Consider the following 121,896-nt stretch of genomic DNA (forward strand, 5'->3'; position numbering starts at 1 on the left):
AATGCCTTACTGTTGAGATCCAGAGCAAGCAAGGAGATTGGCTCTCGTCATTTCTCTTCAGTATGGTGCTGCTGCAAATAGTCCAGAGGAAAAAGAGCATATTCATTGGAAAGAAATGAAACTGTGTTCATAGATTACATAATTATCTACACAAAAAAGTTCCAAAGAATCTATGAAAAACTTACTAGAACTAAACTGTTGGGAAAGATCAGGAAAAGCGGGCGACAGGATGAGATGGTTGGATGGCATCACCGACTCAATGGACATGAGTTTGAGCAAACTCCAGGAAACACTGAAGGCCAGGGAAGCCTGGTGTGCTGTAGTTCATGGGGCTGTGAAGTGTCAGACACAACTTAGGGACTGAACAATAACTGGAACTAAGATGCAAATGTAGTGAGGTCCTAGGGTGTAAGGTCTATATACAAAAACTGATTGTATTTCTAGACACTTCCAATTGAAAATGAAAATATTTGAAAGTACCATTTAATACAATAGTACCAAAACCATGAATAATTAAGTATGACTCTTACAAAATACATGCAAAACCCATATGCTGAAAACAAAACAATAGTGACGAAGGAAACCAAAGACCTCAATAGATGGAGAAAGATGCCATGTTGACGGACTGGGAGACCATATTAAGGAGTCAGATCTTCTAAAACCAATGCATAGAGTCAGCACAATTCCAAACAGTCCTATGTATTCTAGAATGGAGGTGTTGATTTCTATGTGAAAACCCAAGTCTTGGCTCCCCTCCCACTGCATCCTCAACAAGGGTCTGTTGAATGAATGACTGAAGGACAAGTAGACTCTGGTCTTCCTGGGGGATGTTTCTGCTTATTACAAGTTTCTGTAATAGAAAAGTATTTTATGTTGGAATGAGAAAAATAGAAAGAGAGGAAGAGGAAAGAAGCCTGCACCAGCGGAGACCAGCAGTTTCAGGGTGTCAGCTTCTCAAGATCACTTCTTACCTCCCCCCAACGCACTTTGGATGTTTTATGGACAAATAGGCAAAGTCCCAAAGGAGACAGGGACTTGCTGAGGTCACTCTTATGGTTTGACTGGGCTGGAGCCAGAACTCCTAACACCCTGCCTCTTTCTGTTCATCATTATTGTCATCGGAAGTCAACACCATTCAACAGTCACCTTAGGCCAAGCACCAGGACTGCAGCTTTATATGCGTCTTCTCATTTACTCAGAACAGCCATTGGAGACCCATCAATGCGGTCCAACGGAACGTGCATCTTAAACACCAGGATCGAGCCAGCCTGGGGCACCTGCGTCCCACCGTGTCCACCCTGGGGCAGAGCTCAGCCGTTAACATTTCCGCTAGAGCACAGATGGCTGAAACCCACCACACACTCTGCATGCGTGCTAAGTTGCTTCAGTTGTGTCTGACTCTTTGTGACCCTATGGGCCGTAGTCCACCTCTGGGCTCCTCTGTCCAAGGGATTCTCCAGGCAGGAATACTGGAGCAGGTTGCCACGCCCTCCTCCAGGGAATCTTCCTGATCCAGGGATCGAACCCCCATCTCTTAGGTCTCCTGCCTTGGCAGACAGGTTCTTTACTACTAGCACCGCCTGGGAAGCCCACACACACTTTACTTTCAAATAAACCACACAGCCCAGCGTGGACACACTTCCAGAACCTATGAATTTAAGTGGCGCAGGAGCGGGCCACCCAGTGTGGTGTCAGGGACCAGCTTCCAACGAAAGGCCCGCTGGCTCTAGGAGTCTGTGTGGAGGTGGGGTGTCTGTCAGTTGCAGACCACATATACCACCCCCCACCCTGTGCTCCCCCTTCTTCCCATTCCCTGGCTCCTCCTCCATTTTGGGAGCCTCCATCAGAAAGGACAGGACCACTGACGGTGTCTCTTCAAGATCCCAGGCTTTTGGTGGGGTCTTTGGTTTGACTCTGCTTAAACTGTTCCCTAAAACTAATGGCATGCTTCTTAATTTCCTGGAGCTTCGGGGTAATGGGCCAGGGGGAGGGTGAAAAAGGTCTCTGATTCATTTTCTCTCCACCTTCCACAAATGAGAGAGAGACCGGAATGAATGGCGTGGTTGATAAATGAAAGCAGCTTAAATCAAAGACCTGCTTCCCCCGCAGCGAGATAGCACTGCACAGCTCCCGAGGGACCTGGAAGCCGCTCCTCTCAACAGGTTTCAATCTGAGACCCCGCCAGCCTTGAGGCATAGCAATCTCAGCTGCATCAAACCCACCTAGAGAGCTGGCCAAGAGATGCTTGGAGAGGGGAGGGGCGGGAACAGTATCTTGTTAACCCTTTTCCTTAGGGGTATTTTACACCATCACCCCAGGTTCCATTTACCTTGGCGTCGCAGAATTGGGACATTCTGCAGTACACTCTATAAATTCTTTTTTTAAGCCAGCTTGAGCCAAATGTAACAGGGTAAGCCGTCCAGACCTGTTTAAAAAGGATAAACCCCAGCTAAGAGCATAAATTACACCCCACTGCTTTTATCATATAAACACGGCCAGAGAGCCAAGTGCATTAAAGAGGCGAGACACAGGCCCTGGTTGCTATCTCATTAAGCCCATTAAATATTAGGAAAGAAAATACCTTCACATCTTGGGTCTGGTTTAAACTATCAGGGAACAGATTAGAGTTAATTAATGCCGTGAACTCTGAAGCCGCCAGCCAGGAGGCTCCCGGCGGAATCCACACCTGTCACAGACTCGATTTCAGAAAATCTAAGTGGACACCCAGGAGCCCTCCCCTCCTCCCTACCTCCCCTGGATGTGGGAGCCCTAGGTACCTAATCTGTAACTCCCGAATCTGGATCAAGAGATAAACCGCACCCCTGAGACAGAAAGTCGGTGCATTCCAAGCAGAAACTGTGCAAAGGTCTCTCACTGGGCACTCCGGAAATTGCCAGGGGTTCCAGGCCGCAAGGCGAGACCGCTAAGTTGCTTCTGGCAAGTTGGAAAGAGCTTATCAATTATTCATGCAACTGGATAAACAGGGATTTTATCTTGTAGCATGAATCAAGAGATAAAAATTCCATTTCAAGAGGGAGGGTGGAGACTGAACTCTGAATGTTAATTGTAAAACGAAAAAAAAATGAAAAAGAAGAAGGAAAGGAAAAAATATGTAAGGTCTTCTGCTTGGGCTGTGCCTTGAGCGCTTGTAAACTTCCCCCCACCCCCAAATTTCTGTCTGTTCACCGACTATAGCTTACTTGCTCCCCAGACAACGCACCGCCTCTTCTATTGATGTACCGAAGCAGCCGCAAAATCCCCACTTGTGAGGGGCCCTCTGGATGGATTTTTAAACCCCTAAACACCACCACCTTCGAGGTATTTCTATTTAAAATCAATTTGCTGCTTCCAGACTGAAATTGGAAGCAGAGGAAAGTTTACAAACAGATGCCTGTCAAAAGGCTCAAACGAAACAAGAGCTAGTCACACTATTGGGACACGCGGGCCAGGAAAGAATATGACTTTCATTGCTGGCCTCTTGTCCCCTCTGCTGTGTGGCCCTGCACCTGACAGTTCCTTAAAGGCTAGAAAATTAAGCCAAAAGATGAAATTTGGGGATTACTGGTTTATTTAGACGTTTACATTATTAAATTTGACCACAGGTTGGAAAATACACACATAAATGGAAAAGAAAGTGGTAATGTCCCAGAGTCAGCTGGACTTGTCCTCCTGTGGCCTCACATTGAGTGACTTTCATTTCTATCCATTCTACTTTGTATTTTCCAAGAAAATTTATTAGGAACATGTTATAATGGGAGAGAAATAACCAATTTTGTGCTTTTTAAATGCTACGTTAGGTGTATATATCAGATCAGATCAGATCAGATCAGTCGCTCAGTTGTGTCCAACTCTTTGCGACCCCATGAATCACAGCACGCCAGGCCTCCCTGTCCATCACCAACTCCTGGAGTTCACTCAGACTCACATCCATCGAGTCAGTGATGCCATCCAGCCATCTCATCCTCTGTCGTCCCCTTCTCCTCTTGCCCCCAATCCCTCCCAGCATCAGAGTCTTTTCCAATGAGTCAACTCTTCGCATGAGGTGGCCAAAGTACTGGAGTTTCAGCTTTAGCATCATTCCTTCCAAAGAAATCCCAGGGCTGAAATCCCAGGTGTATATATAGATGTTTCTAACTGGGGCAATGTGGGAGACCTGGGTTCAATCCCTGGGTTGGGAAGATCCCCTAGAGAAGGGAATGCAACCCACACCCTTGTATTCTTGCCTGGAGAATCCCATGGACAGAGGAGCCTGGCAGGCTACAGCCCATGGTGGCACAAAGAATCGGACATGACTGAGCACTACCACCACCGTAACATTTATTGTTAAAAAAAAAAAAATCAACCATCTACAGTCATGCATGCCCCCCAACATTTTTTTGTAATTTTCATCCTCTGACAAAAGCCCCTCAAAACAGGAATCGTCACAGTAGGTTTGCCTTCTAGCCACTCGGCTGGTGGGTGGGCAGGGGGCTGGGGAAAGGTGAGACTCTGCTCTGGGCAGCCCTCTTGCAAACACCACAGACAGGAGAAGTTGGCACCCGCACAGTGCCCCACGGTCTAGGAGGAGAGATGAAGAGCAAAGAACCACCTGGGCGATGCCTCCTGCCCTTGCTGCGTCTCAATTGCCCCTGTTCAGGAAGGGGAGTCCACGTTCTCCGCTCTCTTTTGTTCATCTTACTTTTCAGACTCAGAGCAGAAAGCTGCCATCACGTAACCGAGTTCATGGTGAGCTAATAACTCAGCTCTGTGTGAGGCCTCTCATGTGTTGTATTTTATCATTTTTTCCTTCTCCCACCCCATGCCCACTTCCCTCCTCTCACGCCTGAAGGCAGCCTCTCAAATCTGTCGGACGTGTTGCCTTAGATACGCACACATGAAAACCTGTGGATGCGGCTTTATGCTTGGAGCTTCCGTGAAGAAGCCCTTCTGCTTCCTACCTCTTTCTCAAGACACTACATTTTCTAGATCTCTCTCTTCGGTTGTGTGTGTCTCATTGGTTTCTCTGACAGCATCAGGAACCCCCGTGCAGTTTAGCTAGACAGACCCCTGGACACTAGCATGAAGCTATTCATATGGGAACACATGGCCCCACCTCTGTGAATGAGGGACTGGGATGTATCTCCACAGTATGGGGACCGGCAGCCCAAGGGTGAGTTGGTACATTAGTGAATTATTATGAATCAATTAATAAATGAGAGGATAAAATCAACAAACCAGCTTAGGGACCACCCCAGAACAACAATCATGACAACTGTAATGTTATTCATTCTATCCATCCATCCATCCATCCATCCAATCACCCACACAAACATGTATCTATCCATCCATCCACCCACTCATTCATCTACATATCCATCCAGAATGTGTTCACTCAACACCTCTGTGTCAATGTGCTGAGTTGATCCTTCCAATGTCCCCTACCCCTACTACAGCCTGATGGGGCAAGAAGACTGAGGTGTGAGGGCTGGTGGGGAGGTTTCTGGGCATCCCAGGACATTCTCACAATCTGCCTCCCCAGGAGCTGGTGAACTGGAAGTCATTCAGGACTCAGGCAGTTTAGGGTCAGGTTGAGGAGCAGGACTCTCAAGTCCCAGAGCAACTTCTCATTCAGGCTCCATCTCACACCAGCTGTATGACCTTTGACTTCCCTCCAGGGAGTCTCAGGGCCTGAGAAGACTGGATCCTATACCCAATGTCAACTTCTGTAGACACTGTCATCTTAATCCTTCAGGGTCGCATGGGCATTATCCCCATTTTATAGAGGAGGAAACTGAGGTGGGGAGTTGCAGGCTAGGACCAGATGAGTCCAGAGAGGCACCCAGGCCTCAAAATGTAGGCAGTGCTCAGCTTCAGGCACCCACCCTGTAGCTCCATAGCCTGAGAGTGAGCAGCCCCTCAGCATTCGAGCCCCAGTCCCTCACGCTGGCTGTGGCCCTGGTGAGCTGCTAAGTGGTAGCATTAAGTTTTGCAACTGAGGGACTTCCCTGGTGGTCCAGTGGATAAGACTCTGTGCTCCTAGTACAGAGAGCCTGGGTTCGATCCCTGGTCAGAGAACTAGATCCTGCATGCCACAACTAAGACCTGGAGCAGCCAAATAAATAAATAAAAGTCTCTTTTAAAGATTTGCAACAGAGTCTTCCAACAGGGCCCAGTGCTCATCCTGTGATAGAGTGTTTGATCATTTGCTCATTCATTCAACAAAACGTAGTAAGTCCCCATCACACACAAGGTGAGATGTACCAGTGCCACGGGGGACTGGATGGACAACTGCGGGGGGATCAAGGGCTTTCCCGGGGGACAGGAACACAGGCTCCCTGCCTCAGTTTCTCCATCTGAAACAGAGGGCTGGTTGTGAGGGTCTGGGGGGCTCCAGGACAGGCAGTGTGATGCTCTGCAGGCAGAGATGGTCACCACGTGGGGGGAAGGGTGTTCAACCTGCCCCTCAATTCATCCAGAGCAGCCCCCGCCTGCCTTTCCCACCAGGGAAGCTGGCCTGGATGTTTATTGGGTTATTAGATAACCAGGCCCGGGCACCGTTTCTTTGATCAGACACCCCTGATAACGAGCAGGGGAAACAGACCATTTTACAGCAAGATTTCGTGGGGTGATCTTATCTTCCCGTGGTGCTGTTAATATGCAGGAGGATGAGGAGGTAGGTGTTTGGTGGGGAGGAAAGAAAGAGGCTCATTCTGCAAAGCTCTCCTATTGCGCCAGCCTCGGGCTTTGATTTGGGGGGAGGGTGGGGTGGATGTCTGGCTCAGGGCCCCTCCCTCACACCAGCTGTGGATGGCTCCAGAAAGCCTGCCCTGTGTCCCCCCACTCTTCCCGCAGCTCTGACCACTTGGGAAGACCCCTGCAGTGATCAACCCAGAGAAGTCAGCTCTGGAGGCCGATGGTAAAGCCCACAGACATGACTCATGGCTAGCAGAGTCGAGGCTCAAGAAAGAACCTGCTTCTTCCCCAGACAACCTTATAATTACTAATCATTTCAAATATTCTCGGGTCTGTAGGTACGAAAGGGATCAGGAATAGAACAATTAACACCCTTGCTGCAGCAAAATGCAAGGTCTGGACAATACAAATTTGGGGGGTTAAAAATAAATATCTACGTTTGAAGTCAAGTAAGTTTAGCTTCGGTTCCTTCTCTCTCTTTTGTTAGATCTTATGACCAGAGGGTTGTTCAAACACTAATTGTTCATTTTCTTTCTTTTTTTTGGAGTAAAATCTGCATTGAACAGGGAACTTATCTGACCCTGTGCTTCTGTTTTCTCACCTGTAAAGCCAGGAGAGCAGCGCCAGTGGGCCTTGAAGACCCCTCCTAGCTTCTCCCATCCTTCCAAGCATCACCCACTGTTCATGTCGGGCTGGGCGAGTACGATACCACCTATAAATCTCAATCTCAACAGAGGAGTTTGGCTAAGACCTAGGCAGCACTTTGCAATAGGGCTTCCCTGCCATTCCTAAGCCTCTTCGAAGAAAGGGTGTTATCATATTAATAGAATGGGTTTTCTCATTTAGGAACTTGAAACTCAGAATGGAGCCAAGAGCCCGGTCAGTCAGGGAATCCCATGGAGACACAGAGCATCCCAGACACAAGCAGGGACTAAGGAGTCTGCCACTTTCCAGCTGTGTGGCCTTGAGGCAGTGGCCCAACCTCTCTGAACTCAGTTACCCTGCTCTGTAAAATGGGGCCAACAATACTTCTTATTTCTCATCAGGCTGTCCAGATATAAAGTCTATGCATCTAAAGCACCTGGCCCACACCAAGGTCTCAATGTGGGTATTAGTTGCTCAGTCGTGTCCAACTCTTTGCAATCCCATGGACTGTAGCCCTCCAGGCTCCTCTATCCATGGGATTTCCCAGGCAAGAATACTGGCGTGGGTTGCCATTTCCTTCTCCAGGTTGCAATAATTATCAGCAATTCCTCTTATAAATAAGCCAATATAAATAAATAAGCCAAAATAACAATTAATACATGAGCACCAGGCTTTGCAGGGAAGCTCTGTTTTCTAATAGCAGTACAGTAGGTTCTGAAAGTACCAAATCATAACCCCACGTCGCATCAGCGTAACATCCACCTCCCAAGCCAAACCATTCTTACTCAAAGCCCCATCAGTGAACTGGGACTGCAAAAATGCCCTCAAGCTGGAAGCACAGAAAGTACAGCCTCAAACAGTCAGGGCCAAAAGAGCATGCAGTTTTTTTAAAACTATCCATAATTGTAAATTTTTAAAATTTAAAGGCACAAAGTTGCCACAAACAATCACCATTATGCAATTATAAATAAGCACACCCCACCCCCCACCCACGTTACCCCTTTCACCGAAACTTAATATGTGGCGCGCGGCCGCTGTCTGCCGGGGAGCTGATGGCATCTCGGCTTCAGCAAGGCCACCTCGAGCCTCATGCTGTTCTCAGCAATCCATAGAGACCAGAAAAAAATGTCATTTTCAGGAAGGGAATTGATCGTTTCTCTCACATTTCCATTTGTGTAAGATCACGCTGTGGCCTCCTTCCACACTTGTCGAGTCTGTTCCTCCAGAGAAAAGAAAAGCTAAGGACATCCCGGGGACGGGGGGTCCCTGGCTGAGGGGTCCCTGGTGGAAGTTGAAGGGTTCCGGAGGCCCAGGGTAAAAAATCAAAAGACGGGGTGCTGTCTACTGACCCCCAGGGCCAAGCAGCCCACAAGTGTGGACAGGTGGGTCTCTTCAGAGGGCAGGTCAGCTGCCTGGACACGCACCCTGGGCACAGACATGTCCCCACGTGCCCAAGTCCTCCCCAAGGGACATCCTCCATCTCTCTCTCTCCCTCTTCCTCCCTCTTTTTCATTCTCTTCTTCTTCCTCCCTTTCCCATCTGCCTTTCTATCTGCCTCTCTTCTCTGCCTTACTTCCTTGTCCCTGTCTTTCTCTCTCCCTCTCTGCCCTTTTCTCTTTCCTTATCTTTCTTCCCCCTCTCTCCTTCTAGCTTCTCTCTTTCACCTCTCGTTTGGTTCTATCTACTCTCTCTTCTTCTTTCACTGTTAAGGACAACACAATGAAAATGGACACCTTGATCTACACATCTCAGCCCCCCACCAACCCCGCCTGCACGGCTTTACTTCCATTCTGCTGGTGGTCCCCGCAGGTGGGAAGCCCTTCAACTTCCACTTCTCCAATCCAAGTGATTCTGTCGCTTCTTCATCCATAAATCCAATAACTTGGGAGGTTCCTTCCCCAGATGCTACTCCTGTCCTTCAAGTCTTCCCTACCACTGAGGAGCTGCCTGGGGGAGCCCAGGCCCTCAGGTCAGGCCCTGAGGTGGCCTGACCCATCCATCTCCCTCCTCCTTCTCCCAGCTGCCTTGCCTCTGAGCAGCCACCCTCAGCTGACTCACTCAGATGGGGATTAGGAGTGGGGGCAGGAGGAGGAGTTGGGGGTGGGGGGAACCGCCCTGGTCGGCTCCACACTGTTTGCCCAGATGCTCTTTGGAGCAGAGAAGAGCTAATTACAGGGAGCGGCTGTGGGCTGCTGGGCGCCCCAGGTTGGCCACATTCACTGCGCTCCTGCACTCCAAGTTGACGCGACTTTTCCAAAAGTGTCTGGAAGGCCTGAAGAGAAGCCTTGGGGGTCTGAGGACCCAGTGGGCACAGATGAGCTGCCCCCGACCCCCTTGCCCTTGGAGGGGACAACCTGCATAGGGTTTTGCTTTTGCGGAGGAGCGCACCGCAACGTCTGGCTTGGCCAGGACAAGAGTTTTCGGGAGGCCTCCTGGCTCACTGCAGAGACTTGGTGGGGAGAGGAAAGAACCAGGGCACGGAGGGGGGTCGACTGGGTTCTGAATGGCAGGAGGAGCTGCGCCAGAGGGCTGGGCGCACTGCGAGGCTGTGCGAGCAAGGCCGGGGGCTGTCTCCACCTCTTCTGGAAAGTTGGACCTATGAGTGCGCTGCTCTCCTTACAACTATCAACAGCCCGGGAGGGCGAGCGCGTGCAAGAGCGGAGAGGGGCGCAGGACCCTCTTGACTTCTTCGCAGGACCCCAGCCGGGCCGCCGCTGTCCGAGGCCGCCTGAGAGCCCTGCGCCGGCGCCTCTTCTCCACACAGTGTGGAGGCGCCCCAGGGGCCGTCCTGCCACCCTCGACGGGATGCCGGCTGCCATGCTCCCCTACGCTTGCGTCCTGGTGCTGTTGGGAGGTAGGTGCCACCCTCCCCCCACTGCCTCGCTGCCTGAGGTCAGAAGGGAGGGAGCTGCCATTTGACATTCCTTGGGCTTCCTGGGGACTGCAGTGTGGGCTGGTGAGCCAGGCCGGCAGTTCTGCGTCTTGCGCGCTCTTCTCCAGCCTCACCTGGCCGGGCACCTGCTTCACCTCCAGCCTCCTCCTGGACCCTGTGCTGGGAAGCCGGGCGCGGAACCACGTGTGCGCCCCTCTGTGCTCAGTGCCCGCGAAGCCTGACCTCCAGGGATCCCGAGCCCACTGGGAGCCCCTCAGCAAGGTGCAAGCTCCACGTCACTCAGACCTGGGCTGCGGAATCTGGTCTTGCCCACTGAATCCTAGATGGGCTGGGACTCAGAGCTGCTGTCCTACAGCAGAGCTACAGAAGAAGTGAGGGGAGGGCACAGTGACCCTCACCCCACCCCTCAAATTCTGGTGCCCAGCAGGCTTGGGGTAGGGGGTCAGGGGACCGGACCCCCGTAGAGGGGACAGTGTCGTCTCCAGAACTAACTGCTCTCCAGCTGCCTCTTCTTAGAGGGTAGGAAGATCAAAATTCTGTTATGCCCGCTGACCGTGGCGTACCACCATTGGCAAAGATGACAATAGTAATCACAGTGTGCCGGGCTCACCCCCAAGCACCCTCACTTTGTGAAGGATTAAGAATTCTATCCCTGGAGTCAGATCACCTGACTCAGAAGTCCAGATCAGCTTCATATCAGCCTGTGTGAACTTGGACAGGCATGTCCATCAGTTCTCTTAGCCTCAACTTTCTCATCTATCAAATGGGCTCATGAGATCCTCACCTCTGTCTGGGGTTATTGTGAGGGTTACAAGAAGGAGAGCAGGAGAAGCGACTAGCACACTGCCCAGCCCCAAGGTGTCTATCCTGCAGGAAGACACACTGCCCAGTTATCGCTGAGCACGCTTTTCTCCACTTACAGGCAAGGAGCAAAGTCAGGTCTCCCTGCAGCTCTTCAATCAGCCCCGAATTTCTCAGCTAGATATCTGAAGAAGAGATGAGCTGGGTCTGAAGGAAGGTCAAGGGAGGATGTGTAGGCAGTTTGAAGAGCTGCAGACGTATCTGCCAAAAGGGGATGTTTACCTCAGGGCTGGGGCGAGAGGTCGCACGGCTGTCCATGGCCAAGGAGTTCTCACTGGGCACAAAAGTAAGTAAGAGTGGAAAGTAAGAGTGGAAGGAAGGGGGCACGGAGGGGAAGGCTGGGCAAAGAGTCTGTGTGCTTGCCCTGTGGGCAGAGAGCTGGGAGGGGGAGAAGGAGGAAGCTGTGTCTTCACCTCTCCTCCTCCCAAGTGGTTCCATCCCATGGGGATGGGACGGGCCAGCCCAGTAGGGTACATTTCCCCAGAAACCTGCAGCCTTGGTCACAGCACAGGGCCGTTGTCCTTGGCAGGCCCCGTGCTTCTGTCACGCCAATAAAATCAGCGCCAGTGTAGCCTCGCTCCTGGCTCTCTGGAGTCCTGCTGCTTCGCTCCCAGGTGACCTCTCGCCACCCCAAGTCAGACAGACTCCACAGGAGAGAAGCCGAGAGTACCCGGAGGCCTGGGTGAACAGAAGGGGCGGCTGTGGAGCCTGCGGTTGAGACCCAGGTCTCAACCTTGGGGTGACAGACCCGTGCGGGCTGCCTTCACAGCTCCTCGCTCTGAGCTGGGCCCCATTTTCCACTGAACCCTTTTCCCAAAGTCCTTCTCACCACTGGCTGCATCACCAGGCAACAAGTTCCTTGTGCTTTAGTGAAAGGAGACAGAACCCTTTTAATCCTTCAGATACTTAGATAATTGAGGTACCTGAGCAGAGGCAAGCCTGGACTTCATGTCTCCAGGTTCAAGAAACTACTGTAGGCACACCAACGGCCCCACCACGGGAATGCACCTTCTCACACACACACACACACACACACACATATACACCCCACCAGGGTTTCTCAGCCTCAGCACTGTTGATACTGTGGTCCAGACCCTTTTCTGCTGGGGGCCATCCCATGCCCTGGAGGACATGGAACACCATCTTTGGCCTCCACCCACCACACGCCAGTAACAACACCTCCCAGCTATGAAAACCACAAACATCCCCAGAAACTGCTGGATGTCCCCAGGGGCCACGATTGTTCCCTGCTGAGACCCACTGGTGTGGGCAGATCAAATTCAACTTTCAGATGAATCTGTCAAAAATCACCAGGTTAGGTGGATTTTGTTATTCTTGCTCTGAGCAATCAGGAAATCAAAGGCACAGTGGGACCTCAAGAAAAACAACACAGTTGAAGTAGTTTCTAATCTAGACGTTGATTTTTCCCGCTTGTCCACTCTCCCCTGGTCTCTGAAAATGTCCTCCCTGGAGATGACAGGAGCTGGCTGTGGGTGAGGGTGGCTAGTTACCGGCTGCAGCAGACCCTTGTCAAAACCCTCCATCGCCAGATGTGTCTTGTGCCAGTGCAGTGGCTTCCAGCTTTGGTTCACTCCTCAGCAATTTCTGGCTCTTAAAAATCTCCTTACTCAACAATTTATGCTTGAGGGGGAAAATGAAAAACCACAGCTTCTTTTTTTCCCCCTCTCATTTGTATTTCTTTTTTCTAATTTCAGCCCTGCTTTTATCTCTAGCCATATACTTTGCAATGGCAAGTTATCATTTAGAGACAGATTAACTAGGACAAAATCACAGGCTATTCCATAATAAATTACTTGTGGATATGGGGCTCTGTTTCAAAACTAAGAGTGAAAGCTGGGGAGAAAATGAACTTAGTAGATGGGTCCGAAAAATCAAAGGTGAAAGGAGATAGGTAATTGTATTCATTACGTAAAACAAAAAAAAGTTTTTTTGAATGAAAACTTCCTCTCACTGCTTGGATCATTGTGGCCAGCTATTTCACTTGTATTCTGACTGACGCTGGAATCTCCAAAGTCTAAATAATCAGCTCAAGACAAACAGAACAGCTTCGTTGGTCTCCAAACCATCTGGATGGCAAACTAGTAAGAAGCTACGTGTGAAGAACTATTTGGGAAATGTATTGGATACTCACTATGTTCATGGAAGCTGAAAGCCAAAATGAGCCCCTGCTGAGTCCCTTCGCTGTTCACCTGAAATTATCACAACATTGTTAATAGGCTCTACCCCAACGCAAAGTAAAAATTTAAAAAGGCAAAAAATAAAAGACCTGGTGCAGCCAAGTAAATTAATCAATAAAGTAACTAAAAAGAACCCAATGCCAAAAGAGGCCACTGAGTTCAGTTTGAACTTGAGGGCAGTTCAGGCTGAGCTGGGGGTGATCCGGGGAAGGAACTGAATTCTGAAGCTGGTGCCAGAGGTGGCCATGAGTTGTAGCTGGGTGGTAGGCAGTGAGACTGATCCTCAAACCAGAATGGGTTTCAGAAGTTTATTGCCCAAAGCCAGCCCCCGACCCAGAGTGGGGAGTGCAAGGGTCATGGTGAACAGATGTCCCAGAGAACATCAGACCTCCCTGTGCGAAGGGCCACCAGGGGTTCAAGTGGGCTTTGGTTCCCTGGGGAGGCAGGACTAGTCCCCCAGGACCTCCACCTGTGCACTGGGAGGTTGGTTGGTCTTGGCTGAGTTTAACACGTCTTGTGTGCTATGGAGAGCTTGAGAGCAGCATCTTAGGAACTGAAAAGACCCGGGTCCCATCCTGGCTTTGTCACCTTCCAGCCCTGTCACCTATGTCCCCATTAGCGAGTTGGGAATGATGATAGCCCCACCCTCCAGGGATACTCAGTCCCCGCCAGAGCCTCTGTCCTGCTCAGCTGTGTTCACACCCGTGCCTTCTCCTTTGAGCCCCTGTCCGTGGCCCCATTTCCTGTGTGACCCTCCTCCCCGCACACTTCACAGACAGGCTTTCTTCCTCCTCAGAGAAGGTATCACCAGCCACCACCAGGATACAGAAACACTCTGTCAGCCTGTCCTTCAGGCCACGCCCCTTTCCACCGCAGCCTATACACACACACATGCTGTTCCTCTGCTTAGAATACTGTTCCCTGCCCCCAGCCTCCCCTTCATCTGCAGATTTGGATGTAAATCCCTAGTCATGAAATTGCTGCAGCAAAATATGTGTGTAAATTCTCCCCAGAGCCTTCCTTTCTAAGGGCTTGCACAGTCAACAACCTCCATGGAAGGGCTATGAGACCCTTTCCCCACATCCTTGCCAACCTTCATCATTACTTTTCTTTAAAAATCTTGCCAGTGGCAATGCCTGGTTATTTATACTTGCATTCCATCAGTTATGAGTAAAGAAGAATGTCTGTATATAACCCCTTTCATTGACTTTCCTATGACACCTCCAGTAATCTCCTTTGCCCATTTTTATATCGAACTTAAAAAAAATTTTTTTCTCCTTATTGATTTGTTAGTGCTTTTTATATAGAGAGAAGTAGCTGTCTCCCATATACATTGCCATTTTCCCTAGCTTTCTGTTTGTCCACCCAAACTTCCTGAAAGAGAATTTACTCTTTGTTCCTGGTCTCTTTCACATTTATTCCGCTGAAACATGCGAAGGCATGTGGTTTCTAAGCAAAATGTGCATTTTTTCACCCAAGAGAAGAATAGATGGCCAGATAGTCTTACTATGAATGACCACATATGGTGTCTGTGTGTGAAGGAGAAACTGACTTTCCTCGGAGGGGAGAGATACAGCCCAAGCACTATGCTAACAAGCATGTCATAAATGATACCCCATGATTCTTGCAACCTCCTGTGCCATGGGCACCATTCTACAGATGACAGAAGCAAGGCCACACACCCAAGGTCGTCCAGCCGGCAAGCCCAGGGGCTGAGATTTGCGGACCACCAAGCTTCCTGCTTCAGCTGCCCTCTCCTGAGGCAGTTCAGCTCAAAGCTCAGGCAAGAGGCTCCCTGCTCTGCTGCTGCTCGAAAGAACTGGGCTTCTGAGCCAAGTTTGGGCGCCAGGAGATCCACAGGCTCTGTGGCATCTGGGCTGATGGTTTACATAACACGACTTAATGGGGAAGATCGCAGCGCAGAGACCACAGGCATGCTAACAAGAACAGCGTTTTAAATCCCCAATTAAATGTTAATCTGAGAGTTGTTGAAGAGGGAAGGATCCTAATTGTCCATCTGCAAAGGCTGCAGAGCTGCTGGGCTCTGGAATTCGGCTTCCCACATTCAAATTCCAGCTGCTCCATTTGCTGCAGATTACCTCATCCTTCCATGCCTCAGTTTCCTCCTTCATGAAGTTGACCCCAAGGGACTACTGTGAGAAGTCGGTATTACTATCCATGTGGAGTGTTTAATACAGCACCAGGCACACAGCAGGGGCTTGGTGAGGTCACTCACATCACTGTTAAGGTGACAGACACTGCCCTGCAAGGTCCAATCTGGGGAATATGCTATCCTTCTCCTTGTGGGATTGCGGAGAGGGCAACTGCAAGGCAGTCTGGGATGTCAGGAGTGTGGCTGGGGAGGAGGGGTCAAAGAGGGTGATGGACAGAGTCAGAGGAGGACAGGGATGCAAAGTATGAAAAAGGAGTCAGAAGCCTGACTTCCTGCTTTCAAAGGCATGTGGGGCTTGGGTTGCCTTTGCCTGGTAGTGGACCTGAAGTGCCCATCCAGTGGGTGGGACGGCGCCATGAATTTCAGGAAGGAGGGATGGCGGGGGGGGGGGGTCTTTGTGAGGAAAGCTATGACAAACCTAGACAGCGTATTAAAAAGCAAAGACATCACTTTGCCAACAAAGGTCCAAATACTCAAAGCTATGGTTTTACCAGTAGTCATGTATGGATTTGAGAGTTAGACCATAAAGAAGGCTGAATGCTGAAGAATTGATGCTTTTGAATTGTGGTGCTGGAGAAGACTCTTGAGAGTCCCTAGGACTGCAAGGTGATCAAACCAGTCAATCATAAAGGAAATCAACCCTAAATATTCATTGGAAGGAGTGATGCTGAAGCTGAAGCTCCAGTGCGTTGGCCACCTGAGCTGACTCATTGGAAAAGGCCCTGATGCTGAGAAAGAGTGAAGGCAGGAGGAGAAGAGGGCAACAGAGGATGAGCCCTGGGTTGGGAAGATCCTTTGGAGAAGGGAATGGTTACCCACTCCAGTATTCTTGCCTGGAGAACTACATGGACAGAGGAGCCTGGTGGGCTATAGTCCATGGGGTTGCAAAAAGTCGAACAAGACTGAGCAACCAACACACATACCCAGAAAACGGACTTGTGGACACAGTGGGGGAAAGAAAGAGTGGGACGAACAGAAAAAGTAACATCAACATAAATATACTACTGTGTGTAAAATGGATAGCTGGTGAGAAGCTAGTGTATACACAAGAAGCTGAGCCTAGGGGTCTGCAATGAGCTAGAGGGGTGGGATGGGGGAAAGGGAGGAAGGCTCAAGAGGGAGGTGATATGTATATAATTATGGCTGATTTGCATTGTTGTATGGCAGAAACCAACACAACATTGTAAAGCAATTTTCCTCCCATTAAAAATTAAATTTAAAAAAAAGTAAAAAAGTCAACATCCACTGGGCACCTGCTTTTGTTAAGCATTGTAGGAGCATTATATTACTTCTTTACGATTGCCGTATTGTTTGGACACTACAGTCATTGCCATTTCACACCTGAAGAAATGGAGGCCAACGGGCTAGGGTTCCTAAAAAGTTTGCAGACCAGTGAGCTCTTGGTTGCTCAGCAACCATCCACAGCATGTGAGATACCAACCCAGTAAGTCCACACAACTCACTGCTCCCTGGTGGCCCTAAGGTACTAATAGTCTGTCTACATGGTTAGCTCAGGGACCAGGAGACCCATTCCCCATCACAGAGAGGAACCAGGGAAGGTGGGATCCTTCACAAATGCCAGGGAGATCCATGGTGCTACCTGTTGGTCTAATTAACAGTGGAGGGTTTGTCCTGAGTAATCCTCTCCCGCCACCCCCTTCTCAAGCCTTCTTCTGTTTGAAGCCAAACTGCAGTGGACAAGTGCTGGGTCTGCCTGCCTAGGTTCCTTGCTCCCTTTTTCTGCTCTAACAGCAAAGTTTCCCTTACTAACTCCAGTTCTGGAGGACTTGTGAGCCAAGGTGCCTCCCCTCCTACCTGGGACACGACTCTCAGGCCTGTGCCCACAGCTATTCCAAGAGCTCAATGTGCATTACAAAATCTGAGCTGCCCTCTCCAAACCTCAATATTAAATTATACAAAAAGGGAGAAGCAAAGCAGTCAATCACACCTAACCCTCTTCTTGCCCCCAAATACGAGTAAAAACAGAGCTCAACACAGAGATGTATTTAGCTTGGAATTACCAGTGACCACAGCAAAACAAAATTACTTGTCCTCTGAAATGTACAATTAAGAGTTGTTTTAACATGTGTTTTTTGGTGGTTGGGTGTGGTTTCTAGATAGTTTGAAAGTGAAGTCTACTGTTTGGTCTGTCAGCTCTAACCGGGTTCAGATGGGCTCCACTTTCCTTAGCAGCAACCCCCAGTTAACTGAAATGAAGACCAACTTGCCAGGGGGTGAGAGTGCCTGGGCTTTTCCAGTTGATGTTTGCCCTTCTTTTTTTTCTTACGATAGTTTTACATTTCGTCTGCCTTTTACAGGGAGGTCAACTTAAAGTAACCAATAAGACCTCAGAAAACTGTTAACCTGGTGATGGAGTGACTAGCTGCATTTTCCTGGTAAACCCCACCCCAAGCCTTCAGGGACTAGAGATGCCTGTTTGGGGCCAATTCAGAGATGTATTCATCTCTGCCACAGTGAAATGCCATCATGCTTAGCAGTGAATTCCTGAAAACTTCCTGATGCTGACTTCTTGAAAACTTGGTGTTCCAGGTAAAGAGCTTAAGCCCAGTCCCATTATATCAGGCTCTACATTATTACTGCTGGCAGGGGCCTCAGGGAATAGAGGTTAGGATACCGAGCTTCCAGAATCCTTTAAGGGCTTCAACAAAACATGGAATTGCTTGGAATTTGCATATTCATCACCACAGAGCTTCTCAGAGTGTTTGAGGCCAGAGCTGCTGGAGTTCATTATTAAGAGGGTGAAACATAGTCCCCTGTTTACACAGATAATTTGCTCAGAAAGTTCTTTTTTTTAAATCCCACTTAACTACAAACTTCTTTGTCTCTCTCCTCCAAATTCTAATTTAGAACGAAATGAATGAATATGCATTTACTATGTTTTTGGATAACTTGGTATAATTTCAACTCCAATGATGGAAACATTTCTTCATTCAAGTATTCTTCAAGGGGTGTTCAGTGGATGCTGACAGTGTGCCAGGCACTGTTCCACGTCTTGGGGACACAGGCATGAACAAAATGGGCCTGGTATGGCCCTTGTGGAGCTTGCCTTCTAATTGAGTGGTGGGGTGGGGTAGGGGAGCGCAGACAATAAATAAGAAACAAGAGAATGACTGATGGAGTGGTACTAAGGAAAGATGGTGACTGGGGAAGTGTGGCTTCCAGAGGAGGTGAATTGAGCTGCGCAGTGGTGTGAGGAAGAGGGGGTGTGAGAGAGGACTTGACTAGGTCTGAGGCCCAGGAAAGGAGGTTGAAGATCCCAGAGGTGAGACGAGCTAGAGGGAGGGGCGTCCAGGCCAGGAGACACCATGCTCCTGGGTCACATGTTCTGAGAACACGGGGGCCTGCTGTCTTGGTGGTGGGGTGGGATGTGGAGCAGAGGCTCAGGAGACCACGCCGGTGAAGGTCACAGCCAGGGACAGGGTACAGCGGAAGGCTGGGGTTTGGAGAACTCTGCCGGACACAGCAGACACACCAGCCCCACCTGCAGACGAGAAATGAACGTCCACCCAACCTTGGTGACTGCTGCTGAGGGTCTTGACCACAGCACCCAAAAGTGGTCCTGACGCAGGTGAAGGGCGTGAGCAGTCAACGGGGTCTGAAGCCAGGAGGAGGCCAGCCTCCCAGGTGGACACAGGATGGAGATGAGACTCCACAGAGGACAGGGAGATGTGAGAGTGGGGCCCGTGGCCTTGGTGAGGGAAGGACAGCAGCTGGAGGTGACGTCCACCAGGAGGTGATGAAGGTCAGGGCACCCTCCAAGGATGAGAGGTTTTGTCCGAGGGAGGAGGACCTGTGATCTCCAAGCAGTACCAGCTTAGGACCTGTCATCAGGGAGGCTGGCATTTGAGTGGAAACCAAAGTTCTCAGGGATGGGAGGTGTGGGTTTGGCTGGTCTCCACGTCCAAACTGGACTCCACGTCCAAACAGGCAGCCAGTTCAGGCAGACACCTTTGAACTTCCTCCTCCATCCCTCCCAGCCCCTTCAACCTTTTCCTGGCCAGGTGTGTCCCATCAGCTCCCGCTGGACAAATGGCCTTTCTTTGTGCACGAGGGCCACTTCAGGATAACCAAGGGTGTGAACAGAGTCCTTCTTCCCTTCAAGAAATTATATCCTTGTTAATCAGGAATGCAGTATCTGAAGCCACACTTAAGCATCGTCTAATAGGTCCCCAATTACTGAAGGGGTACATTTCGGGGGGGCTGAAATTTCAGCCGCACCACCACCAGTCTGATTATCTTGCTGCTTCCCTCCCCCTACTGAAAACATTTCATTATTGAGCAACACACTTTCGAAGCTAGTTTACATTGTCTTTGCTTGGCTGACCTTATACGCTATTGAGTTGGAAAATGTGGTTTGTATTGTAAGGCCTCTTAATAATTTTTTTTTTTTTAATGAGGGACTTTTCCATTGCAAATGAGACAACACCATATTTAGCACAAAGAACGCCTCTGTCTGTTTTGAAACATAATTTTCATTAGCTAGGTTTTTCACCGTAAAGAGGATTTAAATTTTGTTTTAAAAACAGTCTGCCGCCCCCCACCCACCTGCAACACGTATTTCTGTGTATCCCTCCGTAACAAAGGTCTAGAAAGACAGGCAGATTGATAGTAATGGTCTGCTGGGAAAGGAAGGAGGTTGAAGGCTGATTAAAGGGAATTCTGCTGCCCTGCCTTATTCCTTAGTAATGCCAATACACTAATAGGGGGTAGACAGAGTCCTGCCTCCGCCAGCCCCGCAGGCAGGGGCCTGTGTTATGGGTTGAAGCATGCCCCGCACCTTACCCCCAAAATTTGTATGATGAAGTCCTAACCCCCAGAACTCCATAATGTGCCCTTCTTTTTGGAAAGGGTCTTTACAGAGTGATAGCATTAAAGTGAGGTCATGGGAAGGGGGACTGTAATTCAAAATGGCTGACGTCCTCATAAAGAGGGGAACCAACGTGAGGACGGGGGGAGGGAGTCGTCTACAAGCCCAGGAGAGAAGCCTCAGAGGGAACCCCCCCTGCCACACCTCCACCTGGGACAGCTGGTCTCCAGAGGGAGGGAGAATCCATTTCTGTGGTTTAAGCCCCCGGTGTGGGGGGCTGGGTGATGCTCCCCTGGGACCTAATAGAGTGAGGCATGGGGGTGGGCGGGGGTCCAGCATCCTCCTCCATGAAGTGGGGCATCAAGATTGCCCCGAGTTGGACAACAGGCCCAGCCCCCACCCAAGCAGCTCTCACGCCGGCGCCCCCTCCCCAGTCCCTGTCTGCAGTCTGCACAGGAAGCCAGGCAATTTTGGAGGGATTAGGACCATCGCATCTCACGCACCTGGCCCCACACGGTAACCACGTTCCCCTATTCTGTCCTCGAAAGGCCCACTGAGACCTTAGCACTGCTGGCCAGGAGTCCCACGTCCCCACCAAGATCCTACGATCCCCCTCAGCTGGGTCCCCACACGGGCCCTTCCTCTCCTCCGGGGCATCCAGGCCTCCGTGGGGCTTCTCGTAGGCGTGCCCTGCCCTAGGCCCTGCCTCTCCCTCCTCCCCCTCCTCCTCCTGCCTCCCCCTCTCCCCGCTGCCTGCTTCCTGGCCCCCTGCCGGCCCACCCAGCCTCCCTCATTCTGACACCCCTCCCTTCTCTCTGGATATCCCTGTTCGGTCATTTCACAGGCTTCTATCCCTCAAACCAGTGCTGGCCAACGGAAATTAGATGCTGGCCACGTATGTAATTTTTGGCTGCCACGTATTGCACGTGAATCCTAGCTCCTCGACCAGGGATGGAACCCATGTCCCCGAAGTGGAAGTGGAGTCTTAACCACTGGACTGCCAGGGAAGTCCCCATATGTATAATTTTAAATTTTCTAGTAGCCACACTTTTAAAAGGAAAAAAGAATAAAATGAAGTTGTGTAATTATATAGTTTGATTCAGTGACTCGATGGACATGAGTATGAGCAAGCTCCAGGAGTTGATTATGGATAGAGAAGCCTGGCATGTTGTAGTCCATGGGGTCACAAAGAATTGGACACAACTGAACTGAACTCACAGTTTGATTCATATTTAAAGACATTCTTACTTAACCCAAGATATCCAAAATACTATCATTGCCACACACAACCAATATTTTAAAATTATTGAGAGTTGGCATTATTTTTAAAATAATGTGCGATAATATTCAAAATTTGGGGCATAAAATTTCTATCAGAAATCATTATATATTTAAGCTTTATAAAATTTACTGTTGAAAAGGAGAGGCACATGCTTACCCAAGTTGTTCCAAAGCTTAAAAGTGTTCTTTTAAGTAACTGAACTGAATTTTAGTTTTGAAATATAAGCTAGAATCATGTTTCTCAGAAAAGGGGCGTTAGATAAAACTGGAGAAAATCTGAATAAAATATGTATGGACTTTAGTTAATAATGATGCATCAAGATTGATTATGTAATCGTAGTAAGTGTGGGCTTCTTAGGTGGCTCAGTGGTAAAGAATTCGCCTGGCAACGCAGGAGATGCAGGTTCGATCACTGAGTGGGGAAGATCCCCCGGAGAAGAAAATGGCAACCCACTCCAGTGTTCTTGCCTAGGAAATCCCATGGACAGAGGAGCCTGGCGGCTACAGTCCATGGGGTCACAAAGGGTCGGACATGACTTAGTGACTGCAGCACAATGACAACACGCACCGCACTCACATAAAATGCTATTAACAGGGGAATTGGGGCTAGTGTAGATGAGGACTCTACTTTCTTCCCAGCTTTTCTGCAATCTGAAACTCTCCCTATACTCTCTCCTGCAGCCTCGATCCCCAGAGGGGTCCCTGTGAGCAGGTCTGAGTTCAGACCTAGCAACGAAAGTGAAAGTTGCTCAGTCGTGTCGGACTCTTTGCGACCCCATGGACTGTACAGTCCATGGAATTCTCCAGGCCAGAATACTGGAGTGGGTATAGCCTTTCCCTTCACCAGGGGATCTTCCCAACCCAGGGACTGAACCCAGGTCTCCTGTGTTTCAGGTGGATTCTTTACCAGCTGAGTCACAAGGGAAGACCTTACACACTTGCAAATTCACACAGTGACTTTTGTTTTTCATATAGTTTGACTTGCCTACCTTTTTTTGTTTCACTCAAAGTAAATCAGAATCTTATTAACATCTCCTCAGTGCCACTCATAAGAAGCCCTTTCCCCTTTCCCTAGCCCCTGATCGCAGACATAGCCTCACCCATCCCTGCCTGGCGCCAGGAAGACCCCTGAGGGGTCCCCTGCTCCCCCACCCCTCTCTCCACTGCAGGCCCATGCTCCCTCAGTTGCTTCTGCCTGAAGCACCTCCAGGGCTCCTTTGCCTCCAATACGGCCCCACCTGCCCAAACCAGCCTGCTCCACCCAGGCAGTCTCCGTGCCCTGTGGGCCCCACTCTCCCTGCAGGCAGAGCTGCAGCTGCAGCAGCTTTCTGTCCTCCCCTTGCCCATTTCCAGCTCAGCCCATCCTCAGGGCCTTTGCACATGCTGTTCCCTTAGCTTGAACTTACTTTCCACATATCATTTCCCCAAACTCCCCTGGACCCCCAGCCAGGGAGCCCTCCTGGCTAGCTTTCCCCTTCACCCCTCAAACCCATCCTCAGCATTTGTTGTGATATTTCATCCCTGAGATTATGTAAACACTATCTGTCCCCACTCACCCAGCACAGCACCCAGCATCCCACCCCCGCCCTCCACTCTGGGGACCCACCTCCTTGCCCCACCGCACACTGTTGATTTATCTGGGATCTGGCTCCCAGGCGGGGCTGTGAACCCCTCCAGGGCACAATGGGTTTTATTCTTCTTCGAGTCTCTCCCACACCTGACCCAGGGTTTGGTGTAGATTATTGCTAAATAAAAGCTGTAATTGCATACACTAAAATTTCTTTTCAGGATTCAGAAAATCAACCTGAACTCATTAACCTCAGGGGTAGCAGGACTGAATAGAAATGCCCCCTTGCCCTCCTCTGCTCATAAAAATATTCATAAAGCGTGAGCGTGGCCACGGCCTGCCTCGTGGCAAGCCCTGTGCTCAGCTCTCCACGGCCCCAGCTCTGCACTCTGTCCCTGTGCCGGAAGTGAGTGATGGGGCTGCGTGATCACACAAGCAGTGACCCCAGGGCTGAGGGTCCTGACTCCTGCCAAGGCTGGAGGAGAGCAAGGAGATAGCACGTGTTGTGTGGATGGTCAGGTCAGTGCCGAGGAGACAGGAGACCCTTAGTAAATGCAGCGCATCACAGCCTGGCGTTTGATGTTTGGGGTTACAACAGTAATCACATGCATGGACTGAACGTGGAGTACTTCGCCTGTGTTACCTCTTTCTGCACAGTGAGCCTCTGAACCCATTATACAGATGGAGAAACTGAGCTTCTCCCTCAAAGCCACTAACCTGGATTCCAGCCTGGATCTGCTGGGTCCAGTCTGGGCTCTAGCCACCATGGTCCCTGCCTTCAAGGGGCCTCAGCACAGGGGTGAAGCACAGGTGTGTACTGGGGGCTAGGGAAGCACAGAGGCCCCCTCCTGCTCCCTGGGCAGAGGCATGCCTTCAGTAGGGACGTGATGCACAGTGTGGTTAGATGACACAATGTGATCCCAAGGCTCTGCCGTGCCTTCTTAAGACCACACCCCTTTCACGCACTGATCTGCAAGGGGGCAGCTGTAGACATTCATACACGGGGGGCTATGTGGGTGTCACGCTCTGCTCCCAGTCTTGAAATTCTTAATGCTTTCTGAACAAGGGCCTTGCTTTTTCAGCATGCACTGGGCCCCCAGTTTATGGAGCTGGTCCCAGTGGCCAATGTTCTTGCATGCATCTGTCAGGAGTGGCACGACCCTAGACAGAAGGGTCCCAGCCGCCCCCCAAGCTCAGTCGGCTGAAGATGCCCACGATCCCCAAGTGCTGCACAAACAGCAGTCATCGCTGGGAAGGTGGTAACCAGAACCTCCCTTGTTCCCTCTGGAGACAGTGAAGTGGGGCCACAGGCCAAAGAGGGAACTGGAGGGCAGGCTTGAGACAGGATCATGGGGAAATTGTCACTAAAAAAGTGACATCTGAGCTGAAGGATGAGAAGGAGCTGAAAGGTCCTAAAGAGCATTCCTGGGCCAAGGAGCTGCCAGGGAAAAAGCCCTGGGGTTAGTACAAGCTGGGCATCTTAGTTGTTTCTGGCGGCTGTTACCACATGGCTATTACCATGGACTGGGCAGCTTCAACCACAGATGTGTTTCTCCCAGTTCTAGAGCCTGGGAGGCCCAAGATCAAGGTGCCAGCAAATTCCATATCTACTAAAGGCCTACTTCCCTATCTGCCTTCTTGGTGTGTCCTCAGGGGGCTCAGGACTTTCTCTTCTTATAAGGGGGCTAATCCCATCCTGGGGGCTCCACCCTCATGACCTCATTTAAAATGAATGTCCCCAAAGGTCCCCACCTCCAAATGCCATTGCACTGGGGCGCAGGGCTTCAGCTTATGTATTTGAGGCAGGCACAAACATTGTCATAGTACTGGGTGTGATTACAAAAAAAAATTGGCAGTAAATCAGTGTGTGATGTGCCAAGTGCTGGGAGAAACTAAGAGAAAGGAATTGCAGGCAGAGACTGGGTTTTGAAGGACTCGGAAATGGGAAGGATTTTAAATAGGTATTCGCTCACAAATATGTTTTTATGACATAATGTTTGATAATTATTAATGCAAAAAATAAAAATAGAGCTTCCCTGGTGGCTTAGATGGTAAACATTCTGCCTGCATGCACAAGATCCAGGTTTGATTCCTGGGTTGGGAAGATCTGCTGGAGAAGGGAATGGCAAGCCACTCCAGCATTCTTGCCTGGAGAATTCCATGGACAGAGGAGCTTTGTGGGCCACCATCCATGGGGTCACAAATAGACACCTGTGAGCCCATCTCTTACACCAAGAACCAGAACTTTACTAGTATCTCTATCCTTGTATATTTCTTTCCTTCCTGAATTTTGTGTTTTCTGTCCCTTGCTTTTTTCAGGGTATGTGTACCCTGAATGTAAGTTTGTTACATATGTTGCTTGTTCTTGAGCTGAATAAGTTATTAGGAGCTGTGCATGGTCTTCTGCACTTGGGTCACTCCCCATTAGGTCTCTAAGTTGTGTGTGCATGCTGTTCTACGTGGCTGCCTGTCATGCTTTTCCACTGCTGTGTTATATTCCAATATGTAAAACAGTCTAGATTATCTTTCTCTTCTTCAGTCTGTTACATCTGTTTTCAGTTTTAGGCTATTACAAGCAAGGCTCTTATAGACATTCTTGTACTTGGCACCAGGTACACATGTGCAAGAGTTATAAAATCAGAGTCACGATCTGTTAATGCATCAGGAAACCACACTCGAGGACCCTAATCTGTGCATTTTCTTAAAGGTTTTGTTTTGTTGCTGCTGTTTTTAGAGAAATACCGATTTTAATTCAACATAATAAAGCAAACTCTAGGCAAAATTTTTCAACCTAAAAATTGACAAAACTTTTGAAACAAGGGAAAATTTCCCCCATACTTGATACATGGCTCCAGTTACCAAAAGAAAAATGATGAAAATGCTAAAACATGAAAAGAGAAGCCTAATGTTTTTTAAGTATATGAAAAAACTCCCACAAAACCTGTCAACATTGTTCTACAAAACAGCACCAGTAAGAAAGGCATGGCTGTCTCATGGTAAGAATCAATATTGTTTCCTAAATCCCTTGTTTCTGTAATTTGCATGTGTGAATGCTGCTTGCTGATGTAAAATGGATTTCTGACTGTGGGCACCAGCAAACATTTGTAAAGCCCACTGGTCTCACACTGCAAACTTTTAAGATGCTCATGTATGGGAGTGGTTTTATAAAACACCAGGGTTCCCACTAATCTTTACCTACACTTGCTATTTGGGGAATTCCTGATTTTTGCTCATCTTGTGAGTGTAAAATGTTACCTCATTGGGCCTTAATTTCCATGGCCCTGACAGTTAATGGGCTGGAATGTCTCTACCAAGCTTTATTTAACATTCTGTTTTCTCTTCTGTAAGATCCTGGCTTGTGTCTTGCACCTCTTTGTCCATTGTGTTGTCTTTTCCTTAAGGTCTATGGGACTTCTTCGTGTTCTGCACATCAGCCCTTTGCTGGTTCTCTGTGTGACAGGTGTCTCCTCCTAGTTGGTGGTCTTCCTTTTCACTCCCTTATTTGAGTAACAGGAGTTCCTAACTTTAATGTATTTATTTGCTTGTCTTTCAGTGTAACACTTTTTGCATCTTGTTTGAGAAATCCTTCCCTACCCTGAAGTTGTAAAGATATTCTTCCATATTTTCTTCTGAGAGTTTCAGTACTTTGCAGTTTCCATTTGGCCTTCCCTGGTGGCTCAAGAGCAAAGAATCCACCTGCAATGCAGGAGACATGGGTTCAGTCTCTGGTTTGGGAAGATACCCTGGAGATGGAAATGGCAACCCACTCCAGTATTCTTGCCTGGAGAATCCCATGGGCAGAAGAGCCTGGGGGCTACAATCTACGGGGTGGCAAAAGAGTCAGACGTGACTTAGCGACTATACAGTAACAACAATTTACATTTAAGTTTTTTATCCATTGTAAGTTGATTTGGGGGCTTGGCATGAGGAAAGGGAAGAATTTCTTTTTATTTTCCATGTGGATAACCAAAGGCTATGTATTGAATAGCCTTCATCCTTGCTGATCAGCAGTCCTGTCCCTTATCAATCTTCTGAATTTCATGAGTCAGTATCTGAAGGATCTATTGTATTCTTTTAGTTAATTTGTTTATCTCTTCACAGAATGTTCAATGCTATAATTACTCTAGTTTTCCATAAATCTTGGTCTCTAATACAACACACCCCCATTTCTTGTTTTTCTTCAATTTCTGACACCTTCGCTCTTTCATATAAATTTTATAACCATCTCGTCAATATCCTAAAATAATAAAATAAAATAGAATCACCTATTGGGATTCTGATCTGAATCCATTGTATCTATGGATCAGTTTTCAGAGAACAGGCATCTCAATATTTCCTACCCATGAATATATATCATTTCTATCTTCTTTAATATCTATCCATGTGTTTTTATAATTTTCTCCAAATATGTCTTGCACATCTTTATGAGACATAGTCCTAGGTACCTTATACTTCTTATTACTATTATAAATGGTATCTGCCCCCCTCCATCTCTTTCTTGCTGTTATAGAATGTAATCAATTTTTTTACATTGATTTATTTTATCCAGCGATCTTGCTAAACACTCTTGCTGTTTCCCATCATTTTTCTGCAGATTTTGACTTCTATTCTAAGATAATCATATCATCCACAAATAGTGACCATGTTATTTCTTATTTAATCCTTAAATCTTTTATTTCTTTTTTTATCCTACTGCTAGGACCTTCAGTAAATGTTGAGAGTAACTGACATCCACTGTGATGTCATCTCAGTTCTGATCCCAGCTGGCCAGTATTTTACTATTCAGTTCAGTTCAGTTCAGTCGCTCAGTTGTGTCCGACTCTTTGCAACCCCATGGATTGCAGCACACCAGGCTTTCCTGTCCATCACCAACTCTCGGAGCTTGCTTACTATTAAGAGATATTAGGGTAATGCCCATAATCAGCATAAGGATATCTTTTGATAAGGATTTTTTTTTAATTGTGAAGAGGTGTGGAATTTTATCAAAAGTTTTCCTGCATCTGTAAAGAAAGCTGAGTCCCGAAGAGTTGATGCTTTTGAACTGTGGTTTTGGAGAAGACTCTTGAGAGTCCCTTGGACAGCAAGGAGATCCAACTAGTCCATCCTAAAGGAAATCAAGTCCTGAATATTCATTGAAAGGACTGATGCTGAAGCTGAAACTCCAATACTTTGGCCACCTGATGCGAAGAACTGACTCATTTGAAAAGACCTGATGGTGGGAAAGATTGAAGGTGGGAGGAGAAGGGGACAACAGAGGATGAGATGGTTGGATGGCATCACTGATTCAATGGACATGAGTTTGAGTAAGCTCCCGGGGTTGGTGATGGACAGGGAGGCCTGGTGTGCTGCAGTCCATGGGGTCTCAAAGAGTTGGACGTGACTGAGTGACTGAACAGAACTGACTTTCCTGCATATATGAGTCATATCATGTGGTGTTTCTGATCATATGGGAATGTGGTGAATGACATTTATAGATTTTTCTAACATTAAACACATTGCGATAGACCCCAACATGGACATAATGCATGATCTTCTTATATACTATGTATTTCAGTTGCTCATTTTTCAAAAATATTTATTTGTCTATTTTTCCGCCTCAGGTCTTTGTTGTGTGGGATCTTTTCTGGTGGCACGTGGGCTTGGTTGCCTCTGCAGCCTATGGGATCTTAATTCCCTGATCGGGGATTAAACCCACATCACCTGCATTGTACGACAGATTCTTAAGCACTGGGCCACCAGGGAAGTCCCTTGCTAATAGTTAATTTAGGACTTTTGCAACCAGGTCCATCAATGAGGTTGTTCTGTAACTTTCCTTTTTCACATCATTCTTAATTTCCCTTCCTCACACTGTCCTCAAAAGGCTTCAGGGTTTCTCTCTCCTGAGTGTCCTTTCCAAAACCGGGAGGAGAAGCAGGACCCCAGGAGAAGCAAGACCCCACATGTCTTCATGTGGACATCAGTTTTTGCAGACACTGGAACTGTAAGCTATGTGAACATAGGAGACAGTCTCTTCCTTTTCTTTCCTTGGTCGGTCCTTTTACCCCCGACTACCTTTCATCCCTGCCTCTTGCTGTAAAGTGTTGCAGTGACCATGGGCACTCAGGCATCAGCTTAAGGAGAAGTTGAGCTGGAGATTCTTTTACTTAGTGAGATGTGTCCATGTGTCTCAAAGCTACTCCCCTGTGTAGTTATAGCTGGCTGAGCATGTAGGGGGGCTGGCTTCCAAGAAGACGTGCCTCTCACTGGACTCCCTTCCCACTGTGAGGACATGAAGGCATGTGTAAATTTGTCCTCTAGCATCAGAAGTTCAAGGGTGGAGGAGAGACAAGGCGCGAGCCGCCCAGAGCTGGGGCGAGGCTAGGAAATGTTTCTTCACATCTCCTAGCCTGTAGGTGAAAGCAGCTTAACAGAGGTTAGGGTTTTCCAAAGTTTGATGACAACCTGGAAAATATTTGCTATTATAAGGAGCTGTGAAGCTAAAAAGAAACATTTCTAAACTATCAATAGCCAAAAATACACTCAACCAACAAAAGCAAAAGAAAGACTGAAAGGCCTTTCCACTTTTCCCATAAAGAATGAAAATACAGTCTTTGTCATATAAAGAGGGAATCGAAGCTTGTACAACCCAGACGATGAAGAAAGAAACTGCTGTAGAAGATTCAAGTCATTGATTAGTGAAAATAGTATGTTCTGGGTTTTATAATGTGTGTTCAGTTCAGTTCAGTCACTCAGTCATGTCTGACTCTTTGCGACCCCATGAATTGCAGCACGCCAGGCCTCCCTGTCCATCACCAACTCCCAGAGTTTACTCAAACTCATGTCCATCGAGTCGCTGATGCCATCCAGCCATCTCATCCTCTGTCATCCCCTTCTCCTCCTGCCCCCAATCCCTCCCAGCATCAGAGTCTTTTCCAATGAGTCAACTCTTCACATGAGGTGGCCAAAGTATTGGAGTTTCAGCTTTAGCATCAGTCCTTCCAATGAACACCCAAGGACTGATCTCCTTCAGAATGGACTGGTTGGATCTCCTTTAGAATGGACTGATTGGATCTCCTTGCAGTCCAAGGGACTCTCAAGAGTCTTCTCCAACACCACACTTCAAAAGCATCAATTCTTCAGTGCTCAGCCTTCTTCACAGTCCAACTCTCACAACCATACATGACCACAGGAAAAACCATAGCCTTGACTAGACGAACCTTCGTTGGCAAAGTAATGTCTCTGCTTTTGAATATGCTATCTAGGTTGGTCATAACTTTTCTTCCAATAAGTAAGCGTCTTTTAATTTCATGGCTGCAATCACCATCTGCAGTGATTTTGGAGCCCCCCAAAATAAAGTTTGACACTGTTTCCACTGTTTGCCCATCTATTTCCCATGAAGTGATGGGACCAGATGCCATGATCTTAGTTTAACATTTGTCAACTGTATAAAATTTGTAATCTCATATGATTTTTTTCTCATTTTCAATCAATATGTACTTTTATGCCAATTTTGAATTTTTGTATAAATTTGCAGCCCTTTTCTTTGGAGGGGCTTGTAAATTGAATAAACTTCAGGCTCCACAAAACCTGGATCTGCCCTGTGTACACAAAGGACCACAGAGGAGCTCGGGGCTGCCCTTTCCTCCTGCTCTTTGCAGGAGATTATGTAACATCAGAATGATCTGCTGCTTTAGCCTTTAGTGGAACTCTTTTGTACAAACACCCTAGCCTGGGTCTTTGTTTATTTGGGGGATGGTGGTAAATTACTGTTCAATTTCTCCGTTATAGAACTACCCATATATATATATATACCAGTATGTATAAATGCTAGATCATGGACTTTTTTTAATGAGGTATAGATGATTTATATTGTTGTTGGATCAGAAGCTTCTTTTCAATATTGCTGCAGGATCTGTAGTTATGTCCCCTTTCCACTCCCAGTATTATTAATTTCCCTCTCATCTCTCCCCACCCATCCACTATGCTGCTCTTTCTTTGTTTTTATGATCAGTCTTACCAGAGATGATTCCCATTTATAAAGGATTTTAGAGAATGAACTTGAGCCTTGTTGATTGTCTTTCAAAGCTTTGTTTTCTACTTTATCAATGTCTGCTTTCTTTTTTATTATGATTATCTCTTTCCTTTATCTTTCTTTGGGCTTACCCTACTTTTCATGTTCTACCTTTTTCAGTTGGATAAGTATCTTTAACTTGCAGACTTTCTTCTTTTAAGTATAAGCCTATAAGCTTATTTTGAAGACTTGCTTTCTCCACATATGAAATGTGTTTTTATAGGGACTATTTTCTCTTTTTGCTCAGTTTTTGCTCTATTTCTTTATTTTATCTGTATTTCTTAATTGAGGTCTGACTGTTTCAGAAGTATTTTAAATTTACAAACACAGATTTTTTTTAAATTGTTTTTATTTCTGATTCTTATTTTATTTCGGTTATAGAAGTGTCACCTGTATGATACCAGTCCTTTGAATTTGTTGAGACATTCTGTGGCCTCATATGGGTCAACTTCTGTAAATGTTCCATGTGTGCTCAAAAAAAAAAAAAAAAGGTGCATTCTCTAATTGTTTGGCCCAGTAATAATGTGTATATACATTTAAACAATACATACAAACGTGCACAGGTACATGTTTATGTGTACTGTACACACACCTGTATAAAATGAATCATGTTTGTTGTGTCTTTTTAAGCCTTGTGTATCATTACATTACTACTCTTGTCTGCCAGACCTATACACAATTGAAAGAGCTGTGCTAAAATCTTTCATTAAGATGACGGATTTTTCACTGTCTCCCTATATCTGTAGCAATTTTTGCTTTGTGCATTTTGATGCCGTTTTATAGTCATATCTTCCTGGAAGATTGGATCTTTTATGGAGTGATCACTATCCTTAATAATGCTTTTTCTAGTAATCCTATTTTATCTGATATCAGTTTCCTTTTATTTTGTATTTGGTAAGGACTTTCAATCCTGTTACTTTCAACCTTTCTGTGTCTTTACACATCAAGTATATAAATAACATAAAGCAGAAGTTTTAAACATCCAATTTAATAGTGTCTGTTAACAGGTTAGTAAATGAGATTTGTTTTATCATATTTAGTTTTCAAAATTGTGCTTTTTATGTTTTTTTTTTCCTATTTTCTTGTATTTTTTTTAAACAAGGGTTGTAGTTTTTTTTTTTTTTAATAAGCTTGGGTTCTGTTTATACCATTTTTTCTTTCTTCAAATTTAGAAGTTATATAATACTATTTATTATTTTAGTGGCTACTTCTGAAATTATAGCATCTTAATATCTTAATCTTTTTCCTGATAGTACAAGGAATTTAGAACATTAACCTGATCATTTCTCCTCCAAATTACATGCTACTGTTTTCCAGCAATTTTGTTGATGTCCTTTTTTTAACCCTACAAAATTACAGATCATAAGTTTATTCAGTTTTTTTTTTTTTAGATTTACAACATTTTCAAGTTCTTTGTTCATTATATCTTCTTAAAAATTAGATCTTCCTTCATCATAAATTCCTTTGCATAGAAGATCATTTCATACAGTCATAAACACTCTTAGTATTGTTTATCTGAAAGTGTCTTTGTTTCATCCTTAATCTTGAAAGGTTGTTTGGCAGGGTCCAAAAAAGATCTTCACAACCAAGATAATTACAATGGTGTGATCACTGACCTAGAGCCAGACATCCTGGAATGTGAAGTCAAGTGGGCCTTAGAAAGCATCACTACAAACAAAGCTAGTGGAGGTGATGGAGTTCCAGTTGAGCTATTTCCAATCCTGGAAGATGATGCTGTGAAAGTGCTGCACTCAATATGCCAGCAAATTTGGAAAACTCAGCAGTGGCCACAGGACTGGAAAAGGTCAGTTTTCATTCCAATCCCAAAGAAAGGCAATGCCAAAGAATGTTCAAACTACCGCACAATTGCACTCATCTCACATGCTAGTAAAGTAATACTCAAAATTCTCCAAGCCAGGCTTCAGCAATACATGCGTGAACCGTGAACTTCCTGATGTTCAAGCTGGTTTTAGAAAAGGCAGAGGAACCAGAGATCAAATTGCCAACATCCGCTGGATCCTGGAAAAAGCAAGAGAGTTCCAGAAAAACATCTATTTCTGCTTTATTGACTATGCCAAAGCCTTTGACTGTGTGCATCACAATAAACTGTGGAAAATTCTGAAAGAGATGGGAATACCAGACCACCTGACCTGCCTCTTGAGAAACCTATATGCAGCTCAGGAAGCAACAGTTAGAACTGGACATGGAACAACAGACTGGTTCCAAATAGGAAAAGGAGTACGTCAAGGCTGTATATTGTCACCCTGCTTATTTAACTTCTATGCAGAGTACATCATGAGAAACGCTGGGCTGGAAGAAGCACAAGCTGGAATCAAGATTGCCAGGAGAAATATCAGTAACCTCAGATATGCAGATGACACCACCCTTATGGCAGAAAGTGAAGAGGAACTAAAAAGCCTTTTGATGAAAGTGAAAGAGGAGAGTGAAAAAGTTGGCTTAAAGCTCAACATTCAGAAAACTAAGATCATGGCATCTGGTCCCATCACTTCATGGGAAATAGATGGGGAAACAGTGGAAACAGTGTCAAACTTTATTTTTTGGGCTCCAAAATCACTGCAGATGGTGACTGCAGCCATGAAATTAAAAGACGCTTACTTATTGGAAGAAAAGTTATGACCAACCTAGATAGCATATTCAAAAGCAGAGACATTACTTTGCCAACAAAGGTCCGTCCAGTCAAGGCTATGGTTTTTCCTGTGGTCATGTATGGATGTGAGAGTTGGACTGTGAAGAAAGCTGAGCGCTGAAGAATTGATGCTTTTGAAGTGTGGTGTTGGAGAAGATTCTTGAGCATCCCTTGAACTGCAAGGAGATCCAACCAGTCCATTCTAAAGGAGATCAGTCCTTGGGTGTTCATTGGAAGGACTGATGCTAAAGCTGAAACTCCAGTACTTTGGCCACCTCATGTGAAGAGTTGACTCATTGGAAAAGACCCTGATGCTGGGAGGGATTGGGGGCAGAAGAAGGGGACGACAGAGGATGAGATGGCTGGATGGCATCACTGACTCGATGGACAAGAGTTTGGGTGAACTCCGTGAGTTCGTGATAGACAGGGAAGCCTGGCATGCTGCAATTCATGGGGTCGCAAAGAGTCGGACAGGACTGAGCAACTGAACTGAACTGAAAAAAAAAAATCTAGATTGATGGCTCTTTTCTTCTTCTCTTCAGAGTTCTGCAGATTCAATTGTTGATTTATTTTTATTAATCCTGCTTAGTATTCACTGTCCTTCTGGGTACCAATGATTTGGTTCTTTTATCACTTCTAGAAAATATTGAGACATTTTTTTCCTTCACCTATTGCTTGTTCTATAACTTTCTTTTCTCTCCTTCCAGGAGATATTATTTAGGCTTTCTCATTATAGCTGCTATGTCTATTAAAGCCTTTTTAAGTTTTTAGCCCCCTCTCTTTCTTTCCTGAATTTTGGGTAATTTCTTTGCATCTATTTTCCAGTCCACTAATTCCTTCTCCAACAGCATCTAATCTACCCCATGATCTAAGTACTAAGTTTTTATACCAACAAGTACATTATTTTATTTCTTAAAGTTCCATTTGATTCTTTTTTGAATCCGTTCGGTCATTTCTATAGGTTCATGTCTGTTGTTCATTTTTTTAATTCCATATTTTACTTCATTAAATATTTCATATATACTTTTATTATGTGATAGTAACTCCAATATCTGAAGCTCTTGGTATGTTAGCCTTTTCTTTCTGCTAACTCTTACTCCATAGTGGATTGTTTACTGTGTATTTGGTGATCTTTAACTGGGACATCATGGACAATTTTGGGACCTAAAATGATCATGCTTTCCGCAGGAGAATATTCATATTTACTTCTCCTAAGTGTCAAGGGGCACCAGCAACCCTGTAAGTCCTGGTTCCCTGCCCCTAAATGCTGACTTTGGCTTCTGTCCTCAGTAGAGTCTCCACAGGTCCCACTTCAGCTCATTCAGGGGACCAGAGAATTCAGAGGCTTCCCTGCGATTCAGGTGAGAAATGATGGCTTTACCCAGAGTAGTGGCAATAAAAATAAGCATAAGGGTATGAATCCAAGTTAGTGGAGTAACTGCTTATTAACCTGTGCCCCTTTATTTGGCAGTATTTTATAATCACACACAAAAATATGTGTTTGACCACAAACTTTCATTAGCTTCTAATTTCTCTTCCATTGTTCATATGTTAGATTTGCAAAAAGTGAAAAGTCTGATAATATCCAGTGTGGTCAAATGTGTAAGGACATGGATACTTTCATATACCACTGATGGAAGGTAAATTGAAATGGCATTTTTAAAGGGCAATTTGGTCAAATCCCGTCAACATGTTAAATGCACATACAAATTTCTTTGTTAGGAATTTCTCTAAAAGACACCCATAAAATTTATACCAAGATGTATTAAAAGGATGTCCAACATGTTATTGTATGTTTAAAAAATTGACCACAATCTAAATAACTATCTGCAGAGGATTGGTTAACTAAATCAAGATTCATCTATATAATGGAATACTGTTTTGTTTTTTCCACAAAGAGAGAAGGCTAAGATGGAAAGATAGCCCCAATAATTTAAGTGTAGAAAGCAAAATGCAGAATGATGTGTATAGGAAGATTGCATTCATAAAAAAAATTTAACAGCCAAATAAAAAAAACATTTACATTTATATGCAGAGATTGGCGTGAATGCATTTTCTGGGAGGATGCACAAGAAACTTAAAATGATTCACTTTGGAGGGAGCAACAAGGGCTTCAGGGTGGAAAGCAACTTTCACTTTTCATTTTACACCTTTTTTATACATTTTGAAAATTCTGCTGCAAGCCACATATTGTTTTGTTTGAAGAGTTTAGCCTGTTTTTATTGGACTCTTCTTGATTAGGGCACCACTTTCCCTGGTTATTACCTCTTCTGTTTGTGCCATTTCATTATTTCCTCAGATTCTTCCTTCAAAGACTTCCTTCAAAGTCCCTCCAGTCCTAAAAGGCCAGCCTTCCTCAAAGATTTCCAAAATCCATTATTAATTTAAAAATATAGATTCCATATAATATACATAGTATGGTCCTATTTTTTCATATATATATATATATATATATATGAAAACATATATATATATATGAAAAAAATATACATATATATGAAAACATATATATATATAAATGTTTCCCTGATAGCTCAGTTGATAAAGAATCCACCTGCAATGCAGGAGACCCTGGTTCAATTCCTGAGTCAAGACAATCCGCTGGAGAAGGAATAGGCTACCCACTCCAGTATTCTTGGGCTTCCCTTGTGGCTCAGATAGTAAAGAATCTGCCTGTAATTCAGGAGACCTGGGTTCGATCCCTGGATTGGGAAAATTCCCTGGAGAAGGGAAAGGATACCCACTCCAGTATTCTGGCCTGGAGAATTCCATGGACTGTATAGTCCATGGGGTCCCAAAGAGTAGGACACGATTGAGTGACTTTCATTTTCACTTCACTTTCATATATATATTTTGAATATGCATACATGTGTGTGAAAAGAAAAGTCTAGGAAGATTTAGGACATGGAAACAACCTAGATGTCCATCAGCAGATGAATGGATAAGAAAGCTGTGGTACATATACACAATGGAGTATTACTCAGCCATTAAAAAGAATACATTTGAATCAGTTCTAATGAGGTGGACGAAACTGGAGCCTATTATACAGAGTGAAGTAAGCCAGAAAGAAAAACACCAATACAGTATACTAACGCATATATATGGAATTTAGAAAGATGGTAACAATAACCCTGTGTACGAGACAGCAAAAGAGACACTGATGTATAGAACAGTCTTATGGACTCTGTGGGAGAGGGAGAGGGTGGAAAGATTTGGGAGAATGGCATTGAAACATGTATAATATCATGTATGAAACGAGTCGCCAGTCCAGGTTCGATGCACGATACTGGATGCCTGGGGCTGGTGCACTGGGACGACCCAGAGGGATGGTATGGGGAAGGAGGAGGGAGGAGGGTTCAGGATGGGGAACACATGTATACCTGTGGTGGATTCATTTCGATATTTGGCAAAACGAATACAATATTGTAAAGTTTAAAAATAAAATAAAATTTAAAAAAAAAAGAAAGAAAAACGTATTGTGCGCCTGCTGTGGGCCAGATATTGTGGTAGAGGATCAAAGGGGACCAGGGTCCCTGTGCTCAGCTCTCTTGACAACCCAGACTCTAGAATTCAGGGAGTCACCTGTGTACCAGCAGGGTAATGGCAGTGTGCTCTGTGTGAGGTGATGTGGGTGAGCTTGTACATCACCTTCATGCTTTTCTGTATCTTCTGTTTATTTATCTATTTATTTTTTGCCCTGTGTATGGCATGGAAGAACTTATATAAAAATAATAATTAAGCCATAAAACGCAATCTATCTATCCCTTTGGTCTTGTCTCTCTTCTCCAAACCCCTACACTCGTCAGTGCAATCACTGAGACATTGATGCTAAAGCTTGTTTTGTATCTGGATATCAAATGTAAGTGGGTGTCCCGTGTTGTATCTGCGTACACAACCTGCTCTCAGCGCTTCTGCATCTCCGGCAGGGATGGGTGGGGGTGGGGGCTCCTTGGCCCTTGCCTGCCCCTTCCAGCAGGGCGGCTTGCCCTGGGACTCTGCCTCTGTCTAACTTGACCTCTGTCCTCCGCCCATGTATGTGCTGTGGACAGGTGTGTGGCCAAGCCAGCTCCTCATGACTGGCTCTTCCTGGATGTCCTGTTGGCTTCTTAAATGACACACGCCCAAAATGGAACTCTCCCCAGGCCCCCTTCTCAGGAATGGACTCCCAGACCCCAGTTTCCCGGCTGAGAACCCACACAGACACACTCCCTCCTCCCTGTCTTCACCCCACATCTCAGCCGCCCTGGCACCTCCTCCTGAGAACCCCTCTTCCCCAGCCTCACCTTCGTGCTGGGATTTGAGGTGGTCTCCCACGGGTCACTGTGAGCCGCCCCACCACCACTGCATACACTCGACCATCCTGACCACAAGCCCGCAGAGCCTTAGCGCTTCGGTCCCTAGCCGCTGTCACTGTGAGCCACCAACAGCAGTTGGCCATATCTGATTCTCCTGTCCTATAATAGGGTCAACCTTTCTCTCCAAATCAACTAACTCATTTTCACTTATTTTAAAAATTAATCTATCCTTGTATGCTTTAGCCTCGTGCTAACAAAATTCCAGGCTGGATGTGTCAGTTATCGAGCTGAATCGAAATAAGACAGGTAAACTTCAAAGGTAAACTGTCCATCACCTACCCCTGTGCCACCCAGGTGGGCACAGTGCCCTTGGGAAAGCATGCCTTTCAGAATGCCCACTGGCTCTCCTCCCGCCCCCACGAGGCTTCCTCACACCCCCAGAGTGAGGGCGGGCAATCCTCCATGCAGCTCCTGCTGCTCCCTGCCTCTCCCTCTCCTGCCCGCTGGCTCTGGCTCGGCTCCGTGTGCTCTCTGCTGCTCTCTGCTTGGGGACTAATGACTTCCTGCTCAGCCGGCTTGCTTTTCACACCTCCCCACCCCTCCAGCCTCTGCCCAGGGCCCATTACGGCCCTCTCCACCCATCAAGCCGCTCCTGCTCCAAGACTCTCAAGGAGCACAGAGGCGGCAAGGCTCCTCTTAGCAGACCGGACCAGAACACCCACCTCTGTCTCCCGAGTGCAGAACATCAGGCCGTGTGCCCCCTTGTCAAAGCACCTTTGCTATCCCGTGGTCAGGCACTTGGTAGGTGCAATGTGGCACAGAGACCTGGGCCTGTGTGTGAACTTGGAAGGACCGTGGGGTTTGCAGGGAACACAGTTGGTTTGGATTTGGGGCCTTTCCACCCACCGACTCGTGTGACAGAAGTTAGACACTCTCAGACACTCCTTTTTGGAACCTCTGTTTCCTCGTATGTAGAATGTGGGCAACCCCAAGACCTACCCCAAAGGCTTGCTGTGAGGACCCCACAGATAAATAAACGTGGGTTCTGCAGACTCTAGAGCTACAGGAAACCTGTGTCTTGTCAGTATGGTAACTAGACGCCCAAAATTTAATCCACTGTGGTCACACAGTTAGCCTGACTGTGTCCCCTGGGTGAGCTGCGAGCTCCCTCCCCGGGATGCCTCCCTGGGATGTGAACCCTTGATCCAGGGTGGCAAGGAAAGGTGAGAATTACAAGCCTGTTTACTTAACATTTAAGAAGCCAGCCCATTTCCTGCACCTTGCCTGCAACACTTAAGCCAATATTTACATCTTTGGGATTCTATTTGTATGGTAATTTAAAAATAGGGTTTGGACTTACAGCTCACCTTTCTCCTGAAACTCCAAAAGCACTTTAATTTTCTAGACAGTAAAATAATGCAGTAATTAAATATTACCATTTCTTTTAAAAAAATAAAATCTAGTAATGCCTAACAAAATGGGTTTTTCAAAACATGATGTAGGTTTTCCCACAAAACTACACTCTCGGGAAATTCCTGATTTTGAATGTATGGAAGAGACCATGAACTCCATCTCAACACAATGTAAGAAAAATTGACTTGTTAAATTGCAATAATTTTCTTGCATTTAAAATCTCCATGCTTCCCAGCGTAGCTGACCCAAAGGCCCTCCCATGCGCGTCTTTGGGGAAAGGCCGAGAGGAGCTGGGATGGTTTGTTTGATTGTTTATGAAGCTTCCCGGACCCCTTTCTCACGGTTCCAAATTGGAGCGTTTGCTCTGCCTTGCAAACTTCTTCCAAAGGAGGCCAAGCTTGGTGACCCCGTTACCCTCGCCCTTGGGTCTCCAAATGCGTTCTTGGTAGGACTGGAGCCCAAGATTCCCCCACGTGGAAGAAGGCATGGGCCCCGGAGCCGGCCTTCCAAGGGCTCCTCCACCAGCGCCAAGGTGGGCGGAGAGAGGCCCTGGCCCTCGGCTGAACGCCGAGGCTGGAGGAGACGGTGCTGGGTTTCAACCGAGGCCGCCCAACCGCCCCAACCAAAGTTCAAGAGGGCCCCCTTGTGGACACTTCCAAGAACAGCCCCGTACGTGGTATACTTCCCCAACGCCGGGGGCTGCGACCCGGGACCCCCCCACACCTCCGGACCGCTCTCAGACCCAAAGGCACTCAAGAGGCGACCAACAGTCTCCAATCCTCTCTCTTAGAAACCTAAGTATTTCTGTGAGACAAGAGGATTCTTGGCCCCTCCAGGCAAGACCTGGTGGACAACCAAGCTTCCCAAGGTGCCTCCCCAAGGTGCCTCCCCAAGGTCCCTTCTGAGCCTCTTTGCGGGAGTCTTCACGGCGAGGACACAACATCTTCTTTCTTACTGAACGTGTCAAAGCCTTGTGATTGCCTTGCCAAATTCCTGTCCTATGGAACAATGGAACCTTCAGTCTTCTGCCAGGAGAGCGAACAAGGATGCAATGCAACTGGAGACTTCTAGACACACGTTCTGTTTCGCAAACACGGACTTGTAACTACAGCCCTCAGGGCAGCACTAGAATGCTCGGTGGGACCCAGGCAGGTTCAGAAGCCAGCAGAGACCTCACACTCCAGCACAGCACCCCACCCCCACGCCACTTGTTACTCCCCTCAAAGCATAGGGCTGGTATCTGTGGAGAGTATCGACCAAATTTGGTATCTGCTGCATGCATGCCCAGTCATGTCCGACTCTTTGTGACCCCATAGACTGTAGCCTGCCAGGCTCCTCTGTCTCTGGGATTCTCCAGGCAAGATCACCGAATTGCCATTTCTTCCTCCAGGGGATCTTCCCAACCCAGGGATGGGATTCACATCTCTTATGTCTCCTGCATTGGCAGGTGGGTTCTTTACCATTATCAGCACCTGGGAAGACCCTTCGCTCCCCACTGCAGTCACCCAGCGGTGGCTGGGACAACCCCACCCTAGAGGCTCTGGGCCAAATGTCAGGCGTTCTCCTCCTGGGGTCATCAGCCACTCTTCCCTGAGAGAAGGCAGGTGCTGATGAGGCTGAAGCAGGAAATTTGGTATAAATTATGAATATCTACAGGGCCAACGTGCAGATCTGGGAACACAGGCACTCAAGTTGAGCTCAGGAGGACATGTGTCCAAGACACCAGAACATCTGGGTGAAAAGGGAAAAGCTCCCATGAATCACCCGGACGCCTCGGCTGCTTGGAAGCAGCTGGACCTTGGCTGGGAATTCCTAGTTTTCATCCGGGTGGAAGACCCGGCCAGAGAGAGGAGTGATTAGCATTATCATGGGGCTCAGGGAGTTTTGATGGGAACGGTTTTAGTACTGGAACATTCCTAAGCAAACAAACAAATTTAAAAAAAAAAAAAAAAAACCTGGCTGATGAGCCAGGCCTGGTGGGCCAGACTCTGTCTCCCAAATCCCCCCTTCCCTTCCCATCCCATAAGCCCTGCATTTTCTCTCCGCTTAGCAGGAAACGCTCAACACAGGCCTTGGGGAGAGATCTACGTGGTCAGCCAGTCCCCTCGACAACATGTTTTCAATTTTGGAAACACAAGCATAATAAAACAGTTGCCTTCTCCAAGCAGCACCTATAACGTCCACCTTTTCCACCGATCCCTTGGTCCAGCCCAAACTGGAACTTTTCATGCAAAACAGGGGAGACAGTGACAAACCAAGCTACGTTCCTTCCACAGCCTTTCAACACACTGACATCTGAGTCTGAGGCCCTCCTGCATCTCAGAAGCTCAGAATCTGTTTTCCTAGGCATGCGGTCCCTCCAGAATTTCTGCTCCCTCAGGAGGGACCATGTCCTGAGGGAGCAGAAAGTTGCTCGCTCAACTCACCAACTCTCCAAACTCACCATGCAAAGGCAGGCACACTTCTCAGTCCCGGGAAGCTGCAGGGCTGGGGAAGCAGAGTGTCCTTTTTCTAGAGCATGCCATTTCTGAGTTTCCCAAAAATACAAAGTCTGTCCTGTCCAGTCCCTCCCCCGCAACGCCCCTTCCCTCTGGCCTTGAAGGCAAAGACCCTCGGATCAGATGGATAATGAGATTCAATTACGGCCAAATGAGGGCCATATGAGGGGTGTGAGGGCTGGCCGTCCACACCAGAGGGGGAAGTTTAGGCTCCTTAGAATTCAAAGTTTATGTTCATATTTCTGTGACTTGCTGGTACCGGCACCGCATGTCAATCTGTGACCTTCTCAGGGGAGTTTAAACGGAAACCCTGCGTGGCTTTTGTGCCGTGGCCGCCTTGCAAAGCACGTCTTCTGCTGTAGCGACGCGGTGACGGCTGCCATCTCAACAGCCGGATTCCGAAGCTTGTTGGCCAAACGTCCCCTGTGTGCCGTTGCACGCCAGCATTTCTCAGAGTGTAAAGGGCGGCCGCCTCTAATCAAGAGAGGTTATTTTGGGGTGGGGATTTTTATTGAAAATGTGCGTAAGCTTCCAAGTACAGACATTCTAGGTGAATTACCTCAAGCTCAGGATTTTGAAATAAACCAGAGGGTTTCAGAATTTTTTTTTTTTTAAGCAAGAGAACACTTTTTTCAAAGCAGATCTTAATTAGCCTCCCAGGACATAAACCAGAGCAAAGGGTGGGGGGCCTTCGTGGGCTGAAAAAGGCCGGGGTCCCACTCACTGGGTCTCCCCTTCTCTCCTGAAAAAAACATCTCTGGTTTTTGGAAACCAGCTTGAAAACCTCTGATACAGTGAAATCTGATGCAGACATCTCTGTACTATCCAGTACAGAAGGGGCCCCTGAGCCCCTGAAATGGGACCCGTCTAAACTGAGCTGTGCTGGAGTGTATATGCACACCCGACTTCGAAGACTTGTGTTTGAAAGAGCGTATAAAATATCTCACTGCTAGTTTTTGTATTTATACATGTTGAATTTACTACAGACACTTTTGGGTCTGGATAAAATATTGTTAAAATTAATTGCACCTGCTACTGTTTGGCTTTTTATAATGTGTGACTCACAGTATGTGTCTATTGAGCAGTGCTGTGGAGCCAGGCTGGAGCCTGCCCTGGGATGAAGAACCATATCAGGGTCCTAGTTTTGCGGGGCAGGCCCCAAGGATCAAAAAGGCTTTAAAGCCAAGGAGCTAGCATCAGGTGCTTATGCCAGATTTGACCCATCCTCAAAACTTTCGGCAGGACTTGAGGCTCAGACTTAAATCTCCCTTTGACTACTTGTCTTTCCTTTCTCCCTACTTGGATAAACCAGGGTTCCCTTCCTGCTGGGAACTCCCTTACTTATTATCCTTCTACCCTCAGCCAGATTCTTAGTGATCCCAACAGCTGCAAGCCTTCTTTTTCCTCACTTCCATTTCAAGCCTGACCCTATTAGCCACACACATGATGGAAATCACCAGCCAGTTTTTTAGGAGGGGAAGCCCCAAGGGATGGGCGAAGTATCAACAAGGAATTTATGGGCATTGATCTCATGGAGCATGAGTCATTCATTCATCCATTCAACTAAAAGCAGCGACCACGACTAGCATTTACTGAGTGCTAACTATGTGAAGGCATTGTCCTAAGTGGTGTCCATGTCTTGACACAACAGATCGTTAGCATCCACTGGACACTGTCCTAAGGGGCTGGGGAGTCGGCAGGGAACAAGAGAGATAAGGGCCTGTCCTCATGGAAAGGAGGGAGAAAGAAAAGAGGAAATAAAGGACGAAAAGAAAGAAAGAGGAGAGGGAGGGAGGGCAGGAGGAGAAAGAGAGAAAGAAAAGAGGGAGGGAGGGAAGGAAGGAAGGAAAAAGAAGAGAGAGACTTGGGGTGTCTGGAGTGACACCTCACTAGCAGTGAGCACCCAGCACCCAGATCTTGGTTTCTAAATACCATTCTCCAATAAAAGGAACCAGGACACCTTGGAGAAATACGTACATAATGAGCCTAGAAGATCTAGTGCCAGAAAGTGAGGACATGCTAAAACAAATAAATAACAAATGCATTTAGAAAGGACCCAGGAAGTAAGTCGATAGTGCTCCTGAGGGCCACAGGGATAATTTGAGCTACAGACTAAATAATGATAGCAATGGATTGTAACCTGTAAAACAAATATCGCTGAGTTCACACTAATACAAATAATAATCGAATAAAGAGATAAGCAAGGAGGAGAGAGCATGCTTCTTTATAGCACAATCCCAGTTAATAGATTCAGAAAGAAGGGTGGAACTAGCAAATGACCATTTGGAAAACACCACAGTTATAACTTGTAAGTAAGAATCATCACTGGTCATCAATAGATGCTAAAGTTAGCAGGGGGAGTATAATGGCAAACAAGATATTTGCATGATCTCTAAGTATATCCCCATAAGATAATTATTAATTACAAAGAGGAAAATAGTCATTTAGCAGATGCCTCCTTAAGTGAGTGGTCAAAGTTAATATCACCAGTGCTTCCTCAAGCAATGCACTGAGAAGGGCACAAAATCACTTCTTTGGGGTTTGGGCCCAAACCATGTAAACTGAATGTAATCATGAAGAAATATCCAAAAATCCTAAATTGAAGAACACACTTCAAAATAACTGGCCAGTACTCTTCAAAAGTGTCAAGTTTATGAAAAACAAAGACTCAAGAAGCATTTCTGATTGAAGGACTAAAGAGACCTTACTGTGGACTGCGACTGCAGCCATGAATTTAAAAGACACTTGCTCCTTAGAAGAAAAGCTATGACAAACCTAGACAGCATATTAGAAAGCAGAGACATCACTTTGCTGACAAAGGTCCAAGTAGTCAAAGCTATGGTTTTTCCCTGAGTCATGTACAGAAGTGAGAGTTGAACCATAAAGAAAGTTGAGGGCTGAAGAATTGATGCTTTCAAACTGTGGTGCTGGAGAAGACTCTTGAGAGTCCCCTGCACAGCAAGGAGATCAAACAAGTCAATCTTAAAGGAAATCAACTTTGCATATTCATTGGAGGGACTGAGGCTGAAGCCAAAGCTCCAATACTTTGGTCACCTGATGTGAAAAGATGACTCGTTAGAAAAGACCCTTATCCTGGGCAAGATTGAAGGCAAAAGGAGAAGGGGGTGATAGAGGATCAGATGGTTAGATAGCATCACTGACTCAATGGACATGAATCTGAGTAAATTCCAGGAGATAGTGAAGGATAGGGAAGCCTGGTGTGCTGCAGTCCGTGGGGTCGCAAAAAGTTGGACGTGACTGAGCGACTGAACAACAACAAAAAGACGTAACAACTAAATGTGATGTCTGATCCTGCATTGGATTCTGGACCAGAAAGGAAACATTACTGGGACAACTGGTAATATCTGCATAGAATCTGTAGGTTAGGTCATAACATGGGATCAATGTTAATTTCTTGGTTTTGACCATTGTACTATGTCTATGCAAGATGGTAACCTTTGGGGAAATCAGGGCTAGTAGAGCTCTTTCTACTGCTTCAGCAATATTTTTGTAAGGTATGAAATGATCTCAACTTGCAAAGTCAAAAAATAAAAGTAAATTAACAATAGTAAGCAGGTAAGTAATTGAGAGAGGTGATGAGTGCTGTACAGGTGAGAAGAGAGGTAGAAAAGAGCAAAAGGGAAGGTTTGATGTCAGCCTGCCAGGAATTCCAATTATGCTGAGGCCGCAGCAAGCGGAGAGCACCCAGCTCAAAACAGAGGGAGGATGCTCTGGCCAAGAAATAGCTCTGCAACGGCCCCGAGGCGGGAGAGTCTTTGCTGCTCATCCCCAGGAACACACAGTGGAGAAGTATGGTGGGGGCTTACGGATGGCCTTGGAAGACAGCCAATTTTGAAGGGCCCTGGAGATCCTAAGGAAAAGCATGGAATGCTACTTCAAGTGTATTAGGAAGTTTTTGGCCATTGTGTAAATTTCCTTTGAGACACTTATGATTCTTTGAAATTACAATCCATAGTGGGTCTCCTTGATTAATGCCAGCCTCCCCGAGAGAACAGGAACTCTGGCCATCACGTGCTCCCTTACAAAGCATGTAACGGCCATGCAAAGTTCATGGTAGGGGAGGGGAGAGAGAAGAGAATGGACAAAGGGTATGGTCCTGGGAGGCCTGGGTGGCTTGGTATGGGTTGTGAATTGAATTGTGTCCCTAAAAAGATGGTACCAGTAAATGTGACCTTATTTGGAAAAAGGTCTCTGCTGATATAGATGCAGTCGTACTGGATAAAGGTGGACCCGAACCCAGTGACTGATGTCTTTATAAAAGAGGAGAGGGAGGTTTGGCTACAAAGACATAGACACATAGAGAACAGACAGTCATGTGAAGACAGGGAAAGAGTAAAATGATACACTTAAAAGCCATGGATGCCCTGGGCCCCCAGAAGCTGGAAGAGGCAGGAAGGACCCTCCCTTGGAACGTCCAGAGAGAGGCAGCCCTGCCCACACCTTGATTTCAGACTTCTGGTCTCCAGACTGTGAAAGAATAAAGTCCTGCCATTTTCAGTCTCGTAGTTTGCTGTCCTTGGTCATGAAGGCTCCAGAATGCACAGCCATGTTGGGAAGAGAGGCGATAACCTTGGCCTCTGCCATTCTGTGCACCCCTTCGGGCTACTGACCACATCTACATATTAAATAGTTGCTTATTAAATATCATTTACGTAAAGTGTTACTTAATTTTTAAAAAAATCCAATGCAGACCAAACCCCTTTTAAAACTCAGTCTTATCTTTGTGGGCTGTGAAAGCCTGATTTTGCTACAGTAACAGCCGCTGCTTTTTAACACCCTCTAAAATCGATGTATAACCACTGGAATAAGAAATGCTCACCACTGCACCTAAAATCACCTGGCACACCTCCCAGAACCTCGGAACAAGCCAATTAGGATAGAAAAAAAAAAGCGAGTGTTTTTCTTTTGCTTTTTGCCCCCAACAGAAAGATATCTGAAGACCTGATATTTCTCCATCTGCTCTGGCTACGAACCGCACGCCTTCCCTCCCCCGCCCCCTCCCCTATTGATCCAGACCCACGTGTCTCATGATCTTTGAAGAAAACAGGACGGTGCACCTGGGTATAAACCGGCTCCCAAGACTCCATTTTTCATCTGGAAAATGAAGATAATCACGTCCACCTAACAGAAGTGTTGTGAACAGCAGATAAGAAAAGGGCACATATTTTTTATTTTAAGAAATACCCCCGAATAGGCCAATCCACCGAGACAGAAAGCAGATTAGTGGCTGCAAGGGTTTGAGAGGAGAGAGGCGTGGAGAGTGACTGCTAATGTGTGCAGGGCTTCCTTTTGGGGTGATGAAAAGATTCTGGAACTCGACAGAGCTGATGTTTGCGTGACCTGGTGAACATCTTAAATGCCACTGAATTTTAATCGTATGCTTTAAAGTGGTTAAAATGGTAATGTTTATGTTAGGTGTATTTTACCCTATTTTATTTGTTAATTGAATATGAAGCACCTGCCTGGGGCAGCCAACTCTCCATCCTCTGAACCTCAGTTTCCTTGTCTGCAAAATGGGGGCACAGACGGAACCTGGGCCATGGGAGGTCTTGCAGATGGTCCGTAGGAATGGCCGGCACATGTAGGCACTCCATCAGGGTGCTGACCGGCTGCCTCCTGGGTGCTTATGGGGTGAGACCACCTCTTGAGACCACAAAGTACCAGTGCTCAAGACAGGCTCCGAAGTCGTCTTCTCCACTAAGGCCCCAGGCAGGCTCCACGTGATGTCTGCGGTGCAGCCCACTGCTGGCATTCTGACTCACAATCACACAACAGGCTGGAGCACATCAGATCTGAAACCCCAGTAGTCTGGTCTGAGCAATTGGACGCTCCGGATTTCATTCTGCAGGTAATTTCAACGACACGATCTAATTTCAAATGTCCTGCTCTATGAGTGCAAAAGCAGCATAATTTTTAATTAGTGGGTAAACAGTAAATAATGGATGGCGGCAAGTGGACACCACTGTTAATTAAAAATCCATGGTTGATAAAAATCAATTTGGCCCACGCATTTAACTCCGTCTATCAGGTCCCTGAGAAAAGTCGTGCAAGCCAGCCCATGGCACCATCTGCTTTCCGCCGTGGTTTCCTGAGCCCAGACTTTTCTAGGGGAGAAGAGAGGGAGAGAGAGAAAAGAAAATCTATAAGCAGCCTCCAAAGCTGGGACTGGAAGCATTTCACGAGTTCATTTCTCATCGGTTGGTTTCATTTTTTGTAACCTTGAAGTTGAAGCTCCAGCCAGGAGGCAGTATCACGCTCCACTCTGAGCTTTTTACCAAGAAGGGCTCCATTTTGTGTTTCGTGTGTACATGTTCTGAATACGGTGAGATCCCACCATATCTCATCATCTCCTGAATTAATTAAATCCCAAATTTTCGCAGAAAAACAAGACAAACTAAAAGACACTTAGTGGGAAGATGGTATCTGAGGATTCATGTCAAAATACAAAACGTTTTTGGTGTCCAAAAAAAAAAAACTAAAATTTTTTTTTTTTAAAGTTGAAAAAAAAAAAAACAGCATGTTGTGAACCCAACGTCTTCTTGGGAGCTCAAGAAGAAGGTGTGAAGCGTGGATACTCTGGCGTGTGTATTTCAGCTCCAGACTCCCAATCAGCTTTGCTGGGCGTTTGGCCCAACTCAGGCGCCTCAGCGTCCTGGCTCTGGTCCCCAAAAGACTAGATGTGCCCGAGTGAGCACAGAACTACTCTTTCAAGCCTCTCCTTGCATGGAGTTACTCTGAGGAGTGGCCCTGACAGCCCTTGGGGTAATCCAAGTGCCCCCTGTCCCTGGGGACACCGCAGCGCTGGTGCACCAGCTGTCTGTCTCCATCTGTCTTATTTGGCTGATTGAAGTCCACAAATCAGGTGTAGGGCACAGCAGGAACATACAAGGACCCAGTGCTGCAGCAGCATTTTCACTCATTCATTCCTTCAACCCCTTCCCCTGCCTGTGATTCAAAAGGAGCCACGGTTAAGCTGACAGGCCAGAGCCCACGGCCTGGCTCCAAGCCCGGCTCCATCCCCTGGGGCAGGCCAGGCCTGGGGCCAGCTGAGCCCAGTTCACTGAGCCCTTGGCTCTGCCCATCATGGGAAGTCGAGACTAACACCATTCCCTAGGGTCATCGCGATGGTGAGCTAACGTGTAAAAATATTTATAAAATAACATAATAAAGATGTCCAGAGTCGGTACCCAGCTAAGAGGGGCTGCTGCCGCCTCGTGTCGTCGTCACCATCAGCATCATTCCAGCTTTCTCAGCCAGTCCCATGGGAACCCAAGAGTCTCCCAGGGAGACCCCAGACCTCTGGCAGGCCAAGGGGGAGCAGAGAGCTTGGGGGCCCCAGAAGACTGCTGTGAAGGGGCAAGGAGGGGACCCCAAGCCTCCCGGCCCGAGCACCTTTCCTGAACCTGGTGTGGTGTAGGGGGAAACACCCTAGGAAGGCTGGCGATGGAGTGGGGCCAGCGGGTTGCAGCAGCTATAACATTTGGACGCTGCTACCACCAAGCTTACAGCCTCCCGCATCTGGGCCACGTCAAGCCCGCCTCTCTGAGTGGGGATGACAGTTTCCAGGGGAGTTGCTGCTCTTTAGCAGATGAAGGCCCTGGTGCTCTCACCTCCGGGCCGCTCCTAGAAGTGAAGATCTGGCCAGGCCTGTCTGGTCTCCACCAGATGATCATATCTGGCAGGGGAGGGAGGGGTCCCTGAAGAGGGTGGGGGGCCCTCTTCCATGAGGCCTCTGAGTCCCCCACCCCCAACCCCACCCCCACCGCCCCTCTGATGGCCTTGTGCTTCAGCCCGGGTCCTACCACACACATCCTGAGCATCACTGTGTACCCCAGTGCCTTCCTGGTCCACCCATGTGGGGATGGACAATGCCTGGGCCTGGCACCACCGAGAGACCACGAAGGGAGTGGCCGAGAGGGGCAGGTGCAGGTCTGGCTGCTCCAGGGGGCAGAGGTCAAGCTGAACCTGGGCTCGTAAGGGAGAGGATGGCAGTCCCACTGTCCGGCTTCTCTGTCTGGGTCCTGGCGGCCTCCTGCCCCTGGTGCAGGGCCTTTTCACAGCCGCCCAGTGGCACTTGGCCACAGGAGGAGGTGCAGGTGGGCACAGACTCTTGCCTAGCTCTCTGCTGCACCCTGAGCCAGGAGGGGGGTGCCAGTCAGCTAGAGAACTAGGGTGTGCCCAGATCGCTGACCTGGGTCTGTCTGCTTTGCAGCCCGCACTTCAGAGGCAGCTGGGATGGCAGGGGCGGGCCATCTGCACTGGGAACCAAGCTGCCAGCAGCCCCTGCCCAACAGAGCCCTGGTCACTGCGCTGCTGCCCCCACGCCTGGACGGGCCCTGGATCTCCACTGGGTAAGACCTGAGGGTCATACTGAGCACAGGCCCGTGGGCCGGGAGACCTCACCCTGAACCTCCGTGTTCACATCTGTGAAACGGGCACAATTCATCTGGTTGTCCAGAGGCTGCCCAGGCATGGGCTTGCTTGTCACCCTCCCCAGAGTGAGCCTAGGAGGCCAGAAGGAGCCATCCACCCAATTCTCCCTTTCACCTGATAGTCTCACCTGACATTTCTGAGGCCCACTGCTGCTCTGAGGGGTGGGCTTAGCGCTCTGCCCTCACTGGTGGGGCAGCCAGGAGAGTCCTCCCCGCTAGGGTCAGAGAGAAGGCAGGCAGCGTCCTCACCCACCATCCCCTTGGGCCAGTCCCACTCTGGGGTCAAGGACTGGACTTTGCACGTCCTCCATGCACCTCCTGAGGTCAGGGGGAAATTCCACTGCCAAACATCTGCTAGCAGCTCCCTGGGGTGGGTGGGGACTTGACATCTGCAAAGTTGCTCTGGATGCATTCCCAGGCTCTGCCCCCACCTTTCACAGGCCAGGTGGGATTCAGGCATCACTGGCCAGGGTCAGTGTGAGACAGAACATGGGGAGGAAGGGGGCTGGCTGCAGGCTGTTCTTGCCCTGGGACAATAGCATTCCAGATAGTTCTAGAAGCTTCTAGTATTTTCTTCCTAGAAAGTCCTCCATTGTACCCTTCAGATAGGGTCTGTTGCTTTCTGGGAGCAGCATAGGGAAGGACCCAGAGTCTGAGAACCACGAGGACATCTAGTGCGACCTGCTACCTTCCCTTGGGCAAATCTCCCCACGCTGGAGTGTGAGTCACTTCTCTCTGTGTTTAACTACCACCTGTACTGATTCTTACAGGTGGTAGTTCTTCTTACGATTCTTCTTAAGAAGAATCTTTATGATTTCCTTACGATTCTTCTTTAAACCAACTTGCTTTTGTTGGTGTAAATATATTCATGTATTTTTACAGCTTTATTGGGGGATAATTGGTACACTGTACACATTTACAGTACTGTGATTATGTTTCAAAGGAAATGTCGTATCACTATGGATATGGAGAGCTGAGCCACTTGCCATAAATAGGAGGTAACCCTAAAAAGAAAGTCTGAAAACGAAACAACATCATTAGGTTCTCACCCGAGTCTCTCACTGCCTGCCTGAGGCCCCGATTCTGTTTGCTTTGGGAGAAAGGGGAGGTTGGTATTAAAGACATAGGATAGAAAGAAAAGGCTGGTGAGAACTTTTCTCCTGCTCCAGCAGCCCCAGTACGAAAGATACTGAGAAAATAACAGTCCAGGTACTGCCTATTTGTGGGGGGACTCGTCCACCGTCCACCCCAGCTGAGCCCCCACGGGAAAGTCCCAGATGCTCCCTGGCCCCAGCCCAGGATGTGACAGGGTCCAGGAGTCCTGTTTTCATCACCGGCAGAATAAGGCCTGAGGACCAGGGCTGGCTTTGTAAATAAAGCTTTACTGGCACACAACCACACCCATTACATACAGTACTGTCTCTGGCCACTTTGGCTCCAAGACCACAATCTTGAGTAACTGCAACAAAGACCACCTGGCCACAAAGACAAAATAGTTATAGTCTGACCCTCTCCATGAAAAGTGTGCTGACCCCCCCGGTTTAGACCAACAAGTCTGTCACAGACTTGGATGAAACCTGGTTTGGGGTGGGGGGGCAGTGGTGGTCAGCTTGGCAAATGGGGAGACAATGTAAGTGCTCATCATTCATAAGTCACTCAATGAGGACCAGGGTTGGGGGATCCAGTGTGTGCCTGGTCCTGGAGCAGGTGCCAGGAATCCACCGGGGAAAGAATAGGCAGGACCCTGCCTCCTGGAGCTCAGAGCACAGGGTTCCCCACACAAAGCAAAGGAGCCCCCATTTCTTAAACCCCTCCCAGGTGCCGTCACTGCGCTGGTTGCTTCCTGGGAGCCCGGCCTGTGGATCTGATGCCTGAGTCCAGAGGAAGAAGCTGGGCATCATCCCGGGTCACACTCCTCATGAGGGACTGAAATGGAATTTGAACCAGGGGCCTCTGGCTGCAAAGCCTGTGTGTTTCCTGGACCAATGGGAATCCCTGGGGGACCCAGGCCAGAAAGGGGGAGATGTCGGCTGAAAAAGGTGCTTAGGACCGAATGGAAGGAAAGCTTCTGTTGAGACCATAAGGCAAAAGGGGAAGGCCCCCAGCATGCAGGGTGGGGCTGAGGGCAGCTGGGGGAACTGAGCCTGCAGGCCTGAGAGGAAGGCTGAGGGAGGTGGAGCCCGGAGCTGCCCTGGGCTTCACCATGCACGAGCCCAGCTCACTGCCCAGCACTCTTCTCCCTCTGCCCCGCAGCTGCGAGGTGCGCCCGGGACCCGAGTTCCTCATCCGCTCCTATACTTTCTACCCCAACCGCCTGTTCCGCGCCTACCAGTTCTTCTACCGGGACCCCTCGTGCAGCGAGCCCACCCACTCGCTGCTCATCAAGGGCAGGGTGCGCCTGCGCCGGGCCTCCTGGGTCACCCGCGGCGCCACGGAGGCCGACTACCATCTGCACAAGGTGGGCGTCGTCTTCCACAGCCGCCGCGCCCTGCTTGACGTGGCCAGGCGCCTGGACCACAGTAAGGCGGGCCGGGACTGCGCGCACCGCCTGCCCCCGGCGCGGGCCTGGCTGTCCGGGGCCCTGTACGAGCTGCTGGGCGCCGGGGCTGAGCGTGACTGCGCGGCCGCCCTGGGCTTCACCATGCACGAGCTCAGCCTGGTGCGCGTGCAGCGCCGCTTGCAGCCCGAGCCCCGGGCCGCGCCTCGCCTGGTGGAGGAGCTCTACCTGGGGGACATCCACACCGAGCGGGCCGAGAGGCGGCACTACCGGCCCACCGGCTACCAGCGTCCGCTGCAGAGCGCCCTGGTGAGTCTGGGGTCCAGGGAGGGTGAGTTCTGAGAGCCTGTGGGGCCTCTCCCTGCCTGGAGCCCTCTTTCCCCGCGACTCCAACCCCACACTGGTCTGCCGGCCTCAGGACCTTTGCACATGCTCTTCCCTCTGCTTGAGGCCTTTCCTCAGGTCTGGAGAGGACTGGCTTTTTCCAGCAGGAACTCCTGGGTTGCCTTCTTGAGTGTGGCCCTCCTGGACTCTAGAGGGTTCTTTCCTGCCCCTGCTGGGACGGTGCAGGTCCCTGTCTCTCAGGTCTCTGCTCAGTTGTCCCCTCCCATCCCCACTCTGCACACACTCAGGGCTGCACTGAATTTGCAGTTGACTGCCTTGCCCCAGCAGCACTGGATCCTCTGCAAGGGGGAAGCCCTCTGCTCCTCTGTGTCCCCACCCAGAGCCCAGGGGCTGGCACACTTGCTGGGCCCATAAACGTTGCTATATGAACTGGGGGGTTGGGGGGCACTGAAGCCACAGGGCTACAGGGCTTTGCTGCCCGCTCTCACAATTGGAAGAATTTTTAATTCTTTTGAGTTTACGTTGAGGTTAGTAAAAATGAAGTCAAGGTTAGGATGCTGGGTTAAGAATGTCTGTAAGAGATACCCAAGGGATATTTTTCAAAAGTGAAAATTGTTCAGGTATCCTTATCAGGTGTTCTTTGAACCCACAGGCAACCCTCACACATTCAGCGTGTATTGAGTGCCTGCTGTATACTAGACACTTAAGGAATTAAATCAAATGAGGCGAAGCATCCACTGTGTATTGGGGGTGGGGGTGGCGGGAGGCAGGGGCACCCTCTGCTCTCTCTCCTTCTCCCTCTTCCCTCCTCCCAACTCAGGATCTGGGAGGAAGCACAATAATAAGTTCTCGCAATCAGAAAATTAGCCCGAGTTCTTTTCATGACCTCGAAACAATTCTCTGTTTGCCAGCCAATGTTCCAGGCCGCTCTGATGTCCATCCTTCTCAGAGCAGAGCAAGTGCTGGTGGTGGGGTGGTTACTGGCACCCATCACCTCATTAGGAGGGCAGTCTGCTCCAGACACAGAGAGGAAGGACCCCAAGGTGTGGAGGATGACACCGTCCCTGGGGCCACACACTCTTGCCCTTCTGTTGCCTGACCACCCAGGGTACCCATGCAATCTGCAGCATGATTGTGAAGCAGGACACACGTGCATGGGAGCCTGGGCCGGCAGGCCAGATGTGCAGACATTAAATTAAACGTCTTCTCACCAACTGCCCCCCTCCCCATAGAAAAAGAAAAAGGAAGATAATTTCAAAGATGGATACACTGCAGATAGACTCCCAAGTAACGAATTAGTCATTACCTTAAGCTCTCTGGGTCCCAAGCCTTGCCCACAACCCAAACCAGATGGTAAATATGAACATTTTTAGAAGTTAATTTAAAGCCAATTTGATCCCCAAATTCATTGCCTGGATATAGAGTCCTAATCGACCAAAATCATCTAAGCCTGGTGTCACCTCTAGGGGTTAATTAGAAACTGTTCTGTGTTGTTGGTATAACTTTATGTAACAAGCTTAAATCAGAAGGCGTTTGGCTTGCACACAAGTGTGAATTCTGCTGGCCAGAGTCTTGTGTATTAACACATGCAACTCCGGACCTGTGCACAGTGATGCCCGGGAAGGCTTTTTGAGGGAGATGGGTATTTCCTTCCAGCCTCTTCCAGAGCACCGGAGAAGGAAATGCTCTCTCTCCCCCTCTCTCAGCTTCCAGTCGTGCTTGTTCTCCATTTGTCTCTGCCATTGCAGAAGACTGGTTGCCCCAGATCATCAGCCAGCATCCCCAGATAGCCTGTATGCAGAAGATATCCTTTGAGGGAGAAAGGCAGCCCAGAGATTATTTTGATATAATACATTATGTCCTGTCCATACACATTAGTGTAACAACAATTGGAATGTGGGTTAAAATGCCTAAATTAGAGGAGACTCTTATCAGCCAGCACTCCAATTACCAGCACTCCAGCTAACTACCCAGCTTTCTTGCTTCTTTGTTATAAACACTTCTGTAGCCATTTATTTAGCAGTGCCAAGTGCCTTCAGGTCCTCTGGGTCAAAATCCCCCAAAACAAAAAGAATATCATTTTCTGTATGATAGAAGTAGAATTCCGGGCAAGTGTAGGTTCATCATAGAAATAAATAAGAAAAAAAAAAGTTCTCACTCATCCAATATTTCCTTTCTAAATCAGAACTCCCAAATGCCCCTTGTTTGGCATGAGACTCACCCAGCAGCAATCTGTGGAAATATGTTTTTTTGTTTTTTGGTTTTTTTTGGCAAGAAAAAAAAATTGGATCTGTTTTCCCAGCTGGACCCTCAAGAAGCATTTCCCTTCCTGGCCCTGTTGTATGCCCTTGGCCCTGAGTCCCCTTCTGGAGCAGCTAAAGCTAGAGATGCTTGCTTTGACAAGAGGCTGTTCCAGGACATTTACCTTTCAGAATGATGCTCTCAACTAAATTCTGGGCAGCAGCTCCCTTTAAAAAAAAAAAGAAGTCAGTATCTTGTTTCTTCTTGGCCTGGACTGAGCTTTTTCACTCCAAAAGCAGACTGACTCCTCCCACGCAATTTGGTTCAGCATCTGCTTCCTGTTGACGTGTTTTACTGTAAACCCAACTCATGAGAATTTATAAGGCAGAGGCAACTGTAAATAAGGCCAAAGCGCGAGGAAAACAAACCCACAGCCTCAGACAACTGAGGACCGTGCCCTCACGTGACAGTGCAGTGGGGACTGGGTTTCCAGTTCTAAACAACACAGGAATGAACATCTTTGTGTCTCATCACTTTGCCAACTTTTCAGCCACACCTCAGCACAGACCCTCAGCAAGCAGGTCTGGGGGCATGAGAATTTTAGCGGCTCTAAAGTAACAGCGCGTGGAATGCGCTCAGCACAGCTCTTGGCCCTTAAGAAGCACCTAACAAAGAATGAGTTGGGAGTGAAGGGAGTAACTACAGGCAAGAAGGATAATAAATGTTAATGGTCAGATTTTAGGACCAAGCAGGCCAGGTATGGGAAAGGACACCTCCTTTCAAATCCCAGGATACAAGTTCCATCTCTCCTTCCTTCCTTCACCCAATACACCTGCTGTGAACAGGAACCTTGCGCGGCTGGGGGTATAACAGCTAGGGAGAGACGGTCTGGCTCTCTGGAGCTTACTGTCCAATGAAGGGGTAGGGGCGGAGAGAAGAGGAAAGAGGGGATGGTGCATCTCTGAGGGCCACCATCCAAGGCGAGGTCAGAAGAGGTCTCTCTGAGGCTGGTCTCTGAGCTGAGACTTAGAGGTTGGGAAGAGGGCAGTCAGGCCACGTGTTGGGGCGGAGGGGAAGGTGGGGTCCAGGTGGAAGCAGCAGCAGGTGCAAAGGCCTAGAGGATGGAGGAGCTGACAGAGGTTCAAGAAGAGTGAAGTGACCACGGGGCTGGAGGCAGGAATGAAGGAAGTGATGGGTGCGGGGGCGGTGGGTGGGATTACGAGCCAGCCCACTCCAGGCACACCCTGGTACCCCACCTCTGATGTCACCCCCTTCCCCTTTGTCTCTGCCAGCACCATGCCCACCCCTGTCCAGCCTGCAGCCTCATCGCCCGCTCTGACGAGCACCACCCACCCGTGCTGCCCCCTCAGGCGGCCCTGCCTCTGCGCCTGGGCGGCCACTGGGTCAGCCCCGGGTGCGAGGTACGCCCCGCCGTGCTCTTCCTCACCAGGCTCTTCACCTTCCACGGTCACAACCGATCCTGGGAAGGATATTACCACCACTTCTCAGACCCCACCTGCCGGCAGCCCACCTTCACTGTCTATGCGGCCGGCCACTATACCAAGGGCACACCATCCGTCAAGGTTCGAGGTGGCACTGAGCTGGTGTTCCAGGTCACAAGGGCCCGCGTCACCCCCATGGACCGGGTCACCACGGCCATGCTCAACTTCTCTGAACCGAGCAGCTGCGGGGGCCCGGGGGCTTGGGCCCTGGGAGCTGAGCGTGACATCACTGCCACCAATGGGTGCCTGCCACTGGGCATCAGGCTGCCCCACGTGGAGTATGAGCTGTTCAGGATGGAGCGGGACCCCCTTGGGCAAAGCCTGCTCTTCATTGGACAAAGGCCCACCGACGGCTCGAGTCCCGACACTCCGGAGAAGCGGCCCACCTCCTATCAAGCACCCCTGGTGCTCTGTGACAGCGTGACCTGGGGCTTCTCCCCGCAGCACGGGGCTCGGCTGCAGACGCCTGTCCGCGGTGGGACACCATGTCCCCACGTGGCCCCTCTCCCTGTCCTACTCCTGGTCCTCAGGCCGGCCTTCTTCCAGTGGTTGTGAAATAGGTATATACTTCCAGCTGGTGCCTCAGGACACTCGTCTGGCCCGTGGACTCCCTCCTGGCCATAGACTCCTACACCCATGGCTGTCCTGGACAGTGATACAGCCTGGCTGCGTCAGCTCAGCACCTGCAGGGTCTGCACCACGGCCAGCAACTTAAGTCACGACCACAAACTCAGGCCTGGCAGCAAAGTCACCTGCTCCGAGTTTCTACATGCTCACTCTGATTTTCCTGGGTAGTCCGAGGAGTGGACTACGCCCATCTCCCTGCCCGATGGTGCCTCAGTTCTCTCCTGGAGCCCCAGGATTCAGTGAACTGGGAACATGGTTCTCCGCGTGCATGCTGCCACAGTTCTCCTGAGTCTGTGGGTTGCTGTTTAAAGATTATTAATTTGCATTTAGCAATACCAACTCAAAACCAAGCCATGAATTAAAGATGCTGCTTCGGGCTTTCAGCACAACTCAGCTCGCCGGCAGGGGCTCGTCTCTCTTTGGGGGCAACTTGGCTTTCTTGAGTTGTGACTGCTGGCGTTTGTCTGCGCCCGCCTGTGCTTCTGCGAGTCAGGCCTCAAGCTGTCAACAGCATGTGCAGAGAAATTGAGCCCTCCTGGGCCAGGGAGCAAATCAAGGCGGCCCCATCTGAGCCTAGAAGCTCGGCCTCCCTTGCCCACCCCGTACGCCAGTGCGTGGAGGTAGCGGCCGGGGCCAGGTCTTTGGAGGAAAGCAGTGTTTCCAGCCTTTGGAAAGTAATTAATACTAATGACAGCGGTAACACTAACGTGCTCTGTAATTAGGCCTGCACTGGCATCCTCTGTTTTCAAGATTCCCTGTGCTTGGCTGACAAGGAGGGAGAGAAACCTCCGGTGCATCTCTGGGACCATCCGAGGGTCACTGGGCTGCCCAGCAGTGTCTGGAGGATGAGCTGGAGAGCCACACCGTGCCCAGCCTGCCTGCTGCAGTGCTGCTGTGCCCATGCTCTCAGTTCAGAGGGAGCTGTCATCATGGTGGGGACAGGCTGTGCCTCTCCAGGGACCCTGCCTGTGTTCCCAGGGCCTCGTCTGTACACCGCGAAATTAACTGGCCTCCTGGTGGGCTCAAGGGTTTCCGGGACGCTGTGCTGATGAGTCACACCCTCCTTCCTCTGCCTGAATCCTAGAATCCTATCTATCTATGGCTCTTATCGCAGATCTTGAACAATTGTCTGTGAGGCTAATGATGCTTTCAGAGGGAGGCCCTTGTCCTCTGTTCAACAGTGTGGGGTTCAATCAGTCTGCTGAAATTGCTAACTTATCTACCCATTCTTCTTTATAAAAAAAAAAAAAAAACCACCAAGTTAATATTCTCTATAGGTCTCAGAGAGCTATGAGTGTTCCTGGCATATTTACCAAAGTACAAGAAATAATTAGATTATTTACAGTCTCAGACTGCATCACGGTGGGGGTTGCGTGTGTCTGTGTTCCTGGTGGGGATGAGGGTGGGTGGCGGGAACATGTCCATGGCTGAGCAAGTCTTGTATCCGAGGCTTGAGGCAGCCATACTGCCATTTATCATCAAATTTGAATCTTTTAATAAAATTAAACAGCCTGAAAAATGTTCCTGCTGGTTATTAAAGTCAACCAAGGGGATTATGGTTCTAAAGAAAGGAAGTGAAGTATCTTGTGGAGAACATGTGAAAGAGAATAAAACCAGTGGAGGTGAACCCTAGCTCTCTCTGTGTTGCTCCTTCAGTTCACACCACTGCCCTGTGCTAATTAAAGCTCTCCAGGGGCTTCCAGCACACACAGAATAAAATCCCAGGTCTGGACATACCACTGGCTACCCTGGCTGCCCTGGGTGTGCTTCTGTCTCCTGACCACGCCAAGCTGTTTCGTGCCCCAGGACCTTTGCACGTGTCATTGTTGCCACCCGGTGCCTCCTCCCCCAGATCACAGAGATGCGACTCCTTTCATTCACATCTCAGACTGCGTGCCACCTCCTTGGGGAAGCCACATGAATATTCCACCCCCCACCCCCAAGGCAGCCTCCATTTCCTGCTCTCCTCTCTATCCACCCCATCACTCTGCTTTATGTTCCTTATAATGCTTGCTGATCACTGTCAGATTTATCCATGTTTATTCTCTGCCTCGAGGGAAGGACTGAATCAGTCACCGGGATCTTTTCCAACTGGTACAGCCATACCTGGTGCTCAGTAGCACCGGGATGCATATGGTTGGGTGAACCAAGGCTAGTGATCGCAGTTAACCTTCACCAGCAAAGAAGGCACTGCCACGTGCCTGGTGAGGCATCCCATGAGGGGGGCACCCCACAGTGTAGAGTGGGACTCTGCAACTAGCAGAGAGAACCCAGGCTTGGAGGAGAGAGGGATCAGCCCCAGGCCCCCACAGCTGAGCCCCAAGAGCCTGAGTGCAGAGCTTCTGACTCGTGGCGTCCTACTGGGGCACCGGTTCCTGGCAGGGGTGGGAGTCATGACTGTGTTTGAAGAAAGCAGTTCAGGGCTGCTTTGGAGGACATGACTGAGCCTCCCCTAATTAGGAAGCCTATGCTGAGGAAGAGAGAAGGTTCCTGGCCCCAGGGACGAGATGGAAGCACCCTCCCATCCTGGGCTTCCTGGTTCTGGAACATTCGATGTGTGTGTGCTAAGTTGCTTCAGTCGTGTCTGACACTTTGCGACCCTAGGGACCATAGCCCATCAGGCTCCTCTGTCCATGGGATTCTCCAGGCAAGAATACTGGAGTGGGTTGCTATGCTCTCCTCCAGGGGATCTTCCTGACCCAGGGATCGAATCCACATCTCCTGCGTTGGCAGATGGGTTCTTTACCATTAGCATCACCTGGGAAAGCCCACTCATTGCTGACAGAAAGTTCCAGGCTCTTTTCTCCAGGGCAAGAAGCCAAGCTTCCCAGACTCTGGGCTCCAGTGAGGGGTGGGTTTCTACCCAGAGGACTGAGGGGACTCTTCCAGGGCTGGGGACCCACCTTATCATTATGTCTGGACCTTCCACAGAGAACTCAAGATAGCTTTAATCAGAAGAGGGGAAAGTAAAGCCAACAGTTCTCATTCAAAACAAAACAAAATTAATGTTCTCCATTGTATGTTCAGTCACGTTTTAAAAAAAAAACCTGTGCAGTTTATAATTTCATAGCACAGGCTCCCAGGAGGGTAAATGAGCTTTTTTCTTTTTTAATAAAAAGTTTAAATTGTCTACAGCTCTCAGAGGCCTATTAACTAACAGATGCTGATTATCAACAGAAGTTATTTCTTTGCTTTCTCTAAACGAATGTGCTCAGTCTCCCAGCGGTGCAGCTGGCCTGAGCCACGCAGCTCAAGGTGACGCAGTGGCTCTGGTCCCTGGGGCCCGTGACGCAGCCGGGAGCGGGGAGGGGCAGAGCCTCCGGCCGCAGGGAGGGACTAACATCAGTGCCAGCCCGGCCTGGACCCCCTCCCAGCCATTAGTGGAGCCGGCTGGGGAGGGGCTGCTCTGCTCAGAGAGGGTCACCTGGGCAGCAGTGTGAGACCCCCAGTCTGTTCCTTAAGGCCTTAAGTGACAGACAGCCTTTGCCTTGTCATACATAACCACCATCACACGGACGTGAACCCAGGAGTCAATTACCTGCCAATATTCCCTAGGACTCAACTTTTCATATTCGAGGCCGGCCCTCCTGTGACCTCCGGATTCCCCTGAGACCCCTTTGGCCACCTCCATCCTCCATCAGCCCCAGCCAGCCACCCCCTTGCTGTCCTGAATGTGGTCCCTCTCAGGTTCTTTGCCTCTGATCCCCCCTCTGCCTGGAGCATTCTGCTCACTTCACCCCACTGTGTCACTGCCCACCAGGGCATCCTTTTTATCCCACCACAGCAATTTTCAGGATCTCAAATACCCTATTTGTTGGTTTCCTTCTTTCTTGTCAGCCTCTCTCCTCTAGGGGCTTCCCTGGTGGCTCAGATGGTAAGGAATCCGCCTGCAATGCAGGAGACCCAGGTTCAATCCCTGGGTTGGGAAGAGCCCCTGGAGAGGGGAAATGGCAACCCACTCCAGTCTTCTTGCCTGGAGAATTCCATGGACAGAGGAACCTGGTGGGCTACAGTCCACGGGGTCGCAAAGAGTTGGACACAGCTGATTGACTGACACTACTACTCTCTCCTCTAGAGGATGAGTTCCTTGACAGCCGACCCTTGTCTGTCTGGTTCCCCACTGTCCCCCTGGGTGTGAAACAGAGCCTGGCACAGAGTAGGGGCTCAATAAACACTGGTTAAATGAAGAAATGCTCTGAGAACTGCCTGGAAGTGCTCTGCATTCAAGCATCAAGATGATAACCACATTCCTTAAATACCAGCTTGGAATTTTGTTTTTTTTAATAAGATGGACAAAGCAGAACTCTGTGAACTTGAAGATACCTATTTTGTACTAGCCAGACTCTCTCTAGGAAGGACATTAGGTACAACTGCTGTTCCAGGAGAGGGGGTCACAGCACCCAACACAGGATCCCCTGAGAACCCACCTCAGGTTTTTCATACTTAACAGAGGTCATGGAGCCTGAGGACACCCTCAGCCTCACACATGCACCTTAGACTCCATGTTCTTGCTGCTCCGGTTCCCCCACGAGCAAAATGAGCTGAAACCTGATAATAATTCCTGGAGCCACCCATCTGCAACAGGAAAGACCATAACTGGCAAGTGATTCAAGAGGAATCAACAACATAGTCTAAGAGGAATGGCTTTAAACTAGGAAACTTGGTGAGGTTGGGTCTTTTCTCAGTGATGTCACATTTATTTCCTAAAGGCTATTCATTAATAATGTACTACTCTTCCTCCTACATCTGGTATTTTTTTAATACCTTAGGAGAAAATAAATTAACAAAAAACTTAGGTGGTTTATTGCTTGTGTTAAAATCAGCCATGTCTGCTTAATAAGACCTATAAATATTGACTTAGCATCCACCATGAAGGTCTGCCAAGCTTCTGGCTAAAGTGGCCAGGTAGAACACATGCTTTTCCCTCTACTTTCTTCTGAAATCCCAGTAAATGTCAGGAAAAGAATAAAACACCACAAAATCACACAGATAAAAAAGGAAAAGAGACAACAGCCAACAAGAGGAAAATTCTGGGATCTGGAACACGGATGGGCCCCTTTCTGTAGTAGGCTACGAGAAAGTCAAAGAATAGAGCTGGCGGGTTGGCTGAGAGGTGGAGCTCAGAGATGCGTCCACTGTGCCCTGAAGGCTAAGGAATTGGTGGGCCAAGGCAACTCAGAAGCAGGACAGCAGTAGGGCTGAAAACCGGAGGACCATTTGCAAGTCTATAAAAGGAGTTTTGCCCCCCAGATCCTGTCCCTAACCCCTCTAACCACCAGCAGTTTAATCAGAGTATCTTTGGATGTGGAAACTATTTAGGGCAAGGACAAGGTATAAGCTAAAAATGAAGTGAAACATGAAACAGTGAAGCTGTACATTCTCTTCCTTTTTAAGGGATGATGGCCAGACTTCTGCTGCCAGGCAGGAGACTGTAAGATTCCTCTTTAGAGAAATGAGCCCCAGCTAAACCAACTACAGGTACTGACAGCTAGAAATTGCTCAACAAGGTATCTGTTAGGTCCTTAATGAGTTAGCTTTCATTGAAACCCACTGTTCAACAAATCCCACCTTCCCCCATGCACCTTCCCATCAGCTTTTTAGTGCTTCACTAAAAATACCTGCTTCCCTGGTGGCTCAGTGGTAAAGAATCCACCTGCCAATTCAGGAGACACGGGTTTGATCCCTTGGTAGGGAAGATCCCCTGAAGAAGGAAACGACAACTCACTTTGGTATTCTTGCCTGGGAAATCCCATGGACAGAGGAGTCTGGTGGGCTACAGTCCACGGGGTCACAAAAGAGTCAGACGTGACTTAGCAACTAAACAACAAAAAATAAATACCTAAGGATGTCAAGAATCACCAGGCATTTGAGAAAACCTCCAAAGTGGCAGAGACACAAACCTAGCCCAAAGCAAGTAGTAGGTAGTAGATAATGCAGGGGATAGACCCACAACAAAGACGATACTTTCCTCAGTGAAAAGCACGTTAACTTTTTAAAGACCACCACCATTTTTTAGTCTCTCTTATAGAACAAAACAGAAGCTTCTAGAACAACAGCAAAAGAACTATAATATCCTCAATGAAAAGAAAGCATATACATCTAGCAACAGCAGCTGGCCATAAACAAATAAGAATAACTGGAAAAGAAAGAAGTCTTGAAAATGATAAATACATTAACAGAAAGAAAAAATCAAAAGAACATTGGAGATTGAAGAATTTCTGCAGAAATAGAAAAAGGATCACACATTAAAACGGCCTCTGACTTCTTATGGGCAACACTGGAAACTGGCAATCAGTGAACGATGCTTCAAAATCCTCTAAATGATTCCCAACCTTGATTACTATACCCACTACAACTATCAACCAAGTAGGAGGGCAGAATAGAGCACTTCCAGAAATGTGAAATTCTCAGAAAAATGATCTCACCCTTACTTCTCCATTAGAAATCTGCTAAAGGATACATGCTGCCACGTTCTTCAGCAGGTAGTAAAACAAGAAGGAGAAAGCAAGAGACCCAGAAAACAAGAAACCCACCCAGAAAAGAACAAAGGAAGCTCCCAAGATGAAAGGGAAGAAAGGGCCCTCCTGGGATGAGAGCTGGGCAGCAGGCCTAAAGATATCAGTCCAGAGAATAGCAAGGGATGCAGAGGTCCTAGGAGGGAGCTTTCTAAGAAAACACACACACATAAAAATCACAGGCTACCCAATATGCGAAAGTACTAAAGAGACTTATACTTCTGTCAGAGTTGGAGGCTGAATTCATTAGAGATACATAGACTAAGCAAACAAAACACTAAGATGCAGTTATTCTGGGGGAGGGGGGAAAGGTCCTGGATACATACACTCATAAAACATACAAGGCAGAGCTGTGAAGGATATTTTCCTTGGAAGGGAAGCTATGACAAACCTAGACAGCATATTAAAAAGCAGAGACATCACTTTGCCAATAAAGGTCCATCTAATCAAAGCCATAGTTTCACCAGTAGTCATGTACAGATGTGAGAGCTGAACCATAAAGAAGGCTGAGCACCAAAGAATCGATGCTTTCAAATTGTGTTACTGGAGGAGACTCTTGAGAATCCCTTGGACAGCAAGGAGATCAAACTAGTCAATCCTAAAGGAAATCAACCCTGAATATTCCCTGGAAGGACTGATGCTGAAGCTGAAGCTCCAATACTTTGGCCACCTGATGCAAAGAGCTGACTCATTAAAAAAGACCCTGATGCTGGGAAAGATTGAGGGCAAGAGGAGAAGGGGGCAACAGAGGATAAGATGGTTAGATGGCATTGTTAACCCAATGAACATGAGTTTGAGCACACTCTGGGAGATAGTGAAGGACAGGGAAGCCTGGTGTGCTGCAGTCCATGGGGTCACAACTTAGCAACTGAACAACAACCATGCATAACGGTACTTGCATAGCCAGTATGATGGCATGACACGCAGAGAGGGACAGGAGAGGAGACTGTGCTGTAGACAGGGGTGGGGAGAAAGGTTATTGGAGCTAAACCCTTATCTTCCTTAGAAGGAAATCAAGAAATAGTATCTAAACATGAAAAATCAAGAAAAAAGCAGCACATGCACACTATTCAGAAATATAGAGGTTAATTACCAGAAGAAATTAGTGCTAAAAACAGCTGCCTCTAGGCAATGGAAGCCAGGAGTGATGAGGGTCTGGTGGTTTTCATTATGAGCCTGTTAGAACTATTTGGCTGTTAATACTATTAAATGAAATGCTCGGGTTAAAAAACAAAATTAAAAATACCACAAGGCCAAATCCAATGACAGAACCTAGAATGTCCCTTCAAATTGCTTTTAATCCAATAAAGGGACAGAGAACTGGGGACAGCGGTGGTGGGCTTGGGAAGGTGCCTTAGAGTCGGCAGTCTCAGCCAATGTCTGTAAACCTCGCTTGTCCTCAATGTCTGAGACTTAGGAGAAATACTGAGGGTATGATGGGGCCACAGGCTTCCCAGGTGGCACTAGTGGTAAAGAACCCACCTGCCAATGCAGGAGACGTAAGAGATGCAGTTTGATCCCTGGGTCAGGAAGATCCCCTGGAGAAGGGCGTGGCAACCGACTCCAGTGTTTTTGCCTAGAGAATCCTGTGGACAGAGGAGCCTGGTGGGCTACAGTCCACAGGGTTGCAAAGAGTCAGACATGACTGAAACAACTTATCACACACATGACAGGGACACGGGGACTGGATGGCTATCCTTTGATGACTTTATCATTCCTAACGGAGTTTGGAGTCACGTTTAGAACTGGTGATGTGACTGCAAAGAGAGGCTTAAAATATGACAGTGGGCCTTGGCTTGATTTTAAAGAGTCCTGCCCCCATACACATTTTCCTAACATTTTTGAAGAAGCATAAAGGTACATTTTTCCAGAAGTCCATAACACTCATTTTGTGTTTCTCCGAAGTTTTGCTATTTCTTTGCTTCTTTTTTTTTTTTTCCCAACTACAATTTTATTTTTAAACTTTACAGAATTGTATTAGTTTTGCCAAATATCAGAGTGAATCCACCACAGGTCTTTGAAGTGACCTTAGTGGTCAAATATTGCTAAGAAAACATAAGTTCAACTTGAAAAAAAAAAAAAAAAAGGAAGTCAAGACTCTGGGTACGATTTCTGAGGGCATTCCGTGTCTGATGCAGTGCATCCCATTTAGGACCCGGCAGGTTCTTAGGGAGCAGATTTGTCTTCTAAGCAGTGATGAAAGTTAATGGCAAATTGGTGTGGTTACTTTTTCAGCACAGCACCTTCTCTTGTTTAAAAAGGCCTCACCTAGAGATTGTCATACTGAGGTGAAGTCACTCAGAGGAGAAATATGACAGCCCTTATATGTGGAATCTCAAAAGAAATGATACAAATGAACTTATTTACAAAACAGAAAGAGACTCACAGACTGAGAGAAGGAACCTATAGTTGCCAGGGGGGAAGGGATAGTTAGGGAATTTGGGATGCACGTGTATTCTCTGCTATATTTAAAGTGGATAACCAACAAGGACCTACGGTACAGCCCAGGGAACTCTGCTCCGTGTTGTGACAGGCTGGATGGGAGTGGAGTTTAGAGGAGAATGGATAGATGTATATGCATGCCCGGGTCACTTTACTGTGCACCTGAAGCTATCACCACATTGTTAATTGGCTGCACTCCAATACAAAATGAAAAGCTTGGAAAAAAAAAAAAAAGCTTCCATTTCACAGCTGGGATTTTAACCCTGTATGGATTACCACCATTTTCAGTACCGTTTATATGAGGAAGCTTCGCCCCGGACTAGGAGGCTGAAACGCATCCTCTTAGAACGCCATAGTCAAAGAACCCCAGGAATGTGATGTGTGATGTTCAGACCAGTGCAGTAGTGGGGCTGCTGATTCGGGTCAACAGTCCAAGCTCCGTTTGTTGGCCACACAGGGTGATTTCCTCTCCCACCCAGTCCACTTCTGTACTCTTTGCAGTGATTTTCCTGTTAGTGAAATCACGTAGATTCATATTTGCACATTCATAAATGTGTCCTCAGCATCTTCATTTTTGTCATTCTGTCATCAGCCCCTTGTGGGGTGTGCCTTTCAATGTCACTGCTGATCCTTTACCCCATGAAAAGCTGCTCAACCTCACACACAGAAACCCCAAATTAAAACTCAGAAACCAAGTGCATGCTTCTGATGAGCAAAGATCAAAAAGGTGGGCGAGGTAAGATGCTGGTGAAGGAACAGGAGGAAAGGAGGTAGTTCTGGGGCGACATGCCCCCATGTCCTCCGTAAGATGTAAAGTCACGGGGTCAAATTTTACACGCAGGCGTCCTTTCCCGTGGGGCTTCCCAAGTGGCACAGAGGTAAAAGAATCTGCCTGCCAATGCATGAGATGCTGGAGACGCGGGTTCTATCCCTGGGTCAGGAAGATTCCCTGGAGGAGGAAATGGCAACCTACTCCAGTATTCTGCCCTGGAGAATCCCATGGACAGAGGAGCCTGGCAGGCTACAGTCCATAGCGTCACAGAGTCGGATACAACTAAGTGACTACGCACGCACACAACGCCCTTTCCCAGGTCTCTTTCAGGAACTCTCTCCTGATATTCCAGCTCACTTACAGGGGCATTTGCTGCAGCTCTGTTTGCAGCAGTGAGACTAGAAATGACTTAGGTGCACCTCTCAGAGGGCTGGTTGAGAAAAATCACGCAGGGGAGACCCACGGAGCCATTCAGATGTATGTGGCCACGAAATGATCTCTAAGACGCTCTATAAAGTAGCGCTCAGGACAGGGAGGGGAGTGTGTGCTGCTGCTTGTAAGAAAACACAAGGGCTCTGCACACACAGGAGCACACAGAGGGCCTCTCTGGGGAGAGCTGAACAGGAGATGGGGTGTGGGGAGCCTGTGGAGAAGGGAAGCGGGTTTTGGACTGGAGGACACTGAAGAGGAGCTGTCTACCCTTCGCTCTTGCATGAAGCCTTACCGTTTGCATGTGTTCAGTTCAGTTCAGTCGCTCAGTCGTGTCCAACTCTGCGACCCCATGAATCACAACACGCCAGGCCTCCCTGTCCATCACCAACTCTGGAGTTCACGCAAACCCACGTCCATCGAGTTGGTGATGCCATCCAGCCATCTCATCCTCTGTTGTCCCCTTTTCCTCCTGCCCCCAATCCCTCCCAGCATCAGTCTTTTCCAGTGAGTCAACTCTTCGCATGAGGTGGCCAAAGTACTGGAGTTTCAGTACTTTTGAAACTTTGCATGTCTAACTTCCTCCAAAGAGGTCAAATGTTCTCATTAATGTTTTAACATGAAAACACTGGAAGATGGAGACTATCTGCCACCACTTAAAAGACCAACGCCACCCCAGTGTGCAGGCTTGGAGGAAGTTTACACCAGTGAGTAATCAATAAGTCAACAACAAACTCCTCCCCTGACAGGGAAACACAGGGCTGCAGGCCTGGTCCCCATGCTGAAGCTCTCTGGGAAAAAAGTTTCCTCATCAGTAAAATGAGAAGTTTGACCTAAGTCGTTCTGTAAGGCTGTTTTCGGGCACAAAATATCTGATTGTTCATTTAAACCAATTTTGTGTTCCCAAGGAACAGTAAGAAAGCTAGTGATGGGCTCTAGTATCTGGTCTAAATGCTCTTAGGCCATCCATTCCAAATAATTTTACACTGAAGCATCCTTCAAATACATTCAGAGCACAGAATTTATTGAACATAACACGGAGACGGCTAGTACGGAAAGTTCACGCCTCGGCAGGGCAGGTTTCATCAGGCTGACATGGAACATGTGAGAACATGCTATGAATGGCTCCTTTGATCTGGACACTAAGGAAACCCACCCCCTTCCCTTTGGGAGGTGGAAAATCAGCCATGAAACCATGCATTTATTACATATCAGATAACCAACACATACCATGGTAAAGAGTCCTCTCCTACACCAACTTTTTAAATGCATTCCACGTCAAAACGGGTCATACAACTTAAAATACATAAGAACGATGAAAATGAAAGCATTCTAAGACATGTCTTAGAATACTCAATCCCCAAAATGTTAACATATATCGAAGTCAGGATAAAAACCCTCATCACAAACTGCAGAGATCTTTTTTTCCAAGACAGGGAGATGTAAGCTATGGGAAGAACAGCATGTGTTACTGAAACTACTTATTTTCACAAAGAGAGAGGAGGTGAAGAGAACATTTAAATAAAAATAGATCATTCTGAGTTTCTTATAAGAAGTTCCAAATGGCAGGAGCTTATAAATTGTGTTTTTATAAGGAAACGCTAGTAAGAGAAATGAGAACCAAATGCATTTTGCGTTTTTCTCTCTACGTAGAAGAGTGAGTCAGTTCACTGAGGCTGCTTACGAATGAAAAACACAAAAAGACAATCATCCCTATTGAGTAGTTTCTCAGCATCTCACTCAGGCTCTGACACTGAGAAGGTAAACTGACCGATGTTTGCTGAGTGAGGGCTGGTGAAGAGCAAGCGGCGGTTCTTGTGCACATGGTGTCAGTGGGACAGACAATAAACTCTGACCTTTGAATCCAAAGAAAATTATCAATGGAAAAAAAGATATATTTTTAAATGAATGCTGCACTAGAGGCTCACAGATGAATTTAGTTTACTTCTAAAATACACAGGAAAGATGGCAATGCAGGCACCCAGTTCATAAAAAGAACCAGACCTTTCTGTATTACGTGGAAAAATGTCGAGTCGATGTGGGAAACACACACGCTAATTTATTATCTTAAATCACAAAAACTATGCATTCTTGTTAGCACTAAGCCTTAATGAAATTGTGTTAAGATATCTGATTTGTCTCCCTTAGTCGGCAGTTGCTGAAGGGCAATGAACAGATAATGTAACCTTTTCTGTTCTGGCCAGACTTGTTGGGCGTCAGTCAAACAAAACCCTCAGGGGCTACAGCCACACCTGCAGAAGCCAGGGCCAAGCTCCCTTGGCTCAGGACACAGAGGTGGGCAGGACAGGAAGCCAGCACCTGTCCTGCCCCCGCGTCTCTGAGCCCAAGGATTAAACACACATCCACCCTGCGGTTTGACAGAGTAACTGTAACAGGGCATTGTCACAGGATCAATGTTTTCTGGTTTAAAAATAAACATCAGTATTTATTCAGCAGCAGCAGACTATTCATATTACCCCACCATACTGTTTTATTCAACTGACATCTTTTAATCAAAGCAATCCATATCATGGCAACATTCCCAGGTATCATAATTGCAAGTATTTATGGCAAGTTAGATGATAATAGCTTTATTTCTGTTGCTAGTTCTTTCTTTCTTCCCTCCCGATTGGGTTTTCTAATGAGTTATTTCCATTAAGAACACCTAAAATCATTATAGTCATTGAGACAACTGCTCACCCACCTCTACCAGCTTCACTTTTAACTATTACACACAACTGTTTATGTGTGTTCATGTCTTCTAAGTTTTCCAAAATACCTCTGTAATGACAATAAAAGTGAAATCTTTGCTTTTCATGGTGGGGTTACAGTGAACAGAGGGAGGTCGGGTCTGCCGACTTGGGGGTGGGGGACCTTGTGCACCCTGACGTTCCTGGAGGCCGAGTTTCATGTGCACCAGGTATGCGGCTGACGAAGATTCAGACGCAGGAGGAAGTGGGTTAGTGAATTTATCTTGCTGGGGGTGCACTTCCACAGCCTCCCTGGCCTGCCTGTCAGCTGAGGCGCTTTAGTGGGGTCTGCTGTGGCGGCCCCCCTTCGGTGATTTCCCGGAGGGGTCTGGGACCAGCAGCAGTGCGGCTGTAATCCCCAGCAGGCCCCTTCTGTGATGCTGGTTTTTAATGCTGGTTTTTGCTTCACGTTTCACTTACAAGTTATGTAAAGCCTCCACGGAAAGCCTCATCATCACCTTGTGAGACAGACTAGTCATTTTCTTTCTCAAGCCCCCAAATTCATTCCCCAGGAGCGTCACACAGCAATCTTCAGGCAATGAGAAAATGGAAAATGCATGTATCTTCACTGTCTGAAGTGTGTTTAGTTTCCAAAAGAAAAATAAAGAAGCATCTGAATGAGAGTCGTGACTCCGTCTGCTTTGTATGTAAAACCAACTACAGAAGGGATGAAGGCAAACACAGACAAGGTGCCTGAAGGGCCCGTGTTGCTGAGATGGGCCCCCGCTAATTCACCGAGGCCTTTCTTACCGCCCCTCTGAGGGGTTTTTGAAGCTGAAACAGCGTCTTAGAGACTTAGGCCCTCGCAGGAGGCTTCCCAGAGACTAACTTCGTTCCAAACTAGAGGTTCTAAGAAGTTGTTCCATTTAACCTCATGGAGGCTTCACTTCCTCTTGGGCAAAACAGAACCCTTGCTCCCCAATGTATCCCAGTTGTCATGAGGACTGAGTCAATGAAGGAGCACAGAGGAAATGCTCTGCGCGGGGTGGCGAGGGCATCCTCACAGCAGCGACTTTCCTTGCAAGGTTACCATCAGAGAAGCTCTGAAGAAGGCTTTTAAAAAACAAGAATATTCTCCAAATCCAACTAGGCTGGGAACTCTGAGGGACCCCACTTCTCATGGGGCACAGGGGGTCCCGAGTGCCCTTTCTGGTCTTGTGGGACCTGCTCGCCCAGCTGGAGTCATCAGTCCAACAGTGTGGCGGACCTCCTGAACACAACCCCATTCCTGCTCACATCTCAGCACCAGCGACTGCCACCCAAGGTTCACTGTGCAAGGTCTCCAGAGAGGGAACTCTGGTGAGTGAATGAATTACTTAGGGCTCCTCCTGCTCCAGCCCCACAGCCTCAACAGGAAGGGGCCGTGAGACAAGCTGCTCCCGCCCCAGGCCCCAGCGAGACGCATGTCAGTGAACTGCCATCACCCACAGGGGGTGCAGTGGCCTCTCCACCTGCCAATGTGGATGTTACTCAAGTGTTCAAGGTGACTTTCAAGTCCACATCCACCTCTCTCGGTATTTTTTTACCAACAATTTCACAAACAAACTGTAAACAAAAACTTGTAAATGAGCCAGTTCTTTAGAAAAGGAACTGAAAATGATAAACGGCATTCTATATTGGCGTGGATCCTGAGTTTGCAAATATATTTTTGTGTGCAAAAAAAAAATAGACACCATTTGAAAAATGTTAAGCTACTTACATATGGTATATATGCTACACACACACAGCCTGTTTGCAAATTAATTTGAAAGGCTATTTAGCTGTGAGCTATCACTGCATTCAGTTATATCTGACTCAACACAGCCTGCAAGTCCAATAGCGATACTTTCCAATAGCAATTCTTTTCCTGGGATTCGTTTGAAAGCATTTAGGTTTTCACGGATCACTGGAGGTTCTTCATTTTTTCCCCCTTCTGTGTTATATAGGTATAAGCTGTCTCTCTAGGCATAAACTGTCCACTGGTAAAAATCAATTTTGATTTTATCAGTATTTATTACCGCTGGTGCCAGCAGTTTAGAAGACTAGAGAGAAGGAAAACATGCAAACTAGGAGGAGAAAAAAAAAAATTAAAGCCAGGTCCTCATGCCTACAAACAACACAGCCTGCTGATCTTTAAGAGGTATTCCCTATGGTGCCAAGGGAGCCTAAATTATCAATTATCAATCAATAAAAATTTATAGGACTCTGTTACTGCTTATAATCTCTTTTGTTATCTGTGAGCTCGGGGGTGGGTATTTCTAAACCAGGGAGGGCACTGCCCTCACAGGTGCTATGAGCAGTAACTAGGGCTGCAGGCACTGGAGCAGCCTGACCATGCCCGCCCAGCCTCCCTTCCCAGCCGACACTCCAACCAGCTTCAACCTAGCTTGTTCCAAGCCAGTTTATTCCAATGACTTGACTCTCACCAGCTCAGGACAGAATAGTCTATGGGCAGGACCACCATCTACCTGCCTCACTCTCAATTTCCAGAAAAGACACCCAAAATCTACACACTCTTCCAGGCTCAAGATCTTGAGTGTCCCTGGCTCTTAAAATAATGAACCAGAGCGGTAGCTGACCAGGGTCACTGACATGAGGTCTGGTCTTCCCATCACTACCTTCTCTCCCTGGTGGGGGTTCCCTTCTTCCACTCAATCAGAAAGTTCAACAAACTAACAGGTGTTCACCAAGTCCTAACCCCTAAAATGGCCAAGAGGTTTAATAAGATGACTAGTTAGAAGAGACAACCTTGGATTTTAAATTTTGATTTTAGGTCACACACACACAAATAGCCCACATCCTCTGAGACGCGGATTTCCTTTTTCTAGATGTACACAAAATACTAAGTCATTTTCAAATACCTGAAACACAGGCGCCCCAAACACTCTTTTTGAGAACTTAAGACACTTGATACAGGCACCAGCAAATTTGTCTCATGGGCCAGATCCCAGCAGCTGTTCTTGTGAATAAAGTTTTATTGGCACACACGGCAACCTCCTTGAAGGAAAAGTCTTCCGACTCCTTATCTAAGGAAATGGGACTGCACTACACCCACAGGCACTATTTGTGCGTGCTCAGGCACATCCAACTCTTTGAGACCCCATGGACTGTAGCCAGCCAGGCTCCTCTGTCCATGGGATTCTCCAGGCAAGAAACTGGAGTGGGTAGCCATTTCCTCCTGCAGGGGGTCTCCCTGACCCAAGGACTGAACCTGCATCTCTGGCGGCTCCTGCACTGGCAGGCAGGCTCTTTACCGCTGAGACACCTGGGGAGTCCCAGGCATGATGTGAGGCCCTCCGAAGCACTGCCCTTTCAAGGCCAGGAGTTGCAGCAGATTTATCACACAAAGATTAACCTGCTGCAACTGCTACACTTAACAGAAGCTGGCAGAACGCACACACTTCCCTGCTCAGTCTTCTCACCCCTTTTCTTAAGTATCTGGATCCACACGGAATGGACACTGGAGACTAACTTATAACTGCTGGCAGGGATTCCACAGCTTCATGCAATGGGTCTGTGGTTGGGAACTAGGTCTGTTCAATGTTTACCAAGAGTGCTCAGCATGTAAACATATGTATTTCTCATCCATAGGGTCATTTTTCTTTTTAGATAGGGGTCATTTTTAAATCAACCTTCCAATGACAAAATAATAATGATAAAAATAGTAAGTACCCCCAACCCACTTTGCAAAAGTGACAAAATGACAAAAGATCTCTTAATTTGGGGGCTTTATTTTTTTTTTTTTCTTTTTAAGATGCTACATAGTCAAACAGAATTGGATTGGTCTTTTACGGCATAAAATTAATTCACAGTCAAGCTCTCCATCACTACTTGACGGCTCATCCAAAGTTCCTCTCGAAGCCCCTCCCGCACCACCCCCCACGCCCCGGCCCCGCCTAGCTGGCTCCCTCTCCCCGGCCCCTCTGCTGCCTGCCTCTCTCGCCCTGATTCCAAATCAGGGCTGCCTGGGAAGGTCAGGACCACACTGGGGCATGGGTGCTGAAGTGTGGGTGGTGGTGAGAAGCAGAGAAAGACAGCACAGGGACCAGCTACCCTTTCCCCTAGACAGTGACCTCGAGCTGACTGCCGCTACTGAGAGTCCTCTCCCCACGGTGCCTATTACTTATCTACACAGAAAACATTTCCTGGCAGTTGTTCTCCAACGTTCCCACAAGCACACCTCCGTGTGTGTGCGCGCGCGTGCGTGCGTCCACATGCGCGCACACAGCCCTGAACCTTCGGCAGCAACGCCAGCTTCACTCCATGGTGTTAGGTAGCACAGGTGGGTTTTAGGCCACAGAATTAATTATAATCTTGTGACAGAAGACATGAGATGAAATACATTATATAAGTTAAATATGCATTAAACATCTCTGAATAATAATTCAATCTCACTACATGAACCAATAGTTATCTAGCTTGGTCCCTTGAAGAGAACAGCATTCAATGACTTTGACTTCCAGAGCGTCGGGTCAATCAGCAACACACACTCCCCACTGCTGATGAGCACAGCCGATGCTGCCACAGCGCCGTTCTTGGTGCCTTCAGGCCCTGTTCATCAGTCCCCAGGAACTGATGGCCGGGGTGGGCGTGGAGAGGCTGCCCACAGTGAGTGAGTGGCACGGGGAAGGACATCGACAGGGTGGGCTACAGCTTCCCAGAGGCCAGCACCAACAGACAGGGAAGAGTGTCATGTTTGCAGAGAGGAAATCCAGCAACGTGGACCAAGGCTATGGACGCTTAAAATGACATTTACAACATGCCATTACCATTTAATCATGGTTTCCCTTGTCATTAATAAGGTTCACTCTTTGCCCCAATCATTTACTATGCATTTTAAACTTTCTAAAAGATTGTTATATTATGTTCTATTTGTGTGTGTGTGTGCATGTGTGCACGCGGGCGCACACAAGCGGGGAGGGGTAATTTAAAGGCAAGACCTGTGAGATGTCATCATACATTAATTTCTCTTTACACATGGTTATGATAAATTTAAATCCCACACTATGGCGGACCCATCAATCCAATCCCCGGCTCGCATGCTGCCTCTACAAGGCGATCTTCCCTATGATCACGCCAACGATGAAGAAGAGGACGACGAGCGCCAGCAGCCGGGTGCTCAGGCCCTCCTCCTTCCCAGCCACGGCTGACGCGGGAGCGGGGCTGTTGCTCTGTGCTGTCTTCCTCATCCGAAGGCCGTCTTCCTCCTGCGGAGCAAAGACACATTTCAAAGACAGTCCAAGGCACCAGAAGCGGAAGGCAGCTGTACAGCTTAGCAGAGGTTTGGTGGGGGCTGGGGAGGGGGTGGGCAGGAGTTACGCCCAGACTCCATCACACGATATGGTCCCCACCTCCTCATTTTGCAAATGGAGAAACAGCCTACAGAGAAGAGACTGGCTTGAGGTCCTTCTTCCTCCATGCATCCACCACAGTCTGCTGGTCCCTTTGTCTAAGGCAGGGCACTAATGTAGTTCTCTGAGATTTATAGAAAAAAGTTCTTCACAGAAAAGAATCCCAAGAAATGACCAAGTAAGGGACCTGGATGCTTTTAAATGTAGAGCTCCATGGTTGATACTTGGTGAGTTACATGGAGACTGCTGGACTGAAAATGGGATGTCTGTAATATCAAAGTATAACTGAACTGCATAACACATCTCAAATATTTTCTATTTAATGCATGGAATTTCTACCAAAGAAGAAACGATCTTTTTCCTGCATATGAAGATAACTTGGCCACATTTTCCCCACCTACACAGACCTGTGAGAATTGACACTTTTCCTTTCTTCACAATCCCAAATAGGGCACACATCAAGGCCTTCCTGTTCTAATTACCCTCAATCCATCCCTGACACCCTCCACAACAGCTGCACTTTCTTTTCTTCTCCTTCAGTTCGTTCACACTCATCAAGTGTCTGATAGATCTGACGACAAGAGACAGCCAGCCCCTTGAGCCCACCTCCCATGACACTCAAGGCCACGTCTGTGGGATTATCAGTATCTGTGGCTGTGTCTTCCTGGCTACTCTGGGGCTTATCTTAAGGGCAGGGACCACCCATGTCTGTATCCCACAGTGCTGGGCACACAGGAGGGTCTTAGGAAATGTGTGGCCAAATCAAAGTATGAAAGAACACAAAACAAGAAATCCTTGTTTTGCAAGATGAAGAATCTTCTAATGTCAAGACTGGTCTGATAATATTTTAAAGACACTTTGCTCGTGGGGTATGGCCAATATTGCTGTGTGCTGATAAATGACTGGTGCTATTCAATTAACTTAAAAAAAAAGGGGGGGGCACAGCAAAATACAGCATTTATTTTATTGGGTTTATATAGAAGCTATTTCCACCTATTTATCACTTTAAATGGCACAGAAGAGAAATACATTCAAGAAGAAGCTTTAGGCATATCTTAGACTTTTAGCCAAAAGTAGAGTGTCGGCTTCATAATTTACTCCATACTAACAGCAGTCACTGAATGAGGCAAATCATGATTACTGCAGAGAAAGACGAGGATGCCACTTCCTAAACCCTGCTGGCCCCGCTGTGTCTCCTCCCTCATCAGAGTAAGAGAAGGAAGAGTCACCTGCAGTGAATTTATGGTGTGTACCTGGTGCTATGCAGTCAGAGTGACAATCTATGGTGGCTGGGGACATGATCAAGATGAAAAGAACAGATCGGCCTCAAGACTTAAGCTGCAACAAAAGATCCTACAATCAGATGTTCAGAAACACTCTCTTTAATCCTGTGTATGAAAGGCATACTTTCAACACTGGAAGGGGCCTTAACAGGGTTTTGCAAACACAGGCCAGAAGCCGCTGTGACGGACAAAGTTACACAGAGCGTCCAAGTCTGGCTGGTCACTTCCACACTACCGCAGGCCTCCAAAGCCAAGAGTAGCACACCTGCCTCGCTCCAGCACCAGTGCAACCTCACCCCCCAACGCCAGGGCCACCCTGCAAAGCCAGGGCCACTCGCCAGGTCTAGGGCCACAAGCTGGAGCCCCTGGTTCTCTGTAATCTCCCCCATGGATGTGACAGCACCCCAGCTCCAGTCTCCTGACCATACTGATAGAGGATGAGACCCTACTGCTGATCTATTTAGGATACTAAAAAATCAGAATGATGATTGCCTTGAAACAGAATACAGATCAGTCTTTACTCTCTTCAAAAAGATTCTCATCCAATGGGGATGGAACAGGGGCTTGAAAATGTGAATTCAAGATAACCATTGTTGTTTTTTAATCTCACTTTATACTAATGGATTCCTTGTTTGTCTGCTGTCTTTTTATGAGGGGACAAGAGTTTAAATAGTTGAAAAACTACTGCTCAAGGGACAATGGTTCTTAATTTGGGATGCATGTGGGCGTGTGTCCAAGGATTGTTTTGAGAACCTTAGGAAAGGTACAGAAACTTCAGCCTGGAGGAAAAACATGCAAATACAAGACAACTCCACAAATTCGGTGTTCAGCCTCCTCACCCAAGACCACAGTAGCAAGCCCCCATTCCCTGGAGATGATCAGGAAATAAACTGCCATTACCTTGAACTGCTTGTTCTCCTCCCGAAGCCTCTGGACTTCGCTCTGCAGCCTCTTACACTCTTCCATCACCTTCTTAACTTCAGTGTCATCCAAGGAGGAACTCAGAGCTTTAGACACCGTTGGTGTTTCTGTCTTTGATGCAGTTGTGGGTATAATTTTATTTATTTCTACATCATGCTGTTCAGAAATAAATGAAAGCCCAAGTGTCACCAACCACGTATTAAAGGACTTCTTCATGCAAAGTAAAGTAGTTCTCAGCAGACACCACCCAAGGCAGCGTTTCATCCAAACTGTACAATGTCACATTTACTTTTAAAACGGATCACTTTATCACCTAGTATCTTCATAATCTAAAACTGGGCTCCAGAAATTATAGATGAGGGCAAATACTGAAGTCTGGCTGAGACTAATACTTCAAAGAAAGAGAAAAGGGCCCGTGCGCACTGCACTATCAAATTCCTGCCATGAAAAATCAGCAGAGCATAGCTGTGCAAGCTCAGGAATCATCAACCACAAATTACCGTCACTACAAAGACACAAACATCCCCCAGAATGGCTGGGCGGGAGCAGAAGGCCAGAGGGGACATGACCCAGAGGGTGATCTGTCTCCTGAACTTAGACAACTGCAGAGATGGGATGAAGGTGCAACAAATTCAGTGTCTATGGTATTTCAACCTGGGGAGGCAATGTGTTCCTCACTTACCCAGCCACGACTGTGCTGTGACCCCCTCTGGAGACCCACTGGGGATGAGTGAGTATGTGGGGGCAGGGGAAGCACGGAAGCCCTCGGGGGTCCATGCGGCAAACGGAGAACAGCGAGCTCTACCCTTAGTCTCCCAGGGGAGAGGAGTGAGGCCCTGGCAGGCAAGACCTCAACACACAGAGCTAACCTCCAAGTGCACAGCTGGGGCCAGAATACAGTCCTCAACTATACATAACTGGCAGAACATGCTGTGGCAAGAGGGAAGGGAAAAAGGAAAGACGACCACCACTCTTTCAAAGAAATGGGATAGTGATGGTGGTCAATTAGTGAGCCAGAAAAAAATGCTAAGTAGTTTTGACACAAAGCATCAGCATTCCTGGAGATCGTTATGGATAACGTTGAGAGCTTGAACATTTCTATTCCCACCACCAGCTATTAACAGCCAGGGTGGTTTAATATTCTGCATGGGTTTTAAACTGTGTTAACACAGTTTAAGTTTTTTGACTAGGGTGAAGGGAGGTCCATGCCAACCAGGCTCATGCTTTGGTTTCACACAAAGAAAAGTGAGCCGGCAACTGGGAGGGAGTCACTTCTTACCCTCAGTGCTCAGGCAGCATAGGGGGTGATTCTCAACGGGAACTGACTCTGCCTCAGGAAGGGCGTACCGGGCGACATGCAGAGACACACCCTGCAAGGCACAGGACAGTCCCACAGCGAAGGGCTCCTGGCCCGAAAGCCGGCAGGGCTGAGGGTGAGAAACCCTCATCTAAAAGCATATTTTGACTGAAGAGAATCTGGGGTTCAAGAGGTAGACAGTTGGTGCTCAGTGCAGACAGGGAAGCCTGCAGACAGCACTGAACAGGAGGAGCTGCGCGCTCACCACCACCTGTCCATCAAGCACCAGGATAAATGGCAAATTATTCCGTTTTTGTCTTTCCCACTGTTAAATATTACAGCAACCTAGAGCTTTGCCCAAGTCAAAGAAGCTCTTCGGACTTTATGACATTTCAACAGGTTCTGCTTTTCAAAGGCAAAAAAATGTTTCAATGAGTTCTTTCTGTGAATCTTCCAAAGGCAGATTTCACAAAGGCCCACTTATTTGTTGACTTCAGCTTATTTTTCTCTTCATACATCAGAAGAAGGAAAATAATTTGCCAACTTAAATCTTGGTTTTGCAGGAGATGGTATGCAAATAAGTATCAGCTTGCAACATTCAATTATTGTTAACTATAAACATACTTACTGGTTTATCATTTTCTGCTGGCAATTCAAACACACATCTAAGTTTTGAATCCATAAGGTCTTCCGGTTTTGCCTCCTTCCACTAAAACAATTTAAATTCAATAATCAGGATATTATAAAGCTGCTAGAAGAATGATTTTCTTCTTATAACTGACAATTTCAGAAAAATACGCTTAATGAGAAAGCCCTGATGTACATCAAATAAAGAACTTAAGTCTGCTGAGATTTCAATATTTTTAACGTGACAAGATTAAATACACCAGCTCCCCTGAATATTGATTATTCTTCACCAGCCCCAGTAATGCTGCCTGACTCCTCTGTGTCCACCAACGCTCCTTGTCGCCAGGCTGTGAAAAGCACACAGGACAGAGAAGACCACCACTGGACCCAGAGGAATCTTCTAGCCTGCATCTGGATGGCCTAAGGACATCTGGGCTCTCCTTAAGAAAATACAACTTACTTTGCAGGGCATGTCTTTCTAAGCGGAAGCCCATACTACTTGGAGGTGCTTTTAGAACACTGCCAACTACCAGCAGGGCATGGGAATGGGAAGGCCACACTCTCTGTGACCCCTACTGTCTGGGCTGACCACCACTCCCTCAGCCTGCTGGTAGGAACATGTTCCTGACTAAATCCATGTTCTGGGAGGAGGCACTCCTGGCTTACTGCTCCTCGTTTTGGCAGAGGAGAACAGGAATCCCAGATGTCCTGAGAATTAGAGAGTAAACCAACATAGCAAGAAGGTGATACAGCAAAAGGAACGAATTCCCCCACCCTGACCCCAGAACCATGCAGGAGGCAGAGAGAGCAACAGGTACCAAAAGTCAAAAATGGGAAATAATCTCTGTGTCAAGCAAAACAGGAACACCAAAGTAAGCCATGGTGGGCACAGTCATGGAACAGCATGCCATTCAAGGGATACCGAAGAGTGTTTAATTACATGGGGAAAATTCACAGGATATAAATGAAGAAACCGCAAGCAGTCTTTTAAGTCTGCTCCTCTGCGCGCGCACACACGTGCCCATAGATACATGCGTGTGTGTGCGCATACGCTAAGACCGCACCTCTGCGCGCACACACACACGTGTGCACAGATACATGCGCATGTGTGCGCGTACCGTAAGACCGCTCCTCTGCATGCACACACACACGTGTGCAGATACATGCGCGTGTGTGCACGTACCGTAAGACCGCTCCTCTGCACGCACACACACGTGCGTACAGATACATGCGCGTGTGTGCGTGTACCGTAAGACCTTCGGGCAAGGGTCATCTCAGTGTGCTGGAAGTCGCCGCGTGAAAGCCTGCTGGCAGGCAGGCAGTCCAGTGATCTTCGAGGGTCTGACTGCTCTGCGTATCACAGACCACCCCTTACCCACCGGGGCAGACGTGCTCTGCACTGGACAGAGGTGGCAGTCACCACCCTAACCACATAATCAGACCTGGTGTCACCAAAGGAGGGACATGATGCACAAAGGACACTGCCTTGCAAAAAACCAAAAATACCGAACCTGAATTTAGTCATGAGGGAATCATTTGATAAATCCAGAATGTGGGACATTCTACAAGGCACTTGGTCTGGACTGTAAACAGGATGAGTGTGCACTAGTAGAACACCAACGAAAGGCCATCTCTTGAACTGGGAAATGCTAATATGGGCTTCTCTCTTAAACACATTATTGAATTAATGTTAAGCCTCTTAGCCACGAGTGACAGGCTACTCAACAGAACTGAGTCTATGAAAGAGCCTGCCCTTGTTACAATGCATTCAGGGATGGTGAAGTTTCATGAACAGTGCATCTTACAGTTAGGAAACTCAGCAAAAAACAAAGTTTAGGACAGAGAAGAAGCAAACGTGGCAAATTGTTAAAAGGTGATCTTAGTAAAGGTTAGAAGAATAGGCACTACTGTTTTTTCAACTTTCAGTACATCAAAAATATGAAGAATAATATTTTAAAGTAAAGAAAAACCACCAGGCTCTCACTAACAGTGGTTGGGTCTAGTATGAACAAACTACAGGTCACATAGTTTTATTTTTGCTTGTTTGTATGTATCCCAGATTTCCAACAAAGTGCATCTCATTTTTTAATTGTTATGAACATTATCACGAAAGAAAGTAAAATTCACTTTTACTGTACACTGAGGCCTGGCCTGCAGCAGCACTCAGATAAGACAGCTGCCAGACACTGCCTCACGCTCTACACATAGCACATGTAGTCCCACAACAGCCCTGGGAACTAGGTTTTTCCCCCATTTTACACATGACCAAACCCTCAAGAAAGTTAATGAAAACTGCCCAAGGCCACAATGTTAGTAAAAGGCAGAGTCAGCTTCACACTCAAGACACCCAAGGCCATGCTCTTTCACCAAGCCATGCAGCGAAGCCAAACAGAACATATTCTTGGAGAGTCCACGTGGTGCATTTGCCATACATTTTTTTGATCACACAAGGTAACTTGAAGTGACACACCATGTTCCAGGAAGTGAAAGCAGTGAATGTATCCATAATTATTTCTATGAGAAGGAATGTTAACACAAAGCCTATGATCGCTGGTCTCTGTGAAACCTCAAATGTCTCATTTACCCCTCACTTCCTGCCCAGGAGTTACACGGAGTTAAGCATGAAGGTGGTCAGCTATGCTTTTCTAAAACTGAAAGAAATGGCTGTGTGGTCACACAGGGGCCTGAAGGTAGGATGTGCATGAAACAGTACTTCAAATAAAACTTTGAAAGAGAAAAAAAATAACATAGTGTGAATCCTAGCTAACTCGAATTTGTAGGCATTCCTCGGACAACACCAGTCTCTAAGTTTCACTTGATGATCTGGAAAGTGGTGAAAATGTTGAGGCAGTCCTGCCCTTCTTTTCCAAACTGTGAGGACTAGACAGTCTGCCCTCCCTGGGCTGTGGATATTAGGGGTCTATCAGTATACTGAGACTCTCACAGCACCAGGATGCCTGCTGATTGATTCACGTGTGTAAAAAGCTGGGGGTAGAACTGCCATTATAATCATCTTCTAGAAAAATCAATACAGGGGACTGGCTGTGGGGCTCTGTCCCCATGGCGACCAAAGTCCGTGGACGCTCAAGTCCTTCATAGAAGATGCTGCCGCTGCCAGCACTTCACACCCACAGAGCAGAACCCAGAGCAATGGAGGCCCAACTATAAGGTATCAACTACTTATTTTATGAAAATGAAGTCAACTTATTTTTACCAAAATGAAAAGATGGAGTTGAACACATATTTAAGGGGAGGAGGGTGGAAAAATTGAAGGAATCTGGGGGCGGGGCGGGGGGGGGGGAGGCAGGGATACAACAATAAAAACACAAAGAATGGCACTTACTAGAACCAAGCAGGGCGAAAAAGGCCTAAAGGATTGAAGGATATTTAGTATTCAACTCTCCCGCATCCCTCTAGATTCTGGGGGATCGGGAGGAAGAGGCAGAAAGCGTTTTCTAGAATAAAAATTGCCCTTATCTGTAGGGGGAGGGAAGGGGGTGAACGTAGAGAACCCTTAGACCATTCAAGACACAACCCACCAGAACAAGGAACTGCTGAAGGAAACCAGAAGAGTCAGATACCAGAAAAGTCAGAAGAGTGTTCTAAAAGTTACATAAAATGTTAAAATCAAAGTTCTAGAAACCCATAAAGGCAGTCAAAGTACAAACCTCCTGAAAAGCACCATTCCCCTTTAAAAACAATTTTGACGTATTTTGAAATGCATGCACCCACAATTCTGCACCTATTTTTTTTTTTTTTAATTACTGGAGGAAAAAAAAAAGCATTCAGTACTTACTACTGCTTCCATATCAGAAGTGTCAGTTGGAGCAAACATAGACTGAACCATAAACTTGTGTTTACTTTTCTCATTGGGATCATAATCGAAAGGCTGTAACATCACTGAGAAAGAAAATATTTCATTAGGAGGGTCAGAGCTTGGTTACCGGCAACCATTTGTTACATTAATACTTGCACTTTGGTGGTAAAGCAGTTCACCAGGATGTTCTTCTCTGAGCCTCATGAAGCCCCTGGTGAAGTGAGCACTTCGAGATGAGCAGCCTCTTCCCCACCCTGCGGGTCTCAGACCTCAGGTCAGGGACATGAAGGGACCTGCCCGAGGTCAAACAGCAGGCAGTGGCAGAGCCGGGACCGGGGCTTAGGACCCAGGTCTTCAGACTCGCAGCCCCTGATCTGCCACCATGGCACACCTGACCCAACAACTGCCACAGGCCTTGCATCCAGGTCAACCAGATACAGACATCTGTACCTGTTCTGCTCAGGAAAGCACCCGCCAACGATCTCCTCAAGAACTAAGGACGGTCCACATCTGAGGAGCAGTTCAGGCATCTCTCTGTGCTATTCTCCATGTCAAGATCGTCATGGTCACACTTCAAATACAATTTTGCCATGGATGTTAGAGAATTTTTACAACCCACACCCTCATAGCATGGAGAAGACCCCATCAGCTTTCACAACCTTTCTCCCAAGAACCTAGAGGACTCTCCCTTGCAGGCTCCCTGGACCGAGCACATCCACAGACTGAGGGGCTGTCCTATTCTGGCCAGCCTCCCCAGGACCTGCCACCCTACCCCACTGAATGACGGCTGCTTTACAACATGAGGTTTCCTACAAGGCTTTGAGAAACCACACATCTAGTTGAGCTCCCTGAAACCTAACTTGCTCACACGCAGGGAAAGCCTGCTGTAGCCCTGATGAGTGACGAGCTCCCCGGGACCGAGCGTCCCCCTGGGGCCAGAAGCTGGGCTCTGCCCTTCAGCTTTACCATCACTTCAGTTAATCCTTCAGAGGCAGGGAGTGTTGCAGAAGGTATTGTGATGCTTACTTGCAGATGGAAAAACTGAAGCACAGAAAGATTAGCCCAATACCATGATGGAGCGGTCTGACTGGAGGGCCAACGTTCAGGGCCACAAGAGGGCTGGATCTCTGTGCTGGCCACTCACCAGTGTTTTCCTGCCTTTGAACTCACTGAGAACTTCCTGGGTTCTTAAAGCCTCACAGTCATCCACCCCTGCAGCAAACAACCAGCCCTGCCCTAAGCCTGGCTTATAAAGGAATCTGGGACCCGACAAAGTGACGGACCTGCTCAAGGTCACCACTCTGGGAAGCAGCAAAACATGCTGTTCAGCAACCCTTTTGCCACACTGGATTCTCTGACACAGGTGGGGTCACATCCCCAGATCCCCCATCACGGATCTTACACGTGACGAGGAGGAGGAACACAAACATCCCTCTCTGTCTTGGAGGTGCACGGGTCCTTTCTCTCTTGGGGACAGAGAAAGTTTATCAATAAAATACATTCAATCTGAGGATCTGATATTCAAAGTGAAACCATCAGCAGAGAGAACAAAAGGTCATTTAAAACAGGCACAGGGCCACTCCACTTGAAATTTTATTCTTGCAGATGTAAAGGCATGGCTCTATCCTGGAGAAGCAGTCCTTGCTGGTGGCCTGGGACCTGGAATGGAGACAAGTCTGCTGCTTGCATCACTGAGCTAGCAGGAGCTCTCCCAGAGCATCGCTACACACTGGGGCTTGACATTTAACCCCAGGGACAAATGGCCGGACTAGCAGGTCAACACCACAGACTTTTATTCTGAAAGCTGAATTTCCATTGCATTTTTTCCACCTCTAAGATTGCAGTAAAGATGTATGTGATAAAGAAGCCACTATCTTCACATGCACTGTGATCCTGCCTGGACAGGGAATGTCAGCTTTACTGGAGTTGGGTCACGGTCTTCCAACTACTATCAGATTAATGTTCATTTAAAAAAATTGAAGTGAATTAGGTTTTGAGAATTTCAGATCTCACCTAGCTGTGACAAAATCACGCTCTAGAATTTTTTTAGAATGGGAAAGAACTTAGTCTTAGACTGCATTTAGATTTCAGTAGGGCACAGGTCTAGCAGAAACACTGTCTCATCCTTGAGACTCTGCTTTCCCAGCTGTGAATGGCTTCCAGTCCTCCACTATGGAGGCCTCTAAGGCTGAGCCAGGATTATCTGTAAAGATGCCCAGAAGATGAGAGCCATCAAAAGACACTGCTAATTCTCAGAGAAGTTGGCTCTTTAGCTTCAACAACACTGGGTCACACACAAAGAACAGCAGCATCCAGAGACCCTAAGAGCTGTTTCCTCCCACTCTTTTCCCCTTTCCTCCAGGAGGTGCAAGCCAGAAAGAAGGGCATGTGGGCTGCAGGCCCATCCTACAGTACACTGACCCTTCCTTTCCATCTCTCCATCCTGCACCATGCTCCTGTCCCCAGTGCCTTCACAATGTCCCAAGAGCAAAAGGAAAATAACTGTTACTGGCACCTAGTATGGACCAGGCACCAAAGAAGGCATATTTTCCTTAGTTCTCCCATCAGTCTTCACAACAACCATAAAGATGGTCATGTCTTCCTTTTCTAGGTGAGAAGACAAGGCTTAGAAGGGCTAAGCAGTCTTGCTTGGGCCACATGGCCAGTATCAACTGATGGACCAGAACTCCACACTGGTTCTGTGTCCACAGTCTGACTTCCACGGCACAGGTTCTCAAAGCATTACTCGCAGACCCTGAGACATCTCCACCCCCATGTCAGGTGGTCCATAAAGTCAAAGCTGGTCCTGATGATACCAAGACATTACATGTCTTTTCCACTGCACTGCTACCCCCAGTAACGGTGGGCACAAAAGCAACAGTGGGGGAACCTGCTGGTGCCTAAGTGTGGACACCAGACGGCAGGCACTGCCACTCACGTGCAGTGTGTTTAAAAGGCCATCTCACTTAAGAATATCCTCGATGAAGCAATAAACATCACTCACTTCACTAAATCCCAACCTTGGACCGCGCATCTTGGCACTCTGCTCTATGAAAACACACATCAAGCATCTCTGCTGCCCTGGGCAAAGCACTTGTGTAACCACCCCGGGTTATGAGCTAAACTGGACACTTTCTCATGGAACCACTGACAGAAAACTATGGGCATTCACACCGGGTATATGGCAGATATTTTCCTAAAAATGAATGAAGTGAACCGGTCACTGTAGGGAAAACAACTTGTAGCTCTTGTTGGTGATAAAATCCAGGCTTTCAAAAAACCTTAGAATCTTGGGAAACCTCTCTTGGCCACCAAGAGCTTCAGTTTCCCCAAGGAGATCAGAAAGGAGAGTGACAAATGTACGTTTTTGATGCTGGATAATGAAATCTGTCGACAGCTGGAAGGTCTGTGTAGCTCAGCTGGCATAATACTACCAAAGCCACCAAGTGCAAGAGAAACCAAAGCATCTTGGTGAAACAAAGTTCAAATGGTTTACTGGGACGGGGTCAGAGTCTACGCTGTGCTGACGAACGTGAAGAAAAGTGCTGCTCGACAAGTTCCGGCACAGCATCAAAGAAGAACACCTACAATTACAATACATATCGGTGGTAAAGGGGAAGATCCAATACACATCGCATTACCACTGATATGTATTGTAATTGTGGGTATTTTACTTCATATACATTGTAATTGTATTTGTAATTGTATTGTATTGTACTATTGTACTGTAATTGTAGGTATTTTACTTCATATACATTCACCGAAACACACTGTAACAGAACGAAATGCAAAAGCAACTGAGAGAATCCAGAAATTAAGGAAATATGCAAAACCTATCAAATAATGCCATAATTTTTTGAAAAGTTATCTTTCACTAAAAAATGTGTGAATTGTATTTATTAAAATTGTTATGAAAGAATTAATACTTTTTAAATTTCTCAGTTTAATTTGCAATACAACAAATATTGATACAACCCACAAACCGAAAAAAAAAAAAAAGCTTTTTTGGTCTTTAATTTCTAAGCATATACAAAAGGGGCCCTGAGACCAAAAGGTCTGAGTACCATTACTCTACATCAGGGTGCCTTGCAGGCCCCTCCAGGAGGGAAATTATCTGGTTGCTAATTCAAGTGAAGGCACTGGTGGCTTCCTACAGTCCCCTCTTGGGAGAATGTGCCATTTAAAAGAGAAAGCAGTTCACACAAACCAAGTTTCCGCCCCACGTGCACACGGCTGCACATACACCTGTCCCTGAGAGGAGGAGACTGGGGCGTCCCATGCTCGGCTAACCAAACCACCTTGCTGCAGCGTGCTCCCCTCTGCAGGTGTAGCCGTCTGATACCCCTGCCACCCTCAGAACTCACAGATGTCATCAGCCCACCTCCAGGCCTAGAGTGCATTGCCCGCCAAGTTGCCATGTGCAGAGTTAGACGGACCTCACGAAGACAGAACTTACACGAAGACCTCCGAGCTCATGAGAACACAAGCACACAAAGAAGTGGGTACTGGTGGCAACTAGCCCACCTTACAGGAGCACTGGAGACAGCAGAGGGGGCGGTCACATACCCTCTGTAAAAGGCACGGACTCAAAACATGGAAGCACAGACGCCCAGCTCACCCTAAGGCTGGCGAGGAGAAAACTTCCAACTGAGTGAAAACGATGACCACCGGTGAATTTCAGGAAGCTCAGGGTGTGAGATGGGTGCTTGGCCCCTCCCTCTCTGCAGCGACGCTCCCTCCGCCTAGAGCAGGAGGTGGAAAACAAGATGTTTGCCACCCACCAGCTCTCCTTTTCTGTGGGCTCCCCAATCAGCGATCAAGAGTGAGGAGGTCAGGTGGCACCCAGACTTCCTGAAACTTCATGAAGGCTCCTGGGCTTCAGCATCTGCATCGTGCTGCCCCCAACTCATGCCCAAAAGCCTGTATTTCTCAGCCGCTATCATCTCATGTCAAGTTCAATTTGCTAGACCCTACTAGCTGGGACTTTACGAGAACATGACAGAATAAACGTTAATCGTTTGTTCTCGCAGCTCCATACATGCAAATTGTGACAGAAATTATGTACTTTTTTCCATGACAGGCTATAAAAGAGCTTCCCATTAACTTAATTTATTTCACTTGAATTCCAGAGACACTGATGATAAAACCCTCTTAAATGAACCATCTATCCTACTTTTTAAAATGTATCGCTGATACTACATTAAAAAGAGGCCCGTTACCAGGAGACGGCCTGGAGACCAGGTCACCACTCACCAGCATTAATGCTTTGTGATACACTGTCAGCTGAATGCAGGTTGCAAAAGTGGGATCCTGTTAGGAAAGGGCCTTCACAGTCATAAAACACTGGATCAATAAGATCGGACTTTCTTCAGAAGACATGCAGAATATACACTACTTAACACACACAAGCGCACACACCTCGGAGAAATGACTTGATTAAATGCTGCATAAAAGCTTATGAGAACCCGGGCAAGTCACAGATCACTTTCATCTGCATTATAACGGCAACAGAGCACATGAACAAAAGCTTAACAAGGCACCCTGGCAACTGCTTTATTATTATCTTTTAATCTCAGAATTTTATCTTTAACATGCCTCTCTCCTGTTTACATGACCACCATCTCAGCGCAGGCTTCCTCCAACATCCAGGTTTCTCCTCCCAGATCTCCCACCTCCTCCCAGTTTCTCTCAGAGCCCCTGTAACCCACATATTCCATCTCCCCCAAGTACCCGGCTCACCAGCTTGATAGTCCTCAAACGAAAAAAAACTATTTCCCAAGTAAAAGACAATCAATCCATGTCCACAGTCTCGTTCTCTCAGTTTCCTGATATGATCCAACAATTGTTCACGCTGCTGGTCCAACAGGTGTGCGCAGGGCGCCGGCCACGCCCACACCCCCAGGTGTTCTCCACGGCGCCTCTTACCCCGTTGGCCTTAGGCGGCTGGCACATCCCTCGTGGTCCACCTGCCCTACTCGCATCTCAGTATGCCATACCTTCTCGGGCTTTCTCTGACTCTGAACCTTCTACTAGTCTGACTGTCACGAGGGGGTCTCCAACTTCAGCTTGCAGCAGACCTACCTGGAGTGTGTGTTAGAACACAGGTGGCAGGGTCCCACCTCCAGCTTCTGATTGCACAGGTCTGGGGTGGGGTGACGGGTTCCCAGCTGCTGCTGCTGGTGGTGGTCCAGGACCCACGCCCGGAGAAGGTGGGCTGAAAGCACCCCTGAAGGCCGTCTCACCCTCTCGTCCTTACTGGACTGTCAGCGGACACCACCCGTACAGAGCTCTCCCACAGGCTCCCCTTTCCCACACTCACTCTTCATCTCCTGGTTTAAGACAATGGTTTCTAAACTTTTTTTTTTTTTTTGGAGGCCACAATTTGCTGGGTTTTTTTTATTTTTGGCCTCAGGATGCGGGATCTTAGTTCCCTGACCAGGGATTGAACCCACATCCCCTGCAGTGGTAGGGCAGAGTCTTAACCACTAGACCACCAGGAAGTCCCGGTTTCTAAACTTCTTATCACCACTGTCCTCTCACTATCTCTTCGCTTTTATGCCTCTGTCAAACTGTCGTCTACCAAACTGCATTTACAACGTCATAATGAAGTCACTGCTCCACTTTTTTGGAAACTGATCAGAGACAAACCAGAACTCTGTCAACAGCTTATAATAACCAGTGTTACCGCAATGAGGTGACAGAATTCTAGCCTAAAGCAAAGGAATCAGACATTTTAGTTAGACTAGGTGCCCTTATCAGGAATAAATTTATCATTTCCTTCAGGATGCTCAAAATGTTGAAAACAAGACTAATTTCCTGGACTTCTGCCTATTCAGGGACCCATGGATGGAACTATGAGTCTAGTGGGTAATTAATCTTATCTACTTATAAATTAGTTGACACGGAATTGTCTTTGCGTTCTCTAAAGGATCTTCCAGTTCAGTATAGATCATTTTAGATAACAAACTCTTCAGAGTCTGATTAACTTATCTGTGCAGTGTTTACAGTACAAATGTACCCCAATACTGTTGGAAATGAGGTGCATCATATACACGCCTAAGAACATGGCTCACTCACTCCCTTTCATAAATATCTTTTAAAATGCACATCTATTTTCAAAATTCCAATGCACTTTCCTATCTCCATTAATGCTTTCTAATGGAATCCCACATAGCCTTTCCTGAGTACTCTCATGTTCTGATTATCAACTCACATTGCATCTGTCTTAATCTGAACCACATGCCAGGGCCACTGTGCAGGGAGAAAGGTTTGTCCTGAGGCTGGGGTTAATTTCAGACCCCCGTTATCTTTCCCATACTTGTCCTCTGGAGTGTTCCTGTCCAGGCCTTCACTGTGGCCACCTCTCACAGCTCTTCCCTTTCTTTCTGTGATGGGCTGGACATCAGAATAGGTTAACAGAGAGTCTAAAGTAAGGGTATAAACAGTAGAGTTAAGGTTAGAAGCCCAGGTGTATCAATGTGCAGGGAGCTGCCATCAATGACAGGAACATGACTTTTGGCTGCTCCCAAGTTGGGCTTGGTTTCTGCTCCTTGGCCACACTGTAAGAGCTGACATTACTCTGTCTAAGTGAGGTGGACTGAATGTACTTGGATAAACCCTCTTGACCATGATCTTTTAAAATGGAAAGAATAAGTAAACTGTGTTAAACTCACAAAAAGTGAAACATGGGGTTCTTCTTAAGAAACTTAAAAATTATAGTAAACTTTTAAAGAAACCATTAAAAGCATGATTAAGCTAAATTTTTATTGGTAATCTACTCCCCCCTCTTTTTAAAAAAACCAGAATCTCAACTGGGGAAAAAGATTAAAGACATCTTGTAAGTACGACTCTTGAGTTGTTCTTATCTGAGAGTAATAACCCTGATTCATGAAAACCATCTATAACAAGGTTTCGCTTATCAGAGACTTCCAAAGCAGATGATCACACGAACAATGATGCTGTTAAGATGCCTGAACCCCCCAAATACAGCTCCTGCTATCAGCACTTGACAGACGGATGCCTGACTTCCTTCTCTAAGGGCAGTGGGCTTAGACTCTGGTGCTAATCACCTAAAAGCTGCCACCCAAGGTTGGCTGGTCCAGGGCAAGCGGGCCGCTCCACTAAACTGAGTCAGCAAAATCTTAGGAGGATTAATTATCAATTGTGATCCTACCCAATTACATTAATTGACCAGTGATTCCATCCAAGAAGAGCTGCTGATATTCATTCTCTGTCCTCTGGATTTTACTGGAAGAACTCTGTGCTTTAAATGTGATTGAAGTAAGTGCTGAAAAGGGCTATATATCAGGAATGAACATTGTTCCTGAATTCTTTGAATTTAAAATACAGATTCAGACACCAGAAGACTTGTGTCTGTTTGTCTTCAATCCACTTTCGATTCCCAGGGTACACTTAGTAAAGTGTATCTGTACCTAAATACTGGTATCTTTACCAACTCTTTCCAAGGCCCACCCCGCCAAACAGATATTTTGCATTTCTAATTTGCTTGGTACATAGGCAACCAATGTGCATAATTGAACTGCAAATGGAAGCGCGCTTGCTACTTTAGTGAAATTAGAATTCAGTGAAGGTGATAAAAATATTAAACTTAATATCATATTACAGGAAGCGTAAGTATTTTTGATGGCCCATAATTTTACCACTTCACCTGCTGTATCTGCTGGCAAACATGGTTTGGAATATTAATGGAAAACTCCCTCGTTATTAAACTACAGTACTAAAAAAAAACCCTACAACCACTAACAGCTTACCACAAAGACACTTTCAGAAATTATCTACCTTAAAAATATTTCCCCACCAGACAGTTCAGAAAACAGATTTAATTTTGTAAAGCTAGAACAAATGGAGAGACCCCCCACTGCTTCAAACAATTCATTAATTCAAAAAGTTCTATTTTCCTTGCATTTAAAATCTCTGGGGGAAAAAATCCAATCTCCTCTTCTCCAATCTCCATTTAAGTGTGCCTATTTTGCTGAGGTCCAGATTTGAATAATTCAAAACCATCTCTAGTAGATGGTGTGTGTCAAGGAGCAAGGGGCCAAAACCATGGCATTCTGGGCCAATTAATGCAAACACAAAGCACCCAGCACCCTCCCACCCACTGCACTGCCTCATCCAGCAGACAAGACCCTGATGGGGCAATCAGAAAGAGAAGGAGGACCCACCCTCATCTAAAGGGCAAAGAGAAGGACTCACTCAGAGACTCGGGTGACTAGACCCCACAACAGCCCGCTGGGAAGTCCATAAGTTTCCAGCTATGGCACTTAAAGCTCAGTTCATACCAGTTTCCAATTGTAACTTCACCACGCGAGTTTATAACACGGGGATTTGTTCCGTTTAAGGACCCCAGTACGAGACAGAAAGTGCCACTTTCTGAAGAAAATAAAACAGGTCAGAGCCAAGACTTTTCACGCAGAATGTGAGGTCCCGAGGATCAGATTAAGCTGACGGCGGAGAAAAGGTTCACAGGGTACATCTTGAAAGACATCAGACAGCTAGAACGTCTCAGTCCCCCATAAAAACCCGACCTGCAAGCCTTCAAAACCGCAGTCTCTCTGGCCAGCTCCAGATACCATCCTCCTCCTCTTCTTTCTCTCCCTGCTTGCTCCCCTTTTCTAAGAATGATTTATAACCTTTCCTAATAGCTATTAGGGTTTTCAGAAATGGGGAAAGAACAACTTCCCTGGACGGTATGCTGCGACGTTCTGTGTAGACAGGGCAACACTGCTAGTTATTTTCAGTTGACCTGATGACCTCCTTTTCATATGTGAAAACCTACTAGTGACTTTTCACTATAAACAAATGCATATTACATAAAGAAGAAAAACAAAAATTTCTTGAATTAGAATTAAAAAAATTCCATAAATTAGTTAAATGCATCAAACTGATGTATTTCTAAAAGTGCAATTCAGATATGTACAACCCACCTTCAACAGAAACCAGCCAATCTTTGTCAAAGTTAGCGGAAGAAAATGCAACCCCAGTCTTGTACCACACTTCCAGTTAAAATTCTGCAGCACTAGTAACATGAATACCATTCCCTCCATCTTACAAATGAGAAAACTAGAACCTTCAGAGGTTATTTTTGGCCAAAGACCGGCCAACAGGCTCAACAGCAGGGCTTGGGTTTCCTCTCAGGTTTCTGCACCCAGGTCTCCTCATCTCTGAGTAGAGTGGGTGCAATCCAGCTCAGCCACGCGTGCCCACGGAAGGGAAGCTGGCCTTGAACCCTCTGCACTGCCCACTGCTGACGTCCTCCTCCTCCTGAGGAGAGGCCCTCCGCTGAAGGAACCGGGAACTCCACGTTCTCACCAGGACGCCATCACCTGGCTGTACTGTAAGAGAACCCTTGAAAAACTACAATGCTTTCTGCCCCAAGACACGGCCGTCTAATAAACAACACAGTGGCCCCTCAGCACACAAAACCCCAGCAAGCGGAGGCTGGCCTCCGGTGCCAATGGGTGAAACTGTCCCGGAAAGGCGACGGAATCAGGCTTCACCCAGGTGCACCTCAGCACTGAGGCCAACACACACCAAATGAAAACAAAGGGGCCCTTTCTCACGTGTGAGCATAATCTTGTCTCATTAGAAGGAAGGCCTGCAAACACAAGGACATTTTGTTATTCAACTGCTTTTTTTCCCAAGTAAATGATACTCTGAGAGCCAAGGTATTTTGTTTTATATTTATTTGTAAGCGGGCCATCCCCTGACACTGCTGAGGCAGTTGTTTTGTTCAGTCACTACGTCGTACCCGTCTCTGCAACCCCATGGACTGCAGCACGCCAGGCTTCCCTGTCCTTCACCATCTCCCGGAATTTGCTCAAATTCATGTCCACTGATGCCATCCAACCATCTCGTCCTCTGTCGTCCCCTTCTCCTCCTGCCCTCAATCTTTCCCAGCATCAGGGTCTTTTCCAATGAGTCAGCTCTTCACATCAGGCAGCCAAAGTACTGGAGTTGCAGCATCAGTCCTTCCAGTGAATATTCAGGGTTGATTTCCTTTAAGATTGACTGGTGTGACCTCCTTGCTGAGGCAGTTGGTGTCACCAAAGAGCCACTGGATCAGGACAGACACCTGGCTTCCACTACCAGCTCTGCCATCATCACCACGTGCCTCTGGATGATTACCCCACCCCCCACCCCCTGAACCTTTCCTTCTTATCTGCAAAAGGAAGGCCACAACCACGAAATCTTGGTCTTCCTTAGCAGACAATCATAAATCAAAACAAATGCCCAGGGTTAGTTATTACTTTAAAAACCACTCCTCTGATGGGGGAGGGGTGAATCTTTCTGAAAGAGATACACTTATGCTCACCCATTCATATTTAATATCAGAAGGCACACCTACACTGTACATCTTCCTGTCGAGACTATTTTATTCAGAAAACGATGTTGCTGCCCCAAATTTACTGTGAAAACTGGGTAAGTCTCATCTACTGACAACTGTGCTTAAATATGTCATGGGCAACGAAATCAAGAGGTAAAAAAGAAGTCAACTTTAAAAAGAGAATAAAAAACATCAATTGCCCTTGATTTCAACAGAAAAATGCAAACCACATGAATTCAAGGAATGCTGAAATGCCAATATCCTGGGTCCCCCTCCCTGACCAGTGAGCTACAGTGCAGAAGGTTTGGGGACTAGAGCCAGACAAGCAGGATCTACATCTTGGTTTTGTCACCGGCCAGCTTTGTGAGCCTGTGGCCACCGGAGTCGTTCTGGTACAACGGGGTAACAATGCATTCCACACTGGGCAGATAACAGAAATCACATGAGATAATACGTGTGCAGACCTAGCACATAAGAGATCCTCAGCAAGTGTTGGCTCCCACCCTCCTGATTCCTCCTGGATAATAACCTGATTCGAGAGTCCGAATCAGGTCTTGCAGCTGCAGAGAGAAACACGCAGGGGTACAGCCAGTGTGGGCGCACCCTAATGAGAGAACCCAGAGGATGCAGGGAACAAGTCTACAGAAACCACGAGATAATGAAACACCTTATATCTTTCCAAAGAGGTGAGTCATTTTCTTTCAGGTGTCAAATGAATAGCCAAATGTATCACAATCAAAATCCATCAGGAAAAACGTCAGCCAGATACCCATTTCAAATGAGGAGTAGCTTCTAATGATGCCTCAGAGCCCTTGGTGACAGTCTCCTGATATTTGAAGGATTAACACACACTCCCCAAGAGCTCCTCCACAAATACAAAAGGCACTGCTGGATCCACAAGTCCTAATGAGCTCAAAGTTTATTCCATTTCTAAAATACATTTAAACTCAAACCCATCGCTTACATCTCCTTAATTCTGAAATCCAATTCTCAGTTTGGGCACTCTACCAGCATCTTTTCAAAAGTTGGACTCTGGAAAATAAATGCACTCTCAGACAGAAGGGGGGAAAAAACCCATCAGACATGCACAAAACTTGCACCCTTGAATACATTCCAATTTCCTCAGCCTTCATCTCCCTTAGCTTTTCACAATCAGTAAAGTGCAGTTACCAATCATTGGAAATGACATGAGCTTAATGTCAGAAATCATTTAGCTTAAATAAGAAAATAACTCCATTTAGCTTTCTCCCACAAAGTAAAATTAAGTTTGTTTAGCCCTTTTTTTATTTATTGCCAAAGGGCAGATTTAATTTCAAGGGAGTGAAAACCCAACTCATTCTCAAGTAAAGTCTGATGTTAGCACTTTAATTTTGCTCTAACTATTGAGGCACAAAGGCTGTAAGCATTAAACTAAAGAGGCATTAATTATGGAAAAACAATAGGTGAGTGCGACCCACCGAGATTCTTAATCAGAGGGTAGGGAGCTGGGGGGAGATGCCTACCATCTTCCTTTGCTATACTGCAAACACAAGCTTGAAGAGACCCCACTGCCTCTAGGGAGCCTTTTTAGCCCACCCTTCAGGCCTTCATTCTCAGAACTTACCAGATACGTTAATCGAGGCCCCTGCATCAATGATCCCACTGTTGGGCCTCACGCAGTACCTACGTGGTGCCGTGGTCTTCACTTTAAAACACACATTTCGATCTGTCGGGTTGCCAAGCTTCAGGTTGGTGGTGACAACATCGGTGAAAGGACCTGCAGAATGAGACAGGGACTGATTGGGGATCCCATGAGGACCACGCGGAGGAAAGACTGATTTATGGTACGGGGTCAGGACAGATGTGGAACGCGGCTGACCCATGATCATTTCATCATGACACACAGGAGAGATGGGCTGAGGCTGACGCACAAACAGTGACAGCTAAAATCCACCACGGTCTCGTCACACCACCAGGCACCTGGCCTAGTGAGTATTCCAGCAGACAGGGTCTCCCTGATACCTCACAACTTTACTGCCAGACAAGAACGCTGAGGCTTGGGAGAACGTACCACTTGCCTAAAATTTTCATGGTAGTTAGTGGTAGTGAGGGTCTGCAACCAGGCAGCCTGAGTCCAAGGCCAGCTCTTAACCTATGCTGAACACTGATTTCCACAGTGACCAGATGAAATCTAACAGAGAGAAGGTGAAGAACTAGACTTGGGTCCAAAATGATGATCAAAGGCAGAGTGCCGAAGGCAGCAGATGCAAGAAAGACTTCCAAGTGTTAGTGGTCTGCAAACAATAACCCCCAGCACACACAATACAGTGATGCTACAGCAAGGTCAGAGTCCTGTGGGGCAGCCCACACCTACAACAGTGCGTTCGCTTTTAACTACCCAGGGTATTGGAAGACTGAAACAAAGCTCGGTGCCCTAAGGGTATTTTTTATTATTATTTATTCATTTTCTACTTTATTAGATTTTTTAATTAAAAAAGTAAAACATGCTTCTCAAAACAAGCCAAACAATAATAAAAGATGTATAAAGAGGAAGTTAATAAGCTTTCCCCCGTCCCTTGAGGTAACTAATATTAACACTGTGGGAGATCCATCCACATCATCTGTGCTTACACAAACTGTACAAGCATACATGAGTGTGTGTGTGGGGGGTAACAAAAATGGGATCATACTACTCACATTACTCTGAAACTTCTCTGAAATCTGACCCGCAAGGTTTATAAAGGAGTCAGGTGGGAGGGTTGAACTATAATGTCTCTTAGGTCCTTTTCAACCCCTTTTCAAATTTACATCTTTTCACTGTGTACAGCAAAGGTGTCTTTGTGCGTCTTCCAGGCAAGCTCTTTACTCCTATCTTTACGTTCACAGGGAATTCAGAGATGGGGTGGGGAGGTATACGTGCCCCTGTGCTCACAAACTAAGAAATACATAGTTGGTTCATCTGCTCTGTAAGAAGATCCACAACACAGATATTTACATCTGTGCCTCGAACATTTTTCAGTGAGACTCTGAGCTTCTGAGGGCAAGAATGATACCGTACCAGTTCTCACATCTCCGACACAGTGCCCGGCATCTAGTGAAGGGATGGGGGCAGGGGTTGAGAGATTGAGATTGACTGACTGAGAGTCCTTCACCAAGGAGGAAACTACCTCGTGGATTACCACCAGCAAAATTAAAATCTCAGGCTGCTTTCTCGCCTCTGGAGGTATTCTGGGTATGAAAAATCAATCTGATATGGGCTTAACAAATATAAATTAAGAAATCAATAACGGTGAAAAGAAAGAAAGGAAAAGAGACTCAATTCCAAAATAAAATAAACTACAGCCAGTTCTGCTAGAAAGCTTATTTTGAAAATGTGAATCTGTTTCAATGTGATTGATGTGCATATTAGGGGGACAATCTGAGCATAAAATGAATTTCACATTTGCTTATGTGTGATTTGTCTGCAAGAAACGCTAAATGATCACAGAAAACAACATCCAGCTGAACTGAATGGCAGAGAGATACAGAAAACACACAAGTGCACACATCTCCATCACTACCAGCTATGCGGGCTCACCCCGCGGCCCTCACAAACTGTCACCCTTCCAGCGACCACTTCCACGGGCAAACGTCAGCTTTTCATGGTAAAGTATCATATTTATTACAGTATTTATCTATTTCTGAGCCATTTAATGTGTGCTAAACTGTGCTTCTGCTTATATTAGGTTCCCATCTTTATGTGTGTCTCTGACCAACAAAGCTTTTGAGTGTTACGCATCTAACCTTGTTCCTTCCTCTGAAGTCTTACGGTCTTTTGTGCTATTTTGTACAGGATGGCGATTTTTAGGAATGCATATATCATGTTATAGCAGGAACTACCATACTACTGGATTATCTATAGTTTTGTAGTTACTTACACTAAAAGCTACTTCCATTCTTTGAGCAATGACACCTTCAAGAATGAAATGGCTAGGGAATTTCCCAGTGGTTCAGTGGTTAAGACTCCAGACTTTCACTGCTGAGGGTGATAGTTCAATCCCTGGTTGGGGAACTAAGACCCTACAAGCCACGTGGCGAGTAAAAAAAATAAAAAATGAAATGCCTAATAACAATTTCTCCATTTGCTTACCTTTCCCATAAGCCTTGCCTTTGACCCTCCGGCAGCCAAACTGGAAGCCACGAGAGGGGGGCATTCTCCAGGTCCAATTGTGGCCAGACGTGGGGTGTTCCGTCTCCCCTACTGTCTCCACCACACAAAGCCTCTCCCTACAAGCTACGTCACCCCCTTACTGAGGGTGGGCACCCTGTGGCTCCAGGGGATTTGCAGCTACAGTGAGGGAAAGCCAGGTGCTGACCATGCTTCATCCTTGGATCAAGTTGTTGGCCTCCAGGGAGAAACAGGACACTTGGTGCTGAAGGCAGCACCTTTATGCGGGATTATCCAGGGCTCCACCCTTTTCTAATCCCCAACACACGCAGTCTGGCTCAGAATGAAGATGGAGGAAGTTTTCTCCCAGTAAGTCTCTGCTTGAAATGGTATCACTTCAGCAATGGTAAAAAAAAAACAAAACAAAAACCAAACCAAACACAACTCTGGTTTCCTGGAGTCAAAGCTATTAAACAAGCACACAAACACAGCTCAGACCTACACGGGCACGATCACCATGTACATACATTCTTTGGCCCTCACATAAAAAGGGCCCACTACAAGAACTCCACATAAGCATAGCTCCAGCTCTAATGGCCCCACACTGCTTGGGGGGAAAGGAGGAGAAAACAGATTTAAAAAATGTAGACATCTGAAAAAAGGTGAGCTTCCAAATACAAAGCCTACGGGGGAACAGTACTCTCATTGACAATTTGAATGTGATTCATAATCCACCAGGCCTTAAAGCTTTCTAGATACAAGCTGAGATCTGTTCATTTCAACAAAATTCTGCCTCAAGAACATGGAAGCATCTTCAGATCAGAATGCCAAGAATTCATAAGAGCCCACAAATCCACATCCACCACCCCACCCTGCCAAAAAAACAGCATTTTCTAAGGTGGTTTGAAGTATACTAAGCAGAAAACAGGGATTTGGTGAGATTTCACTGTGATGAAATTAAGAATACTCGTTTCCAACTCAGTTTCTCCTGTCCCTTCCTCCTCCTGCTGCCTCATAAATCGGAGTCAGGGATAAATTTAAGTGCATTTATCCTTTGCAGTGACCTTTTCTTCTAGGTAGTCCACAAAAATTAAGCAAATTTAACTGTGGACACTAATCTGCTTCTGGAAACTCCACTGGTTAACCTATTACACAGCAATCTAAATAATATTTTAACCTATATGATTCACTTAAAAGGTAGTCTAAACTATTAAAAAACAAACATTATTTGCAATAAATAAGCAGAATAAATAAATATCTCAGATTTCTCCCTCAACAAAAGTATTAGAGACTTCTTGGGCTTATGTAGGCCTTTTTTTAAAAAAAATCTAGAGGAAACAATACTAAAAATATAGGCAAGTGAACAACGTCACTGATAAAACAGCAAAGTCTAATGTGAAAAAATCAAGACATTCTGTAAAAACAGGCCAACCCTTCAACCCACCCTCCAGACAATTCAAGAATTTTACTGAAAACAAATTCTATTTGATTTGAGTAACTACAGGAAATAAACTATGTTAGTGTTCTCCTTTTCTCTTGTATTAATGAATTAGAATATACAAAAATCCCAATAAAAATGATGTAAAAGCTCGTAAGCATCATTCAGATTTTTACTAGTCATTTTCCTTTCATAAAACTGCCATTTCCATTAAAGCATTATGTAAAAATGGGATTTTACTATACCAACATGGGTGTTTATCTCCAATGAACTCAAACACTGGTTATGCAGTACAGTCAATTTTACAAATGAAATATTCACAAACTAGACTTTCTTCTTTTAAGAGATGAAAAAATGATTTGGTATCTCTAGAACTGCAGCACACTCATTTAATCATTTTTCTTTCTAATCTTCTAGTCTTTCAGACAGTTATGCAGATATTTTAAGAACATCTAAAATGTGAAATAGGAGGTCCCCCAAAATGAAACAACATGAGTTTGAGAGAAATTAGGAATATTCCTTAGAGTCCTAATTTTTTTTCTTTTCAGCCATTTGAATAATGTTCTTTATGCCCTATATTATGCATATTCATCTGTGAAAATGCTTGTGAGTTTGATAGATGCTCATGAATAGCATTAACTAACTTGAATTCAAATTCCATAACATGCTTTAAAATGTATTAAGATAAAACTAAGCACAGTATAAACCATTTCCTCACTCAGGTTCAGCTTATTGTCATTTGAAAGTGTATATTTTAAGACATGAAGATCTAGAATTGTCCTGTCTTAGAAAGTAAATAATAGAATGTCAGCAGAAATATGCACAGCATTAAAACTAAAAGCAGAAACAGTGAATCTTTCAGTCTTCCTTACAGAAATGGAGCCTCATAATTATAAAGCTTTGGTTTTAAAGATCAAGGAAACACAGTCACAAGCCAGCAAACTCCTCAACAGCATGACGTCAGACCTCAGGTAGTGGCAATTTCATTAAAAAATGGCTGGATAAACGTATCAATCAAGAAACACAAGAGCACTTTGTGGAAAAAATATTCCATTAAATCTTGAAAGATTTTACCAATATATGCATGGTTTAAGTACTTCCTTTCTGTGACCATTCACTCCAAGATCCATGGAAGAAAAGACTATAACAAAACTCTTCCTTTCAGAAAGAGGAAACAACCATTTTCATAAAAGAATGACCTAAGCATTCAGGTCCCAATGACTTTTCTAAAGGTAACAGCGGAAACGCCAAGTGAACTCAAAACTCAATCCTGACCTTACTTATCTTTGTAACTTTAAGCAGATCATATCACCCCACATGTAAAGCGCAGGACATAATTTAAGGGGTACTACTTTTACTTAGCAATTCAACTAGAAAATAAAGACAGATAGACAGACAGACAGACACACACACACACAATTATAAAACCTCTAGAAGATAACCTAAGAAAATCCAGGTACCTTGGGCTTGACATGACTTTTCAAAAGATACAACATGGAAGGCACAATCCATGAAAGAAATAATTAATAAGCTGGACTTCATTAAAATTAAAAAGATTTGCTCTGCAATGGATACTGTTAAGGAGAATGAGAAGACAAACAAGCCAAATACTAGGAGAAAATATCTGCAAAAGACATACTTAATAAAGAATTGTCACCCAAAATATATAAAGAACTCTTAAAATTCAACAATAAGAAAATGAACAACCGAACTTTTAAAAACAATGGGCAAAAGATCTGGACACCTCAGCAAAGAAGATATACAGAAGGAAATTAAGATCTACAGATAGAAAAAAATATAGAAATGAAAAGATGCTCAACATATGTCATTAAGAAACTGCCAATTAAAACAACACATGAGATACCAATACATACTTATCAGTGGCCAAAATTTAAAACACTTACAGCATCAAAGGCTGGCAAGGATGTAGAGCAACAGTTTTCATTCCTCACTGCTGCAAATTCAAACCTCTGGAAGACAGTCTGACTGTATTTAAAACACACACACACACACACAAACTCAATATACTCTCTTACTACACAATCCAGCAATCACACTCCTTGGTATTCACCCATGGGAGCAGAAAACCCACATGCACACAAAAACATGCGCACAGATGTTGACAGCAACTTTATTTATACTGCCAAAACCTGAGAGCACCAAGATGTCCTTTAGCAGGTAAATAAGCTGTGGGACATACAGACCACGGAGTATCATTTCACACTAAGATGAGCTATCACACCACGAAAATTCAGACCCAGATGAGTCTTAAATGCACATTACTCAGTTAAGGAAGCCAATCTGAAAAGACTATACCCTACATAATTTCAATTATATAACATTCTGGAAAAGGCAAAACTATGGAGATAGCAGTTTGCAGGGCTTATGAAGGAATGGAGGGATAAACAGACCAAGGACAGAGGGTGGTCAGGGCAGTGAAACTATTCTGTGTGATACTACAATGGTGGATGAGTGTTATTACACATTTGTCAAAGCCCGCGGGATGTACACCACCAAGGCTGACCCCCGACTTAGACCGTGGACTTTGGGTGACAAGGACATGTCAGTGCAGGTGTATCAGCTGTAGCACCATTCTGGTGCTGGATGCCGACAGCGGAGGAAGCTGTGCGTGCGTGGGGCCAGGTGCAACTCTGTGCTAAGTTTGCTGTCAACCTAAAACTGATCTTAAAAAATAAAGCTTTCCACCCTGCCAAAAAAGAAAAGAAGCACCCTCAACATCTCAGATATTAAGTATCACTGATTTTTAACAGACATTATGTAGATATAATTGGATAAAGATAAATGAACAAAGATGCTGCGTTTTGCTTTTCCTTTTCTGGAGTTCATGAAAAATTCTGGTGTTGCAAATAAATATTCTTCCTATGTGATATGTCTCCTGATGTAGCTACGATACTTTGAAACTCAAACTGTGTGTTACCAAGGAAGTTATATACCAATTTGATATATTATCTATCAGGTCTCAGCTTTCCAAATATAAACTTAGAGTTATTAGTTCCACACCAGTTTTTTTCACACTGCATAAAAAGAGCTATATTATTTTATACTCTTGCAAACACAATTGAGGTACATCATCTCTCTTTTCTTCAACCCTCCCAAAAAACATGTTACCATATTTCACTTCAACTCTGAAAAGATTACCTTCTGGGAAGGTAATAATCTGTCTCCAGAAGCCTAGGACTCATGATGGATTTTGTTAAGACAATGAAATTATGTTTGAGGTTTTAATACAACAGACTCTGTGTATGGGAAAATACATTAAAATGGGGGAAATGGACACTCTAAAGTAAAAACTGGCTGGATATCTTACAGATGTCTTCAAAACTGATCCTTTGACAGTCTGTTTTCATTAAAGGTATCCTACTGCCTCCTGCCCTCCCAACCTACCTGCAGTGCACCAGCCTTCTCATTATTCTTCTTGTTTAGGTTAGGCTTCCGCTTTCAGAATGTAAACTGCCTGAACAGAGAGACTTTTCTTGTTCACTCCTGATCACAGGTTTCCAGAGCATTTCCAGACGTAGCATGGATGCTCAATAAATGTGCTGGAAAATGAGTGAATGGCCATGCCACACTTCCATCTGTTTTAAACAAGGCTTTCTCTCTTCCTGAACCCTCCCTCCTGGAGGCACCACCAGGCTCTGGGTGAATCAATACTGAGCTAGCTACAGCTCCCTCTGCAGGATTAGTCCCCTTTTCATCTTCTGCACAGGACTCAGAATCAACTTGACAGTTCACGTGTTCCTTTCCTGACTGCTTCCCACCTGGAGTGAACCTCCACACAATTCAGCACTGGATGTCCAAAGCCTAAAACCGCGCATACCACACACATAGTAATGGGCTCACTAAGTGTGTGCAGCCTGAATGGATACCAGGTTTCCTCAGAGGCAACCCAACTCATTCTGACACGTTTCCTGTAAAAGAATGCCTCATCCGTAACTTCGCTCTGCAATCATGATATATTTGGGCTGACCATACACAGGTTGAAGGTACTATTAATAAAAATGGTCACTTGTGTCAATAAGGCTTTTGTCACTATTATTCTATGATAATTTTGTTTAAAGTTGTCCCTCTAAAAAATGAAAAACAGATTTCATAGTAACAGATATCCAAAGAGGGTAAACTCTTAAATAACCATGAACTCAAGAGTAACAACACTGGGAGATTTTTTTTTAATCTGTTTTCTTGATTTAAGTCTTAGCTCACACATTAATTCAATGTTTTACAAACAAAAATAAAGCTTTGCAATTAATGTGCCTTTACTGGCAGACACTGGATTCCAACACTTCAGCAGAAAGCCTTATTATATATCTCTGATTCTGAAAGTACCACAAATAAAAAGAACCCGACACACACATAACTTTCCTAAAGAAATCTCAGAATGCAAAGTGTTCTAAATTAATAGAGCAACCAACCCACCTGATATCCCTGGGAGAGAGCCAGCTATTGAGAAGCATCACACCCATTATTATAGCAAGAGAAATCAAAACCCAAGAATATTCACTAATGATCTAGACACTGGCTTGATTGAAAAAGACTATACCAACATTTAAGGCTGCTTATTCAACTCACTAGTTTCCTAGCTCCTCTGGAGCAAAAAGAAATAAAATTCAGTCTCCCATCAACTCCATGGGTGGGAAACTACCACATAAGGCACCCTGCTGTAGTGTAAGGACTCAGTGGATCAAAGTACTATGGAAGCTTAAGGACAGGCTCAGGAAAGCTCCCTGCGAAAGACAAAAAGCTGGGCAGCAAGGAACAACCGCCTAACAAGTGGAAGGATATTTGGAGCCTATGTTAACAGACAAGCAAGAATTCAGAACATATAAATAACTCTTATTAAGAACAAATGTGTCAAATTCTTATGAAAGAATTCTACACAACAATTGAAAAGAATGAAGTAGATCTGGTCTTAAAAACATGGTAAGTGATACAAACACCATAATACCACATTAGGTAAAACAAGAAAAAAAAAAAAAAAAAGGAAATAGTTCACACTAAATTCCTCTGAAAAGTAAAGAAGAGAGGAGCATGAACGGGCAGATGTGGAGGGCAGACATGTCTTCAAATTCTTGGTGAACCTTATTCATTAAAGAAAAACTTCAAAACATTTAGTTATTTGGTATTTAGATGTTTATTACATGATCTGTATTTTTCTGTAATTGTATTTTTTCCACATGAAAAGAGCTATAGTTTATGTAAGATCCAGACAATATTCTGAGAGAATTTTCTTCTTGCCTAGAATGCTCTCTGTATATATAAAAATACTAGAATCCTGAATTGTGGAGTTTCTTGAAAACCTATATATATACACACACACAGACATACACATCAATAGCCATTCTTATGTTATTTTTATAAAAATCAAGGTAATTATTTAAAACATGTTTAGAGTAGCAGTGGTCTCAATTCAAGACAAAAACCCAAACCTCAAATTCTTACAAAATCTATTGTAAAAACCTTGAAGACTATAATAAGCCTTTGCTGGTGCTGCTGCTGCTGCTAAGTCACTTCAGTCATGTCCGACTCTGTGCGACCCCATAGACGGCAGCCCACCAGGCTCCGCCATCCCTGGGATTCTCCAGGCAAGAACGCTGGAGTGGGTTGCCATTTCCTTCTCCAATGCATGAAAGTGAAAAGTGAAAGTGAAGTCGCTCAGTCGTGTCCAACTCTTAGTGACCCCATGGACTGCAGCCTACCAGGCTCCTCCATCCATGGGATTCTCCAGGCAAGAGTATTGGAGTGGGGTGCCATTGCCTTCTCCAATAATAAGCCTTTACGCACCTAGAAATAAGACTAGAAGCCTTTACACACCTAGAGATAAATTCTATGACTATTTTTGTTAATGCAACACCTCTTTTCTAAACAGGAAAATGGCAGAACGTTTATGTAAGAGCTGAAGTTTTGTACATTCCATCAATACACAGCACTAAGACATATTATGGTACACCAGTGAAGATTATTTTAAGGTGATGGCACACATGTCTAGTGTGAATTTTATATCAGTTCTAAAAGGATCTTAGACTCAGTTTTTTTCAATGCAGAATCTTTTGTCCCACTAACAAAACATCTAGTAATTTTTCTCTATTTAAAAGATAAAAATTTGTGATTTAGAGAGATCATGAAAATAAACAAAAAGGTAAGCAATACTCTACTAAATTAAAATTCTACTTAAATATGAGGGGCAAAACATGACATTTTTTCCACACAAAGCAGGAAGAATCAAGACAGAATTATGCCCAAATGAGAGAGACATGCGTGATTAGAGAGCAAGGGGTCCCAATTTCTCACGGTCATGGTTGTGGCTGTAACTTGACTGAGTTATAAATTAACAGTTCAAGTCAAGTGCTGAGAGTCAGTATCAGCGGAAGTAAAAACTTCCCCAAAATGTTCAATCTTTAATGGAGACGACAGACAGCATACAAACAGCCGCCACACCAAAATCAACACATCCCAAATCACAGCAGACACACAGAGGCGAGAAGCACACGCACACTTAGCATTCTGCACCTCTATGGTCCAACGTGAGTTTTCAATTTGTGAACAATGAGAAATAGCAGAATTCGGTTTATCAGTTAGTATGTAATCTGCTTTGGTTTCCTTTTCAACAGAGAATCTAAGTGGCTACACCAGTGAAAAGAGATCAGCAGCTTCTTAAATTCAACAAGAGGCCAGGGAAAAAGGCTATGAGACTTGGATGAAAAATATCTTCTATTTTCCTCCTTCTCTGCCTTTGGAAATCATATTCATTCTTCAAAGTTTTGCTCAAATGCATTCTCTTTTGAAAAGGCTTACCTAATCTCTCAGTTGGAAAAAATTATTCCTTCCTATACTGTGTTCTAACAATAAGCTGATGATGACCAAATTTATATCCTGACCCTCTCCACTGGTGTCCACTTGTGGCTGTAATAAGCATCTTAAGTTTATCATGGCCAAGCAGCAGAGCCCAATTCCCCTCACCCAAACACACTGCTTCCCATCTCAGGAAAAAGAAACCGCCATTCACCAAAAAGCTTGGGCCAAAAGCAGTTACCTTACTTCCCCTCCCATTCCACATTTAATCCTTCAGCCAGCTCTACCTTCAAAAGAGATTTGGAATCTGAGCACTTCTCATCCCATTCTCTTCATTGTCACCATACTGGTCCAAGCCACAGTCTGTTGGCCTGGGTTAGGGACAACTTATGGATGATGTATGGGTGGACAGATTATTGGATAACTGTGTGGAGGGTGGATGGGTGGATGGATAATGGGTAAGTGTAGCAGCCTCATGGCTTCCACACACACCAACCACATATCTAAATAGCCTACTTTCCCCACACCAGCCATGGTCTTTTAAAAAGACTCTTGCTTAGAATCCTCCATGGTTTTCCAGCTCAGAACAAAATCCAAAGTCCCTCCCATGGCCTGTCTACCGGGAAGGTGCCACCTTCCTCTCTGAGCCCACCGCTCCTCTGCAGGCATAATGTCTCTGCTGCTCCTTGAACACACCAAGCTTATCGCCACCCTAGGGCCTTGCATTTGTCCTTTCCTCTCTCTTGAATGTTCTTCCCCCAAAATGTGTGCACAGCTTGCACTCATTTTACACAGGTCTCAGTTCCAATACTGTATTGCCTTCTCAGAAACTTGGCCTTCTCCGATTGCCCTCTTTATAACAGAATCCACTTCCAAACCCCTTTAAACTTCATCCACCATCCTCTCAACCCCATTTAGCACCTACCATTATCTCAAAACATAGTCCACATATTTCCCCTTCTCTTATCTAGTGCCCATCTCCCCCACTAGAAGATGAGCTCCATAAGGCAAAGGTCTTGTCAGTTCTTTCATCTCAGTCTCTCAAGCATCCAGAACAACATTCAGCACAGTACAGGCATTCAATGAGTAACTGATGACGGCACAGTCCAGGTACTGTGCTAGGCCCTCAAGCTCAGAGACGACACTGCTCTCCTGCCCAGAACCCTGAAGAGACAGGGTCAATACACTTGGACAGCCGTCCCAGGACCCAGCCAGAACTAAAGAACAAGAATCTCTGGGACTGAGGCTCTGGAATGATCTATCTTGAAAACAAAATTATCAAACGACAGTGACGTTAGTTAACACTTAACAGGTCTATTCTAAGCACTTTATATGCATCAACTCACTTAATCCTTCCAACATACCCAGAAGTGAAGAATTTGAGGCATGGAGACATTAAATATTTTATCCTAGATTTTCAGGTGGTAGATCCAGCAGTCACATCCAGGCAGTCTGGCCCAAGAATTCACACTCTAAACTGCTGTGTGGTACTCGACCCCTCACTGCACAGAACACCATGTGGAAGTTAACATGTAAAGTGTTGTATAAACACAGGAGGGTGCGGGGGCGGGGAGCTGAACACTGAGGGTAAATCCCAGAGTTTGAAAAGATGAAGGAACACACTTTCTGAGTTGAAGGAAAAGTGTTGGTGTGAGCACGGTGTGGGGTGATCAAAGCACAAGGGGGCCTTGGAAAAGGAGGCCACGTGGCTACAGCAGGAGGGGTCTGAGCGGAGGGAGTGAAAGGAGAAATGGGGCGAGGGGCGATCACATCTGCTATGCTTTTTAACACCTTATAGTTTAAAAAAAAGCTATAAAACCTCATACCTATACAAGTCTGGCAGTGAGCTCTACAAGAGAAAATGAAAGGAAGAAAATTAAAAGTGACTCTAGGAAGGCAGGTACGATGAAGGAAAATAGGCTTTCTCTTCTCTTCACGGGCTCTAAACAGTATCCACTGCCTCTGCCAGCCTCCGGGGGAACCCAGATGTAAGAGGAGACGTACTCACACAAGTCTGTGTGTGTCTGAGTGTTTGAACATTTCAGGTGTTTAAAATGGAGAATAAAAGCTGAGACTGTTTTAAAAATAAAAAAAAGCATGGCCCAATTTGAAAGCCTGTGATGCTGGCCTAAGAATTCTGAACACTAACCTGTAGGGTTGAGGGAGCCAACAAACGTTTTCAAGTTTAGAAAAATAACTCTAACAAGTGTACGCAGGGTGGCCTGAAGGGTCAGGGAAGGAGAGAGTATATTAGAGCCAGAGGGGGCACATGCGGCAATAATCCTGCACTCAGGATATGGCAGTGGGGAGAAGCGGAAGCAAAGGGGTACAGGAGACACTGCTGAAGACAGTGACTGACAAGATGCGAGTGGGATGGGAAGAGGGGGCAGTGGAAGACGGGTTTAGGATTCCTGGCTTACCCGCGTGGGTTCAGGGGCCACTCCCAAGACAGGGAAGGCACATTTGAGAGCGTAAGTCAGGAACGCAGCGTGGAATACAGCGAGTCCTGATGTACTTTCATGACAACCAACAGGCAGGAATGTCCAGCAGGCAGAAAGCCTCGAGACCAAGATATGCTTGGAGATACAGACTTGGAAGTTTTCTGTGTAGCGGTGAGAGTTGAAAGGACTGTGAATGAGATAACATACAAAGAGTGCTTAAATGGAGAAGATGGAGAACAGAAGCTTGGGAAATGTCAACATCCAGTAACCATGATCAAGGGCTAGGGAGTTCACCAGAAAAGTCAAAGGTGAAAGTCACAAAGAGAAAATGGGTGAATTGAGAAGGGCTTCAGTGGAACATAAGGTATGAGAACTGAAAGGAAACTAGATGTAAACCACTCACTGAAATTCACTGCTTCCAAAAATTTAGTTGTGATGTAAGACTGGGCATTTGCTTAAGCGGGGGAAGATCTGGAGGAAGGTAGTTTCTTTTCAGGAAGGAGAAACTTAAGCATGTTTGTAGGCACTGGGAAAGCATCAAGCAGAACAGAAATCTGAGGCACCAGGAGGAGGCTGACTAATGGAGCGAGACACCACAGGGATGGAAAAGGGATGGAGAGAAGCACACTGCGTGAGAGGTGGTGCTGAGTCTCTGAAACAGGAGGGGAGGATGGTGGGAACATACGTTTGTAGAAGAGAAAGAAGTGACCAACCCTAGGTAGAATATCTTAATACTGAATGTCAGCTGCACACAGCAGCCTTGTTGATGGGTTCCACCATCCCTTTCCACAGAAAGCTGTCTTTTTTTTTCCCCCTCTTTACCTTTCTCGACACTCTCAGACCTGGACATTGACTCCCTGGAATGTGCCAAGCGCCGTGCATCATGCTGAGCACTGGGATCAGGGGTAAAGAAAACCGTCCAAGAGGGCAAAGGCATTGCTGGTTAGTGGGGAAGGAAAGCAAGTAACCAAACACAGCTGACTGTGCAGGGGCACAGGTATGCTGTATGTGGACAGTGTCAGGAAAACGACCGCAAAGACGTGGAGGAGGGAGCAGTGGGACAGGCGGAGAGGTGAACGCAGGAGCTCTGGGACTGGAGGAAGCAAAGGCCAGAGCGCAGGCACGAGGCAGGTGGCGCCGGGGAGATCAAGGGCACAAACGATTTCCCAGGCGTTGTTAGAGAATGCAAATTTTATTCTTTTGGCAACGGGCGTACAAAAATTTAAGATTTTTAAGAAAGCAAGAGAGAAGCTAAGATTGGCCCATCTGAAAGTGCCATCAGTATGGAGACAAGCCTAAGGACTCGGACGGGAAGACCAGGTAAGAAACAATTACAGTCATCCACGGAAAGGAGGCATCACGGAGGGGACAAGAAGGACAGGACAGACCTGAATGCCGGGTTCAGAGGGAGCTGCTCGACTGTGTGCATGTGGATACCACTCAGGGAGGTACGTGTCAGAAAAGGAGGTCCAAAGGAAAAAGGAAAAGGGAGTGGGGAAGAAGACATTTTGGGGCGTGTGGCACGTAAAGTACCTGCAGCCCACATCTGAGCTTGGGTCAGCCCTAGGATCACTCTAAACGCTGGAAGAAGCCAAGGGAACTGGCGGAAGAGACAGGGCGACTGGGTGGGGCGCTGAGAGGAGGAGAGAAGAGGAACAAGAGCCGGGGCTGGAAAACCTGCGCCCCTCAGCACCATCCTCAGGGCTCCTTAAGGAGCAGGCGGAAACGGCCAGAGGAGGGGGAGAAAGCCGAAAGGTGGTGCGTGAGGAGGTGAAGGGAAGAGCGTCGAGTCCCGCGCCATCACAGAGGCCAAATGCTCCAAAGAGTACTGTACATGTGAGGTAAATAATAAAATAAAATAACAGATGTAGTAACGAGGCAGTGAAGTGCCCAGGTGACGACTCAGGAGTAAAGCTTGCTAGCACATACGCTCCTCCTGGAAGGAAGGAGCAAGGAGAGCAAGCCCACCTGAGAACACAGTTAACTCCTGTCTGAAAGTGGACAGGGAAATATTCAGATGTTTACTGAAGAGGACTAATTGCCAAAGTTGGGCATGTATGCCTAGAGTTAGGCACGTAAAAGAAAAAAAATAAAATAAAATAGTCTTGTTATGAAGGGCACTGAAGGCATAATTCATTAAAAAAAAAATTTTTTTTTAAAGAATAAAATAAAGAGACCCAGGTAAACTGACTGAGTTTTCTCTGGACTGCTCCAGATGACCTCTCCCATCTTTTCCACTTCTGTCATTCTCTGGGCAAGACGAGAGGTTAACCAGGCAGGCACTGTAAACTGTCACCCCCCTGCGCCCAAAACTCCATGAGAAGTTCTGAATGACTGGACTCTCCAAGGAGTGATTCAGGACTTTGCTTCGTTCAATTAGTAAAGCAGTGTCTGACTTTTAAAAGGTCAAAAAGCACGAATTTGGATTTTCAGAGCAGTCCATCAAGATACATTAATATGCCAACAAATCAATTCAACCAAGAGAATGAGAATTCAAATAAGCCTCCACAAGGACAAACCTTTGGTTTTTCAGCAAATCCTTCTTTTTATTCTTTATGTATGCGTCCATTTCAAATGGTCAAGCCAAACACTGAAAAGATGACCTAGTCCAGGGCTATATCCCTTCTTTGGGGTTACTATTAAATAGCAGAAGACAAGAACATATCTTATAGTTACCACCGGGGAAAACTGCAGAAACAAAACCTATAGGGGCCTGCAGTCTACAGCATGGAAGACAAAGCCATCATAAATAAAGCACAAGGAGCAGATGCCATAAACATGCACAGGGTACCCGGGTTGTACAGTTTGAGGTGATGCAGAAAACACTGGAGCTGGATAAGAATATCCAAGAATACTCAGGAAAAGTTACTAGAATACAGTGAGCTTTTCAACAGGAACAAGACGGCTCATTAATTAAAGATCTGACACCCCACTAGTGCAAAGCACTGGTCGGTACTAAGAGAAATACAAACCCCAGTTTCTGCCCTCAGGGGGCTTTCCATCTTTCTTCTTCAACTAAAACAAATTTTAATAGCATGTTCTCAAGACTGGAGCTGGAAGGAACTCCAAGCGGCCTTGGGGTCAAGCTTCCTCATCCAACAGGAGAGGGAATCAAAGCTGGCTGGGGAGTGACAGCGGGGGCAGGAGCACAAGATGCCCTTTGTAATACAAGCACACAAGCAAGTTCTGCATTCCGCCAAGTGCCAGTCCAGTTCCTCTCATCTCTGAAACGCAGAGGATGATAATCCTGGCTGTTTTCCTAGATCTGAAGTGCTGGTGATGGGGCTTGGAACATTTAGGACTCTAAAGGCTGGAGAGTGCTCAGACAGTGGAGAAGCACAGAAAACTGACCTAGGTACCCTTCCTTTCTTTCCCCTTTCCCCATTATACTATAAATGTTGAGTGAAATGTGACTAAAAGGCAAAACAGTACCCAATCAGCCTGCATTGTTTGTGATGACAAGCACTGAGGCAACAGAGGGCATGTGAGGAGTGAGGAAGAAGGGAAGGTATGTGATAATATCAGCACGTAATTTTCAACATTAGTATAAAAATGACACAATCAGAAGTCACTGAGTTAGGATGAAAAGTTCTTAGGGGAAACAGAATTAGTACAATTACTTTTTTTTAATCAGTCACTCCAACACTCCAGAACAACACTGGAGTCTGCTTCATGGAAGCAGTGACAAGGAAGCCATTACCAGATTACACTGACAATTAAGCATTTTTTCCTTCATTTTTATATTTCATTTGTCTTTCAGCGCTCTTTCTCCATTCCCCGGGTCCTATTTCCAGTCCTCCTTTCATCTTCCTAGCAAGGTAATAAATACCAAAGTCCTGGGCCTTCCTCCTGAGCCACACTCCCACTCACTTTTTAAGAGGAGCAACACAGTCAATGGAATGATAAACAGGGGCTCTGCAGTCAGACAGATCTTGGTTCAAATCCACATCTAATTCAGGTTACGAACCTGAGAATTGTAACTATCTTACTTCCTAGTCCTGTTTTAAGAATAACTGAGCATTTACTTATAGGAGCCTGGACATTTTAGGGCCAGGACTCCACTCCAGCCCCCACCCCAGGGCCTGGCCCACAGGAAGCTTTTGGGATGTGGCAACCAGACCAGTCCCAAATCACAACCACGTTATATTCCATCTGACAAGAGGGGCTCCTCTGTCAGTGAGGAACACCTCAAAGCCTGAGCTGTGGAAAAAGAAGAAACTCCAAACATTTCCAACTGGACAATTGTGTACTATGCACACAATCACCATACCCCTGCACATCTCATGATTCCTACGAGTGGCTGTCATCATTCAGGGAAGGAAGACTTCCCAAAGCATACCCCCTACAGAATGGAAGAGCACCTTCTAATATTCACTGTGAGTCAGTCTCTTACAGCGTTTGAGAAATCGCTAGTCATCTCAGCCCCACCTGTAAGCTTTGCGGTAGCACCGATGAAGGTCACATTTCAGACATTCTTATCTTTTTTTATTATGTGCATAATATCACATATATTATTATAGTATAGTAAAACATAAATCTTTTATGTTGTTTAGTCATTAAGTTGTGTCCGACTCTTTTGCAACTCCCTGGACTGCAGCCTGCCAGGCTCCTTTATCCATGGGATTTCCCAAGCAAGAATACCAGAGTGGGTTGCCAACTCCCCCTCCAGTGACATTCCTATTCCTAATAAACACCCTTTTGAACTCTAAATTCCCACTTTACAGATCTGCAAAAACCTGTGATATCTCTACCTCACACAAGTTTCACCCTATCTTCCAAAGACTCCAGAGCAGATTTGCAGATTACTTGAAAGTTAGTGTGTTCTAAACATACAGAATCATTAAACACCAATGGTTTCTGTTACAAAAAAGAAAAAAAGAAAATTCACAAGGTAAATCAAAGAATGCTTTGGAGTCATCTGTATGGACTTTTTAAAAGAAGAAAGAAATCCCTTCTAAAAATTCCACAAATAGTAACTCTTAATTAACTAATATTCTTAAGAAATTATCCTGACAGCTACTAAGACATCCGTAATGGTTAAAAATTCTCTGCCTTCCTCCCCCGACCCTGTTCACAAGTTCCTTCCAGAGATGATGTGAAAGAAATGGGCTTTGCTGATACACACCTGGGCTAAATCCCTGCACCACTTTTTACCCAGTGGCCCCATCCAGGGGCAGGCCTCCTGACCACGGAGTAACTCATATCACAGAACTGTGCTACAGATTAAACAACAAGATAAAGAACCTAAAGCCTCTACCATTGTCCCCAGGCTTTGTGGACCACCTTCTGGAAATCAACCATTTCTCTTCTAGAAACATTCATTCTTCCCTTCCCTTTCCTCTCATATTGCATAACGGATGGAAGCATCACTACGGCCATTGCTTTAAATTTCGGACCCAAGTAACTGCAGGGAAGTGGTGGTGTTAGTCTAGCACTTAGCCCCTTACAAATATGCCCTCTGTTCTGAGCTCAGCCAGTTTTCTGCTCCTCTCCACTCTCTGAGCATCTTTTAAAGACAGCCCAAGGAACTTGGTTCCTAAAGGTTATAAGCAATTCAAACCTAGATAAATGGCCCACGGGGCCATTATACTGTCTTAAAGCGGTTCAGATGGCAAAGAATCTGCCTGCAATGCAGGAGACCTGGGTTCGAACCCTGAGTGAGGAAGTTCCCCTGGAGAAGGGAATTGCTACCCACTGCAGTATTCTTGCCTGGAGAACTCCATGGACAGGAGGAGCCTGGTGGGCTACAGTCCATGGGATCGGACAAAGAGTCAGAAACGACTGAGCGACTAACACACACACAAAAAGCACAATCCAAAACACACAGCAGCCTCAACCTCACTCTCCTCCAAAACATATATTTTCCAAGCCCCTCCCAGACAGGTTAAGGCTGAAGGACCTCATTGAAATGCCAACTGTATACTAATTCAAGCACATCAGTTATCTGTGTGAAGGTGTGGCCACATGGGCCTGCACACAAACGCGCAGGCACACACACACACACACACACACACACACACACACAACCAGAAGAAGCCTGACTGAAGACAATACTTGACAGATGAAAAGAAATGCTAACCTACTTGTCAGAAAGTAATAATAACCCCTCTGAAAGGATGAAGGAAACCTCTAGGAAAGTATTTCTATACCTTTAGAGTTTTGTGCCATCAATGCTAAAATATTATTAAAAGAAAGCACTACAAGATTTTTTCCCATGGGATGATGCCATTTTTTCAAGGATTTTTTTTTTTCCCCCACGCCAGGGGCAGGGGGGCCAGGGGGAGAGGGGGGATCCAAAAGCACATTAAGGCATTGTTTCTAGACATCAACAGTTTTTGTTAAAACAACAGTTTAACATTTTGAAAAACAGATATTCTAGAGATACTATTTTGACACACTGGCATTTTAAAAAATAATCTTAAATTGACTGTTGAGTTCAGTAATTTTGCTTGCATAATGAAGCTCTTTAAACAACTCATGTTTTTGGAAAGCCAACAGCCTAAGTCTGTCAGGTAAAAACTTCAAAGAATGAGCCCATCCGGCAGGCAAGGGCCAAAGCAATCCTGGATATTCTATGCTGAGAGGAGCCTAAAATGACAGAAAATGAGGGCACAAGCCCATAAACCATAACACAACTTTGTTTTTAAAACAATCCCAGTGCAAAATAACTGTGCAGAAGGCTTCTATTTCACTAAACATTCGATGGCAACCTTGTCTTGACTAATGGAACTCAGCACTCTTTTTGTTTGTCTTTCTTGTGCTGAAAGCTGTGCTCATTTGTTTCAAATCATGGTCATCCTTCAGATGGCAAATTCTTCAAATACAAATGGGAGATCTATGAAGCAGTCTCGGAAATAATTCCTTATGTAAAAACTCAAGTTTCAGGTTCTAAAAATTAAGCCTAAGGGCCATGTGTGAGCATAACCAATATAGTTTATTCCCCTGATTCCTCCCCTAATTTTCAGCTACTTGGTGGTAATATTGCTGGGTCAAAGTTCTCATATTTTGCCTTCAGCACTGGAAGGAAAGATGCTATATAATTTTAATAAATAAAAGATAGTGTTAATAATGTTTAAGAGTTCATTTCTTTAATAAGCATCAATTCAGACTAATTATTTTAACAAATCCACACTTGCATGCAGACCTACCAGGTAATTATCAAGATAACCGTGTTCACACTGCAAGCACACACAACAAGGAACTATCACCATTTTCCAAATACAAGCACACAGCCAACAACTATCCATTTTTTCCTCAAGGAGTTAACTGTAAAGAAAAGAATAAGTGAGTAAAAATAAGTTAACGTCTAATTCACATTTTTCTCCCAGGAACAAAAATTTAGGAGTTAATAACACAATCTATGAAGACTTAAGTTTGACTAAAGGTTGGTAAGTTTAATGCCACTTGCTTCTGATGAGCAAGCTGGTTAATAATTAAATAAATGAACATAATCTATTCAGGATGGATTTAAACCACAACCATAAAGAATCTTAAGCACACTGCTGACATTTTGTTGTGCTGTAAAACACAGTCTGCTCTATGTGATCATGAAATGTTAAGGAAATCAGGGCTATGCTAAAACTAAAGAATTAATGCTGTAATTAGCATCTGAAAGATAATTACTGCATAGAACAGACTATATCCACAAGGTTTTCTATTTTTTAGCTTCCTAAACAATCTTCAGCTACAAGTTAACTAAATAGGGTGAACTAAAGATTCTAAGCACTTTCCTCAGACAAAGAGAGGTCCCTAACCCATTGACCCAAGCTCCCCTTTCCTCCACAAAGTGGTAATCAACCACAGCAATCCAGTGGATACATACTGACCAACAACAGGACTACCTGAGGTTTCCTGAAGGTCACTGGTTCAGTCGCAGAATCAAGCAAAGGTAAATGGGTCCACTGTGGATTTAAACCTTAACTAACCAGCTCCTGAGGACAGTTAACAGACCATTCTCACGTGACAGTGTCATGAGATGGAGGAGGACGCTAGGGTGTGAAGAAAGAGGAAGAGTCCTGGGCAATGACCGAGAAAATATACAGCATACTACTTAACTGTGGATGGAATCAATGGAAGGGGAGGGAGAGGAGAAAGAAAAGAGATACGAAATACCCTAAAAGTTGACTCTCTCATAAAACTCTCACTGAGTTGGGCAACAACTGGAACCTCAGAGAGAGAAAGTAAAGGATTTGGCCTTGAAGGAAGAACAACAGAAAAGAGTAACAATGCAAAGCACACTTTTCTCAGGTTTTAAAAGCCTTTAACTCTTTCAGAAGGGTGACTCCAATCCAGAGAGATCCTACTATTCCACCATGCCGAGTATCACAGCATCGCGCTTCTTTTGGGAGGCCAGGAGGCCTTCTCCTTCTGACACTTAACCACAAAGCAGCTCAGCACTTTCTTTAAGACTGAACAAGGTCCTGTAAGGCTGTGTCCTCTTTTCTTCTGTAACATTCTTAACTTCAACATAATCACACAAAATGTCCAAGATGAAAAATAATCCAACATATACAACCGTATACCATCTTAGGCTACACTTAAAAGATGATTAATTTTTTTCCTCTAGATGACAGACATTTAAATTATATCTTCTTATGTAAAGTTAGCTTACAAGTCTGATTCATCTACGTGAACTGTCCGAAGTCAGAATCATCATTCCAAGTAATCTGGAAGATACTAGTTAAATGAGCCAGTTCTCATCCTGAAATGAATGCTCTCTATACAGCAAAATAGGGTATTGAACCTCATTTCATGATTTTAGTGCTCAGTTTAAAACAAACCCACAAACAAATCATGAAAGTGGTTTATTGAAGACTGCATATGCCTCTTCTGAAGTCACAAGCCAACAGCCCTCAACAATCTGATACCAGGACTTTCCTGGATCACTTCCCCAGCAAACATATCCAGCAACTTTGGCCATCATTACTCTGGCCAACCCTAGGCTGAGAGATGACTCCTCTTTGCCACACCGTTCAGGTAAAGAAACTGAAATGATGAAATCAGTTGTGTAAAATACAACCAATCTCTGTACAATACTGCACATTTACGAAGCAGCTGAACAGCCATAATCTCAACCAAACTTTCTACAGGAAGCAAGGTAGATATGAGCACCACTCCCATGGAGAAAAGAGTAATCCCAGGTTTTGGCGAGCAAAGTGGCCAGCCTAAGCTCAAACATCACTAAGTGAAAGAACTGGGACAAGAACTGAGGAGAGTGTATGTTCAAGAGTGGGGTTAGGGCTGCAGGCAGAGGTGGGGTTAATCAGGGAGAACTAGCTGAGGAGACACAACACAATCTGCATTTGGACACAGGCTGTGTCTGTTCACAAAGGCCTTGGAAGACAGGACTCTTGTCAACCAGCCAGCGCCTCGTGACTCCAACAAAGGCTCTGTGCCCTAGTCATTCAGATATACTAATGGCATCCCAAAGGAGCCCAGTAGTCTCAGCCTTTGTGCCTCGGTACCTGCAATTTCCTCCAACTGACACACTCCTCACTCCTTTCTCCCTGTCACCCACTTCCATCTGACCTTTGAACTCAAGTCAAATGACACCTTCTTCGGGTGCTGATCTTGGAGCAATCTGGATTGCCTTGTATCACGGCACTGTTCTGGCTGATTCTGTTGTCAACTCTCTTTCCAAGAGCTAAGTTCTGGGGTGGGGGCCTGAGGGAGAATGGGGGCATCTATGTGATGTGACTCGTCTTCTCCTGTCACCTGTCACATGGAGCAGGCAATGGGTAAATGCCTGTGGACTCAAAGAATGGACGTGCCAACTTCCAGGAGGAGTTAAGCCAGGCTTCCAGGGTAGAGAATTTCAGACAACTCAAGTTGAAACCATCACCTTCCACATTCACTTGAGTTACCAGATTCCTCTCTCAGCCTGGCTCCACTAGAAGGCCTGACCTTAAAGTACTGCCATGAAATTATAATCCACGTCACGGTTTTGTGGTCTGTGTTTGTTTGAACTGGAAAACCTTCCACTGTTTATACATTTGGAATCACTTCCAAATGTGACAACCTGAGATTGTTAACCTGGGAGGCAAAATGACAGCCACCACAGTGGAAGAATGCCCAGGGATCGAGAAAGCGTAACTGTTAAAAGAGCGTGAGCTCTGGAATCTCGGTTCCAATGTGCCATTTGCCAACTGGGTGACTCTGGGTAAATTACTCACACTACCTCCTGCCTTAAAGTGGGGTGTGTGTAGCCAGCAGGCATCGCAATGCCACAAACATCTACTGAGGAGCTACTCTGGGCCAAGTGTTGGTGACACTGCAGTGACCTGGCCGTTCAAGGGAAACCATGCTTGCATCATGCCAGCCTGTGTTAGTCCCTCCTGAAATACTCTGGAGTACTGGCTTGCCAACCTTCACTAGAAGCTAATCTTTAAGAAAGCAAGGGTCTTGTCTGTCTTGTCCATTCACCCCTCTCAAGTGCCAATCAAATGTCTGCTACACAGCCACTCAGTACATTTGGAAAGAAGGAATGGTCAAATCAGGTGAAGACCTTCTTGTCCCCTAGCACTGTACTTTGGTGGACAAAGTAGGGAATAATAACTAAAGATGAACGCACACATTACAAGGGGCTTGGGCTCGCCACAAACATATAGGTGGCCCCCTGGGCTTCCTCGGACTCCAGTTCCAGGCTCTTCTGGGTGGGGAGGGGGAAGATGTGACAACTCTCCCCCACCGCCCCTCCCACGGCTGCACAGGTGTGAGCCACAGGCACAAGAAAGGCAGGAGAAGGAAAGTTGGGTCCCGTCTCGTTGGAACTTCTGAGGAGGTTCCTATCATTCACTTACTCCACAGGTTCTTATCAGGGCCCTAAGGTGTGCGGGGGATAAAGCGGAGACGTGACCAGGTCCTGTCCTCATGGAGCTTCCCTCCCAATGTGGAGCAGACACAGTACACAAGTGTGTAAAGTGGTCCTCGCACGCAGGGCTAAGTTGCCGAGCTGCCAGGAGTGATGCTACAGGGGCGGCCGCAGGTGTCTCGGGCGGGGTGGCGGGTCGGCGCGGGCCTCCCGGGGAGGCGACCTCTGACCTAGGACCTGAGCCTTCCGGGGACAGGCGGTCGCCGGGGCCCACACTCTGGGCGGAGGCCACAGACTGGACAGGAAGGGTCACAGCGGTAACTGTGCGAGTGTCTGGAGGGCGAGGCGCGGGAGGCTGTGGAGGAGCAGGCCCTGGACTCCCGCACCCGACCCTCGGGGCCGGGGAAGGGGCGCAGGCGGACTCGCCGTCGGACGGGGGCGGGGCGGGGGCCGCGGCCGGGGGGCCGACGTCACCGCCGCGCCGCCGGGCCCTCCGGAGCGCGGGAGGGAGCGCGGGGCGGCGGGCCCGGCCCGCGGCCGAAGATGGCGGGCCTCCGGGCTTACCTCGGAATTTGAGCTCGTGCTGCGGCTCGAGGCTCAGGACCTGCTCCACCTTCGCCATGTTCCTCGGCGGCGGGGCAGCTCGGGCAGGGAGACCCCTAAGAGGTCACCTGGGGCGGGACGCGTGAATGCTGCGCCCCCTTTAAATTTGGAAAGGGGGGGCCTGCCGGGGCGCGGGCGGGGGTCGCCTATGGGTTGCGCGCGGGGGGGGGGGGGACGGCCTACGCGGTGCAGGCGCAGGGGCGGAGGGCGAGGGTGAGGCCGCGGTGCCCAGCGAGCGTACGACACGCACGCACGCACGGACGCGCCGACGCACGCACGCACACACGCAGCAGGCCGGCCGCCTTAACCCGGCGCGCGCTCGGGGACGGCGGGGAGCAGAGCGCGCGAGCCCCTGCCGAGCAGTGCGCAGGCGCGGCGGTGGCCGTGGGGGCGGGGCTGCCGGGAGGCAGGGGGCGGGGCGTCGCGCAAGTCCCGGGGAGGGGAGGGTACGGGAC

The 121,896-nt window shown here is 46.5% G+C and overlaps 2 protein-coding genes across 3 annotated transcripts; one reads left to right on the forward strand and one right to left on the reverse strand.

The window, feature by feature from the left end:
* Positions 1–10,051: 10,051 nt before the first annotated feature.
* Positions 10,052–57,991, forward strand: APCDD1L (APC down-regulated 1 like). The gene is made up of 4 exons (XM_070382100.1): positions 10,052–10,171; positions 50,255–50,393; positions 52,728–53,280; positions 56,850–57,991. The coding sequence occupies exons 1-4, from the start codon at positions 10,123–10,125 to the stop codon at positions 57,612–57,614; spliced, it is 1,506 nt and encodes a 501-aa protein (XP_070238201.1). The 5' UTR covers positions 10,052–10,122; the 3' UTR covers positions 57,615–57,991.
* A 16,295-nt stretch (positions 57,992–74,286) lies between these two features.
* VAPB (VAMP associated protein B and C) lies at positions 74,287–121,666 on the reverse strand. 2 transcript variants are annotated; one of them, XM_070381493.1, is made up of 6 exons: positions 121,403–121,666; positions 96,820–96,972; positions 83,849–83,952; positions 80,054–80,134; positions 78,108–78,284; positions 74,287–75,780 (listed from the first exon to the last, which is right to left on the reverse strand). In XM_070381493.1, exons 1-6 carry the CDS (start codon positions 121,458–121,460, stop codon positions 75,622–75,624), a joined length of 732 nt encoding a protein of 243 aa, XP_070237594.1. In that variant the 5' UTR covers positions 121,461–121,666; the 3' UTR covers positions 74,287–75,621. The 2 variants fall into 2 exon arrangements, with proteins under 2 accessions (XP_070237594.1, XP_005888052.2); XM_005887990.3 differs by lacking the exon at positions 121,403–121,666 and adding an exon at positions 99,325–99,569.
* Between the last annotated feature and the right edge of the window lie 230 nt (positions 121,667–121,896).

This window comes from Bos mutus, chromosome 13 (genome assembly GCF_027580195.1).
Source record: "Bos mutus isolate GX-2022 chromosome 13, NWIPB_WYAK_1.1, whole genome shotgun sequence".
NCBI lineage: Eukaryota > Metazoa > Chordata > Mammalia > Artiodactyla > Bovidae > Bos > Bos mutus.

Bases quoted from the DNA above. Each gene is read 5' to 3' on its own strand.
- APCDD1L (XM_070382100.1), top strand. From the start codon at position 10,123: ATGCCGGCTGCCATGCTCCCCTACGCTTGCGTCCTGGTGCTGTTGGGA. The intron at 50,394-52,727 runs GTAAGACCTGAG...TCTGCCCCGCAG, and splicing joins GGGCCCTGGATCTCCACTGG to CTGCGAGGTGCGCCCGGGAC. The intron at 53,281-56,849 runs GTGAGTCTGGGG...TGTCTCTGCCAG, and splicing joins GTCCGCTGCAGAGCGCCCTG to CACCATGCCCACCCCTGTCC.
- VAPB (XM_005887990.3), bottom strand. From the start codon at position 99,388: ATGCCCCCCTCTCGTGGCTTCCAGTTTGGCTGCCGGAGGGTCAAAGGC. The intron at 96,973-99,324 runs GTAAGCAAATGG...CTCATTCTGCAG, and splicing joins AGGCAAGGCTTATGGGAAAG to GTCCTTTCACCGATGTTGTC. The intron at 75,781-78,107 runs GTAATGGCAGTT...TTTGCTCCGCAG, and splicing joins AGGAGAACAAGCAGTTCAAG to GAGGAAGACGGCCTTCGGAT.